The sequence below is a fragment of the Anguilla rostrata genome, chromosome 7, assembly GCF_018555375.3.
Source record: "Anguilla rostrata isolate EN2019 chromosome 7, ASM1855537v3, whole genome shotgun sequence".
NCBI lineage: Eukaryota > Metazoa > Chordata > Actinopteri > Anguilliformes > Anguillidae > Anguilla > Anguilla rostrata.
In genome coordinates, this window is record NC_057939.1 from 3,798,578 (window position 1) to 3,921,937 (window position 123,360).

The 123,360-nt window shown below is 42.7% G+C and overlaps 5 protein-coding genes and 2 long non-coding RNA genes across 16 annotated transcripts; 2 read left to right on the forward strand and 5 right to left on the reverse strand.

Annotated features, from left to right (window-relative positions):
* Window positions 1–899: 899 nt before the first annotated feature.
* Window positions 900–41,660, reverse strand: kcnc2 (potassium voltage-gated channel, Shaw-related subfamily, member 2). Of its 6 annotated transcripts, none has more exons than XR_010331099.1 (5): window positions 40,195–41,659; window positions 6,494–7,430; window positions 5,683–5,856; window positions 2,225–3,353; window positions 900–1,115 (listed from the first exon to the last, which is right to left on the reverse strand). XR_010331099.1 is itself a non-coding variant. In XM_064342396.1 (5 exons), exons 1-5 carry the CDS (start codon window positions 40,753–40,755, stop codon window positions 3,217–3,219), a joined length of 1,812 nt encoding a protein of 603 aa, XP_064198466.1. In that variant the 5' UTR covers window positions 40,756–41,659; the 3' UTR covers window positions 900–3,216. The 6 variants fall into 6 exon arrangements, 5 of the variants coding, with proteins under 5 accessions (XP_064198466.1, XP_064198465.1, XP_064198463.1 ...); XM_064342396.1 differs by adding an exon at window positions 4,738–4,739 and having other exon boundaries at window positions 900–3,345; window positions 5,674–5,856; XM_064342395.1 differs by having other exon boundaries at window positions 2,225–2,326; window positions 40,195–41,658.
* A 5,759-nt stretch (window positions 41,661–47,419) lies between these two features.
* Window positions 47,420–50,487, reverse strand: LOC135258806 (uncharacterized). Its single transcript, XR_010331100.1, has 5 exons — window positions 50,356–50,487; window positions 50,036–50,111; window positions 49,735–49,923; window positions 48,900–49,052; window positions 47,420–47,914 (listed from the first exon to the last, which is right to left on the reverse strand). It is a non-coding gene; the product is annotated as an uncharacterized LOC135258806 (long non-coding RNA).
* A 5,135-nt stretch (window positions 50,488–55,622) lies between these two features.
* On the reverse strand, window positions 55,623–62,449 carry ccdc107 (coiled-coil domain containing 107). The gene is made up of 6 exons (XM_064342399.1): window positions 59,881–62,449; window positions 59,338–59,555; window positions 58,913–58,985; window positions 58,702–58,792; window positions 58,353–58,462; window positions 55,623–57,072 (listed from the first exon to the last, which is right to left on the reverse strand). The coding sequence occupies exons 1-6, from the start codon at window positions 60,017–60,019 to the stop codon at window positions 56,747–56,749; spliced, it is 957 nt and encodes a 318-aa protein (XP_064198469.1). The 5' UTR covers window positions 60,020–62,449; the 3' UTR covers window positions 55,623–56,746.
* Window positions 57,435–71,861, forward strand: glipr1a (GLI pathogenesis-related 1a). Of its 4 annotated transcripts, XM_064342403.1 has the most exons (7): window positions 63,197–63,522; window positions 67,356–67,604; window positions 67,891–68,009; window positions 68,209–68,294; window positions 68,572–68,598; window positions 69,301–69,325; window positions 70,124–71,861. In XM_064342403.1, the coding sequence occupies exons 1-7, from the start codon at window positions 63,337–63,339 to the stop codon at window positions 70,260–70,262; spliced, it is 831 nt and encodes a 276-aa protein (XP_064198473.1). In that variant the 5' UTR covers window positions 63,197–63,336; the 3' UTR covers window positions 70,263–71,861. The 4 variants fall into 4 exon arrangements, with proteins under 4 accessions (XP_064198474.1, XP_064198473.1, XP_064198470.1 ...); XM_064342404.1 differs by lacking the exons at window positions 63,197–63,522; window positions 69,301–69,325 and adding an exon at window positions 57,435–57,651 and having other exon boundaries at window positions 70,054–71,861; XM_064342400.1 differs by lacking the exon at window positions 69,301–69,325 and having other exon boundaries at window positions 70,054–71,861.
* Window positions 66,991–70,243, reverse strand: LOC135258807 (uncharacterized). Its single transcript, XR_010331101.1, has 2 exons — window positions 70,118–70,243; window positions 66,991–69,349 (listed from the first exon to the last, which is right to left on the reverse strand). It is a non-coding gene; the product is annotated as an uncharacterized LOC135258807 (long non-coding RNA).
* Window positions 71,862–72,368: 507 nt separating the features above from the next.
* krr1 (KRR1 small subunit processome component homolog) lies at window positions 72,369–78,509 on the reverse strand. 2 transcript variants are annotated; one of them, XM_064342397.1, is made up of 10 exons: window positions 78,349–78,509; window positions 77,820–77,995; window positions 76,907–77,041; window positions 76,588–76,713; window positions 75,675–75,758; window positions 75,467–75,523; window positions 74,050–74,220; window positions 73,300–73,377; window positions 73,065–73,158; window positions 72,369–72,741 (listed from the first exon to the last, which is right to left on the reverse strand). In XM_064342397.1, the coding sequence occupies exons 1-10, from the start codon at window positions 78,422–78,424 to the stop codon at window positions 72,593–72,595; spliced, it is 1,146 nt and encodes a 381-aa protein (XP_064198467.1). In that variant the 5' UTR covers window positions 78,425–78,509; the 3' UTR covers window positions 72,369–72,592. The 2 variants fall into 2 exon arrangements, with proteins under 2 accessions (XP_064198467.1, XP_064198468.1); XM_064342398.1 differs by lacking the exon at window positions 78,349–78,509 and adding an exon at window positions 78,237–78,258.
* Window positions 78,510–79,434: 925 nt separating this feature from the next.
* LOC135258560 (cAMP-regulated D2 protein) lies at window positions 79,435–88,828 on the forward strand. Its single transcript, XM_064342026.1, has 7 exons — window positions 79,435–80,295; window positions 80,859–81,060; window positions 81,468–81,601; window positions 81,879–82,008; window positions 82,787–82,927; window positions 84,033–84,205; window positions 86,422–88,828. The coding sequence occupies exons 1-7, from the start codon at window positions 79,801–79,803 to the stop codon at window positions 86,836–86,838; spliced, it is 1,692 nt and encodes a 563-aa protein (XP_064198096.1). The 5' UTR covers window positions 79,435–79,800; the 3' UTR covers window positions 86,839–88,828.
* Window positions 88,829–123,360: the final 34,532 nt, after the last annotated feature.

Consider the following 123,360-nt stretch of genomic DNA (forward strand, 5'->3'; position numbering starts at 1 on the left):
CGACAAATGATGCTGTGTAAATGCAACAAGAAAGGAATGGCACAGAAGGAAAAGGTTTAAGGACATTTTTTTCCCCAATTTCGTTTGAATTCATCCATAGGCTTCGTCCATGTTTCATTCATTTCATCAACTACAAAAGCCATATTCGATCACTTACAGATTATATATGAAATCTCTGAATTGTCTGCTACAGGGATACTAATGTCAAAAGTTTCTTGGTGTAATTAGGGGAAGAATTTTATTTTTCAAAGTCCCTTTGACTGTGTGAAGATGAAATATAGGACATGAATCCAACAAAATATGTATGTAGTCCAGATGACACGATGAGAAACCTCCTTTTAAGTATGCGTGTTTCCTTCTGTTCTGCCAGTCAGCCATGAACATTCTTATCTTCTGAAGGCAGAGGTAAAATCTGGGAACCAACACCATATTCCTGCTCCTTTATCTGTAGTGTATTGTAGTGGCTACTGCGTAATGGAAAGCAAAACAGTAATGAATCCACCAGAATACTAAAGAAAATAAAAGTATCGACTATTTGTCACATTTATTAATCTTTAGCACATATTTTTTTCCCCCTGTCTATGGATTTATAGATTTATAGATAAACCATTTGTCCAGATCTATCTTGGCTTTAAATGTTTTAATACACTTATTGCAGGGATTCCATGGATGGCAAAGAGTTATAGACATATGGGTGTCACACATAAGATCCACAAAGACTTTTTTCCTCTTTCCTTTAGAAGACTGCGTGAGAAGAGTTTGTTTCCCCACGTGCCTTGAGTTAATATATACAAATATATATTTAATCCTTGTGTTCAGGGTGTGTGTCCATTGTGGCCATAATAGCAACAGTAGTTTTTTTTTTTTTTTTCCCCGAAGGGGAAATTCCCCCAGCCCAGTGATCCCAGCGTTCCTCGGAACTCTGGGAATTCCTCAGAATTCTGAAGGAACTTCCTCTGACAGTTGTCCAGTCAACAGCTGTAGTTATCCAGTGTCCACTGTGTAGTTTTAATCCGTGAGTAACGCTGTTCTGTGCTGTGGCCAAAGACAGCAGCAGCAGCAGCAGCTTTTCCCACAAGTTCCATCAGCAATAATATTTCTCCAAAACAAAATATCTGTGAACATGTTGAAAAAAAATATATATATTGCCCTCATTTCTAAATATCAGAAATTTCTGCGGGAATAGTTCATTGTATATTACAAAGACGGTCATGCAGATTCATGCTACAGAACACGATTACACATATATACAGGCATTGGTTAATACAAAGGTAACATATATTTTTATATTTCATTTTTTCTGTGTATGCATATGCTTTCCCCATTAGCTTTATCATTACACTGGGGGTGGCCCAACAAATTGATAAAAATATATTTTTATGGTTCTAGATTAGTCCCATTAAGAATACTTTAAAAATATTGATTTATTGGCTATAACTGGTTTTTAATTTTTATTTTCACGAGATATAAATCAATTTAAACTAACTTTTCCTTTAAGAAAATAAAAAAGAAAAATACATTTTATTTAAATTTTTTTATTACCAATCAATATTTTTTTCTATATCAGTTCTTAATGGTACTAATATAACGCCATATCTTTGTATCTATTTGGTGTATACTGTATGCCTTTTCACACTAATTAACAGTATTTACAGTAAGTGTGTGTGTCTGTGCGCGTGTTGTGCCTGTGACACTCAACTGTACAGTCACACCTCAATGTAAGCCAGTTGCTTAGCAACCATGCTATTGTTGCCATAGGTAATGGGTGAGCTGCATTTCTGGAACCAGCAAGATCATACTATGTGTGACCCACCTGTTAGAATCTACTCACGTAAATAGCAATTTACCTGTGTAGGTGTGTCTGTCAAGATCAGTAAAATGGCCCTTCTCGTTTCCCGGCAAGTCATCCCTACTGAGTGCTACAAACAACCCATAATGCACTAGATCCCAAAGCATAATGTGTGTGTGTGTGTGTGTGTGTTTAACCTTGAATTTTGTTTTCTTTACAAAAAAGAGATCAAACTTTACGGTGAATTACATTTAAATTACATAAGAACGCACTCTGTACATTCTGTCAACACTTAAAATACTGAAACCCACTTTTTAACCTGTAATTCGGCCACAATATTGCCAAATGACCCCCTGGGCATACAAACAAAATACAGTTAATTTGCCTACTGAGATCTGTGATGAGTTTCAATGCAAGCCATAGAGATGACATTACCTTTTATAGCATCTTGACGAAGCCTTCCAGTCCATTAAGAAAGAGTGCTGCTCTCAGCTTGTATGCAACCAGTAAAGACAACGTCTTTGCAGTTCTCTGCACCTAGACAACCGGAGACAGCTCAGTTTTTTGGCTATGTGGTGACAGTTTGGGCAAAGAAAAGAAGAAAAAAAACCAGCAGCGAGGGAGGAGCTCAGCCACATGCACAGGAGGGACAGTCCGCTGGGGCATTCCCAATGCTGTCCTGTCTTTGCAGCAGACAGCGCACGCACACGCACATACACACACACACACAGGTCCAGTGCACATTCCATGTCCGAGAAACGGGGTTTCCTTTTTGTTTTTTTGTTCGTTTTTTTTTGTTTTGTTTTTTTGCTTTGCTTATAACATTGCTGTAAGACGATGACACAGGATGATCCATGCAAAGATGTGACCAAGGCCCGGTGGTTTGCGTGGTGGGGGGGGGGGGAGAAGGGCGTGGCACGTGAATCAAGACAAGGCTCCAGACATCTCCAGGAGGGGGGGGGGAGGATGGGATAACAGTCATTGACGTGAGGTCCAAAGGGGGGGGTGATTATATGGTTTGGAAGCACATAATCTCATTTAAATAGGGCTGAGTAAATAATCTCCCTGATTTTAAAACACTGTTATTAAACTTTATATGGCCATGTGGAAAAGCCATTAATTGTCCTACTTATTGCTATTGAGAAGCTACCATTATTAAGGGACGATTGCTAACCAAAAAAGGAAGCGCTACTCTCCTCACTAGTCAAAGAGGGCGGGGTTTTGTCCATTGGGGGGGGAAGGACAGATTGGCTCCTCGTGTCCTGCTACAGTTTTAACACCATGCGCAAATTCGTATCGCACCGTCGGAACGCCAAACGTAATTCTGCGGGGCGCAGGCAGTCCCTCTGCTGAATTCGGGGGGGGGGAGGAGAGACGGCCCGTATGGAAGATGAGGGAGAGGCGGGGGGCGGGCGTGGGGCCTGGCCTCACAGGATTGATGGGATGGGAGAGCGAGAGCGCCTCATTGGACAGGGCGAGTTGTAGGGCGAGGTCACCGGAGACAGCCTCAGGGCGCTGCCGGCCAGGCCTGCTATGTTGCTTAAGCTCCTGGATTTCTCGTAGCCTTCAAACGCAGGGGGAGAAGTGCACAAGACAAAACACAAAAAAAACAAAACAAAAAAAAAAACGAGGGTGAGTCGCCATCGGCCAATCAGCAGTCAAGAACAAGACGAGACACGGACATGTGATGGGAAGTAACAGAGGGGTCATGCACAGCACTGGGTTCCACGGTGCTTAACGAGCAAGAGTCCATTCGTGAAAATGCAAAGGGTCATACGTGATTCAAAACCTCTTTGAAGATTTTTGCAAATTTACTGTACAAAAGACCAACCTGACTAGATTACATTTTCTGTCATTGTGAAAAGTCTACATAGGAAAAAAGAACTTGAATTTCCCTTTATTTTCACAATAATGAAAAATCACTTCATCTTGAATGATACATAAGAATGAATATCTTCAACTCATGTTTTGCATAAAATGACTCATTTCGTAATTTAATTTGGTGATAATACAACTGCTACATTGCAAAAACCTATAATACTCTAAATCTAACTAGTGAATGTTATTTAATACGGTATTCTACCTCAGAAGTGACTTGATAAATGCACTTTCTGCTGTTCTTTATGAAAGATATTGATGGTTCAGGCATTTAAAACCGTGCATGTGTTAATTACCGCACAAACAATGCATTTTCATTCAATTAAAAACAGGTGTTGCCAGTATTCAACCATTATCTGACCACATCATTCTGTTTTCATTGTTCATTTTTATAAACACTTTGGGGGGGGGGGGGGGTGAAAAAACATTAGCATTTAACAAAAGCAATGCAGGTTTAATAGAGTTTAAATCTGCTGTGTTTCAGTGCAAGCAACTTACTCCGTTCTAAAGACTCAGTCAGGACGTGATTATTCGATAAGAATAACGCCGCGTTTTAACACCACACGAAAAAGCCGTGGTGCTAAAAAGCACCTGTGGAGTGCTCTACCTGAAGGGCGAGTTAACAGTCCATATCGGCTGCAGCCCTTCTCAACGGGGAGACAAAGGTGGCATTACTTATGTCCCCTTCACCTGCAAAGGACCACAGAGTGAGCAGAGGCCGCGATGGCGAACCTGGAATTATATTCATTTTTATTATTATTAATAATAATAATACATTTATTTTATGTAGCGCTTTTCATGAACTCAAAGACGCTTGAATTTTTGGTATTTTAAGCTTGTTCAAGCACTTTGGTCAACTGCGGTTGTTGTAAATGTGCCATATAAATAAACTTTGACTTGACTTGACATTGACTTGGAGGGTCTGTCTCTCCCGAAGCCACCTGGGATTTAGGGTCGCTCCGCGCGGTGCCTATTGGGTCATCGCTAACCAGTTACAGGCATTTAGCAGACGCTCCTATCCAGAGCGATTTACACAACTCTTTACACACAGCATTTATATCTATTTATACTGCTGGATATATCTGCTGACCCCTGGACTTTCCACCTCTGAATTTCACTTTTGCTCTTATCTTGCCTGGGAAAAGCCAGTGTCCTTCACAACTCATTGGAGGTTTATTGCGTTTGAATGTCCCACTCTACGCTCAGCGAGATCATTGGATTCAGATCACAGGCTGGGAAAAGGGTATTAGGTTCTCACTATAAGCGATTATCTTGTAGCTTAATGGGGTCCCATATTACAGCGTAGATTAATTGCTATGATAATGAAGATAAAAGTTCAACTGCCATGTGTGATATGCATTCATATCTTAACTTGCATAAAATAGTAAAGCAGCTTTTCTTAACAAAAAATATCCCAAAACTCGCCTGCAGTTGTTCAGTAATTCAGGATGAGGTTCAGTTGTTCAGGATTTCTTGAAAATGAAGCCGCTGGTAAATGTAGGCTAATCCAAGCCTGCTGTTGCGCTTAGTGTTATACAAGTTAGCTAAACAAAATTAAATCTGTTCTGGCATGGGAAATATTTGTATAGGTTTTAGTTACTATAACTAGAGTAGGTTTTAGTTATTTATTTTCCGGCTAAGTTCTTTGGTTAATACAGGCCACAGTAAGGAGTGAGGTAAATACTGGGTCTAATCTAGTTAAGTAAATTCCCAGCAGCCCACGGTCTCTCAGGTGTAGGAGAGGGACTGAGAGATGGAGAGAGGTGTAGGAGAGGGACTGAGAGGTGTAGGAAAAGGTGGAGAGAGGTGTTGGAGAGGGACAGAGGCGGAGAGGTGTAGGAGAGGGACTGAGAGGTGGGGAGAGGTGTAGGAGAGGGACTGAGAGGCAGAGAGAGGTGTAGGAGAGAGACAGAGAGGCAGAGAGAGGTGTAGGAGAGGGATGGAGAGGTGTAGGAAAAGGTGGAGAGAGGTGTAGGAGAGGACCGAGAGGCGGAGAGAGAGGGGACCGGGCGCACCTGTTTTGCGGACGCCCCCGTCGGTGGAGCAGGTGTAGTCGCTGGCCGCCAGCAGGAAGCAGGTGCCCCCGGCGCTCCTGCGGATCCTGTCGCGCGTGCTGGACCTCCGCAGGGGGTTGCAGTCCTCCGGGGAGAGGGTGAGGTCACTTCCCCCGCTGCAGTCGCCTGAAAGCACTGCTCCGGGGTGGGGGGTGGGGGGGGAGGGTTGGCGGGGGAGTTAGAGACAATGCACGACACACATCAAACACTCACATCAAGCGTGTGCTACAGCCATAGGGCGTACAGAAACACACTCACAAGGGAGGGGGGGGGAGCTTAAAGGTCACTTAGAGACTCAAAATAGACATGGTCTCTGGGGTCAAGGTGTGAATCATGATGCGCTGAGATTGGCACCCCGGATGGGACACTGCTGTTGAACTCTCGAGTGCTGTCCCTCAGTGGTTTAAAAAAACAAACCACAGTTTAAAGTACTCCGGCACCATCTCTGGTACAAATAAATAATGAAAATAATATCTGATTTTTGAGTGCTGCACCCAAGTTACACAAACACACACTATGCACTACACACACACACACACACACACACACACACGCACACGTTGTCTGTATCCCTCTCAATCTTTCACACCCACGTGCAAAGTATCGGGAGCATTATTTGCATCCCGGAATAATTACTACATGCAGCTGGTTATATTCAGATCTATTCAGGCTGCAAAACAAAAGGGGAAACACCCTGCCATTAAAAGCATACAATACAACCCGGCACGCTAACCCACTACGCCACACAGCAGCTGCTGCTGCCGCTGCTCACCCGATCTGTTGCGTTCCAGCACCCTGTTCCCCCGGTTTCCCAGGCAGGGGTCCACCTGGGTGCTGTTGCAGGTGAGGTTGAGCTCCGCGTGGCCGTAGGTGGGGGACCCGGCCTGCGTGCCCTGGGGGATGTGCTTCTTCCTCTTCTTGGGCAGCTTCTGCTTGGCCATGGCCAGCGAGTAGTACATCCCGAAGTTGTTGACGATGACGGGCACGGGCATGGCGATGGTCAGCACCCCAGCCAGGGCGCACAGGGCGCCCACCAGCATGCCCGTCCAGGTCTTGGGGTACATGTCGCCGTAGCCCAGCGTGGTCATGGTGACCACCGCCCACCAGAAGCCGATGGGGATGTTCTTGAACTCGGTGTGCTTGCTGGCGGTGGGGTCGGTGGGGCTGGCCCCGACGCGCTCGGCGTAGTAGATCATGGTGGCGAAGATGAGCACACCCAGGGCGAGGAAGATGATGAGGAGGAGGAACTCGTTGATGCTGGCGCGGAGCGTGTGGCCCAGCACGCGGAGACCCACAAAGTGGCGGGTGAGCTTGAAGATGCGCAGGATCCGCACGAATCGCACCACCCGCAGGAAGCCCAGCACGTCCTTGGCGGCCTTGGAGGAGAGCCCGCTCAGCCCCACCTCCAGGTAGAAGGGCAGGATGGCCACGAAGTCGATGATGTTCAGCACGCTCTTGACGAACTCCAGCTTGTCCGGGCTGAAGGTCACCCGCACCAGGAACTCGATGGTGAACCAGAGGACGCAGACGCCCTCCACGTAGGTGAGCGCCGGGTCGGTCTCGATCTCGTAGTGCGGGCCCGGGTCCGGCAGGCTCGCGTTGCGCGACGCGTCCGTCTTGTTGACGATGGTGTTGAAGGCCTCGTGCGTCTCCAGGCAGAAGGTGGTGATGGAGACGAGGATGAAGAACAAGGAGGCGAAGGCCACAAACTGCAAGAGGAGAGAGGGGCAGAGCCAGCTGTTTAGACAGGCAGGCATATATGGAGCACCCATCCAGTAAACTGCTTAGGTTGATCTATATTCTTGGTTTATTTAATCAAGCACTTTTCTGGGGTTCGCTTGTTCCATATGCAAGTTCCATAGGATCCATATTTCAAAGCGCGCACACAATCACAGTCTGTCTCTCGCGTTCACTCACACACCCGTGCTCACATACTTTTTCAGTATGTGTAAAGAAATCTGTGGAGAAAGACTGTGGTGCAATGGTTCAAGTTCAGGTAATTTATGATTATATTTTATTATTATAAAAGATCTTTGTGGAAAGGTGTCAGACATAAGCTTACATATGTTTGTGACCAGATTTGCACAATGTATCACAACATAAGAGATCCTCTGGAAAACAGAAATGAGAGAACTTGATTATCTTCTTGTGTAGTGAGTCCTCCCAGTTCTTGATTCAAAAATCAACATTCAGCAATTAGATGACCAAGCAACTTGGTACGCTCCCACCTACTGATCCCCTGTCAATAATTATAGACTGAATACCACAACAACTTGACTCATCCATCAGAGTACACACCCTTCTGTCACACCATTGAGAAGAAATCGGATGGTCATGCAGTTGTGAAACAGAACCAGAGATCATAATAAGGTTATGGAACGATGATACCATCTGAATTTGATTTTTGGAAAAGCCCTGCCTTGTACGTTCCTAAATGCTGAAGAAAAGAAGACCTAGACGAAATTCTGGCATGGTTCCAGCCTGGCTGGAAGCAGATCCAGCTGGTTTTAAGCTGGTTTGGAGATGGTCAAGCTTGGCGACAAGATGGTTGAGAGAGCAACAAAGCTGGCAAGACCATGTCCAGATGGAGTCCAGCTGGAGCAGAAGCTGGTTCCTGCTAGATTCCATCTTAGGCTGGTGGCTGGAATTTCTGACAGGGAAACGTTGCCAGTTTGTACAATCGCGGAAGAATTCACCCTCCCACCCAACCATTCAACTTAATCAAATGACATTGACATTTTGCTATGTGTGTCATGAGAATTTTGAGTGAATTTTTATTTGAAGCAGTGTTGAGGTGTATTTTTAATCAAAGCTCTCTTTGATGCCCCTTCTGACGACGGCTGTCCTTTATTTCGGGCTTGAACTAAGTCTGAGCTCCAGAAGCCAAGTTTCTCACACTGCATTCTTGCGATGTAGGTCATTCTACCCCAATGGGGTAAGCCAGCAATCTCACAAAGTGTGCTAACAAGGCGCCTCTTTTGATGTACCATAAATGCTATTCTTTTTTTTCTTTTTTCTTTTTTTTTTTTTTTAGAAAGTTCCAGCAATCAGCTAGCTCATGCAGGTAAAAACCTGCAAACACTTTTGACTGGACAAACGGTTGTGACACCTGTGCAATTCACACTCACTGCAGCAATTATATATAATTGTATAATCATACCTAATTGGGTTTTTTTATTTGAATTTAGACAGTACAATTTTTCACCGCTTCTTGTACTGTGGGAAGTGGTGGGCAGTGAGAACCCCTATAAAAGTCAACAGCGCAAGTGCATTAACAAGTGCTAATGAGCATGCAATTTGTATGTGAAAAGGCTAGGAGAAGAACCCAAGGAGCTTGATGACCCACCAGGCCGGGATGACATTGCTACCTGGAGTACAGGACTGCCTGGTGAGATGCAAGTGGAGTCAACTTGGCTTGGAGCCAACCCACAGCAAATATTATGGCCTATATGCATCTATGAAGTCCCTATCTCGTTAGATGAGGGCTAACCAGGAAGGGTTTGCCGCTTTCTTTAAAGGTGACTTGGTTTACTACAAAGCCTCACCAGTACCACACACTATGTCAACAGAAGCAAAAAAAGCATTTGAAGAGTCGTTTTAAAAAATTTATTCTAAGTCAGTGTTCTAGAACTCTCTTGCTTTCTATTAGCAGTAGTGATTGTTACATCAGCATTACTATGTTCAGTTAAGAACATTCCAATCACATATGTCATCTTGCTCCATAAATGGTTTAGCATTAAGCAGACATTCTTACCCAGAGCAATTTTCACAGCTTACATTATTTTTTTTTCATACAGTCCATTTTACAGCAGTAATATTTTACTGAAGAGATTTAGTACTGAAGCAAAGTACCATTGCTCAAGGGTATAATGACAGTGCCCCACCTGGGAATCAAACCAACAAATCTACACATGCATGCCCAGTTTGCATATTATTCGGACACAGTGCCACACCAAAGAATTAAAATTACAATACTAAGGATCGGAAGATCTTCAAGGCAACTTCGGCAAGAAATGCCATCAAAACAGGGAGATAATTAAGGGCAGCAGAGACCGTATTTACTGAGTAATGTATATAGTATTGTCTCGTAGTGCATCTATGTATGTATTCACATACACAGCCAAGTCGAAACATCAGTCTTATTTAAATAAACGTGCTTTATTTTCTATGAGTCCTCCAGTGTCTATTTTTGGTAGTCTCTCTGAAGAGCCCGGGTATATATTTTTTAGTTACATGCACTGTCCCATACTGAGAGCACCTTCTGTCTTTTATAAGATTTGGCTTATAAAAGAGACTCTCTGTTTCACGCATGTGGTGGATGTTTGTATGCATGGGGCAGCTTGCCATGAAAGTCCTTGAAATTTCCTGACCGTGAGCCATGCAGCATTTCTCAGTTGGTATTCTCGTCAGACGAATGTTCACCGAATGCATAAATCAGCCATGGAGCTTCATGGGAACTTCAATCAGAAGCCTGTCAGTACGATATCCTTTGATTCAGGGCAGACTCTCAGGTGAAATTGCACGAGTAGAGGAAAATAAATGTGTTTATTGGTTATAGCAAAGGCACGAACAACTGACACAAGAGTTTAATCTCTATATACAGATTGACGGATTAGGTTTTCCAATGGAAAAAATTACATTTTTTTTTCTCACTTGAGTGTTAACTACTGTTTGTTAACGCAGTCCAAAAAGCAGCAGGTTAGGTTAATTGGAGATGCTAAATTGCCCCTAGGTACGAGTGTGTGAGTGAAGGATGTGTGTGCCCTGCGATAGACTAGCAGCCTGTCCATTGTGTATTCCTGTTTCTCGCCCAATGCATGCTGGGATAGGCTGCAGCACCCCTCGCGACTCAGGATAAGCAGGCGTAGATAATGGATGGACGGATGGATATTCATTGTGAAAGGATGCCTCAGACAAGGTAGACACATGGGGTGGCACGGTGGCACAGTGGTTAACACTGTTCCCTCGCACGAGGGAGGTTGCAGGTTTCAGTCCTGGCCGGGCCGGATCATGGAGTCTGTCTCCTCTCCCCATGTTTGCGTGGGTTTCCTCATTCACCGAACAACATTCATTGCCTCTGATCAAGGCGCTGGCCTCTAGACCTGGCATTGCTAAGTAACCAGGATGGGTCAAATGCAGAGGACAAATTGCCCCCACGGGGTTCAACAAAGTGTATCTTACCTCGGGTGTGACATGCTAAATAGGTGTCAGGTAATTCCTGGTCATCTGGCAGTCACTGGCACAATTGCATTGTCTGCGCGCGTGCATGCAAAGCACGACCTTCCGTCGAATCCAGGTGGGCTGAATGCATAAATATAAACGATGGGCTTTGGCTCTGCTCCACGGAAGACCCCTCACGGTCACCACACTCCTGCTACACCACTAAAACAGCGCTGCACCCCATCCAACCAATCGGCACCTCTTCATCCACCCCTCCCGACCAATCGGCACCTCTTCATCCACCCCTCCCGACCAATCGGCACCTCTTCATCCACCCCTCCCGACCAATCGGCACCTCTTTATCCACCCCCTTCTCTTCAGGCCCGACCATCTGTTTGACACGTTTCGTTTTAAATGGAAATCATCTCCGAGCATCCTTTTCGTGGAGAGCATCCCCTGATGCTCGCGATATAGACTCCCATGTTCTCTTGGCCCGAGCTCCTGACAAACATCCAACACTCCGTCGTTCCAGCTCCTGCTCCAGCGACGTCATCGCCCGACAAGAGGATGCCAGTACTACCGACAGGCCTGGATCCCATCCCAGTTTATTATGTTGCTAAATTTAGAATCATATGCAGGAGCACCCTCAACTGTAAATGTGTGTGGGCACCTGTTGGCCAGATGTCACAGTGTGTATTCAAAACTCGCAATAAAATCTCCAAAAGGCTTTTAATAACCTTTTTTTTATCGAAAATATACAGTCATTTAGGAGCAACTTCTAAAAGGATTTGTATTATGTGTAAAATACCTGCCATGGTGGATATTTATTATCGATCCTAATATAGTCAACCCTAGTATAACCACTGTCTTTATCAAAGGTCTCACAGTAAATATGTCTTCCTCTCCCCTCTCTCTCTCTCTCTCTCTCCCTCTTCGCCGCTCTCTCTTTCTCTCTCTCTCTCTCTCCCTCTGCCTCTCTCTCTTTCTCTCTCTCTCTCATGTACAAATCATTAGAAAAGAATCGCCTGGGAACCCCTTTTTAGATATGCAGCTTCTGGCAACCAACCAGACGTAAGATTTAAAAATAGCGTATCAAAAGTAAGCCAGGCTTACTCATTTGAATAATTCATTCTCGACGTAAACGAGAGGGATAAGCGAATGCGTCTGAACCCTCGCCAGGCGCGATATCGTTCGTCCTCGAGCGTTGCAGAGGAGCGCGGGCGGAGGAAGTCTCATTGACAAGCACGACATCCCTCCTGACATCACTCGGTCTAAAAATAGCACGCCGCTTCGCTGACTGTGCCCAACCACTTAGGTTTGACTGACTGATGGAATTCCCCTCAAGGGTAAGCGAAGAGTGGGCGGGAATTAAACACAGACAAAAGTGACACGCCCAGGTCACCCTGGGTACCCAACCCCCCACCACCCCCCCCACCCCCCATCCCATTCACCCAACAACGGTTAGTTCACTGTCAAAAGCGTCCCATTGGGTGACAGCTTAGACTAGGGCTGCCCAACCCTGTTTCTAGATATCTACCATCCTGTACGTTTTCACTCCAAACCTAACAAAGCACAGCTCATTCAACAGCTAGAGCAGGGCTGCCCAACCCTGTTGCTGGAGATCTACCATCCTGTTTGTTTTCACTCCAATCCTAACATTACTATAGCCATTACAATTCTTCAATATGTATTTTATTTCAAAAGATGCATGGCTCTAAAATTCACATAATATGGCATGGAACCAGCAAAATCATGCCAGGAATATCATATAAAACATATTGTGGATATGTGGGTATGAATTATCGTGACATCATGCGCTTCCACACTGAATCCTCTGACTTCCACAACACAAAGAGGCTGCAGCGGCTTTGATATGCTCATGGTGTGGTTCGCGCTCAGCCAGTAGCCTTTCGCATGAGCTTCAAACATCGGAGGAACCGTTTGAACGAGGGGAAAGGACTGCAAACGTGCTTCCTCCCATTTTTTTTCCTTTTTTTCATTCTCGCTGCTACGCTCCCCCCGCCGCGACGAATGTTCGCTTTTAGCCGTGAGCAACACCCACCATCAGATTACAAACAGATCAGAGAGGACGACGCTATTTCTGTCGCTCCTGCGACTTAAAGGAACGGAGAGGAAACTTGTGCTGTGCTAAGATTTGGCCCGTTCCCTTTGAAAGCAAGGGCTCGTTAGGCCGGGGAATAAGCCTAGAGACATGGGCATCTGCTTCAGGCTAACAGCTCGGCACGCGCAGTGAAAATGTCATGGGCAATAATGAGGCAGAACCTGGGGCAGCACCGTTAGGCCCCTTTTCGAAAAGCTTTCATTTTAGATGATGCCATTTTCAGAGAGAAACAATGGCATGGAACGATTTGTATTCAAGGGATTAAAATAAATACTCACATTTTCCATTATTTTAGGTTTTGAAAAATCCCCATAAGCATTTGAAACTAGGTCGCCTCAAATTATCGAGTTAGCTAACGACAATTTGTTACGTAAAATTGTAAAATGTATTTCAACATTGCTTGCTCTGGGTCTGGAGTCCTGTACTGCACTCTTCTTCCTTCCTGTAGTTCATAGATGGCAGAGTTTTACAGTACCGCCAAAAACCCAAAATGAAGCTTCTTCCACCAGTGTGCCTCAGCCAGTAATAAACAGCACCTGAATTTTCAGCACAGGCGTTCCTCCCGCCTACATCGGGCCTGTTTTACAGACACAGCCTTCAGTGCCTTTTGGGCTCAATTAGCAAAATGCTCCACAGTCTGCTCAAACCGAAAGTTCTGCGCTGTGTTTGTCCTCTAAGTAGGAGGATACGTATTTGATATGCAGCACACTGTCACGGGTAATAAAACAGCAGCAGCAGCAGCAGCAGCAGAAAATAAATAACCTATTCAAATGGACTGCATTTTCTATTCTATTCACTACTGCTTTGGTTCCTTTGAGTCATAAATAATTAGCCAAACCCATCATCGTTCTCCTTGGACATAATCATTGTAAGTGTAGTTGATTAAAACAAAAACCTAAACAATTGTGTCTGTGTAAGGCAGGAAAAACAAACAAAAAAACAAAAAAAAAACATTAAAAAAGCATCGGAATTGATATTGAATTCATATTATCCGAGCGAGGAGGTTGGCTCGAATGTATCGGGGATTGTAATTGATGAAAGAACCGCACTGATTAACTGTCGCGCCCCCTAGGTGAGGAACCGCCGGTCCTTCAGTCGCGAGAGCCCTTCAGCTCCTCAGCTAGCAGTCAATTACCTACTTTACTTAACGAGAGTCGCTGCGCGGCAGCCAGGATGGGAATCCCTGTCACACGCCGGCCTGGTTCATAAAACCATGGTGCGTAATGAGCGTTTCCAGGGCAATGTCACTGGTTGCAGTATGGAACAGACTCACGGCTCTGAGCTAATATGACTTCTAAACAGTGAAATGTCTACTGGAGCTCATTGCCATGCTTCAGTCAGGATGGATGATGATTATTTTTTTGTACATCATGCCTAACTCAGAATTGATGTTAAAAGCTGTGCAGGTGATTTAGAGGGAAACTTTTTACTTTTTTTATGCTGGTACAGCTGCCTCGTCTCTCAGGGAATCTCTGCACTAGTGTTTATAAATGAATTAGTTGAGTATTAATGGGGTGCAATGCAGTGAGTAGCCGCACGGCAAGTAGGTCCTGGGATCGAGTCTCAGCCAGGGCCCCTCTGTGTGGGGCTTTGGATGTTCTGTCCATGTCTGTGTGCAAGATTATTTTGGAATTTGAGAAGGGTCAACGCACGTAAAGCAGTTATTGTACGTTGCTTTGGACAAAAGCATTTTCCAAATAAATGCAATGCAATGTAAAGTGTGGGGTATAATCAGTCCCAGCATCCCATCGTTAGACCATGAGAAGCAATCACTCTACTGTAATCTGATCCCTTACTGGTCTTCCATGTGCACCGTGTACTTCATTGTAACGCCACTTCTCAGCAAGAACGCTCATTCTATGGGAACAAAACAGTCACAAGAACTGTAAGTAATGGCTCATTTATGCTTTTCACGCTTCAATTGATGCCTCTCATCCCAGCAGTTGGTTAGGTCTGCTCGGACATGACACGAGGCAGATTGCGCAACCTCGACCGACAACGTCTGTCCTGACTATCGCCAATTTTGTCACTTTCTTGCCTAAATGAGTTGAATGAACAATGAATGAACGCTCTTTCTCTAGCAGTAACTTGAGGCGACTCACAACCCGAACTCTGTGATGTGTGTCTCAACCAAATTTTTAAATAAATGTACATTTGATTTAACCTTGCAATATAATCCCGGTGCTGTGGTCCTCACTTCTGTTGTGTTTTGCAAAGGGTTACTGGAAGTGAGCAGAGAGTTCGATAAAAAACAAAAAATTTTACAGTGTGCGATCTGTCAACGAACTGATGAGTAGCAATACTCCATGTTCTCTGGGTTCTTATTAAAAATGATGGACTTTTTTTCTCAGTGAATATCAGAAGCTCCAGACTGTGGAGAGGGCCTGGGAGAGGGGAAGGGGGGGGGGGGGGTTGTGTGGAGTCAGACATCTACATCTGTCACCTCAGAGGAACTGAGACGAACTGAAGCGCAGGCAACACTCGCATACGTCAGACTTAAACCACCAAATGAGGAGCGAAGGGATTCTTGCTGTGACATCAGCATCTTCGGTTGGCAAGAGCCATCAGCAGGCACATTTCTGAGCAGGTGGGCATTCATGAGCAGGAATTCCATTTCTGAGCAGGTGAAATTTTTGAGCGAAAGGTGTTCACACAGGCCCCCTTAGGAACATTGCAGATGAAGAGGGGAAACTACATTATAACTTTTTTTTTTTCTAACATAATATGTAACAATAATTACAATCATTGCAACTGCAGTTGAACCGCAGTTCTTTTTTGTAAGGGTACATTTCTAAAATATCGTTTACTGTGGACAACTAAAATATATTTAAAAAAAAAAAATGCAAAAAGTGAACTGTCCCTTTAAGGGGGCGGAGACAAACGGCCGGGAAAGCCACGCCCTCACCCGAGCATCAGCTGAGCATTGGTGGAGTGCGTGCGACAGGCCGCCTCCTCAATTTGCCTCAGCCTCCAAGTGACCTCATCGCATCTGCTTACTTTTCAGAACCCTAGATTTTTGACATTCTCATCCTTGCTTAGCAAGATTCTGTTGACACCCCCTGGTTGACTTGACAGTTCCGCAGTTCTTCATTTTCTCATTTCAATGAACAGAGCGGCTAAATTTTTTTTCCTTTTTTTTTTTAGCATCGCTGTTTGCCAACAGAACTCTGAAGTTCTGCACATCACCCCGGGGTTGACTTACACAGACTCGGCTCGCTGAAATCTTACACGGCGGATGTGAAAACAAGCCAGGTCGCGGTGTTATAATTCCTCACCTAGGCGTGTCGTCAAATTTAGCGCTAATGACACTGCAGCAGACGCCGACGTTCCGGTGAGATCTAAGCTCGTGTACATCCTAGGACACAGACGGCTTGATATCCATGAGCTTTCAAGGCTGGGGAGCACTTAATTTGCCATATCATGAATGTCTCATTAAAACTTAAAATAAATATATGCTGTGAGGCTTGAAAGATAGTTGGGGGAAAAAATACGGCTGGAAATATATTCTCTTTCTCTCTCTTCACTCACACACATGCACATGCACACAAGCAGAGGTGCACAGACACACATACACATGCACACAAGCGGAGGTGCACAGACCCATGCACATGCACACAAGCAGAGGTGCACAGACACACACACCCATACACATGCACACAAGCAGAGGTGCACAGACACACACACACACACACACTGATTCATACATTACACAAGCAAGCATGTGTACAGCTCCCCAGAGGTAGATGCAGATTGATCTTCCCTTTCTGTCGGTCATGTGACCACACAGAGTTATTGTTTGCGAGTCCCCTGTCGAAACCAAAGCACTAAAGATTCTCTTGATTGATGGGACAGGCAAGCAAAATACTTTTTGTGGCAGTGCAATCAAAACAAGGTATTTCCCCCCCACCCCCACCACCCCCCCATGGTAAGTAGTATTTAACAACACTAAAAGAATGCACTACATACATTACAAATGAATGCATATGCACAAGTCTGTGGTCAGTTAACCATTTCTTGGGTGATTCTGAGGTACGCTCAGAATCTGCACCTTACGGAGTGATCTATGGTGTGGGAGAGTTTCAGAATCCCCTAATGGGATAGAGTGTGGGTGATACCACATTTTTGGCCAAGATATCTGGGCACTTTCTAGAGTTTGTGATTCCACTGACCTTAAAGAGACAAAGCCCTCCCACCCCCCCCCCCCCCCCCACACACACACACACACACCTGTATTTCACTGTAGATGTGGTATTATTTCAACACAAGTATTTTTATTTCCGATACCAAACCACACAGCTGGCGAGCCCGGCCAAAAAGCCTATAATTTAGGTCTCATCTGGACCGAAGCACCTGGTTCCAATCAAAGGTTCCAGTGCCATTTTGCGAACTCCAGGCGTGTGATATTGATTGCCCCAGACAGAGACTTGTGTCTGACTGGCCCCAGCCAGAAAGCCTATCGACACTGAGGCTACAACTCCTACACGGGTCACCTGATACGGACGTGAAATGCCCTCCTATTAAAGCTGACGGTCTGCTCTTTAATTGCACATTCACCATTTTATCTCAAAACCCATGTACAGAGGCAAAGATAATAATAATAATAATCATGTCACCGTATAATTATTATGCTTTGCAACTGTAGCACATTACCTGTATTGTTAATGTTAATACAGCATTCTTAGTTGTGTTATCTTTGCCAAGGGTGTGAATGTTTATGGAGGGAACTATTCTGTCTCCATTTAGAACATTTGAAAAGTTTAAATTAAATCAAAGCATCAACACAACAAGATGTCAGCTGTTAGTCTGGCTGTGGAGAGCTCTCCGAAACATCTCCCACAGTACAGGGAAGTGCTTCCATCGTTTATTGTCTTTTGTCGAATGAGTGCAATTTTCAAAAAAATGAATATATGTACGATAAGAACGTTTCCATTCATATTATATTACTAAAATGGGCCTCAGTGATTGATGGCTGAGGATGACTTGTTTACACTGGCATTTCTGTACTCATTATTACTTTCCATTATGCAGCATTTCCCTGACTTCAATGGTGATAGACGGAGGCTGGGAATGTAATTAATCCAATTCTGACTTAATCTAAGCAGTCTTAAGCATTCTGCTATGTAAAAATGCATTCATTAAACCAGAATACAGGCAACAACAAAAAAAGGGATTCAAAGAAATGATCTTTGTCTCTTTATGGGAAGATGTAATTACATCAGACCAAATGAAACCGTATGGAATAATATGGAGTAATCCCATGCCCTTAAGGAGTGTCCGCACATTTTCTGATGGTTGCTGACATCCTTCCCAGTGAAGTTTTTGCAAGGGCAGAACACATCTCCTGTAAGTGGAAAATTTCTTCTTTTTCTCATTTCTTATCTGTTAGTGGCCTGCAAGAAACATGGATTCTGTTGCCTGTCTTATCTGCCTGATCTAGGTGATTAGGCTCATACCTCCAAAAAATGATGGGTAAACATAAAGATCAAAATAACTCCCTTGCCAAGCCCCCCCCCCCCCCCCCCCCTGCCCGGCAGGCACAAGCTGAACATGAAGTACTGAACAGTAAATCACACAAATTTCACAAGGACAAAAATAGTTACATTAACGCTGCCTGTTAGATGGGAATTCGCAGCCAGCCCACGTTAAACCGATAGTGGTAAACAAATGGAGCCTCTCGTACAAGTATTATTCTGGCCGGTGTGTGGAGTCCACAGTCCAAATATAAAACAAATATACACACAGCATTTGAGTGGGATATAATTATTTAGGCTGTAAGACCCTAGATATAAAAACCGAACATATACAGTCTATGAATGGAATCCGCTTTGTCCTCTGAGTAACCTCTGCGTTACCCTTAGCAACACCTGACTGACCTTTGTCAACAAAGTAAAAATTCTGGAGGATCTGGTCTGATGATTTTCTCCATTGATTTTCCCTGACAAGCTTTCTAAGTGTAAAAAAAAAATGTTTTTTAAACTCTGAGCTACACTACCCTGAGTGATGCTAGGAAGAGAGCCTGAAGCCTATTAGTATAGGTCCGGATTGGAAAAGCTGCTCTCGTGTCCTACTTAAACACCAAGGATGCTATATAAAGACTCAACTTCTGCTTGCTTGTTCATCCTGACTATTGAATATTTGGTGTTAATTTGGGGTATTGATTTCAAGGTCCTTCTTTCTCCAGTGACTGCACTAATGAGGCAAATTATAGTATATGGGTATAAACACAGGCTCTTTAGAATGCAGCAGTCAGCAGTGCTGCATGCTAACACTAACAAGGTCTTTAATGTCCTAATGTAAGAGATTATGTCTGTTGAAACCAAGATTGCCATGCATATATCTTCATAAGAAAGGAAATTGCATAGGGTGTCTCTGTCTGTTAATTTAATGTCAAGTATATGGTCAGATAAAACCTAATTTATGATATCTCTACAATATTTCACATAGAATTTCCATGATCGTTTACATTGTTTTTTTTCACCAGCTACATTCACAAGGATTGTTTGATAAAAAGGGTATTTTAGTCATCAAACCATGACTACATCAAGCAAACACACTCACTTCAATATTTTGTGATTTTTAAATGAGTAATAGAAAAAGAATAATGCACAAAGCAATCAAGGGAAAGGATGACTTTGTTTTTTTCTACCTGAAACTGTAGGTAATGAGACTATTCATGCCCACACAAAATTTTGATTCAGAATGCCTGTTTGCGTATTTAAAAGCATCAATGGGTGAAATACTGTAATATATTCTGTGAGCATAATCACTCAGAATTGCAATTCAAAGCGCATGCTTTCAGAGATCTTCACCATATGCTCTGCATGCTAATTTCTCTCTCTCTCTCTCTCTCTCTGCCCCCACTCTTTCTCTCCCTCTCTCCCCTGTCTCCACCTCTCTCTCTCCCCCCTCCATCTCTCTTCCTCTGTCTCTCTCTCTCTCTCTGTCTCCATCTCTCCCGTCTTTCTCTCTCCCTCCCTCCTTTGTGAGACCGTGACCTTGGCTGGGGAAGGACAGAACAGGAGGAATCACCACTCTGGGGGGGTTGTGGGGGGGGGGAACGCTGCCATTGATGAAGCGTTTTAGGAGATTCATTTCACATGTTTATTCAGGGGAACCATCCAACACTCATTGGGGATTTCACAGAGACGGCCGCGTCTGATTGGGTTACAGATGGATAGGCCTGGCAGCAGACACAAGGGCAAACAGCAGACTGGATCACTGGGCTAAAGTCTCCGCTGCAGTTCTGGTAATATGAGCCGCGCCAGGCTTCCAGAACCGTCCAGTACTGCCATGCACACTATCATGCATCCAAATGCACAAGTGTACAACACAAATGCACACTCACATGCTCCCAAATGCACAAGTGCACACACGCAAATGCACACTATCATGCATCCAAATGCACAAGTGTACAACACAAATGCACACTCACATGCTCCCAAATGCACAAGTGCACACACGCAAATGCACACTCACATGCTCCCAAATGCACAAGTGCACGCACGCAAATGCATTGTCCGGTTGGGACCACAAACCACACCTGTACAATTAATTTGAAATACACACAGTCTGGTCGAAAAACTGGGCAAACCTGACAACCCTTGAGACACATGATCAAAAGGGTTGTGAAGTGGCAACCGTGACTTCACCGAGCTCTACCCTCTATCTGTAACAGAGATCTCAATGTTACTTGCTGGATCTGATGCTGGAAACAAAATCTCTGCACTGCACAAGGTCACTGTATCATTAGCCAGGACATCATTAGCACACTTCTGATAGAAACTAATGGAACAAGGCCCATGACCACTGAGGAAGCACAGCACAGTCTCACCGTTTCTCAAATCTAGCAGCAGTGAAAGTGATATCAATCTGGCCAAAACCGCTCAGCTGCCGGCTACCTTGCTAATTGGTTTATTATTACTTTAAGTTAGCAAGCCCACAAGGCTGAGCATTGATTTTTCTCATAGGATAGATAAGTGATATTGACAGTAGATTGAGGCACTTATCTTGCTCGCTAATTTTTGATAATTGGAAATAGATTTATTCCAGGAGAACTGTCCATTGTAAAATTGAAAATGTACTGAACTCACAATGTGATCATTTGCCCAGGTATACTGGTCATAATCCTCAAGATCAAGCAAACTGAGGAAGCTAGCTAAATCAGTTCACAGCATTTAGGTAAAAAACGTATTCCCTATATAAATATATATGCCTCTCCTATTTATGTGTGTGGTCTAGAAAGAGGTTGTTCTGGGAAGCAGAGGACTGTTTATGAATGCTGACGGGGGAAAATGTAGCGTGACCCCGGGGTATTTCTGCGTGCGTCCCACGCGCCCCCTGGATTAAGGAAGCGTGTGACAGGTGCGAATGAACGGGACCGTGAGGAGTCTCCGTGGCAACCTTTAAAAGCAAAAGGTGCTTGCTGATCTGGCCATGCTTTAGCATGCTACTGACAGGTGAGATAGGTATCTCTATTCAACAGCCACATGCAGTGGTTTAGTATTCAGCTGTAAACATGCACTGCATGTGTGCGTGTGCAAGCGTGCGTGACAGTATGGTGACTGTCTTGATATGTCAAACCAAACACTTTCTATGTGGGATTCTTTTTTTTTAGATACTCATTTATAGAAATGTCCAATTAATGTAAAGATCCAGTTGGACGTAAATACTACATTCAAGTCTAATTGTCCACTGCTTAGATGCAAACTACTGTAATGACAGTTTGCTGAATTCTTAACAAAGACTTTAAAAAAAACATACTTTTTCTGTTTGCTTGATAACATCAACACCCAACAAAATCACAAAGCCCTATGAGAAACAATTGATTAAAAGGTTGTTACATTACAGGCATTTAGCAGACGACTCTGCCCCAAAGCGTGGCTGTGGGATTCTGGGATACGCGAGTATGTGACGGCTGCTGTGCGTGTGCGCGTGCCAGCTGAAGCGTTCGTCTGCTGTCGCAGGCCCTCTTCCCCGGCTCTCAGCACTATTCTGAGCACCAACAGACATCACATCGGCAGGGACCCAACTGGTCGTATTTTCCTCATCAAAACTTTCATAAAGCCATTGTTTTTAACAGGGGGCCCAAGGACCCATGGGGGGGTCCTTGAAGGTACTGTGGGGGGGGGCGGGGGGTGAGTCTGCTATCCCAAAAAAATAAAAAAAATTTAAAAAAATAAAAAAAACTTCCTGGGTAAAACTTTGCAACTTCCTGGGTAAAACCCAGCTTTGCATCCCTTTCCCACAAGAATAAGACGCCTTCAAAAATTAATCCTGACCTTTATGTTGTAGATAGTGCTTACTATCTCTATTACAGTAGGTCCCAAATGGAGAAGGTGGAATGGGAAATTTCAGTTGCACAGGCACATGTTCAGACGAAAGCCCTGGGGGGCTTTTTGGGGATATCTTGTTTCCCTTCTGCTAAAAATATCTATTTTTTTTTTTTAAACTCTGGAATTGTGTTCTGTGCCAGCCAGTGATTTCCTGGTTTACTGCAAGCGTTTGTCAGGCTTTGCTATATCTGGAATTCTGTTTAGTCATGCTAGCCTTCTGCTTTCTGCCTGAGAAATTTCATTCTGAATCTCCAACATGCTTCATTCAGATGGTATATATTGCATGCGGGCAACTGCCAACAACCCATCAGCCACATGTTCCCACCCCCACCCCCCTCCGGCCCATAATACACAGAATACAAGGTTAGACGGAAAGCCCTTTTTCTTCAATGCTGACGGTAACCTCGAAACAAAGCATGTCTTCAAACCGTTTGCCGCCCCTAAACCAGGGCTGCCCAGCCCTGTCCCTGGAGATCTACCGTCCTGTCGGTTTTCATTTCAACCCTAATTTGGCCTCACCTGACTCTACTAATAACCACCTCACAAGACAAGATCTGTAGCTGTTTGATGAGGTGTGGCTTTGTTACGGCTGGAGTGAAAACCTACCGGACGGCAGATCTCCAGAAACAGGGCTGGGCAGCCCTGTCCCTAAACCATAGAGAATAATCATGTTGTCAAAAGGTGTTGAGTGGCACCGTTTCTCAGTACATTTAGTGAAATTGAGATTTGCATCCCTCAGAGGGAGGCAGTTCACAGCATTGCATCAGTTTGGCCGTGGCTAAGCAGGAACAAATGTGCAATCACAATTCTGTAGACATGCTTCATCAGGTAGGATACTGAGGTGCAAGGGCCGTAATCTCACGTTAGCATTGCAAAGCGCGGACTCCGCTCAACGCTGCACAGTTGGTAGCCTTTGAGTAATAGACAGCGGCCATATTGGCTAATCACCACAAGAGAAAAGACAACTGTTTCAGCTAGCAGGAAACTCAGCAGTACGTATGAATCCACCATTTTAGAATAAACAACCCTGACAGTAACAACCGCCCTATGACACTTTAAAAAATAATACTATTTTAACCAATGGCACATTTACCTCAGCAGGCATAACTTTAATTGTGCATTAGGCATGACTTTGTTGCAGCACATCAGGGAAGCTCTCCAAAACTGGTCAGTTTTTTTTTTAATGACCTGAGAGAAACATTAAGCTATGTTTATCTCTACATATTTGATGAACAAACGAGCACTGGAAATTGGTGCAGTTTCACCGAAAGTATTACAGTACAATGCTTCACTTTGTTTTTTTTTCCACAGTGTATAAATCCAAAAGCATATGAATTTAAAAAAAATAATAATAATAAAATCATGAGATGGGTCAAAATGGCAGGCTTGAAATGTGCCAATCAGAAGAGCGAGGACTCCCAGCCCGTCCCGCTGACGGGTGGTCATGTGACCTCTTGCCTCGTGGCCTCTGCCTTTGATCCCAGGACTCCAGCTTTCTCCCGTCTCTGGGGGGGGTGGGGCGGGGGGGCAGGCAGGCTGACACATTGGCACTGGACCGGGCTGGCACACGAGACCCGCGGTCTGGGTGCATAGGCGGCATGCTGGACACGGACAGGGCACAGATGGTGTCAGCACAGACCTTCTGTAGGGCCCCTGGCCCTCCCTCTGCTGAACCCCACCCTGACCAGGACCTTCCAGCGCAGAGCTCAGACCCATACAGCAATGCATCATTACCGAATCACTCCATCACAAAAAAAGGTACAAATTGGGGGTACAATTTTATGTACCTATTGGCTAACACCCCAGTGAAAAGCTTTTTTTTTTTTGTGCAATGAGGCCATATTTTACAGTCACAATCTAAGATGGCAGCTTGACTAATGTGAGGCGTGGCAGACGTGGTGTGTTGCAGAAAGACACCGGTGTCTCCCCCCCCACCGTAGGTCAACCTGCCCCTCTAGACACCCATTCATTATCACATCAGATCATTAGAAATCTACCGACTGCAGCCCTCAACCGTCAAGCTCAAGTGACATCTTACGGGAAAGCTGCGGCTGCTGTTCAATGACATGGCTGTTTGGAAATGCATAGCACGTCAATTTGGACTGTAGGTGCAGTGCATTGAATTTCTTTGCACCAATTCTTTGAAATGTAAGCAAGAATCGTATCTTATCATTGCTACAATATGCCTAAACAGAAATTATTAATTAATTTATACACAAATGTGCAAATAGTGAATATGCTTAAATTATTGTCTAATGTCAGTATTGTTCTTCTCTGAAGAACCAACGATTAGTTTAGAAAAATATGAATATTTATAGATAAATATATAGTCACATGCACTCTCTACCCTCTATTCCTTGTCTTTGTGAAATGTTAATTCAAGGTTCCTTTTCTTCTTTCCAAAGCAAAAATCAAGATGATTTTTTTCAGCGAAATTTTAAGTTAAGGACCTGTCAAGTGAAGCCGAATTTATACTAGAATGTTCTACAGGACTAGCATGAGTGCAGGCCACCCCCCCCCCCCCCCCAAAAGGGGAGACCTTAACCCCAATCTGATTTATGCCTGATTCTGAATCAGCGTTACATGATATCTTGGGTCACTCAGACAACGAAGTCAGGGAGAGCATGACGTTGCAGTTTTCTTCTTCTGGCAAAAAAAAAAAAAAAAAAGTCATCTTTCGAGGGGCTTATAATGTTACCTGTGCAAGAGGCTGGGGATATTTTTGGGATGCTCTGTTGAATTTAATCCTGAGGAGAGTTTGCCCAGTTCCTGAAGATCATTTAAAAATTAATCTGCCTCTCTTCCTGGCAATGTGTAATTGATTACTTTAGTCTGAAAGTTGAGGGCTCTAGGGAATGCAATAGATATTGTGAATATATTAGTAATATACAACTTTTAACATTCTGCTCCTGAATTAAGATCAATCTGATGTTGGTTTTAGGTCCCAAACAACTGAGAGAAGTTATCTAACCTTTCTTTAAACCCTGATGATTGCTTAGCTGTACCGAATGTGTCTGTGAAAGACCTTGGCATAACCATTGATCCTGGTCTCACCTTTCATGTCCATATTAAAAATATCTGCAGAGTGGCTTTCTCTCACTTGTAGAACGCTTCTAAAATCAGGCACTGCTTATCCTCGGAGGACGCAGTGAAATTGATGCATGCTTTTATCATGTCAAGGCTATAACACACTGCAGGGCACTGCTGTCTGTCTGGTCTTACACTTGATTAAATAACTTAAAAAACTGGTGCAGAATCGAGCTACTCATGATTTGACTAGAGCAAAGAAGTATGAACATATTACCTCAGTAGTAGCATCATTTCACTGGCTACCCGTTATGTATAGGCTGTTATTTTAAGGTTCTGCTTTTCAGTTAGTGATGCAGGGGCTAGCACTGCTGTATTTGTCAGGCATGCCCTTCAAAAAAATTCCTGTAGCCTTGGTGAGATTTCCCAAAACAGCCTAAGCCTGGAAAACCCAACTGGTCTTTCAGTCGCAAGGATGTTAAACCTATTGCTTGCACCTCGAACATAACTGGAGACCAGCAGTCAAAAGCCTGCTACATACTGTAAACTCTCTATGCTAATTGCTTTGAGCATTCCTGTGACTTAAAAATGGACTAAGCTGGGAAGCATTAGCGCCTGGTCCCCTTGATTTAAGATTAATCCTCCTTTGCGATGTAACATATCTTGCGAGCCAGAGCTTTGAACATAAGTCGATGAGTTACGCTGTTGTTAAGCATACCCAAAACTGGCAGTCTACTGCACTTGAGTGATATTCAGATCAGGCTAAAATAAACTCAGTCTGGGACTGAGGGCAAAATAATAATTTTTTTAGTCGCCTCCCATAAAAAAAGTCATATTTCTTAAAGACTCTTTGCAGTAATACACAAGACATGCCTGTCCTGCTCAAGGTGGATGCACCAATGATCATAGTAATCAAACTATAATAAGAAAAGAAACACCAGATTTACAACTTCTTTTTGAATAATAATGCCCAGCCCAAAAAAAATGCAGAGAAATGTAATCCTCTGCTTGTGTATGATTGTCTGTCCCTTTGTTGTATGCAACGTTGGCTCCACACCCTCATTCAGAGGTCCGAGCTGAAAGGCCAATACATGCTGGGCTCCAAATGACTTCCAAAACCCATGTGCCAGAAGGGTCGAGCAGCTTATCCAACCAGGAGGGCAGAAGCCTGCAATGCCACGTGATGTACCTGTCGGTCCAATCACCATAGAGAAAGGGTGGGTAGTTTCATTTTTTTTTTTTTTCATTTTAAACTGAACAGGCATCCATCTCTGTTTGGCCTAACCAGACCCATCATAGCAGGTAATAACCAGTCACATCACAGTAGAATGTATGGACTAGGAAAAAAGAATTAGAATTACCCTCTTCTTTACGAAGATATGTAATATTATATTTTACATATAACATATTTAACCTATTTTAATCACCTTCAGTCTTTCTACATCTATTGCAAGTGGGAAAGATCACACTGTACTGTTTCCTCTTGTAGTTATGAAAATTGTGAACCTTCATTTACAAACATATGCTCTTCCAAAATGCCCAAGCTCTGAACTGAAAGATCTACTATGCCTATGCTGCATAACACACACATTTGAAAACATCTGTTACTGTACTTAGCGAAAGAAAGAATGGATAGCAGTTTTAACACTAGCAATCCCTCAATTGAGTAGTTGAATTTGGCCAGCTTTCCTGAATTTGGCCCGCTTTCCTGATATCTGTGTATTCTCCCTGTAAGACCCTGTGTTGTAAAAATGCAGCATTGCTTTTCAGACATTCTAGAGACACCATTTTCCCATTTGGTTTGCCATTCAGTTTAGAACAACAGTTCCTGAGGTCCTACGCTATATTTTAACAACATATTTGGAGGGATACACTTTCTACTGTTACTCAGAATGTCTTGAGTACCCACAACATAGGCCTGAAAATACGACAATGTCTGGGTCTCACAGGGTAGCAGTGGCCTGAAGGGTGAACAGTTGGACTTCTGAAAACATTTAACTCATTTTCTTACAAAAAGTCGGACAGGAGCCCTCCTGTGAGAGCGAATTTCGACCCAGCTGATTAAGGGCGTTTGGAGGAAGACTGAACATCCCCAATGTTATTATTCTTGTAAGCTGTGATTTGAGAAATTTAATCTGCCCTGCTTAACCAGCTCCAGGAAATGCAATTCCATTCGTCTCCGCCTGTTCTAGAAAATGAGACTGTCATACTGAGTGCAATAAAACCCAGCAAGAGGAACGGAGGAAAATATAGCCCGCAGGATGGCTCCATCAGTTGAGATCCAGGCCATGCCAGGGCTGACTGATTGATTGATTGAAATTCTTTATTGATCAAGGTTAACTAGCATAGTCATAGGACGACACACAATCGGCAATTGTGTTTCTGCGTTCTGTCGGACAGGGTTCCGCTTGCACCCTACCGACCCCTGCTGATCGCCCGGGCCCCTGTAGATTGCAGCCTAAAGTCGTACATGGTCTTCCTCTGACTCCTCGCAAAGCGACATTAGCTGTACTCTGCGGTGTGAAAAGAAGCAGCTGGTGACACATGCTCTGAAGGAGAAATATAATGTCATATAACAGCCAATAGCAATACATTTCCTCACTGAGCATCAGGCCCAACAGGGCGCACCTCCAAAACAAAAGATTGGTGATTCACTTTCCAGCTAAAAAAAAAAAAAAAGAGGTCTCATTCAGAAGTCTTCGTGTGGCGGGAAGCACTTTTATGAAGCTCTTGCCGTCTGTGTCAGTTTTGGCAAGACTTCAAAATACAATGTAGCTCTGAATATTAAGTTTTAAGAACGGCTTTGTGCCTGACTAAATGCACACGGTTGATGGCTATTTAAAAATAATAAATGCTGGTACACGTGCAAGGGGGGGAAGAAGGCTTATTGGGCAGTATGTAGGACAATCCACGCAAAGAAATGTAACTCCATTTTAAGCCTTGAAGCCAGAAGCTTTTAACCCTTGTGTGGTGTTCGGGTCTGTGGGACCCATTTTCCATGTTTACTGAAAGAAAAATGATACAATGAATTATTTTTTCAACCTGAGACTCATTGGCCTTGGCTCATTTTCTGCGAAGAACATGTAAAAGAACACATCGTTATTGAGGGCACACTGTGCACCCAGTTTGGGTCCACTGGACCCGAGGGTAATAAAAGTGTGGAACTCGGTGGTAAAAACAAGTCAGCATGGTAAAAATGAAACAAAAAGGTTTGCTGTGTACCTTCACTCTGTCTTCCCCCTACCTGAGCATGCTGTGTGTGTGTTTGTCCTTAAATCTATGAAACATGCTAAACGCAACCAATTTTGTATAGTAATAGGTACTACACATGCTACCAGAGAAATTTTTTGGTTGATTCAAAATCATTAACAAACCCATGTCCTAACCTTTCTTCAAGCTGCTGAACGCAACCGTAAACTTGCCTCAACCCTCAGACTTACCGTTTCCCTAACCCTAACCCTAACCCTAACCCTAGTTTGAGCCCTAAACCCTAATTGAAGCCATTGGTACCTTTGAAAACATCCAAAAACCCATTTAAAATTGATGTAAAACAAGGTAAATAACAAACATACAATAATACAAATGAAAAATAATAAGTTTGAGGTAAAACAAAAATGTTTTCCCAAAAAAAAATGCATTTATTACAAATTTTGTATAGTAATAGGTACTACACATGCTACCAGAGAAATTTTTTGGTTGATTCAAAATCATTAACAAACCCATGTCCTAACCTTTCTTCAAGCTGCTGAACACAACCGTAAACTTGCCTCAACCCTCAGACTTACCGTTTTCCTAACCCTAACCCTAACCCTAGCTGAACACTAGTTTGAGCCCTAAACCCTAATTGAAGCCATTGGTACCTTTGAAAACATCAGAAAACCAATTTAAAATTGATGGAAAACAAGTTAAATATCATGAATACTATAATACAAATGCAAAATAATATGTTTGAGGTCAATTAAAACACCAAAATTATTTCACTAAAAAAATATGCATTCATTACACATTTTGCATGGTCATAGGTACAGATGCTACCAGAGAAATTTTTTGGTTCATTCAAAATCATTAACAAACCCATGTCCTAAGCTATCTTCAAGCTGCTGAACACAACCGTAAACTTGCCTCAACCCTCAGACTTACCGTTTTCCTAACCCTAACCCTAACCCTAACCCTAGCTGAACCCTAGTTTGAGCCCTAAACCCTAATTGAAGCCATTGATACCTTTGAAAACATCCAAAAACCCATTTAAAATTGATGGAAAACAAAGTAAATAACATAAATACAATAATACAAATGCGAAAGAATAAGTTTGAGGGAAAACAAAAATGTTTTCCCTAAAAAAATATGCATTTATTACACGTTTTGTATGGTGATAGGTACAGAATACAAATGCAAAATAATATGTTTGAGGTCAAAGACTCTCTTATTAGGAGCAGCTGTCCTCACATCTCAAGCCAAAGGGAACCTCTGCTGGACCTCCTGTCCCTGCCCCGCCACGAAACCGACCCTCCAAGAAGCTGAGCTCCAAACGAAGCGGAAACGACGGATGCGACCGTCGGACGCGAAGGCCCCGGAGGCTCCTTTCGCCCCGCCTGCCCCGCCTGCCCCGCCACACGCGCGCACGCATCCGCCAAACGAAAGGAGGACAGAGGAAGGAGCGAGACCGCAAGGAGCGCTCTGTCGCTAACCTCGTGCAGCTCGACTCGTGGTCCCCCCCACAGCTTCCTTCGGCTGAGAGTTCTGAATATTCACTTTTAACAACGGCTTTGTGCCTGACTAAATGCACACGGTTGATGGTTATTTAAACATAATAAATGCTAGTACACGTGCGGGGACGGGGACGGGGATAGTGGGGGGGGGGGGGGAGAAGGCTTATTGGGCAGCATGTAGAAAAATCCACGCGTAAAAATGTATCGACTCGTGTTCCTCCGCGACTTCTTTCGGCTGAAAGCAGGGGTGCACTCTCGGGCCCTGCTGCTTTTACACAGGACGATCAGAAGGGGACCACTGAGGAGGGACAGAGAACCACTGGCTGTGCATGGCCTCGAAGAGTTGCCCACAACGGGGACGATGTCCTGCATGCATGGGTGAAGATTGAAGTTGGGCCAGGGGTTGGTCATCCCCTCCCCCGCCTGGTATGCAATCTTAACACCCCCCCTCTGCAATTTTAACACCCCCCGCCTCTGATTTTTTATTGAAGTCAAGGGCAGTTTTCTAAAAATAGTGGTACTGTGCCTTCCACCTAACGGGTCAATAATGAGATGTCCAAATGCGATATTTCCCAAAAAGAATAATACACATAATACGCATATTACGTTACATAACTCTACTCCTTTATTTGGCTGATGATAAAACATGACACGATGACGTTCCATGAGAAGACCAATATTGGTATGGTTTTGACAATATTTGATGTCATTCAATGTGACCTCTGAAAATCAGTGCAAACATAACATTCTAAAACCATTTGCTGCTTATTGTACGCGTCCGAATTCAGTGTTATGACCGGACAGAGATTATTGGTAATTGGCCATTACATTGATTGGGGAAAGTCATTCGGTAGAACCAAAATAGTCCTTAGCTATAACCATTCATGCATAACCCACTAAAAATCATTTCTGTCATACTAGACCCTTACGCAGGTGGATTGTTAAAATGAGTGGTGAGCTTACAGGCATATAGAACGTGGCTGATGTTGAGTAATTTAGAACTTGCTGCACCTTGATGAGTTTGAATTACCACGGTGATTTAATGCATATGCTTCCTCTTTCAATACAAGCCTGCTAGCAGGGCCTGGTCTGGGTGGATACTGGAACGATGTTAATAGTAATTACAATAATAATGGGATGATAACAGAATGAACTGCCAAAAACATTTCTATTTGCACAGGGGTGTGGGTTCTCACACTTGAGACAGCTGCCGCACACAGTGGCAGAATTGCTGTCTGCAATTTGCAGAAATAATGTCACCCTGCTCCCCTGGGATGCAGTCTTTGACCCAGGCATACGCCCACGTCCGTGCCCACACACGATTGCTCGTGTCTGCGCGAGCCCGTCTCACAGACTGCGGGGTGATAAGAGGTGGCAGCTGACGTCACGTGCTTCAGAGGGAGGGGAGCAACACGCATACTTTTCTGTGCTCTCCCAAAATCGGCAAAGGAGGTCACATCTGTGAGCGCTGATAAATATGACGGGGCATTCAAAATTTGGGTTGAAAGGGGAGGGGGGGAGGGCAATATCCCTTTGAGGTGTAAGATCGCAAATGTGTGATTAGAATGTTCTTAACTGAACATTCCAATGTTGGTGTTGGTATTCCAGCAATCACTGTTGGTAAGTGAAATCAATGGCGTTCTAGAACAATGACTTTCAAAAAAAAAAAAAAAAAGTTCAAGTCATCAATTGCTCTGAAATGAAAAGAAATTACTTCTAAACATTCTAAAAACATTTTTTTAAAACCTACTCTTCCAAGGGTTAATTAACGAAAAGAATGTACCTTGACCATGCCCACGGCATTTATTTCTGTTTATAAAAGAAAAGGCACAAAAAACAGGACAGAGCTTCCACTGTGGGTTAATGCTCCAGCCCAGCCTGTGACTCATGACAGGCCTGCTGGCTCTGTTCGCTCATGTCTGATGTGAACACATAAATGCTTCAGTGTCCAGCTCCTGCTCTCTCCATGACTGCGTGCGTGACTTCACCTGAGACTTCTTCATGGGGCTCTGTGGGTACGTCTGTCACTGACATCTAAATATCTCTAGATGAGACATGTCAATGGCAACAACAACAACAAAAAATTCAACAAAAACCCTTTGGATAAACGGGCGAGAGAGAGACAGTGAGGCACATGGAAGCGGGGGCACTAAATTACACCTTCTGTAATATTCATCTGGCTCTAATTAAAGTTTAAGAATGAACATTAATTTACAATATCGGGTGTTATTCAAGTTTTATTGTCGTGCGGCAACCCGCTTGAAAAATGGCATTTTTAACAAGCTGCTCCGTCCTTTCGGAAGCGCTCCATCTTTCAGAGTGAACGGTGCGCCATTAATAATGTAGCCCTCCTTCGAGACAAATGGCATTACCGCTAATGCTAATGCACCTTGCGCACATCACTGCCTGCTTGGTAGTCCTGTCCTGGGGCTTGACTTTTTGTTGTGCCGGGAGTATGTTCTGGGCACAGCATGTCCTTCACATGTGCAGTACCACGACTTCTATCAAGAGACGGGACAAATATATCTCTCCAAAGCTAATACAGGTGGCGTCCAGCAACAGTATTTCAGCTGACAGGAGCACACATCTTGTAGTTTTTTTTTGCATTGTAGCCTCCTGATCAGCTTAAGTCACAATTAGTTTTGACTAGAAATACAGCAGCCTTCACGTTACGCAGGAGTAGACTAGCGTGTACTGCAGAATTCCATGGCTGCATACAGTCAAAAGCAGAAAATGTCTGTTGACCTTTAGTTGTCCCAGGCTCACATTCATTCCACAACCCAGCTACCAGGACTTAAGACCGTGGTCAACAAAGGGTACCTCCCATGGACTAAGTTAAATCCTATATATTTTTTTTTAATGTATCAAATTAATTTGATAGTGATCAAATTTGATACAATATATTAATGTGAAACGACTAAGTCCTTTCAAGGGGACCTCATAGGTACAAACCATAAGAGGCACAGGTGAGCCTTCAACGAAACAGGGTATGAATCTGCAAGTAGCCTGTGCAGTTAAATCATATCAAGCGTTGTCATTTTCAACAACACAAAACATTTGACTTTAACATGATCAAATCACACTTTTCATTGATTAATGACTAAAAATTAGGTCACTACTGCTAAGAGTACAATTATGTGGAAAATAAAATAAATAAGAGGTCAAAGAGGGTCACTAAGCAGCAAGGACAGAGAAAAATGCACAAAATACAGTGGCATATTAATAGCTTTATTAACATGTCATTTTTTTACTAGAAAAGATTACAACCTCTTGCTATTTTCTTTTTTTTTTACTTAACAATACTTTCTCTAAATTCAGCTTGGCTCAAAATCAGGGTTCGATTTTTTGTATCTGTAGCATTTTTTTTTCATGTTATGGACTTGTCTGAAAGTCTAAGAACCTAATTCCAGGATCGTTTTTATTCGATTATTATTACGGCCTCTTGATTATTAACAGCAGATTCCACCGTCCTGCGAAAGTTAAGGTTCCTTAGGCCCTTTGTTTCGATGCTTAGTGACCATCCATCCCCCCGTAACAGCCTACTTCCCCGAGCCTGACTTTTTCCAAGGACAGCTGGGGCAGTGTGTGGGGCTGTGGTGTTTAATCTATCAGATCTCTATCCCTCACGTTAACGGCTCTGGTGCACATTTGCAGTGATCCTGCTTCAGCCCACCGTGTGTTCAGCCCAACAAGGTTAGCGTTAGCGTCCACCGTGCTCCGTGTGCACACACATACCAGCTCTTTCAAAAAGGGTGGGATTAGCTTTTGAAATGCTTGGATGAATTATTTACGCCCAGTGGTTTTTAAACTCAGTCCCCCCCCCCCCGACTGGTCCTGACTCACTGTGGTCATTACAGACCCCATGACAGTTGTCGTAAAGAGAAAGGGTCCCCGTGTCTGCAATCCACCTGCTCTCTCAAATTTTCACTTAACATCCTGATTAATTGTTAAATGCTCTCTCCACCTTAGCTAATGTGTGGTGAGCATTGTGGCGCAAAATGGCTGCCGTGCATCGCCCAGGTGGGTGCCACACATCGGTGGTGGGTGAGGTGAGTTTCCCCCTCATCACTTGTGAAGCACTTTGAGCGTTAGGAAAAAGGTGCTGTATAAATGCAATGCTTCATTCATTCATCCTTACATTCATCCATACATTAAAATTGACTGGCAGTGGTTGCAGGGATCCAGTGGCAGGCTGACATGGGACAAAGACATGCTGACTGTCTGTTCAGTGGCGTTCAGTCTGCTGGCAGCTGCTTCCCGTTTTCTTTATTAATGTTAATTAATGGGCATTATGACTCGTCTTTTTATTTCTCCAAATAGCGACGTTCAAGTCATACAGCCAGATGTTGATTGCAAGCAGAGAGAACTGAGGGTGTTGAAATCGACGGCTGAGCTTGAAACCTTTTTTTTTTTTTTTTTTTGTGCCAAAACAGAAACGTTTGGGGAGAGACGGGTAACGTTTAAACCCTGTGGCGTCCAAGCGGGACTCGAAGGACGGCAAATCTCGCCGTCCGAGGTGTGCGTGAGGAGGAACATTCCCAGCCGAATAGGTTCCTGAGTTCGGCTGCCCGGTTTTTTTTTTCGCGGACCGGGCATCTCCGGCGAGGATCGGGAAGGCACAAGCCGAAGGCGTTGCCACGGAAACAGGCGCGCGCACAGCCTGATGACGAAAGGTAGCGCGGAGCGCGTCGCGGAGCCCAGACAGGGACCGGTTTAACCTGTTAAGTGGAGACGGCAGGCACCGCTCCACGCATAAATAAAAGATGGGGGGGAATAAAGGATGTTATCATCACCACACACCAAGAGTGTGAGAGAAAGAGAGAGAGAGAAAGAGACAGGTACACCATCTTGGACCAACCACAGTGACTTGCAGCAACGGCGGGCAAATGGGAGTTTTGCATTTGCATCGGTGGTACGTGAATGGAATCTGGTAGTCTAGAGAGGTCCAAGCGGTGATGTCGATGTACAGAAGAAAAAAAAAACAACCTTGAACTTAAGCACCTGATAGAGATCGTGTAAGCCAGTGAACAAGCTCCCAGGCACTTTACGTTGAGGCTGGTCTACTAGTTGATAAAAAAAAACGAGCATTGTTAAGTCCGCAGTACGTGCCAGTGTTCATTTGTTCCGCAGTTCAGCAGGCGGGCTTATTGGTTATGGCAAAAAAAAATTCAAACTTCTGAAGGCCACCGTGCAGGCTAAGGTGCGGTAGCCTCTGTAACTTTAACCCTTTCATGCTTTGTGTTCTAACCTGTTAGAGAGCCCATCGTAAGCCTTACGATTGGCTACTGTGCCACATAGCAAAGACTTGTTTGAATGGGGGAAATAATGGCTACAGCGTCTTCAGAATGAGAGAATCAGCAAATGTGTCATTTGTCAGCTGTTAAACTAGCTAAACTAGCCGCTTAATCATCATAATGTCAGTGATAATTATTTCCTTGACGTTACTTCCAACATCACACCATACTCCCCCCCCAACAAAAGGAGGTATGTTAGAAGATATGGCTCCATATTGTGAGTGTGCACGCATACGACCGAAATAAATCAGCCAAAGTGCACAATTCTTATTCAGCAAAGGAAGTAGCTACATATGTAATTGGTTTACAGGCAACAATATCATCACAGTCTTTTAAGTGGTAGTTTGAAAAGAAACCTTTTTTGCAAGGGCGCAATTTCATCTTGTCAACAAGAGCCTTGGCGTGCAGACAACCATGTGACAAACGGTAGGATAACAACGGCTTTGAGACGATGCAGAAAGAGCCAGAGAGAGCAGGGGGGGGTGTTTCATGAAGCAGGATTACTGAGTTAGCTGGGTAACTGCACCGAGTGAAACCCAGAACCCTCCCAAGTCTGGAACACAGACTGAAGTAGAAAGAGCTGTTCTGGGTTTTACTCAGCGCAGTTAGCCAGCTAACTCAATAATCCTGCTTCATGAAATACCCCCTTGGTCCCTGTTTCACAAAGCAGGATTACTGAGTTAGCTGGATAGCTGAGCTAAGTAAAACCCGGAACCCTCCCAAATCTGGGACATGGACTGAGTAAAAAGAACTGTCCAGGCGGGGTGACAGTGCTACCTACCGCACCACCGTGCCGCCCGCGTGCAAATCAGAAATCTCCAAATATCAGAAATCCCTAAGTATTCACAGTACGTTCTTTAGGGAGGGAACACATGTCTCAGGACTGTGAGGTTGCATTTAGCTTTTGTAATAATGAGTATTCTCAGTCACTCTCCACGTTCATTTCCCTGTTCCAAAGGCTTAATTTTGTTTAAAGAGCGAGTTTGTCCGTTTTTTTTTCTCCCCCCCCCCCCCGCCCCCAGAGTTCCCCCCGCTAAAATCTACAATGCAGCACAGTGCCTGTCTGATTACAGCTATTACACAAACGGAGCAGGTACACAGTTCAGCCGTTGCTAACAAGGTCATCAGTTTCTCAAAGCTTCTCAAAATGGGTGCCAGCTCATTCAGGAAATGAGCGGTCTCTTTTTTTTTTTTTTTTTTTTTTTTTATCCGGACATAATGGGGCCAGTTGCTAGAAACGCACAAATAAGAGTGTTGTACCTTTGAAATGCACATATCCTAAAAGTCCACGAAACGTGGCTGCCCTTCATCTTGGGTAGGGCTGTAGGGCTTGGGTCGGCAGGTTGTGCTGCCGTGACGTCATAATCCTGCGTATTTCGCCAAAAATCTAGCGCACGAAAAAATGTGGGCCCATCTCGATCCCTTGTGAACGTCGAGCCCGCCGCCGCGTCAGGCGAGCACGAACTCGCCGGTTTCCGAGAACAAGGAGGGGAAACCGCGTGCGCCTATGAACACTTTATCTTAAGACGCTGTCAAACGGGGATTAACAATCACTGTCAAACGGGGATTAACAATCACAGGGTTTTGGGGCTAGGACGTCTGAGGAGGCACTCAATCTCAGCTGTGCAAAGGTAAAACCCATAAATAGCCTGAGAGAGAGAGGGCTTGCGGTTGAAAACACCAGGCAGCGCGCCGTCCTCGATTGGTCTGTCACGCTTGTCTGACGAGGCCCGGTGACGAGCGGCAAGCCATGGCTCCCGTGAAGAGCACGGGAACGAGAGCGCAAATTTAGATTCGGTGAAGGACGGAAGTTTAAATTGCTTTGCACTTCTCTGGGTTTCTGGGTTCATCGCAAACAGAATAATTTCTCATGCAAAAAAAAAAAAAAAAAAAAGTGGCCACGAGCATTGACATGTAGGCCTCGATCACGATCTGATTGGCTTGCTACGTGCCTACATACGTCAATGCTAGGCATGCCATTTTTTTTTTTTGCATGAGAAAACATTTGAGACTCTTTCCAAAGGTGAGATTTCATGCACTGAACTGGAACTTTTGTTCAGCATGAGAGAAGGCATGTTTAAGATTTATAAATTTAAGATTTTTTTTAATGCCACCAAACGGTATGGGTGGGACAGCGGGGGCAGAGAGGATGGGGGGAGTGGGTGTGTAATTGTATTCCAGTAGTTTTTTTGGTTGATATCCCATAGTTTTATGTCATCATTTCTACCCAATGTCTTAATTACATCAATGGAACCACTAATTGGATGTGAAACTGAATCCCCTGTTGCCCCAGGTGTCAGTGGTAATTATTGAATAGTACGCTAACCGAATTGGTATCCCAGTAGCCCTCAGGAATGTTGGGTATCCTAGACCAGGGACTGACACTAATGCTCTGCACCAAGGCAGCCGAAAATTTGTCTGTCCTGGGCTTAAATCTAAACAGGCAACGCACAGAGTCCCCCAGAAGAAGTCATTCGAGTCAGAGTCCCTACCCTGGAGAATGAGGTTTTATATAGAGTGTGTATAAATAACTTGAGCGTAGAACTGGGGGGGGGGGGTTAGAGTAAGGTGACGTTGCAGGCTCAAGGACTGATCAAATGCACACAGAATTAAAAGCTGCTGCAGCCTGACGCCTCTCCCCTCACCTGATTTTCAATGCGAGACCGAAACAAGGGGCACCTGCTACCTAGCGTAGCGTTTCTGGGTTCTGCGGCGTAGAGAAAGACAAAAACTAAGGCGATTACTGCCGGTCAGAGCCAGACGCTGCAGGAAACGGCAGCTAAGGCCTCACCGTGAGCTGCACGCAGTGGCAGGGATGCTTGGGTTTTTTTTTTTCTGTGTACGGTGGACTAGCAGTGACGTCCATGTCGGGCCATCGTGAAAATAAGCATCGCATTTTATAACTCGATTGGACTTCTGGTATGAATGTGTGAGATGTGTGTTTTTCCCACTTTTACCCATATATCTCACCTCCCCCAAAATGGGGGCAAACTATACATAACAAGGGCTGTAATTCCTACAATGAGCACCCAGTATGGATGTAAATACCCTCAAATTAAATCTGACAGTCTAGTTTAACCTCATTCTTTTTTTCTTTTTTTTTTTTTTCAAATCTAATGTGCTGGGAACAAAACAACAAAAATTGTATCGCTGTCCCAATACTTTTGCATTAAACTGCATGTGTACAGTGCCCTCCAAAAGTACGGTAGCAGTAGAATGATATTTGTTTGATCATTTTACAGAAACCGCTGTTCTTTATGAGTTCCCCCATTGTCAGCTGTGTACGTTAACGAATGAACTTGAAAACAAACAAAAAAGCGATAAAGCCTAATATTTGGTTGCATAGCTCTCAAATACCATAGCGGCATGAACTCTGTTACCCACTGATATCACCAGTCATTTGATATCTTCTTTGGAAATGCCCTTCCGGACCTTCACTGCAGATCCTTTCAGTCGATCTTTGTTTCGGGGGGTTTCTGTCTTCAGTCTCCTCTTCATCAGGTGAAGTACATGTTGATTGGATTTAAATCAGGAGACTGATTTGGCCAGTCCAAAACTTTCCACTTTTTTTCCCCAGTAACGCATGCTTTGGTCGCGTAGGCAGTGTGTTTGAGGTCATTGTCTTGCTGCAGGATGAAGCATCACCCGATGAGGTCAGAGGAATTCCTTCGTACATGTACTTTGTACAAAGGCTAAAACCGAAACTAGTCATTCACTGCTCTTTAATACGTGAACAATCCGTGTAAAAAGAAACACTTGAGACACAGTTAACACCTGTCAGTCATCCATTAACTTATTTTTGGGGGAACTCAACACAAAAACAGCCATTTCTGTAAAATGGAGAAACATATGCACATGTAAATACCATGAAATAAAAGCAGATTGCCTGTACTTTCACATCATATTCATCTTTTGATGTGTGTATGTACTGTATGTAGTGCCCTCTAAAAGTATTGGAACAGTGGAGTGAAATGTTTTGCTATTATAGGCTACTTATATTTGAAGAGTTACCTCCATAATATTTGGGACTAAGATTTTTTTTCTTGATTTGGCTCTGTACTCCACTATTTTAGATTTGTAATCAAACAGATCATATGTGGTTGAATTACAGATTCTCAGCTTTCATTTAAAGATATTGTTTTACCCTTCGGTTTCACCATGTAAATATTACAACACTGTATGAATATTAACCTTTGATAAATAAATAACAAGTAGGTTTTCATTTGTGTGATTCTGGTCGAATAAAAATAATAAAATGTATAACCCAACTGAGCAGCAGATCTCGCCATAACTTTTATTATTTCATTATCAACACATCCAGTGATGATTGCGAACTCAAAATTCTGAATTAATATTGACTGGCTTATTTTGAAATACCACCTACGTTTCATTCAAAGAACCCAACCTCTTCCGCTATCTCTGAAACAGGTTTCCATAACAACCTCAGTTTAAACGTCTAAACTATGTATTTATAGTTTATATAACGAACTATTTATAGACATTGCTTCAGACTACATTTGGTAAGTAGAATCGTCCATTAATTTGATAGGTAGATTCGCGAGTACCTCGTTTTTTTCCATAGAAATGTTTTATCAGAGAAAATAAGTATAACCCCTTGATAGGCGCGTCCATGTTAGCAGTACGAATTTGTAATACATAATCGACGCCCTAATAAGTCTTGCAACATTTATGGTATAGTATCTTGCTAACACTGACTTAACATTGAAGTGCACCATTAATACCACATGTAACATTTGTGAACTTTTTGGTGGCGAAACCCAAAGAGCAATGCATTTCTGGTGCGTTTCACCTACACCAGCTCGTCTTACCCTTGCGGCTCTGGAAGAATAGGGATCCTCAAACAGATTCCAAATCACCGGCTGCCACTTTTTCCAGCGGCTGACATTGCCGTCGGGGGACACCACGTCCTCAATGCCCAACCTTTTATTTATATCTTCCTCTTCTCCGTCTCCATTGTCCACATTCAATTCGAACACATCGAGCGCCTCTTCCGCGTCCCGGTGCTGCCGGTAGGTCATCCAGCAGCATGGCTCCACGTCGGTCTCGTCGATACCCCAGAACGACAACTCTTCTTCGAAGAGCGGACCACAGACATCTGCCGGGCAGTGAAGTTTCCCAGTCCTGTAGTAGTTGAGAACATAAGCGAACACACCAGGGTGGCGGTCGAAAAAGTATTCGTTGTTCTTAGGGTTGTATTCGAGAAAACCAGGGACTTGTTGCAGTTGATCCAGCACGGACTCCGTGTCAGCCTCGGAGGCCAGAAGAGCTAACCGCGTGCCAGGCAAGGTCTTCAATGTGGTCCGGTATGTCTCGTGCCTGGTTCCTCCAACGTTGAGGATTATCCTCTCATTGTCATCGATCTTGCCCATCGCTCTGGGTAAGACATGACTCGCTAAAAAGAGATTATCTTATATTTTAAAATTAAGGACAAGCGCGATGCCCACTCCGCTCGGCACGGTTAGCCTACCAATCCGAAAAAACCATTAGAAATCGAGGAGAGAATCAATTGAAACATGAAACCCCGTTCTCTTGGCGTTTTGCAACTGCCTGGCGGATGCATCGCTGTAGGTTATTTAAAATAACAATAAAAGCTCGCTGCTTGTCGTACTTCGTATTATTTCACCTCGTGCCAGTGATCCCAACCGTCAGCTCCTTGTCAACGTGCAGCGCTGGTTTCATTCACGAGTCCCTTCGCTTCAGCACTGACCATCCGGACAGGTGAAGTCAAACGGAATGACAGCTCCTCTCCCGATTGATCAGCCACTTTCGACATCGTATCCCTGGGGTTTTCACCATCACCAGTCGTTGAATATCAAACTATTATGATTCATTCCGTTTCTCGAAATGTGGTTATTTTCCCTGAAAAAGCGTCAAGGGCACACCCTGTATTATCTCCCTCCTTGCTCACTGGCATGCGTTGGTGCTTCAGACGCTCAGTGAAATGAGGAAACGTCTTTCTGTCAACGCCATTTAACTCCTCAAGGTCGCAGATGTTGTTTTGTAATCGACCGTTGGTAGTATTTAATTCAGTGCCTCCGTAGTTATATTACAACTGTTGACAGTTCGAGGGCACCGCGGTGTTCGCGTGTTTACACTTACACGCGCCCTTATTCTCAACAGGTTAGTCAGCAACTGATATGTTTATAGAAAATATGTGCTTTGTCAGATCAGTGTCCTAAAAATATTTATTTTAAGTAGAAATGTGATTTAATAACGGTTTCCGCGTTATCGGAAGGAATTATTATTTAACTGACGCACAAATAGTTTTCTGGTGTGCGCGTAACCTCACCATTCCGCCTTGCGCTGGTGCTGAAGGACAGCTCCCTAGACAAGTACATTTTTGTCACGAAAACTTCGTCCCTGGAGGACTTGGGGCATATTCTGCAAAAAAAAAAAAAAAAAATAGTCTTAAATGTACCATATCATGACGGAACAATGAGGTTCTCTTTGTCCGCTTTTGGTCACGAACTCACCCCCCGCAGTGATGTTAATAAACAGAGCTATATTTTCCCCGGTGATAGGGTTCCTAAGCCGATTTGTTATTGCGTTGATTTTACCAATGTAAGTAATCACTGGGCAAAGTTATTCAAGCTAATATGCTAATGTATATGGTTTATAAGTCGGCTGTTCTGCCGTCACGAAATGAACCTGCAATTAATCTGAAGTTGGAACCTTTCCATGTAGGCTATATTTGTTCAGGTATATGGTTAGCGATTTAATCATAGCGGAACTAAACCTCAAATTTGATCAAACATTCCATTACAAACAGCTCATTCTTGTACGGCGTGATTGTTTTTTGGATTCAAACTCCATCATTTCTGGATTCAGAAAATCGATCTTTATGAATAAATTGCAGGTTTAAATGTTGAAAATCTTAAACATCACCCTCGACTTGGTATATTGTTGTCGCTGTGGTGTATTGAAGGCATTGTGCCAGCAGTCTAGAGGTTATATTTCTGGGTGGGGCACTTGTGTTGTGTACATGAGTAGCTTCTGTAAATAAAGCCACTTGGGGTGTGATGTGCTTGTGTTTTGTCCACAAAAATTTTAGAGATTCATGTTTTTCTATTCCTGCACAATTTCTAGTCAAGATATCACTTGACAGTTCTGTTGCAAATTCTGCCAAAGAATGAAGTGGCAATCTGGTTGTCATTTCTTTCGAGAACATGCAACAACAACAACAACAAAAATAAATTTTAAAAATTATTATAGATAAGCACAGAAAAACTGCCTTCATTTAAGATAAATCAGCTCAAAATAAAATCTACTCTGAGTAGATTTAGTGCTGAAAATTTGCTGTGTACAGACCATTCATTATGAAATTCAAGAGCAACTTCTGCAGTGTTCCATGGTCAGGATTTAATTAAACTCAACACTTAAATAAATAAACAACATTCATTCAGTGTTATGTATTTTGGTTTTGAGGACAATTGTCTTCCCCTGTGCTCCTCTTCACATTTCCCATGATACCTTTCCTAACAAAACCAGATAACATGCCTCTTGAAAGGTAGTGTTCTGATAACGGGATGTCAGAACAACCAAAAGACAACATTGTAATGCCACCATGCGTGCAAAATGCAATGCACGTCAGGTTAGGCTCACTCCTGCCATTGCCCTTGACCAAGGCGCTGGCCTCAGAACTGGAGTTGGTCTCCGGGCGCTGCACAGTGGCTGCCCACTGCTCCTAAGTAGCGAGAATTGGTCAAATGTAACTTAAATAAAGTGTAACTTAACCCATATGCAATGTACTCATGAAAGCATACAAAATATCATATGCAGCCATTCCTTATTGTGCATCCCATTTATTGCCTGCCAAATGTCATTGCAGAACAAGGAGTAGTGTGAAATATTTGTGATTTTTGTTGTTGGATCGTGGTGCGCTGCCTTGGCAGTTGAGGTACACCTGCCTTCGGGAAAAATGCGTTCTACGTGTTTCATAACAAACGTTCTTGCCATTTTACTTCTGTGGAGATATTAGTATGGTTCTGAAAAGCTTATGACTTGTCAAAGTAGTTACAGTGTGTCTGGACAGTTCTCAATGTCGTCTTCAAAATACTGTATCTTTGAGGAAGGGAGAGACTGCCCATGTTCTCTCATGTACGGTGTTGCACTCTGAGGAAACCTTCGGTCCTCTGATAATTAGCCATGTTTCGACTGCTGCCTGAACACTGGGCATGCCTGTGCCTGTTGATTTTCCACAGCACCTGTCAGGCGTCTGTGTTTTTAACCCTTTAACACCCCTGGGTCCTCACTGGCCCTGTGTCGGGGTAGAGGGACACAGTAACATGATCTTGGGCCAGCTATCTTGTTATCAAAGTATGGAATTTTGATTGGCCATACTATGGGAGTGTAATACCAACACCAGTCAGGTGTTATATGGACAGGGTTTGGAGCAGGGGCGCCCAGTCCTGTTCCTGGAGATCTACTCCTGAAAAGTGGAAACAGAGCGTGTTGCTGGACCAGAAGTTCCTAACTCTGCCCAAAGCCTAAAGCCCTTCGGCATACAGTTTTGAGCCTGGTAACGGACATAGGGAGGAGGGCAATTTTTTTTTGTTTGTTTGTTTGTTTGGCTTTAGTTATGGTCAAGATTTGTGTTGTGTCTTATCAGTTCATGTTTGAAAAGGTGTATCTTTTGAAGGAAGGATTGTAGTTCACAACTCAAGTGCCTTAGAGTTCCACTGCAGCTTTCAAAAGCAAATCGAATCGAATGACCATAAATGACAAAAAAAAAAAGTTAATTAGTTAATATAATGAATTGGCTTGGTGTCCTCTTATACACTGTGCCGATTGTTTTCATTTTTTATGAGGGCTTTGTAGTGGTTGAAGCCAACAGTCGCTGACACATTGCTTTGGCCTGACTCAGCTAGAAGGAGACGGATGTCAATATTTTCAGTTGAGTGTGCTTAGTGCACATCTGGGTCCTTGTTTTGTTTTTCAGAACATCATAATGAGGGCAGTTCCCCTCAGATTCAATGCATTTCAAAGCAATGTACTCGTGTTAATATGTAATATAGGTTCTGTATTAATAACATGATTTGTTCCTATTCAAAAGGTTGTGAAATGCTCGACATGTGAAAATCAAACACTGAACAAATAGTCATGTCAGAGCCTCACGTAAAATCATATGTAAAAAATATTTACACAAGGCACTGCTGCATTGCTTTATCCTGTTAAGGCAGAAGGCAATGTTCTTGTTTCTCACATTGCTCTTAATTAAATACAGTAGTTACACTAGTACTTATGAAATGTTCTAGAGAATGGATGGGCCCCATGGTCTGGTATGTGCAACTGTGACCAGCAGTCACACTGGGTGATTTATAATTGGCTCTAGCGCCACCTTGTGGAGCTGTATGCAACAGTCAGCTCCCACATGGTCCAGATTCAGTACCAGGCCATGAGGCCCATCTAGGGGTTAGAAAATTTCAGAAGTGCTGGTATAACTACTGTATTTAATTAAAAGCAATGTTTGAACCAAGAACAGATTTGTTCACTAGTTTTATGCCAAGAAGACATTTCATTTATGAATGCATTTTATTTGCACAGATTCCCTCATTCTCTTCATTAGGTTGCACTACACTTCTGTGAATATACAGCAGCATTTAGCAGTAAGAATAAAATCTTTAGAGGCCGATGCTGTTCTTACAAGCACTTCATTAAACGATGTGTGTTATTAAAATTGTCATTGCTCTGTTAGCATTGCATTGTAGGTTAGCATTGTACATCATGCTGTCAGTCACAATGCATAAGGCTGAAATGCGTTTAGTGAGTCAGAACTTTTCAGATTCTCCCTGATTAGTTAATTAATTATTTAATAATTCCCTGTTTTGGGCTAATTGGAAAAATTAAGGCTGGAAATTTGAATATTTTGTTGCCCTCCAAGCTGTTTGTTTATTTATTTATTTATTACATCTGTTCAGTTTTTTTTTTTCGATGGTCGGTCCTAAGATGTTTCCATTGACAGTTGTGCTTTAATAGTGACATAGATAAATACTTGTATATTTTAATGTCATGTCTTATAGTCTTATAACAAGAAGTCCTAACCATGCGGGTCAAGGTTTTGCTCTTGCTTAAGGTCACTCAGGATTTTTATATTTAATTTGCCTGAGAAGGCTTATTTATTAAAGCACAAACGGACATGTGACTGCAGCTCCCAGAGGATCAGGCATTTATTTATTGTCTGATATGTTCAGGTAGTTCTGAGGCGTATGTCACTTCAGTGGGTCTGTCTGAGGAAGAAAATGTGCAAGATTCATGAAGATGTGCGTTTTTCCCCCCTCTCTGTCTCCGGTTGCTAAGCACGCGGCCCTTCCGTTGCGCGATCGGATCAGACGGGAATTCAAAAATAGCATGTGGCAGCTCTGGTTCTCGGCTGAGCACGTTCCTTTGGTTTGAGCGGCGGTGACGGGCCAGCGTCACCGTGCCACGCCCGCGACACAACGCTGCGTTTCTTACTTCAGCTTCCAGCGCTGCGTTTCCCGCGGTGGCTTTCTCTAAGGTAAGGCTGCAGTGTGTGAAAGTGCGAAAAATAATAATTCCAGCTTATCCAGGTGAAAAGTGGCTGTGACAGGTTTGTTATTGACAGGAAATAACTGCATGAATTGGCAAATGAGAACAAAATTCCACTCGTTCCTTTCTACAGCACATCAAGTTCATACAGTTTCGCAAATCAAGCATAATTTAGTCTCAAGCATCAATCTTTTGAAGGTTAAAATAATAATTTAAAACAAGTAATGGATATGGCAATAATTGAAGGCTGCACTACAGTACACAGCAACTCAACGTAAGTGCTTCCTGGTACTAATAGCTGTAATATGTTAAAGTGTTTGTTTGGTCATTTACTATATTCCATCTAAGTGCCTATCCAAATGTATTACACGCAAGGACACTCTGAATAGATGTGAAACTGTGTGTGTGTGTGCGCACGTGGATGTGTGGGGGGGAAGCAGACAGTTTTCATGCATTTGATTTTACCACCATCTCCTGGACATTAGTGAAAATACATTAACTACAAGCAATGTTTCTTATTTTTATTATTTATTTATTTTATTTTATTTTTATTTTTTTTATTTTTTAAGATCAGCAAAAAAGTGCTGTTTTATTTATTCTAATTCTATTCTAATTAGCCTAAATTTGGTTTGTGCTCATCATAGCAACCACCAGTTAGGTAAATACAGACAATAATTTTGCGTTCATTTTCCTTTTGTATTTATTGTGTTCATTCAACATTTCTACTTTTTTTTTTATAGCCTTTTCCCGAAAAAATCTTAAGTCATGCGCAACATCTTCTGGTGCAGTACATACACTTCCAGTGGTGATCTCTGCGAATGCACAGAACAGGTTCTTCCAGCCTTACATGCAATCTGACACCTTTTAAGGGTTATACACCTCCACAAAAATAATAAATATAAAGCTGACAGTCTGCACTTTAACCTCATATTTATTGTTTAATTATATTTCCAGCGTGCTGGAGTACAGAGCCAAAACAACCAAAACGGTGTCACTGTCCAGATACATACAGACTGCACTGTATTTAACCTTAATCACTTAAAATGACATTTAGGATGTTTAATAAAAAAACATTAGGAAAGTTCTACTTTCATACTTCACTTACAATATAGTTAGAAACTTGAAATATGTATTTTAGTTTTCAGCCCAGGAGCTGTTAGTGAGGATCTTCAGGAACTGCAGACACAATACTGTCTGCTTGTATTTTTGTTTTGCAGTGATACCAGTCCAGTTGTCTCCAGATGTATTAAGAATGTGGTGAAAGCTATGTGGATAAAAAAATAAAATCTGCTGCCCTGCATTGCCATACTGACAGAAACAAAACAATAAAAGTGGCAAAATACTTGTCATGGTACAATATATTTGCTATCTTCCACAAACATCCGGTTATGTATTCTGTTGAATGTTCAATGGTTTTCACATAGTCATTTTGAGTATCATGAGACTGTCCAAATTCAGCTTTAATGAAAGAAGTCCGTTGTAAAAAAAAAAAAACAATGTAAAATTTAATAAATACACAGATAACCATTTCCATGCATATTGCTGTGTTTATTTGTCTACTTTTGAATTTACCATACATGGTACAATTTAGGTATATTTTCTTAATTGTCATAATTTCTACTTTAGGTTATAAAAGTAGAAAAAAACATAATCACATCCCATTCTTTTGGTAAGTGTTGTACTTATACGGGAATTTAATGTAAAAAGAAAGTAATTTCTGCACACTGCTCTTCAATGCTCACATTTATTGCACTATGTACACAATGTTTCTACCCTCAGGTCTTCACCTGGTGTGGTATACATGAGGTCAGTTCAGTAAATGGGAGCATCGAAGCGTTAGATTGTTGATGTTGTGCTGTTTTTATGTGTGTATAATTTCTCCTTTGACCAAACTAATTTCCGACTTGGATAAGAAAGTTGAACTTGACTAATTTTTACATTTAGCCGTAGCCTTTTACCAAAAAGATCTTAAGGAATCAACAAAAACTTCTTGTACAGTACTTATACCTCCAGCGGCGATCTCTGCAAACGAACAGAACAAAAAAAAAATTTTTCAAGTTTACATACAATTAGTCAGACTAGTCTATGCATTTTTTTTTACAGGTCATACATGTCCACAAAAAATAAAAAAGAAAGGCTAAATCTATTTACTCTCTTTCCACATCTATTTAATCTTAAAATGGCCTTTACCTTCATTTTGAATAGAGACTGCTATTAATATTTACTTACTGCTATTCTGCTATATACTTCCATAAAATCGAGTCTTAAGTTACTAGGTGCTATATTGTTTTGGAGCTCTGCTAAAGTTAGTTAAATATATATATATTAATGTGCCAAGAACCACGTCTTGTTTGTTAGTAAGTGAGGAGCTTCAAAAACTGTAGGCACAACAATTTTCAGCGGCCAAAAAAGTGATGAATATGATGTAGATGAATCAAGCAGCCAAAACTGAGCTGCGTTTTTGAAGCTCACTTCCTTGTCTTGTTGAGAGACGTTGCTCTCTAGCACCAGTGTGGTTGGCTCCAGTACAGGTGTTTCAGCCACCCATTTTAATGTAAGTCAATGGTAACAATACAATAAAAATACGAAGTCAATCTTTTTTTCCCGCAAGAAAAAAGTAGTCGCAGTAGCCATTTTTTCTTTGTCTAATGTCTCCCCATATGCCGATTTGTTAAGTTATTGTGCTCTTTGGACGAGACGGTAATATTTTGTGGACGGATTAGGGACAGTTTTTGACACTACCGAGTCACTGTATCTCACACGTTTAGTGGACGGACTTCATTTCCCTACTCTGGCTCCAGTTAGTACAACATGGCGGCGCTCACAAACTACACTTCCCAGGCTTCAAAGTGCTTTTCTCAAAGTCCATGGAGAGTCAATGGGTGACATCTCAGTGATTTTGTCCATATTTTTCTGCGGTCTATGAGACCGAGACCAATAAATATAAAACTGCTGACCTGCATTGATACACTGGCAGGAACGAAGAAAAACGTAACAAAATACTTACTCTTGTATATTCGCATGGTAACTTCCAGCTCCAGCAAGGTAGTTGAGGTGTGGAACATGCCAAGTGAATTGCTCATCAAAGTTGTTTACGTAGGGTGTCCACAAGCAGTTGTAATTGCAGTAGTTATTTACTCTGCAGCACTTGAATTTCCACCTGGTATGGAAAACAGAAATAAGACCACATAAGACCATGTGACCACAAATCTAGTTTAGTCTGTAGAATAAACATATTTTTTATATCTGATGCCTTCTAAATTTTCATGTAATTGGGTGTGTTCAGAATTTGTTATGAAATGCCACCCTGTTAAAATTGCATTTGTCTCATTAAAGCTTTAAACCATCCATCACATACTATCCATTGCATTGGCTTTCAATATGTGGACAGAACTATCTTTTGAGAGAAATACAAAATGTTGGCAGGGGTACATTGAACTGGCTTCAATGTGTTCTTACTTATTACTTACAGAAGTCATGTGACTATAAGGTTCATTTTAGAACATTCTCAGGGCTTGTGGTGCAGTAGTTATTGAGCAAAATGCAGTAACTTGCTAGCTCTTGAATCTTGCTTTACATTTCTATTATCAGTTCTATTATGAAATAAACTTACTGTCAGTACTATCAGTGTTGATGCCCCCAACTGGCAGTTTTCCCCATGAAAGTTTCTCTGCAGCCCTCCCTTCAACCAAATCCTCAGCTTGTTTTTTTTTTTTTTTTTTTTTTCAGGAGGTCAAAATACATTAGGACTTCCCTGACCCCCATGTCAGTATCATTGTTTTAAAAAAGGAAGTTGGTGTTTAAAAAAAAAAAAAAAATTTCGAAAATCTTATAATACCAACCTTCGATCTTCATATTTGTTTTCATGTTCGCTTTCCATTCCTGAAATAATGTAATTTGATGGACAGCTGAATGTGAACTCTTCATCAAACCAATTGACATAAGGAGACCAGAAGCATTCTGAAAAGCTGTCAAAGCTTTGCTTGCAACTGAAGTCCCAGACACGATCTTCACGTCCGTTATCATGTTTGCTAGAAGCAATGCACAAAAAAATAAATAATTGCTGGGTGTCATTCACTTTTCATGTTTTGAATCACAAGAATTCATTTTACTGATGTTACATAAAAAGCTGATACTCCTTACCTGGTAATCATAGATATTGAGTCTCTACCGGAACAGGTAAAATATAGCTTTTTGTCATAGTCATTTTGCCACATTTCTGTTTAAACCAAAACAGCATGTCAATGAATGGATTTCAAAATAAAAAAACACACACACAAGTCATTGTTTGCATAAACATGCCTGCTCTGTAAATTTCCTTGATAACCCAGTCAGCTAAATCCCCACCGACAGTCCCTCAGTGGGAAAACTAACTTCTTTTTCTTGAATAAAATCAAAATTGTGAATGCATGTGAGAAATATGCCATATGAAATATAGAAGAATTTCATATCGTCCTGCTTACCTATGTCAGCGACTTGAAGTCCGGCAATCAGGAAAACAACAAAATTAATTTTATTCATGGCTGCACTGTTAACAGAGCCACTGTGAATTCCAGGACAAAATCAGTTCCTTTTATACAGTGCCATGGTTTAGATTTTGGTGCTTGTTTTGGAATTGGCTGTATTGGTTTACTAATGAATGGTGTGTACTTTCAACCCTGTCCAACCAAAATGGGGATATTCTAGTTAAACTTTAAGCTGAATGCCCCCACCCCAATTGCAATTTCTTTTTCTTGTTTTTTTAATATCAAAGGCACATTTCACCAACAAATAAATCCACCTGAATATAAAAGGTGATGTGATACAACAAATAACACAAAAAAAAATTCAGAAAAGATTCAGAAACCAGTAACTAAATCTTTCCTTTAAGTGTTGATCATTCTCTCAAATTACCTGGAGGAAACATGTGAAGCTATTGAGTTCACTGGGAACAAGTACAAATTATGTTGCAACATGGGGAATTATTTTAGTTAATCTTTAAGCAGAATTATGGGAAATTACATTGATGCTCCAATCTAATCAAACAGGTGGCAGTTTGCTGAGTTTAAATAAACATGATAAAGTCTGTGTCAATCTAACCTTGAACGTGAGATCTTTGAACGATGTGAATTTAACAATTTAACAATTTAAAAAAATAATAATAATAACAATTTGATTCTCCCCACAGAGTTTTGTGTGACAAGTGAATGCTGCATGGTTGTAATTGGTGGAGGAGAAACAAGTGTGGTCCTCATTAAATTGGCACATCTACAGTTTTTTGTGTGGAATTCCAGAAAGTGCTCTGTAAAGCTCAAGTAAGTGTATGTGGTCATGGATCCTGTCAAAACCACATGCCAGTCAAGAGCTTTTCAGAAGAGCTCACTGGGTTTTTGTAGCACTAACACGGCTCTAATGGATTTTAATTTAATTTAGTGTCCATTGTATACACGGGAATGGCTGTCCACAGTTCCCATGTTGAGGCTCCATTTCTAGCGCGTGGATGGGATCCACAGTCTGGCATCGAGCCCAGATTATGTCAGTGTCGATTGCGGCCGTCAGACCTGCCAGGCAACGTGCAGTTGCTGCTAGCGATGAGCGGGAAAGGGAGGGAGGATCTGGCCGAACTGCCAAACTGAGCTTCTGGCAAAAAAGGGCAGTTGTTAAACAAGTGGCTGACAGGGTTGTTTACCTCATTGGCTAAAATGGGAAAAACCATCCAAAATGAGACACTTCAGCACTTCAGCACAGAGATGGCCTCTCCGGCGGAGTCCCTAGATGGGACGCACTTCTGAGAAACGCCAACATCGTCACACCTGAGTGTTTGCCAGAAGCCAAGTGAGACCTTTCCGGAAGGTTCTGTGGTCTGACGAGAGTAGAGGTTGTTGTCCTGAAAGCGCAAGGCCAAACATAGCCCCGTGATCCAGGTATCACTATCCCTATACCGTCAAGCGTGGTGGTGGCAGAGTTACACTGCGGGTTTCACACTCAGCAGGAGGAACTGTTGCCATCAAGAGCTATTTATCCATGAGGGGATGAGAAATAAACTTTATTCAAAAACCATGGTGAAATCAATTACTAGAGATATATTTCCTTATGACGGTTATGGTGAAAAAGCTATTATTTCACCTGAAAAACAGCAAAATACATATAGTAGGACAATACAGACTTTCACCAAATAAGTAAAAAATAATGTTGAAATCATAAATTTGTGCTTTTTATCAGATGGATTGAGTCTTCATCTTCATTGAATAAAAAAAACTAGTCTTTTTTTTTTTTTTCAAAAAAGAGCCATGATAAAAAATGATGGCAATATTTTTAATCCACATTTATTAAATAAATAAATAATCTTGCATTCAGAAAGTTTAAAAATATACGAAAATCCTAAATTTATGCTTTTTCCATTATGACAGGGGAAAGATTATCTTTCTTCAACAACTGTGGTGAAATGAATGCTTGAAGACGTGCTTTAACCTATTTTGATGAAAAACATATTCAGTTTAAACAGTGTGCATTCCAAATGTGTTGCAATGCATTCTTTGCCAGATGTATTGCATTGTTTCCATTTAAACAGAATTCATTTCAATATATTTGCTATCTTCTACAAACAATCAGTAATGTACTGTTGAATGTTCACTGGTTTTCACGTAGTTATTTTTATTATTATAAGGCTGCTCAAATTCAGCTTTAATGAAAGAAGTCCATTGTAAACAACAAAAAAAAAAAAAACACACAGATAACCATTTCCATGCATATTACTGTGTTTATTAGTCTACTTTTACCATACATGATACAATCAAACTATCTTTTTTAATTGTCATAATTTCTACTTTTGGTTATAAAAGTAGAAAAAACAATCACAACCCATTATTTTGGTAAGTGTACTTATTCTTGATGTTGTGCTTTTACCAAAAGGATCAACAACTTCGTCTTGCACAGTACAGATACTTCCAGCGGCGATCTCTGCAAATGAACAGAACAAAAAAGTTTTTTTCAGGTTCACATCCAATTGGACTGTCAGACTAGTCTATGCATTTTTACAGGTTATACATGTCCACAAAAAAAAGGCCAACTCTATTTGATCTATTTAATCCTAATCACTTAAAATGGCCTTCATCCTTAATTTTAAATAGAGACATTAAGAAAGTTCTACTCACATTAGTAACTTAACACTTGATTATGTAAGTAAACAGTTTCTGTATTGCTTTGGACCTCTGCTAAAGTGCCAAGAACTACATCTTGCTGATTTACTTCTGATTGATAGTAAGTGAGGGGCTTTAAGAACTGTAGACACAACAATATCAGTTCAGCGGCCAAAAAAAGTGATGAATGTGATGTAGGCAAATAAATATCAAACTGCTTACCTGCATTGATATACTGACAGGAACGAAGAAAAAAGTGACAAAATACTTACTCATGCTTATTCTCGTGGTAACTTTCAACTCCAGCTAGGTCGTTCATGTTTGGAACATGCCAAGTGAATTGCTCATCAAAGTTGTTTACGTAGGGTGTCCAATAGCAGTTGTAATTGCAGTAGTTAGTTACTCTGCAGCAGTAGAATTTCCACCTGGTGTGGAAAACAGGAATAACATGTTGTATGTAAATATGTTTAATTTCAGAACATTTTAATGGTTGTGGTGTAGTATTTATTGAGCAAGATAGTTTGTTATGGGTATATATGGCAGCTTGCTGGCTGCTTCAGGTCAGCTGGTAAGATTAGTTAGCTTATCAAATGAAGTGACTGTTAACACTATCAATAACATAATGCTCCCAACTGGGGATTTTTCTAAGATTCTTTGCTGGCCTTAGCTTGTTTTTTCAGGGGGTCTAAATACATAAGTAATTCCCTGAATACATGGCAGTATTTTTGTTTAAATAAGTGAGCTTCGTAAAAAAAAAAAAATAAAAACTAAATTTATGTTTTTTGAAATTTTTTAATTTGCATAAAGGTTACAGTTAATGACAGTTTAAAAAACTATAATACAAACCTTCGATCCTCATGCTTATTTTCATGATAGCTTTCCATTCCTGAAAGAACGGAATTTGGTGGGCAGGTGAATGAGAACGCTTCATCAAACCAATTGACATAAGGAGACCAGAAACACTCGGGAGGGGTGTCAAAGCTTTTCTTGCAACTGAAATCCCACAGACGATCTTCATGGTGATTGTGGTGTATACTAGAAGTAATACAAAAACAATACATAATAATGAAAGGGTATTATTCACTTTTTTGTGTTTTAAATCACCTGGATGAATTGTATTGATGTACCATAAACAGTTTGTAAGTCTTACCTGGAAATCATAGAAATTGAGTACGAATTGGGACAGGTAAAATATAGATTTCCATCATAGTCATTATTCCACCTTTCTGTTTGAACCAAAAAAAAAAGCATTTCAGTGGATGGATTTCGAAGAAAAACAATTCTTCACACACCAGTCGTTGTTTGCATAAACATGCATGCTCTGTAAATTTCCTTGATAACCCAGTCAGCTATATCCTGGGCTTGTAACCGAAAGGTCGCAGGTTCGATTCCCGGGTAAGGACACTGCTGTTGTACCCTTGAGCAAGGTACTTAACCTGCATTGCTTCAGTATATATCCAGCTGTATAAATGGATACGTAAAAATGTAAAATGCTATGTAAAAGTGTGTAAGTCGCTCTGGATAAGAGCGTCTGCTAAATGCCTGTAATGTAATGTAATATCCCCAGCTATAGTCCTTAAGGGGGAAAATTGGGTCATAAAACTAAAAATATGAACACATAAGGAATAATGTAGAATTAAACATCAATGAATTGCACATTATCCTACTTACCTTCGCCGTTGACTTGAAGTCCAACAAGGAGAAAAACCACAAAAATAATTTTATTCATGGTTTGGTAGTCAAAGGGACCCACTGTGATTTCAACCACAAAACCCCTTTCTTTTATATGCTGCAATGGTTTTGGTTTGAGCGTGTTAGTTATATAATTTACTGTATGATACCCACAAAAAAAGGCTATAGTTTGGTTAATATTTACAGCGGTGTGAAAACTTAAGTGCTGCACAGCTGTGGAGTTTCCCACCCCTTAATCATTTCATATCATGCATTGGTGGTTAATTAGGCCAAAACATTCAGTACGCTATGAACTTTTCTTCTTTGAATTGCGTGAGATCCTTTAAAAATTTTACACTTTTTTACTCTTTCATCCAACCTGCAACCTTGGTCAGGTTCTTTCAGCAGCTGTGTCTATAATCAGTTGTAGATAACATTTACAGATACAGTAACTCTTGAAGTGACACGTCCCAACTTGAAGAATATTCTCATCAATAATATTCACTTGAATTAGTGATTTTTTTAATAAAAACTTGTATACAATAATCTATCCTATATTTGCACTACAAATTTAGCTTGGATAGATCATAACTATAATAAATGCTTATTCATGATTTTTTTTTTTTAAATAGGAACTATATTAATGTGTTGAGTTGAGCACATCTCATTTTCTATTCATTAGCAAGATTATACAATATACTGAGGTACAACAAATAAACAACAAATATTATATACAGTACATTGCATAAGTATTTTGACAGTGACACAATTTTTTTTTTTTGTGGCTCTCTATACCAGCACATATGCCAGGTTGAGATACAAACGCTATTTCACACGATTTCAAAAAATCTCAAGGAAGTGAATGCTTTCTTAAGGCACTGTATGTATAAGTACTTAAGCATGGGAGCATTTGAACACAAAATGACAATTACAAATTAGAATGAAAGGTTAAAGTATATTATGTGAACCATATAATTTATTTCAGTAAGGCATAGTGTTCACTCAGTTATTTCAAAATGGTTTGCTTCTCATAATGCCACAGTGCTCCTGTCCACACACAAATATCTGTGAAGAAAATCGAAAGACAGTTTAAGACAATATATCACAGGCCATACCATACAAAATATAGACAAACAAATGTGAATCTGTAGTGGTGAAGACATCTATATGTCTTTTTTTCTTATTTCCCAAGTCCATACAACAATTGTTAAACTGATAAATGGCTAATTATGTCTTGATAGTGTAAATTTATTCAAAGCCGGCATTATCAGTTATTTATTTAATAGCGTAGAGGCTAATTTCTTGATTTCTCTTACTCAGAAATTATTCTGGTCTTCATTTGTTGCTCTCCCTGAAATTGAGGTCTGAAATTGTATGATCTACAAGGAGAGTCAGAGCCCTGAGGGACTTTATTTAGCCATTAGGCTAATGAAGGTAGGTTTCTCTGCACGATAGCATTTGCTTAATAAATACTCAAGAATAAGTGCACATAAATATAACGCGTTCAAGATCTGAGTGGCGTGGAACCAGACCTTCTAGACCGGCTCTTGAAATGGCCAGCGGGTGTCCGTAAAACCAACCCCCCGTGTTCATGGACATCGGGTAAGAGTACTGGACTTGCAATAATCCCACACAATAAATACACTGCATTCATTAGGATAGGGGATTAAAACTTCTAACAATGACAGCATGCAGTATGTGTATATATACTATATGCATTCAAACACACAGTGCATGCCAAAAGAGGCTCGTGCCATTGCAGTCATATCTAAAAAATATTACAAATATATATTATTGAGAACTTTCAGATATTAATCCTACAGGCCAGCATTCTGATATGACAGCATTTTAAAAGCTTTATGTAATAAAACGATCGTGAAGCACTTAACTACATCACAATATGATGGTTTCACACGATAAATATGCAGTAACAAAGCTTTTTGCATCCCGGATTTCCACACGTGTCTTGCAGTGAAGAGGAAGAGTCTTCTAACAGGCCATCGCCACACTGAGCATGAAAAAAAATAAATAATCAGAAATTCATATCCAGAGTAAAAACACGTTTTCATTCCGGTCTGTTGCGTCGCCTCAGGCCAGTTCCCAGACTTTCGCTCGGAAGACTCCCGACTTCCTCGATGTTTGTCTCACAGGAGTCCTCTAAGGAGGGCATGTCAAGGTCATGGTCGCAGCCTCCTCCTCCCTGCTCTTCCTCCTCCTCCTCCTCCTCCTCATTGTTTACTTTGTCCTCGAGAGGAGATTCTTCAGCGCCCTCCGTCCTGCCCTCAGCGCCGACGTTCCCCTCGTCCTCCTCTGCCGCGGGGACCTCCGGCCGCGGCTCCTGGGCGGTCAGAGACTCGATGAGGTCGTCCAGGTTCTTCTCGCACCCGGATTCTTCGAGAGTCAGAAAACGACACGCGCGTTATTACAGGCATTCATTCATCCAACGACCCAGCGCCACAAGTCCAGCATACAAAGGCAATGGCACTTGTGGAATCGTACTTCCTTTCCAAGTACCCACAATCCTTTCTGCTTGATTCAGTCATCGCGGTGCTGCTGATGCCATTTGCCAGTACATTTGTAAACTGAGACTGGGAAAGGGTGATGTAATTCAAAACTGAGTGACACAACCACACAGAACATTTTCCAGTAAGAGCTCATAGCTTCTAGGGAGGGGCCATCATCCCCCCCCCCCCCATCCACACAATAAAACCAGAGCCTTGTTACCACATGAGCACAGAACAGGGAAATCTCAACAACCACAGAGCAACCAAAAACTCCCCCCAGAACCCCTGGAATCACTGGAATAACACAAAGGGTCAGAACAGAGATAAAGGGTCAGAACAGAGATAAGATGAGCACAGTTCATATAATCAGCTTCTGCACTGAATGAACTTGCTTCCAAAGGCACCCTGGATAACGTCATTTGCAAAATATGAAGTAACAATATCAATCAATGACAATTCAAAACAGGCAAGTAATACTAAAAAGTCATACGAAAATATAGCGACCAGTGGCAATTAAGGAAACTAAGTATTAATCATGGTACAACGTTACGGACCATGCCATGTTGTTTGGTATGAGAAGATGCATGCGGTGATGTTAATTTTGTGTTTCTAGGACATATGGTTAAATGTTACGACCTTTAAAGGGGAAAAATTTATTCATTTCGCTTGGCACAGGACATGTTCAGGGCATTTTTTAAAATAATTTTTGTTGTGAAATTATGTCTGGGGACCATTCATCATCTTGCCAAAAATGACAAAATTATGCATACATGGGGAGTCAAAGCTTTCTCCAAAGTAAATCATTATGACCGTTCTTGGCAGTGTACACAACTTCACCAAGTGAACTTTGTTATGCTCAATCTGGAATTTTGCACATTTCCATGGCTCTTATAAGTTATTACTCACTCAAAATTTTGATATAATGCCTTCTTACAAGCATGTACAGCATACAGAAGACATCTTTGTTTCAACTGAACTCATAATCATGAGAAGATTTGTTTTGATCTATGGCCAGGAACCGTCCAATCAACGCTTTCTTCACCGCAAATGAACACTGCAATGAGATCGCTTCTCAGGTTCTTGGAACCCTCGTCATCGCTATGGGGGGTCATCATGGCAGCAGTTAGTTTGAGAAAAGAATCACGCCGACTGAGGGAAGAACAATACCTTCGAGGTTGATTGGTGGACAGTCCATGCCCCTCTTTTTCATCAGGTGCCGGATGCTCTGCAGCTGGGACATGATCTCGTTCTTCTGCTCAAATGCCACAGACTTCACACTGGAATGTGAATTGTGAAAACAGTACATTTTAAAAAACGGTCTGTAATCACGGTTTGCTTCGTAGCCTATAATACAAATTATTTTTTAAATATACAATCATTTACCAATAAAGCACTATGGATCAATCTGTCCAAAATTCATGCATATCAAGTTACATAGAAGAAAAAAAAGTATGCATGATTGTGCCTCAAGATGAAGCTTCAAAGGGCCAGCTAAATATTTTTTTCAACAACTCACCAGTTTGTCAGTGGATCCAGCTGAGTGAGTATTGAATTCAGCATCTTTTCTGTCTGTGCCAAGCGCTGCTCCAGTTCATTCAGCTGGTTTTCTGTGGAGAACAATGACTGGCACTGAAACCCATGGTGCAACGCAAGCAAAGCTAACTGCATGCCGAACGTAAACAACTCACTAAGAATGCAAATATAGAAGTGACAGTTGACTACATTACCTGTCTCCTCTGGCTTTTTTGTACCTTTGCCAGTTTTCTCCTTTGCAGTCTTGGTGTCCTCTTTTGATTTAATCTGTAATTAGAAATTAACTGAATATAAATTCATGTCGTACCATGCTGAATATACGTTTACATTGTGTAGGATTGTAAGGGTGTCTTCACTTCACAGTTTTTTAAAAAAATAAAAAAACATCTTGTCTTGTAAAATCAGAGATGCCAGTTTAACTTTTCAAAAACGAGTGCACTCCTGTTTCCACACACAAATGTATATCTGCTAAGCAAATGCAGTAATGTAGTTTAGGGTGTAATGCCATTTGTTAATGTGTCACAACACTGGCCATAATGTCTGTGCTAAAATGTGTAATTGTGCAATCAATGACATTTAACCATCTTATATACACACGAAGTTACACTTAAAGCGTTACCTTTATGAACTTGTACACCGCAAAGATCCCTACTCCGATGGCATAGAGCGGCATAAGAGTGAAGACGTAGCCCTTGCTGTTTGCTTTGTATTTCTCGCTTTTCATTTCGTGCTCCATAACTTTCCTCATCTGCTGCATGTTCTCGATTGTCTGCCCCTTTGATCCTGCCGCGTTCGCGTTCAACTGATGTCCTCGTGGACCCGGGCTGAGACCTGGACCTGCAGTAAACATCGATGTGCAGATGCAAAACTGTTATGCACTGATCACATGCTCTATGCTATTTTATAAATAGGTTACACAATTGGACAGTTGGCGCTGCTAGTTGCATTTCCGACTAAGTAAAGAAACACGGCAGGTCTGATCATTAGCTGTGTTTAAAACAGCTACAAACTAGCCCTGTGCAATGCGTATGCGGTTGACTAGTATGAAACCACGGGTCAGTGATTTATATAGCTATTCCATTCAATAACATTCCATGCAAGCATGCTGGCCAAGTCAGCTCTAATCGCGCGGGCAGTAATCAAAGCCACAGAAACTACTAACCTTTCCTGTTATAGCGAGGGTCGAAGCCTCTTGTTTCCTTTGATCCTGCACCGCTGCCAAACATCCTTGGGAATACCACGAACACGAAAAGCACAGCGGTGAAAGCGACCACGAGCTGCTGAGAAGACGACATAGCCATTTTGCCACGACAAGTAGTAACTGCACTTCAAAGCGATATTAGCTTTTTTTTTAAATCCTTGCTTGATTTATTATACACCGCGAAAATAAATGCACGCTGCGAAGTGGAAGTCGAAAACATAAGAAACTGTCAACTCGTTTACACTTATCACTTCCTGTTGCATTAACCAATCCTCGGCTGAGTCGATGACAAGGAAGTTACGTTACCTTCTGAAAACGCGAGCGTGTGGACGGATTCAACCGAACGATGTCGAACCCTGTGTTCAATCAAAGAAAAATGTTGAGAGTTGTTTTTTTTACACTGGTGTTTTATATGTGGAGTTGCAGACAGCATTTACAATGGCTGCTGTATACTAAACAGATTATGAAATATGTCACTGTTTGCTTCCGTGGTTGCAAAAAGGAAAAAGGAGCAAATGCATATCCCTAGGCTGTCCACCAATTAATTACTTGGCTAGCAATAGTCCTACCCTACCTGTGCATCACGTAGCACATTCAGGAATTCCTGAAAAATTACAGCAAACCTCTAGAATAAATTCTTTAAAATTTAATTAGGCTACACGATGTGCACACGTGATGCTATTTCAGAGAACATATTAATCAAAGCTTTATTGACGCCATTTCCTCGCTCGGTATTTTTTATTAATTTTTTTCTCGCTTCCTAAACAAGGCAGGGTGTAAAACAGCGCACTTAACTCGTACTGCGAAACTGAAAATATCGGTGTGGCCACTGGAAAGCGCTGTTGCCTCGCCTGCTGGTAGTGCTATTAATAGGAGCCTCTTGAGATTCAATTATCTGTTTTGCCAGAGACACGGAAAGAAACATATTACAGTTCACAAGCAACAAGTACAGTATACGCTAGCACACGTGAAACGAGTCGGAGCTGTAAAGGAAACTGGGTGTTGTAATGGTTATGAACTCCAGATACTAGATTCTCTTGCTTTTGTAACGCGTTCCGTAACCGCTACAAATCAGGTACCAAGCTCATCCACTTGTCCACAACGAAGTTTCACGCAGTGATTTACGGGAAGAGGAGGTATTCTTGCCTTAACAGGGACCAAGGAGATGAGTATACAAGAAAGTTTAAGTTATCCCTGAATTAGATCTGAATCGTACACTCAAGAAAAAGGGTGTCCCTGTGCATAAAACTTAATTTCAGTCATAATTTTCATTAACTAGGCCTACTCAGTGGTGGGCTCCAATGCTGACGCGGCGTTTAGGAGATACTAAGCTACCCGAGATCACAGGTCAAAACTTCATTTCTCAGTGCCTCAATACAATCACTACCTCTCCCGTATGAATCCAGCTGCAGGAAACATGTTTTACATGGTGAGGTTTAAGGATGTCTTTTGCTCTTAGGAACATGTGAATATTATGCAAATACAAATATGTGAATATTTGAATACAAACAAAGGTGCTGTGGACATGTACGCAGGTGTGCCGAAATGGTAAATGGACTGCATTTATATAGCGCTTATATCCAAAGCGCTTTACAATTGATGCCTCTCATTCGCCAGAGCAGTTAGGGGTTAGGTGTCTTGCTCAAGGACACTTCGACACGCCCAGGGCGGGGTTTGAACCGGCAACCTTCCGACTGCTAGACAATCGCTCTTACCTCCTGAGCTATGTTGCCCCCATATGTTGAAATACAGGAAGACAGCTGTCAGTGACCTTCTTCACCGCAGAGCATGAACAGGTTACAGCAGTCTTTTTTTATTATTATTTGGCCTACATCCTCCCCGTTTTTCTTCCTGTGATATCAGGCTCACACTGCAACACTCATAGGGGTGGCAGTGTAGCATAGTGGGTAAGGAACTGGGCTTGTAACAGAAAGGTCATAGGTTCGGTTCCTGGGTAGGAAACTGCCGTTGTACCCTTGAGCAAGGTACTTAACCTGCATTGCTTCAGTAAATATCCAGCTGTATAAATGGCTGCAATTTAAATGCTGCGTAAAAAGCTGTGTAAGTCGCTGTGGATAAGAGTGTCTGCTAAATGCCTGTAATGTAATGTAATGTAATGCAAACTCTATTGTCAGTTCAGGAGAGCGCAGAATGTGCACAGGATGTCAGCCACCCCTTCTTTTCACACCACAGCTCACAGGACAGGCTGCTACTCAGTCAGAGACACTTCAGGTGTGTGAAAACATGCAGGCAGGCACCCGACTACCGAGTCACTTTGAAAGGGCGTTGTCGGCTACACCACACGCCACACTGCACCACTTCCTGCTGAGGTTTTTTTAGAAAACCGTATGAACCCAGAAGGGCTGTCCCTCTTGCAAAGGCTTCCTTCTGAAGGAGTTAGCTGGATAGCCTCAGTAAATATTTTTGAAATAGCTTGAGCTTCTGTACAATCATATTCCACAAAATTTAATATAAGTCCAACCCCATCTGACCAGCGTTTTCTTTATCCAGCCTTGTGAAGTGCCTCCACAGGGAGGAAGTGACTTAGGATAAATATATTTGTGAGATCAACACAGCCTGCACCACTGCTGATGAACAACCCATTCCTAAGACACCAAGTTCTGATTTTCCAAGAGATAAAAAGTGAGCTCTCAAGAATTATTGGGATCTGGGAACATTATATTGGTCAAGTGTAACCAACAAAATATCGCACTGTGGCAGAAGGAAGCTTCATGTATACTGTACATATGCCTATGGAGGTATGAGACATCATATGAGGAACCCCAATAAAAATGAGGGTGTGTGCATATGTGCAAGCTTGAATGAATGTTTAGCATTTGTTGTATAAGTCTTCATATTTTTGGATTAAATGCGCCAAGTGATATTTGCTACACGAAGATACAGGGTGGTCAGCACTAAGGGTTGTGAATAGATTTATTCTGCCATTCAGTCGAAAGACACTGAAAGTATAATCTTCACTTCTAAAGATGGAAACTTGTTTCTGAGAAAGTTAAGGAACTGTTTACCATCAGATAAAAAGGATATCTGTTCCAGCGTATGAAAAAGAAAAAAAAAACAGCATTTTTTTGGCATTTTATTATTGTGCTTCCCTGAAATGAACATTCACAAGTGCAAGACCGGTGCAGCAGTCTGCTGCGAGTGTTCTCCAGAGTCGAGAGGCACTGGTCTGTGCAAGAGTGCACTTGTGAAGTCAGATATGACATCGGTATCAGAATTTTCACATTGACTTCCTTCCTTTTTTTTTTGTGTTCCTCTGAAAACCTTTAACTGACAAGCAAGTTCCTGTCAACCGAGGTGTACTTAAGAGCATTGCTGATGGTCCAGAGAAGGAACTGGAATCTCTGATTGAGGTCTTGGCTTCTGACCTTGTGTTAGATTTTTTTGTGTGTGTGGGTCATGGGCCAGTTTCTACGACGACTGCTGTGGTATGCGGCTGTGGTTGGCTCCACCGTGAACCCGCAGCGCACCGAAGACAACCGGCTGCCCGAGATCACGGATCAGGACTTCATTTCACAGTGCGTCAGCTCTCACAACCGATACCGCTCCGCCGTCGCCCCGGCCGCAAGGGACATGTTTTACATGGTAAAGTACGAGGGCCGCCTTTTCCTCTTAAGAAAATAAACGTGCATATTATGTGAGTATCTGAATACAGACACAGGGGCTTGCAGACACGCACGCAGCCGTGTAGAAATATGCAGTCCCAGCCTGTCACAACATGTTAGCAATGTTGCGTTAACAGAGCTGACGCGAGGACAATATATATATATATATGTTCAGCAGGCTGTCTAACCGAAAAGACAAAGGGAATTACGGAGAAACGGAGTGGCAATTGCAAATTTCACATTAGTAACTTACAGCCATCCTTTCCCATTTCTCAAATTCACGAAAAAGGACAAAAGGCAATTTAATCAATGCCCACACGGTGTTCATTCCGAGTTTGTTCCTGCATAATCTTACTTTGAGGGTAGCAGAAGAAAATCGAAAAATACATCTTTTTGTTAAGTGCAACTATGTGAAAACAACATTCTTTTAACATTTTTTGCCATACAGGCTAACTGGTGCATGTGGTGACTTAATATGCACTTGTAATATTATATGTCATAAAAAACACGTTTTCAACATACAAAAATGCCATGTTACTCACACGTACAAGACATACCCCGTCTATAACTCATTCATTCAGACTTCCAAAATCCAGGCCTGCGATTAAAAGTATTGATATCAAAATGACGCCAACTTATGCTGCTACAAACAATATAGGCTATCTTGCCTCACCGAAATTACAGATGTATTCCAAAGCAATGCAATTTCCTCAATTCTTTCAAGTCACTTGACCCTGTGTAAAAAAAAAGTGTAAAAGAGGAAATTATCTGCCTGAGGGCGAGGCGGGATTCAATCCTTCAACCGGAGGTTTACCGGTCTGTGACTTTGTTAGTGCAGCACCATGACATAGCTATGCAATGCGTGAAATATCATTAGCAAACCTGTCCGTGGTTTTAAAGAACACAGGCCAGTAAGCACAGAAGAGCTCCCGTTGAATCCATATGGCTTTGCAATATTGTAGCCGGTTATATAACTGAACATGCAGACGGTACGTCATAATGCAGTGTATACGTTCGGTGAACAGCGGGTAGATATGGTGCAAAAGCAATAATTGAGAAGTAGTAGACAATTATTAGTGAGGGTAAAAGCAGGTTAAAGAAACACGTTCCTAGCTGGGCTTGAACCTAGGACCCCATGTTCCCAAGACTGTAACCTTGCCCACTAGGCCACAGCAGACTTCCTGTTTAAACTGGAAATGTTTCAGAATAAAAAGGTATGGGTATTTTGCGTGTGTATGCGAGTTTTTGATTGGGTCGTGTAGGTGAAGATTTGGCTGGTGTCGGTAAAATGTCCAATGGGGAGACATGTTGTTAGTGGGATTGGCGGCAGGAAAAATAAGAAGAAGAAGAATGAGAAGGAGAAAACACAAAATCCCCTTAGTTTGGGGCTTTATTGTGTGGACATGTGAAGTTGTTTATGAATTCTGTCTGTTGAAATGGGGTGAGAATGTACAGAATTTAATGTTTTTAAGGGCTGAGTGTCTGTGGCTGTTGTGGTTATTTCTGTGGGGAACCCTGAAAAGTGCCAAACTCTCGGTGCTGTATAGGTATGGGGCATGCCCCCGCTAAGGTGTAACTTGGCGGGATGGCATACCTGCCAAAGGAAAACACTGTTGGTGAGATCAGCAGTCATTATTACAAATAGACAGACCAGGCTATTAAGTGGTAACCTGAATTTTTGTTCTCTCAATACACAGTTTAGTCCCTTGGCATTGTAGTTTCGGATTTGGATATTGATCAAGACAGCTGCAAAACAAATATTCATTATAGAAGGAACTGGTTACGTACACGACACAAAGATATTTTTATCCACACCGGTAGTCAGGTGACATAGCTGAAGGCGGTCCCTCCCCAGAGTCGACTAAAAGAGGAACAGGATGGCCTGTCTTAACGACTACTTGTATTTTTATTTATTTTTATTTTTCCATAGATTGCGTTGTTGCCGTTCTCGTTGTTAGTGTTAATCAGTTTAAAGGAGTACCATGGTGGTTGAACGTGACACTTCCCAGTTGTCTTCAGGCAACAACAAAACAAATGTGCATAATTTTTTTATTCTTCAGTCATTTCAATGTACTTTAAAACGTATTTTTCTAAGCCTAAATTTCCCACTATAAAAATTCACCCGAACCGTCTGGGCGTGGTAATGAGAACTGTCAGTTAGCTATGATTGACAGACCGTTCCCCGTTACCATAGCTACCCCCATGATACGCGCTCTCTTTGGGAGACTGAATTTTCACAAGCTAGCTAGCTTAGTAGTATATCAAGTATCGATAGATAGCTAAGGTAAGGACGTTGACTTGTATACAGTTACAATTTTTGCTATCTAGCTAGCCAAGTTAAGATAAAAGCACAACTATAACGTCCTCATAAAAGCGAACTAGCAAGCTAACGTTATCGATAACATTGCCTTATGAAAGCAAACATCCTAGCTAGCTAACGTTAGCTAGCTAGCTAAATGAATATAACCAGAAATATCTAAAGGAACTCTAATTTAAGTGAACCTAACGTTAGTCTATTTGCATTGTCTGAACAGCAGGACGGTGTGTCCTGTCAGATTTCTTTACGGGGCGTGGAAATAGGAGTGGTTACTGTATTCGTGACGTAGAAAAATGACAACTTTCTCAACCGGTTGAAAATGGGACGATGAATTTAAAACGCATATTTCTCCAAAAATACAGAACGGACATATTTAATACTTTGCTCATTGTGTTTCTTCAATGCCTCTTGTGCAAATAGCACATAAAACAGAGAAAGTGTGAAAATCACCATGGTACTCCTTTAACCATCAGGGTCCAAGTTGAACTATGCGGTTGTTCCCTGTACTTGGACCGGTACTTCTCTCTAGGGGTTTCGTCATACTTGTTCCTGGTTATGGTTATACACTTTGTTGTACGTCGCTCTGGATAAGAGCGTCTGCCAAATGCCTGTAATGTAATGTAATGTAATGTAATGGAGGGGTTTTTCGAGGTGGACATTTTTAAGGACAACAAAGACTCACTGGCGGTCGCACTGCTACGCCAGAGGAGTGCTTTCACTGATGCACGAGGAGATTTTAGGGGGGTTGCCATGGTCGGGTTTAGGGACTACCTCCCTGCAGACGTCTAAAGACTTTTTTTTCCTGTTTATGTTTCACACAAACACATGCGATTCATCCTTCACATCCCACTTAACCATAAATAGCATTAGGTTAGCTCACCGCTACTGGAGAACCTAGGGTTAGGAAAGCAGGGGATGGGTCATAACAATTAAAATAAGTATTCCACTTGGGAAAAATACACACACTTTTCGACCTCACACTATAGCTCTATTTACGGACTTTAAATGTAATTGCAGAGCAACAGATTATTCGGGCTTTCTGAATGGTCAAAGCCTTAAAATGTAAAATATAACATACAGTACACTGCCGAGAGGTTAATTTTGGATAAAGCCACAAAGAAAGACAAAAAATAAATGTGAATCCCGTGTTTATTACATTCCTGCATTTACGAAATAAGGAATTTAGTCGCACTCGTCAACATGCCAACAACGGCATTCTCTGTTTGCATTGCCCCGTTAATCTCAGTTGCAATCTGAAACCCCTGCAAAACAAGACACTGCAGAGCTTTCTCTGTCTGTATCAGGTCTGCCAGGCTCCGTAAAGACAGTGGAACGAACGAACCCTGAGCTGTCCATTATTATAGATGCAATGCAAAATTCTATTGAAAAATCTGGACAAAATACATTTAAAGATGAAACGTGGGTTATGCAGAATTTGACTTCTTCTACGTCGCTTCTTCTTTATCAATAATCCAAGTATTGTTTCTTCCTTCCAGACATGGGATGACGCACTGGCCATAACCGCTAGAGCCTGGGCGAGGCACTGCAAATTCATCCATAACCCCCGATTAGAGACCCCGAGGGAGGTGCACCCCACTTTTAATTCCGTGGGCGAAAATATCTGGGTCGGGGCGCCATATTCCACTTTCACAGTCGAGGGAGCAATGAAGCTGTGGTGCGATGAAGTGGCACACTATGACTATTCCTCTAACGGGTGCACAAACGTATGTGGACATTACACGCAGGTACTGTCCCCCTTTCGGGCTGTTTGACCACTTTTGATTCTCACAGTTAAGAAATGGCATAGTGGTCCTGGTTCTGTCATTAGCGTGTAGTGCATTTTTGGGGTTCAATCACATTAACGATTATTTCATCTTGGTCTACAAAAGACAGATATACAGTATGTATATACAGATTTGATTTTTTATTTTTCTCTATGGCAGTCAAGTTCAAATGATAATTTGACTGCATAACCAATAACTGTATAACCAGAGGGTTGATTAAATTTCATTCCATAACCCCACTGTCTAGGTCGTTTGGGCCAAAAGTTATAAAGTTGGCTGTGCAGTGCAAGCTTGTCCAAACGGAGTAGAGTTCACCAACTTTGCCGACCGCCCAGGAGCCATATTTGTGTGTAACTACGGAGATGCGTAAGTAATTTACATATAAACAGTTCATTTGACGGTACTGATGTAGGAGGAGGGTAGACATCTTTGATTGTAAACACATCAAGGCTTTAAAAAAAAAAAAATCTTGCATAGTATGCCTTTAATAACAATTTAGCGATATCACCATTTTGCACAGGACTGATTTTAGGAACTGAGCATATTTTGTCTTTTCTTCGGCCAGAGGGAATTATGTGGGGGTCCATCCTTTCATAGCTGGACAATCCTGCAGTGAATGTGGTGGTGGAACGTGCGAGAACAATCTCTGCCGTGAGTTCATTTCCCCCCTAAACGCGTCGCTCGCACACGCACAAATTTTGCACTCGATTTGAGGCTGATTTTTTTGACAGACCACCGTCCGTGACAAAGTCGGGATTACTGCATTTGTTAAACGTTACTTCCTCGGCCCGAGCCAGAGAAAAAGTTCCACACATTTTATCCCACTGCCAGAGAAGCATGTTTCACTCCACTCTCCTCCCCTTTTGTAATTCAAATATTTCACCTGAATAACGGCACAGGCCCTGACGTCAGCTTTCCTTTCCGACAGGCGACGCGAAACGAGACCAACTGAAACGTAAGTCATCACCATACGAGCTTCTTGAACCGTGACTGTAAGACACAAGAATGACCTCACCTGGAAAACAAACGATTAACACATTAAAATAACTACACTAATTCATGGATAGCCTATACCACTACCAGTGGTCTCCAACCCTGGTCTTGGAGAGCTACAGGGTCTGCTGGTTTTTGTTTTCACCTTAAAATCAGCACCCAATCGAGACCCAAGGCACCAGGTGAGTTGAGTTAACCGTGCAATCAGCTGCTCTAATTGATTCGTGAAGTGCAGAGTCACCGTGAAAATCGGCAGACCCTGCAGCTCTCCAGGACCATGGTTGGAGACCACTGGCCTATACTAGTGGGATTTGCCAAGCACTTGCACAGGATGTAGCAGCTTGGGATGTAGCCCACGTTAACAGGCCTGATGACACGAGAGTACTGCCAGCTGCACTTTCCCCAGGCGTTTAGCATCTCACAGCATGGGGGCGACATAGCTCAGGAGGTAAGAGCGGTCGTCCGGCAGTCGGAGGGTTTCCGGTTCGATCCCCGCCCTGGGCGTGTCGAAGTGTCCCTGAGCAAGACACCTAACCCCTAACTGCTCTGGTGAATGAGAGGCATCAATTGTAAAGCGCTTTGGATAAAAGCGCTATATAAATGCAGTCCATTTACCATTTACAGCAGCCCTCTCTAATGGCACCTTTCCCCCGCTCACACACAGGGTATGACTGGACTCCAAGCTGGGACCCAGATGCCAGTTCCTCTGCCTCCTGTGGGTCGTACTGCCTGGGGGTGCTGATCACCAGGCCCCTGTCTGTCTTGCTCATATTCATAGGGGTTTACGGACTCCAGATGCTCTACCCCAACATTTTCTTCTACGAGTGACTTTCTGGCGAGAAAGGGTTGCGTAAATATATATATATATAATATATATATATAGTATGTAAAATTTTAAATGCTACTGGTTAGACGATGCTTTTACATTTCATGACAACGGTGTTCTTAAAACTTAACAGTTTCCTCATCGAACAGAGCGGAAGTAGCCATTTTGGTTCCAAGACCAGTTCCGTGGTCAACTCTGGTTAACCATGCTGAAACCGATCAGATGTTCATTTCGCCAAGTCACATTACGACGTCAGACCTGCCAACCTTGGGAAAATATTTTGAGTACCACAATAGTCAGTGTAATGCTTAGTTCACATGCTTTCGCACCACTTCACTTTGCACACAACAGTCTGCAAGAGACACACACACACGCGCCTTTCTTCATAATTCTAGTTTTGACTGTAGAAGTGATCAGGCAAAATTGTATAATTTGACCTTATTCTAAAATATCACTTGCACTGGGCTATATTATGATATACTTGCAAGAGGCATCAATTGTAAAGCGCTTTGGATAAAAGCGCTATATAAATGCAGTTCATTTACCATTTACAGCAGCTCTCTCTGACACCTTTACCCCGCTCACACACAGGGTATGACTGGACTCCAAGCTGGGACCCAGGAGCCAGTACCCCGGGTACCAGTATCCCAGGTACCAGTTCCCCGGGTGCCAGTTCCTCTGCCTCCTGTGGGTCGTACTGCCTGGGGGTGCTGATCACCAGGCCCCTGTCTGTCTTCCTCATATTCATAGGGGTTTACGGACTCCAGATGCTCTACCCCAACATTTTCTTCTACGAGTGACTTTCTGGCGAGAAAGGGTTGCGTAAATATATATATATGTAGTATGTAAAATTTTAAATGCTACTGGTTAGACGATGCTTTTACATTTCATGACAACGGTGTTCTTAAAACTTAACAGTTTCCTCATCGAACAGAGCGGAAGTAGCCATTTTGGTTCCAAGACCAGTTCCGTGGTCAACTCTGGTTAACCATGCTGAAACCGATCAGATGTTCATTTCGCCAAGTCACATTACGACGTCAGACCTGCCAACCTTGGGAAAATATTTTGAGTACCACAATAGTCAGTGTAATGCTTAGTTCACATGCTTTCGCACCACTTCACTTTGCACACAACAGTCTGCAAGAGAGACACACACCTTTCTTCATAATTCTAGTTTTGACTGTAGAAGTGATCAGGCAAAATTGTATAACTTGACCTGATTCTAAAATATCACTTGCACTGGGCTATATTATGATATACTTGCAAGTCAAAAGTTTGAGTACACCTGCTTAAAACCATTTTTTTCATGATTAATATTTCATTATATGATGTGTGCTTATACAAACTGATAACCATAAGTGAATTGCATTTAATTATTTAATAAAAATTGAAATAATTTATTTTGTATAATGTAACATGTTTTCATTTTCAAGTATTTACAGAAACTTATGTTGTAATGTAAAAAAAAAATTTTTTTTAAACTTATGTTGTGATGTAAAACACTGTCAGTTATGAATAAAACCAAGTTTCTGTTCATGATTTCCATTTTTATTTAATAATTAAATAATTGAATCAGCTTATATAGGCACACATTATGAAATGAAAAAGTTAATGAAAAAAAAATTCAATTGAAAAATTATTTAGGAATGTAGGCCTTTGTAACTAGAGGTTTAGCTAAATTATTACAAGAAGCTCCTTGGTGGCTAATGTCAAAATCATAAATGCACAATGTGCAAAATGCATGGTGCGGAAGTTTTGCGGGGCGGAGGTACGGCCATTGCTCCTGATATTTTGCTGCAACAGAGCTAAATCGTGTGCGAGCTACTACTACGGCTAACTATATACACAAATTTATCTCATTAGGATATACCTCTTGAAATGCATCATCACGTAAAGTTACCGAACAAGTTTTAACGTTTTATATGTTAACATTACGGTAACATTTTTGTGCTTGATTATTACTCTCCCGCTTCTCATTTTACCCCAGCAATGCAGCGTTACGCCTCGGTGGATAATAAAGTACCGCTGTGTATCAGTGGACGCTGAGTTAGTCGGGGAGGGGTTACAGAACCACAAGCACAAGGTCGTAGCATCTGGTCCAATCCGAGGGATGTAGTTTAAATACCGAATAAATGTACGGTATTGTTTTGAATTGATTTATTGTTTTCCGTAATTAAATTTGAAAATACGCAAAAAAAAATATATATATTCTGTTGGCATTTCGTACATGCGTATTTTGACGAAGAACTGCGTGGTTGTTACACAAAATGCGTGCAGGTTGGCAGGTCTGCAACGTTCTACAACTCAGAATGTTTTTTTACGCTTGCCAACTGTGATGTGGTTTGACGCTGCTCTGCTTCGAAAAAGTACACGGTTAATAAAATGCATTATGTATTATATTCCGTCCTCATTTTTTACTCGTTTATCGCCGGCTCTGACGTGCTGCGCTCAGCTCGGCGGCCATTCTGTTTGCGCGAAGCACATGCAAGCGCCACAGCTGCCACACAAGGAAACCACTTCCTGTCGCGTTTTTGTTCAAATTCACTCTTCTGCAGGCTACAGGCCGGTTCAAATTCAAATGAACGGGTCGTTGTCAGGCTTCTGCAGAGGGTTGAGAAACACTGATCTAAAAGCCACCGTTAGTGAAACTACATCACTGTCAAATTCAAAAAGAGTTTAATCATGTTTCTCGTATGGTTACTAAAAACCAACTGTCCACCTGTATTTGAACGACCAAAAAAAATAACGAAACCATTCCACCACCAGCAGCAGATCTGCCCCATCAAAAATCAGTGAAAATTGCTGGCTGGACACACTAAGCACAGATCAAATCATCCATGCCAGGGTCATCTACTTCCTGGAGTCATCATCCAGAGCAAATGGAAAAGCAATACCAAACCACTCCATTCCAGTGACAAATTTGGCAGAACTTACTACACTTAATTGCTCGTGTGCGCAACTACGTGGGCAGGGTTTTGCCAGAGGCCACCTCGGTCCCGTTCAGCACTGAAAACACAATCTCAGATCAATAAAAACATGTGTATTGTACAGCATTTCGTATAAAAACAAGCTCAGTCCTGAAACTTAGGAGTCCCCACACCGCCGTGTCCGTTTATAGAGGGAAATCCGGTCACCCTTTGTTCTTTTTGTTCCTTTTCTTGCCACCGGCAGCAGCGGTCTGAGATTCGGGGTTAACTGGAGGAGCCCCCAGTTTTTTATTCTTCGCTTTCTTTACTTTCTCTTTGATGGCCTCCACATCGATCTTCCCTTCAGTGGGCGCTACAAGGGAGGAAGAAGAAGGAAAAAAAAAAAGCGATTCAACTCAATATTTTAAAATCACAATTTGGCGTGATATTGAAAACTCATTTTAAATAGAGCCACCCCTAGCTTTAGGTCTTAATTTTTTAATCTGTGGTTGGAATAAAGAGGCCCAGCAGGCTCATGGCAGAAACAGTTTCCCTCCAAGACCTGTGATTCAGCCGATCCAGTTAGAAAGCAGAAGTCAGTGGTTTGTATTTTTTTTTTTTTTAAACCCATCACAAGCACCTGAAATAAATAATTTCGTTTTTGCTAGTTCTGGGTTAGCACACGGTTCTCTTTACCTTTTTTGGCTTTCTTCATGGGCTTCTCTTTCGGGGGAATAAAGGCCTTGTTCCTCTCTTCCTGTCTCTTTGTCAGAGCTTCAGCCTGCTTCACCTTGAGCCGCAGAAAACAGAGACAATAATGTGTGTGAGATTAACGCAGACTGTTAAAAAAAAAAAAAAAAAAAAAAAAAAGTCTGTCGCTCTCAAACACACACACACACACACTCACTCACGCTCACACACACACACGTACCTTGATCTCCTCCAACTTCTTCCTCTTCTTTTGGCTTTCTCTGAGGAAGAACTCTCCAGTTGCCAATTCTTTGTCAACCTGTAGAGACATTCAACGCTCTTTTAAGATTTAAAATTCTCAACATCTAAAAGTGTTTTAGGGTAAAATTAAGGAACTATCTTCGGTTCATAGTCTTTCATCCAGTTTGCTTCAACCTGTCCATTGCATGATTATAACTACTAGTATAACTACGTTATAAGAAAGATAGCTATACAAAATATTAAAAACCACGGTAGGCCATACACGTACACATCAATCAAACAGTCTGGGCAGGGCTTTATGAGGTCACCAACCATATATGGAACACGGGGTCACCTCCACCCTTGCACTGATCCACAGACCGCACGAGGAGAGGGTGAACCCTGGTGGAAATTTTATTTGGAATTTGGCAATGGAATCAAACTGGAACCAGCTTCTGCTCCAGCTGGATACCATCTGGAATTTGGTGATGGTCTAAATGCCTTCACCAATCTGGCCTACCAGCTTGTCAGCATGGTTGCCATCTCAACCAACTCGTTGCCACCTTGGCCATCGGCTGGACCAGATTCAAAACAGCTGGACCATCTTACAACCAGCTGGACCACCTTAAAACCTGTTGGACCTGATTCGGACCAGTTGGACCAGCTTAAAGACCGGGCTGGAGCACAGCTGGAGCCGGCGTACGCCGTCTGCGTTTGACCACACACTGATCCCAGATCAGCAGACTCTGACCTGGCTCTCCGGCTGCTGAGGAGGGAATGGCGTGTACTCCTTCTTCGCGGTCTTCTTCTTGGGCTCCCTGCGCTTGGTCAGGTTCCTGCGTTTGAAGTTGGGCAGGAAGCGCTCCCAGCTCTGCGTCCGCAGCTCCGCGTCCTTCGCCAGCTCTTGCTTGATCATCAGCGTCTTACGAAGTCACGGCACAGACAGGGAGGCAATCAGAAAGGGGAAGACAACACCGACAGGGAGCCAATCAGAAAGAGGAAGACACGACACCAACGTGGAGCCAATCAGAAAGTGGAAGACACGACACCAACGTGGAACCAATCAGAAAGGGGAAGACACCACAACACGGAGCCAATCAGAGAGGGGAATACACAACACCAACACAGAGCCAATCAGAAAGGGCAAGACACAATATCAACACGAAGCCAATCAGAGAGGGGAGGACACAACACCAACACGGAGGGAAAATCCCTATTCATTTTTCTTTCCTAGGCATGCATGAAACCCTCAAACTAAGGTCATCCCAGATTGCTTTAGATACAGTTAATTTATACAGTAGGCCATTTTACACACCTTAAAACAATTCAGACCCTTTGTACACAACTGCCTGCCGGTGCAGCTGCCATTTCAGTAACACTACACAGGATCTAAAGCTGAAACCTGCAGGTGTGGCCCAGGTTCCTAACCGCTACGCTACACTACTGCCCGAGCCGTCGATTAAACCCGACACTGTGCCAGCATGCCAGTTTGCCCTCAGCTCCAGGCTGTGCCAACCCGACACGTGTGCCCAGAGATGGCATTGTGTCATTCACTGGCATATGAACAAGGATGGAACTCCTCATCGGGCAAACTGGTCATACCCTACTGCATTTCCATTCAGAGTTAAAACACATGTCCGTTCACTATTACTCCCATTACAAACGGTCAGGAGAATCAGACACAAATTACTGCCGCCGTCACCCGAAGGTAAACGTTAAGCCCACCCTGCTGTAGTGACGTAAGAAGTTCAATTTGGAATGCCGGGGCGCAGCCACACCAGCAACGCTGTGCAGAACACACACCACTCATTGGCTACACACCCAGAACACACACCACTCACTGGCTACACACCCAGAACACACACCACTCACTGGCTACACACCCAGGATACACACCACTCATTGGCTACACACCTAGGATACACACCACTCATTGGCTACACACCCAGGATACACACCACTCATTGGCTACACACCCAGGATACACACCACTCATTGGCTACACACCCAGAACACACACCACTCACTGGCTACACACCCAGGATACACACCACTCATTGGCTACACACCCAGGATACACACCACTCATTGGCTACACATCCAGGATACAAACCACTCACTGGCTGCATACCCAGGAGCAAAAAAAAAAAAAAAATTCAAATGAGTACCTTGATGTTGTAAATTGGGTGAATATTCTTCATTGTGTCCAGGACCACTTTCCTGACCTAAGAGAGGAGAATCCCATCAGAGGTATTTTTAATTTGCAGTTGCACGAGACACTGGCTGTCCAGCAAGCAGAATAGCATAGATTCCTCCCTGTGCAAAAGTGCAGCCAACCTCAAGCCTTCCTTTTTGCAAACGGGCGCGCGTACTCACTTCCTTAAGGCCTCTGTAAGGTCCCAGGGCTGACACTGTGTTCCCCTGCACCATGACGTAGCAGTTTGTCAGAAGCTCCAGGGCCTACAGAGGAAGTTTTACCACAGGTAAGGCACAGCAGGCACAGTATCTTACAGACACAGCTGATTACCAATCACTCGTTTAAACTACAGATGGAAACACGGACACCTCAATATAACCTGTAATTGCTCAGTGAAGGTGGCAAAGGCTGCTTTTGTAACCAGGAGTTCCCTTCACCCAGAGCTCACTATTCTTCTCGGACCTCATGTTAATTAACTGATGCATTGCAGTGCAATATCCATGTCAAATAATCATCTAATAATCACAGCTGAAGCTTCCAAATGTGCAAAATCACCCTGAAGTAGCCTATATCTGTACAGGGAGGTTTGGCCTGACAGACTGCTTACTGCAAACAAATTTAAAAATTTGAGTTTTAGCCAGAAAAGGGTTTGTTGGTAGGTCAGTTTACCATAGCATCACCACAGAATTTTCTGGTTTAGGTGGCTAATCCTAAAGGGAGAAGCTGTCAGCTTATCTCACAGAATTGGAATGCATGAAATAACTGACATGGCTGATCAACAATATTGTAAACAAATCAAAAATTCATTATTTCAAAAGTGCAAAACTACTCCTTAACAACTCATACACCTGGAAGCTGGGTGGCCTTCACAGTGTCCAACTAGCACCTTAAACTTATGAGCCTGGCACATGACAGTATGTAAGTTGTAATATCTAGATGAAATGGGATAGATGTGCCCTCTAGTGGACATAACCAAAACATGCCCCATCATCCAATTTTTAAGACAGGGTTACACTGGAGTATTCAATATTCAGACTTGCATTAAAACAAAAAGCAGTTTCAGCAGTGTTTTTCTGAGGGAAGTAAATTTACCTTTAGTGTAGACCCTTTAGGGCCTATGAGCCTTTGCCTTCTTTTCACAAAGCGTTCTCTGTTTCTCACTAAAGTACCGATTTTAATGATGTCACATGCCACGTCATCCTCCAGAATCCGTACAGCCTGGAACAAAACCAGCCAACCCGTGAAAAACAGAAACGCGCAGTAAACTCCACATGTAAAACAATAAAAAGAATGACTTTGAAATTCAATTAAAATTGCTTTTTGAATCAAACATCATGACAAAATCTCTCACACTATGCAAGACATTTATTTACTTATTTATTCATTTACACAGGTTCACAAGTTCACCTACCTGTTCAAATGGTACACTTCTGGCCAACAACTTAATCAGGTCTCTTGCTCGTAAAATAGAGTATGGGTCAAAGGTTTTTTTGGTGGTCTTGACAGTTATGCTGCCCTCGATCAAGTCGAGGATTGCATTGATATGCTGGAAAGATGAACAAAAGTAAATTATCAAACCATGAAAGTTCGGAGCGGTTTTTGAGTAGCAAACTTGTGCTCTTAAAATGGCAGATGGATCAACCATATTTTAGGTGTGTTTATGAATATGCTGCCCTAGATCAGTGTTCCCAGCCACAGTCCTGGGGACCCCCTGTGTTTGCAGTTTTTATTCCAGCCACACTTGCAATCCCAGAATTTTAACAAGCAGTTCTTTTTTCATAATTAGGTGCATCTTGTGTTTACAGGAATTATTTAATCTCCTAATTTACATTATATCAGAATGTATGCTATGCATGCCATCAAGAATAAAAGTCCCATGTTGACATTATGCTTGTTGTGCTACTGTATATTGAAACCAACCGCATAAAGCGGTAACAAATTATTTAACGGACCAAATTAAAGACTGGAGTGAATCAATGAGACACATGGAAGCTACAATTTAACAATTTGGTAGATAAATAATTCAAAAACAAAGTTAATTATAAGAAGCCAAACCTGCATTGTGTTAATAAATTTAAGGAAAAATGATGAAAGAACTTGAACATACATGTTCAACAACCTAATTAGGAGCCTATTGACTCACCTCAGTCTTTAACTGAATCAGTTAAAAAAATATTGTTACCTCTGTAGGTAACGGTTTTCAATATAGCACTTGTATTCTGCATGGCATGCATAGTCATTGCTGACACAGTATGGCTTAAGAGTAACAATAACGTATTCTTAACCACTGAGTGAAAACGATGGCAAAACTGCGGTTCGCTTACTAAATCACCCAGAGACTTCTGGACGAGGGGCCAACACTCTTTCAAATACGCTTCTCTATATTTTGGGAAGAGAGTGGCGAAACTGCTCTCCTCCAGTAAACCTCTTGGGTTATCTTCTTTCGTGAAAGGGGCCTCCTTCCATCCTTCGGGCACCGTCAGAAGTTCCGACTCATCAACTGTTGACATGAGGAACAAACGAAGCGACACGTTATACGCGTTTAAATCGCAAAACTTAATGATTGTTACAGGTTATAAATTATATAAGTACAGTAGCCACCTAGCAGCAAACTAAGCAATACCATATATTACTTAACGTTAGCTTTATGACGCTACTGTCAATTGAAACCGCGAGTTCAACAACTACATTAACCTATAACTACTAACGATGTTAATGTTAGCTAAAATAGCTTAAATTACCACGCATGCTGTTCGTCCGAACAATACTCGACGCCTAATCACCACTGCACACTGGCATGATTTACAGTTACGCATAGCAACTAAAAAATGACATTAAAACAATATTAACAACCTTGGTTTTTAGTCTTTTTCGGCTTTTTCCCTGTGGTAGCAGCACTCACGCCGTCTGCTTCGGTGGAGGACGCCATTTCTGTAACCTTTCACTCCGGATGTATAAGACTTTTACGGAACTAGTGCATCCATCTAATTGTTCCCCAACTTGTTGGACTACAACTTTACGTTTGGACCACATAAATGTATAAAAACTGCGGTTTGGACACTGTTTCTGCGTGTATTCCAGAAATATTTCAGTTTTTCATTTTAAAATTTTTCAACAAATTTATTGTGATTTTAAATCCTAAAACTAACTCAAACAGAGTTAGTTTTAACAGAACCACATGCCAGAACATTCTGTTTTGAATGTTCAGAGAACACTAAATAAACTACGAACAGTTTGCAACACTTCTTTTCCTGGGATAAATACCACAGGACAATGTAACAACTTATAATTGTAATAAGACCTTATAATATTGCATTCTCATAAGTTGTTATTTGTATTTTATGCTTATTATTATTTAGTGTTCTGTGCTAAATATTCCCAGTGAAACGCAGGCTAACGTAACACGTGGCCAGTTTACTTTCCGCACTTCGTGAATGGAGGCATCTACTGTGGCTCCCGATGAAGCCTCTGGCAGCCCTGTACACTCATAATCCCGCCTTCAGCTGGCAAACGGACCCTTCCCATCTGCTTTGTTGTAGCATTTTGTTGGTCAATCAAAATTTGTTCAAAATGTGCAGCTTCACAGATGAGAACAACATGAAAATTACCCCGAACACACATACATACTGTATTTAGCTTGGTGTTTTCCAATGTTTGGATTCTTGTTTGTTTGGGGGGAGGGGGGGTGACATTTAATTCGTTTTTATTGATATAGGATATCTACACATTACCTTCAGTGTGCTGCATTCTTGCAAATACATATATATATATATATATATATATATATTTTTTTTTTTTTTTTTTTAATTAAAAATTTTTTTTAAAGACTGAGTCATGAGAATGATGCTATTGGCTGATATGAAGTGTAGACCAAATTCTTAATGTCTAGTTTATAGCTGAAAAAATAATTTGTATCACATGACATTATGTTATCTTATTACCTAAATGTCAGACCATTTGTATCTAATTATTGCAGTCGTATCACAGGGACTGCTTGCAGAATATCTAGTACCAGTAACAGGATTTCTGGTTCATGTACATGGAGAATCTGGACAAAGTGCCTTTTGTATTAGAAGCGACCTTCCTTAAAAAAAATCTGGGCAAATTAGTGTCACAAGAGTGAAAAAATGTTGAAGCTCATGACATTTGCTCCAGCATCTGCTCTCTGTTGTTGTTGTGAATAGATCAGTCATTGATCAGCTGGTATAAGTCAAGCATGGATCGGAAGGAAGCATAACTAGAAAAATATGAATGATTAATTTGCAGCTTAAACACTGAGCCGCATTTGCAAAGCAGAGGGCAAAAATGGAGAACAGTTTTTCCACACTGCCATTTTTTACCCTAGGATTTGTTCTAGATTGTGCGGGAGCAACTTTTTCTGAAAAAGAAATCAGCGTCGGGGAGCTTTTGAGGAGCATCTCGTCGGGTCTGAGGACGCGAGACGAGCCGGCCGTCATCGAGAGAGCTCTCCGATTTGAGGGGAAAGCGCTCGAGCTCCCGGAGAGTAAAAATTCCATTTACCGGAAGGACTCAGAGGATAGCTCTCCAGGGGTCCCGGGTACTGGGCCCACTCCTGACGCACCCAAGGTCCAAACAAAGGACGGAATTCTTACAGGGCTCGCAGCGGACAAAGCTTATATTTTCTACGGGATCCCGTATGCCAGTCCACCGGTGGGCGCTGCCCGCTGGACACCCCCGACCCCCGTGGCTCCGTGGGCCGGGGCGTACGACGCCTCCTTCCCCAGGGCTTCCTGCATGCAGGCCTGCATTGGCCCCGTCTCAGAGGCGTGTCCAGGCAAGGTAATACCACAACAACGCGGAATGCGGAGCGTGTGTTTCAGCACAGGTGCCTGTGCATGTCATCTGGAATATACGAGAGTAACATGTAATCATTTTACCATTTTACCTTGATTTAAGGGTTAAACTGATATACATATACTGATATATATATACACATCAGCAGAGTATCCAGATTTATTCTAGATGACTGATGAATGTAAGTTTCAATATCTGTTCACAAACAAAGCTTTCTAGGTAAATCCATTTTTGAGAAATGCCATCCCCAACTACACATGAATTCATGAAAAGCATAATTTCCCAACTGGAATTTTGGTCATATGTAGGCCTATATGTTGTATTTAAGATGATTCGGGTTCTTTGTGTTTCTTTTTTTTCCTCCTGTGGAAACGGATTGATTGTGTCGTGTAAGCCCATGGGGGCTGGGCGCCTCTCGGCGTATTACACAAGAAATAAATAAACCAGACCTAAACTGTAATCATTCACACAGCACAGTAACATACGGGAGAGATGCTTCTCCTCCATCTTTTTTTCTTAGTGCTGCTTTCGGGTTGCGTTCCCCACAGGTCAGCGAAGACTGTCTGTACCTCAACATCTTCGTTCCCCTGAGCGTGGACTTTGCGTCCCCCCTGCTGAAGCCGTTGCCGGTGATGGTGTGGATCCACGGAGGAGATTTCATCGTCGGCTCCGCCTCCAAGCCGCTATACGACGGGAGGTTCATGAGCAATTTTACACACACGGTCCTGGTGAGCGTGGATTATCGTCTAGGTAAGAGGAATCTGCTGGCTTTAGAACAGAAAAGAATAGAAGAAGAGAACAAAAAACATTATTAGTCCTGATGAATTCGCAAAAACTAATCTGTAAAATTCACACACAGTTTTTAAATATCTGTTCACTTTGATTGATGACAAACTTGCCATAACTGTCAAGCATTTAACTGTAAGAATTACAGGCACATTCATTTACTCTGTTCTTAAGGTAAAGGAATTAAAAACGACCATAAACATCTGGTGAAACATCAGTCTGGTAGTTAGGGTCCAGCTTAACATTTAGCAGTTATTTGCTACCAGCCTACAATTAACGCAAATACACAGCTGAAAAGAACAGCAAGTAGTCACCAGATACACTGTTATGAGAACCTGACTGGCAGTCTCTAAACCACAGCTCCACTTTAGGGGCATTTGGTTTCCTCGTGTCTGGAAATGATCCCGAAACCTCAGCCGTGGGGAACTATGGGATCCTGGACCAGCAAGCGGCGCTCCTGTGGGTCCACCAGAACATCGCTCTTTTTGGAGGTGACCCCAACAAGGTGAGCGCGAGAGGAAAAATGAATGACCACTGATGGTCCCAATGGACCCACAGGGCTTCAGTCTTGGAGGTCTGTTTACTTCCCAAAAAAACGAATGTTTCACTCAAACAAAATGGCTGCCTCCTCAAAAGATCCAACCGGTTCAGGGACTTCCAGCCTTTAAAACGGCATCAAAAAAAAATCCAACAAGCTGTGGCCCGCCAGAACCCAGCGTTTCCTTTTTAACAACTGGGGGAGTACATTTTTCTGTGATGCGCGGGTGCCCATGTCCACGCAGGTGACCATATTTGGGGAGAGTGCCGGGGCGCAGTCGGTGAGCCTCCACCTGATGATGCAGAGCAGCGCGCCCCTCTTTAAGCAGGCGGTGTTCCAGAGCCTTCCGTTCTCCGTCCCGCTGAAGACGCGGTAGGCTTCCTCTGCGCCGAGCGAGCTCTGAAGGACGCCATGTTAGTCTTACTATGGTGGTGGGAATAATAATGGAGGCAAATCTGTTATTTTTCTCAGAACCAAAACAGTATTTTTCCATTTAAAGCTGGCATAAATTTTCAAGAATGCTCAGTATATAAATAAGCAGATGTGCTTCATTTGTTTTAAGATCACATTCTTAGTCAAAGTTTAGTCCTTATCTTATTTAAACCATGATTTTGGGAGGGCTGGGGTGTGTTTCTGGTCTAATAATAGCACAGATATGATCTCAGAAGAGGACCCGTGGGAGAAGGGCAGTGCAGCAGACACCATTTTGGTTGTTGTTTTTTCCAGATCAGTGATGCCATTTTGGTTGTTTTTTTTCCAGATCGGTGACGCCATTTTGGTTCTTGTTTGGTTCGCCGCCCAAATTAAAGCAGGCAGGACACAGGGCACCCCACACATTGCCCCTTCATCATCCTCATCCTCCTCCTTCTCACATTCCTTTAGTAGAGTGCACTTCAGATGGATGGAGTTAAAACCAAGGTCCATCTGTGAGAAGTGTGGGGCGTTCAGCCCAACTGTGACTGTTTCATAATGCTACTGCAGCACTGTGGCAAAGCTAAGCTTGCAGCAGCATTAAATAAACGTTGCAAACAAATCTCCTGCATTAGCTATGACTTTCCAGCATTCCATGATGCCACCTCAAATTCTGTATTATCAGCTTGGAACTAACCATCCATTACCTTCTCCCCCCATCCCCACCCCCACCCCCCTCAGGTTCTAAAATCGTGAACCCCTTTCGCTTCCTGGAGGTGTTTGAGACGTGGGGGCCTTACATTGACGGAGAGCTGATCAAGGAGCAGGTGGTGACTGCCTTCCAGAAAGGACAGTGGCAGAGAGAGAAGCCCCTGCTGCTCGGTCAGTCACAAATTCAGCTTTTGAAAATGACCGTTGGATTCAATTTGAAAGCCAACTGTGAGCCAGGCCATGTTGCCCAATCAGAGCCCCCCGTCCTCACTAATGCTCTTCTGGCTGAATGGAAGCAAATCCCAGCAGCAATGCTCCAACATATAATATGAAGCCTTCCCAGAAGGTTGTTATAGCAGCAAAGGGTGGACCAAGTTTATATTAATGCCCATAATTTTGGATGAGATGTTGGATGTCAGGTGTCCACATACTTTTGGCCATGTACTGTAGTGTACGTCCATCTCAGTTACGTTAGCTTCCTACAAATGTTTGACAATCTGCGCTTGTTCACTAACACAACAGTTGCTGGTTGTGTGTACAAGAGAAGCCAGACTGTAGCGTTGCCAGAAAAGCTAGCATGGCGATGTTCCATCCGTCATGTGTGAGAGCAGTTGTAGTGAAGAGCAAAAATGTACTCCTGTGGAAATATCTGTGTCTGATGAAAGCTGTCCAGACAGCAGAGCTGTCGTGTTTATTTAGCCCATTTACATTTTTATTAAAATAGAAATTAAGACAAATACATGTTTTTAGAAGGAAGGACTCATCTTTGCTCAGGTTGTCTGTATTTTGTTGACGATAGGTGATTCACCTCAGCTTCTGATGATCTATAGCACTCACTGGATGAGGCGCAGCAGCTTGTAGGCTAGAATACTCACCACCTATCACAGAGGTGGCAGTTCTTAAACAGTTTCTTTTTTTTTTTTTTGCTGACTCTCAGCTTCATTGCTCCATATGAACCCATATATTACTGGCAGCCAGCAAGCAGAAAAATGACATTTTACTTTCAGCTCTTACTGGTGCAGAACCCTCTCACCATGAATAACAGGCCCGTCGGTTTTAGCAGAGATCATCCGTCTGCAGCTTGTCCCTAACGTGGTGCGCATTTCCACACCACAAGATGGATGGGGTCTCCTGATTGGAGGAGACGAACTGAATGAAAACGACTGAACCTTTGAATCAACGCGGTTCCTGATTGGACGCGATCGCCTGAATGGGCGTGACCTCTCGGATAAGTGAACGAATGTGATGTGTCATACGATGGCGCTCGTGTCTATAGGGACCACTTCTGAGGAAGGGGTCGCCTTCGTCTACGGAGTCCTCACAGAACCCGTCTCGGTTCTGGAGTGCGTCGTCTACACCACGGCCATCTTCAAACAGCACTCCCCGCGGATCCTGCACAAATACCTGCCCCTGTATAAGGACACCGACCGCCGGACCATGCTGGCACAGGTGAGCTTGAAGACCCTGAAATTAGTTTTTTTTTTTTTTGTCCAAGCATAGGGTTGCCAGATTTAGAATTTGTCAGAATCGTAAAGTGTAATCGCGGAACCAATGTCAGACTTGGAGGGGGGGGGGGGGGGCGGAGGAACCATGCCAAATAAAAATAAAAATGTGGTCATTCCCCAGTGTGCTGGCATACAGAGGCCCTAGTTTGCCCCAGATGAAGACTTCACTCTGCACATCTTTCCCAAATCAGGAGTTAGAGGGGCTGCCAGACTCGTTTACACACCTGTCTACATCAGCAGTGACCAGCAACTGAAGAGCTCTCAGGCGTAGAGCATATCTGTCTCACATTTCTGTCACAGTTATCCAGCGGTGCATTGTGGCCATGTCATAACAGGCACGCTTTGTTTCTGATATTTATAATAATAATCATAATAATTTAGATTGTGTTAATTTAGTTCTTCTAAGGGATACTTGGATATTACTGCCTAGCACTCACACTCCATAAACACAAACAAAAAAGAGTTGTTGTGCCATCCCATAATTTCACAGTCGGAGCGCCACAGGCAAATCTTTTTTTTCAGCAGTGCTTTTTTGACATTTTGTTGAAGATTTGATTTTGCAATAAACCTGGCGCTGCAGAAACGCTGGAGGCAGCAGCTGAAATGGCAGTTTATCTGAAGGCCCTGCTTTCATCCTGACAGGAGGGTCAGAGAAACTGTGTGTGTGTGTGTGTGTGTGTGTGTGTGTGTGTGTAGGTGAGTGTGTGTGTCTGTGTGTGTGCATGTGTGTGTATGTGTGAGTGTGTGTGTGTGTCTGTGTGCTGTGTGTGTCTGTGTGTGTGCGTGTGTGCGTGCATGTGTGAGTGTGTGTGTGTGTGTGTGTGTGTGTGTGTGTGTGTGTGTGCGTGTGTGCGTTTATGTGTGAGTGTGTGTGTGTCTGTGTGTGTGCTTCTGTTCGTCTCCTGGCATTGATTTCCCAGCTCTGCTGCAAGCCCTGGCTCCTGTGGGTAGCTCATTAGCAGGAGAGAGTGGATGGTTGCAGGTGTGTTAGACTGAATTTCTCACACATAGCACAAACTGCCAGGGTATCTGCGGAGCTGAGGAAATGGTTTCAAGTAGACAGACACCACATAATGTTTCAAAGAAAGCCTTTCAGATACAATCTAAGGAATATGCTACTGTGAACCAAAGGGAAGAGGCTGATAGCATAATGATATTTTAACAAACAGTTTTTATGCTGTGACTTTTAGATTATGACAGCAATAGGTTAGCCAGCATAGACACTTCCTTACCAAAATGCGTGTCACTCAGCAACTGACACATTATGATTAATATTAAATAGGCATAACCTTAAGGTATTAATGCATTATGAAATGCTGCTGCATATATCAATTTACCATGACCATTATGAAGAAAAAATATTGTGAATCATCGTTGTTCCTGACTATTACAAAAGGAGATGGTGTACAAATATTTTAACTCTCGTCCATGTAGGTCAAACATATTTATTCACCTGAGTTTAGCACAACAGTATTTGAGAGTATAAATGTCTGACAGTCCTGGGATATTTACTGGAAGAGCCTGTGGGCTTGACTGTTTATATCGCACTTAGCTCCCAGTTCTGTGTCTTTGCCGTTTCCCAAATCCCTCCCTTTCCCCTCCACCCTGTTCCTTTATTTATCCCGTTCTGTGATGTTGGGGGGGGGGGGGTCCGGGGGGGTCCACTGGATGCATATGGTGGGGTGTGGTTTCCAACGTCTGATTCCAAAACAAAGGGTGTACTTCAGCCTGTACATTGCAAACATATGTCTGTCTTAAGAAGAGTTTTGCTCTTGTAATAAGAATTAAAATCTTTGTTTTTCTTCTCTCAAGTAGAAAATATTAGTTTGTTTTAAGTTACTGTGTGAAATTGTCTTCCCCCATTGGCAAATGTGGAAATGAGTAAAACTATTTCACCTCAATATTTGGCAATATTTTTGTCTTATTTTTCAAAAAAGTAATAGAAATAATAGCACATTGGATTTTAAATGAAACAATGAATATAAGGTTAAACTGTCAGCTCTAATTTGATACATAGGTCCCCTATAATTGTAAATTCCCCTAACCGTAAATATCTTCCAGTATAAATGTGTAATGGAAAAATGCAAGGCCTGTAATAAACATATGAACAATGCGGTGCGCAGTGAAAACTCCAACTCCCACGTTTCCCCGCCTTCTCAGATCGTGACGGACTACATCTTCCAGTGTCCCGCGCGCAGGGCCGCCCGCACGGGCGTGGACTCCGGCAGTAACGTGTGGGTGTACGTTTTCGACCACGCGGTGGCGGACCGGCGGGCGTGGCGGGGGCTGCCCTTCTGCGTCGGGCGCGTGTGCCACGGGGCCGAGTTGCCCTTCCTCTTCGGCACGGCACTGCTCGCCAGCCGCATGCTGTGCCTGTGGGGCGCCTTCGCCCACGGGGGTGACCCCGCCGCCGGGCCCGACGCGACCCGCTTCTGCCGGTGCCAGCGCCCCCCCGTCTGGCCCCGGTACTCCCGCGCCAGCGGCTGGCCCGTCATGAACCTCACCGTGCCCGCCCACCCACAGGCGGGCGCCCGGGACCACCTCTGCGACTTCTGGGACAAGCTGGGCATCTACTAGCGCCGGCTAACCAGCTAACCGCCAACTGCCAACTGCCAACTGCCAACTGCCAGCAACTGGGTCTGCGGCCATCTTGAGTTTTGGTATTGAGTCTCAGCTCACGTACATATTTTCAGAGTATACAGTATTATTTATTCACATTTACAGCACATTTTAAATTGTTACAGTGTTTGTGATGAGATCATGTGAAGAATATTTCAATATTTCAGACTGATGGGTCAACACACAGCTTAACGATAAACAGACACACTCCACAGAAAAAGTTTAAACCCCCGACTCCCTAAGTTTGCTTTGCTATTGCAAGAAAGGCCGCAATATTGCCTATTTATTGAAGTAAATCAGTGATACACTTCGCCACAATAAGTTTAGATGGGGTGACGTTTGAAAGCCAGACCCTTTTTGGGGCATCCGAAGTCTGCCTCGTCTCATCTGTGGTTACTGCAAATCCCCTGAGTGGATATGAACACTTTCCACAGATTATGCAGTATCCATCTGTCCACGCCTGTATTGATCTGACGATGGGAAATTGCTGATCGATTGAGTGGAGGCGTTTAAAGGGCCAGCAGAGCCGTTACGATCTTTTAATATTTGTTTCATTAAAATCTGCCGCTGCCTCCCCGTGCGTTTAATGGGAATGGTCTAAATGTACAGCTCTTGTTATCCTTACCCAAATGTATGATAAAAATGATTAATTTCCTCCCTGAATCATAAGGAGTTTATCCCCGAAGGGATTTTAAAAACGCTACGAGGCCAAGAGATATGCCTTCTTATAATTTAATTGTAATTACATACTGAAACAGGCTTGGCGAAGCCATGTTTGTGAAGCCTCATTAAAATGTATAAGTCCAAATGATTAATTCCCTCAGGTTTGTCTGAGAGAATAAATGTGCGTGTGAGCTCACACTAAATTCAAAGCACTAATGAAATCCAGAAACTAGCCTTAAATCCATTGTAATGTACTACAGTAATTAGTATCTTTAATCTTAATAAAAACACTTTAATCTAGGGGTGAGAATGGGTTATGTATTTTTATATAATTGTCTAATTAATTAAGCAGCTCCCTGCTTTAGGAGATGACAGTCATTGTCAGCAATAATTTTACTGTGAATGTGTCTAATCTAGAGCTCAACCAGAGGAGACAGTGAACAAAATTAATATTTCAAGCATACTGCAAACCCAGAGCCCGAGTATTCAGAAGGCCTCTATTTCAGACTCCACATTGATTTATAAAAATGATGATGAGAATGCAAGTGAACAAAATGGCATCCATATCCATGACGGCAAGGAAGCAGCATTGATTCAACGGCATCGATCTAAAGCGCAGCTGCAGGTCTCCCACACGGGTGTCGCGTACTGTGCGTAATGACAATATTATACGCACTGGAGATTCATGGTCGGTCTAATGCCCTCGCTTTTCAGCGCTTGCGAGGACAAACCCCTTTCATGAAGCGATGTCTTTCATCTCCAGATGCTGAATGGCGGAGATCAATGGCTGATTATCTCCGCGGTTTGAGTTACTGGCCCCGGCCGTTTCCCAAGCCAAACGAGAGACGTGCGTTGAAGCGTCAGAATGGGACGTGATTACACCACTTAAAGCCGCGAGCGAAAACTAATCAGGCAGTTGTTATTCGCTGCGCGCGCGACCTTCTGTGACACGGCTGTTTGTTCTCGAGGGCGGCTGTGTTTGGACTATCACGCGTTTGGCTGGTAAAAAAAAAAACTTCTTTCATCTTACTACTGTGATTGCGGATCATTACCGGAATGGCTTTGATCACGTCCTTCTCTGCTGCATTCACGGAGCTTATCATGAGTTTGTGATTGCGAGCTGAGATTGCAGACCTTGCAGCGCTTTCGCCCACTAAACTATCATTAATATGCCCTTTGATGTAGATGGACTAACAGACACACTTACCGAGCCGAATTCATTGCTCTCACAGTAAAGGTAACTTCTGGAACATGGCAAAGGTAAAATAGGTGGTTACACAAATGTTGGTACAATAGGGGAGAGTCTGACCATTTCTCTTATTAAACTACCACAGTGTTGTAACCACAGTCCATCCATACATCCATTATCTCCACTCGCTTATCCTGGGCAGGGTCACGGGGAGTGCTGGAGTCTATCCCAATGTGCATTGGGCGAGAGGCAAGAATACACCCTGGACAGGCCGCCAATCTGTCGCTGGGCAAGGGTGGCATCTCCCTGGTAGGAACTAAAAGCTGTCGGACTCTAACACCTGACAAATAATTATGCAAATATGAAGTAAAAATACTGATATATATGGCCTATATGAAGTGGCTCTTATGTGTAGGACAAGTTCTCCCCACTTGAATTTATGTAATCCACTCTGTATTAAATGGACAGGGTCATATATTCTAATGCATTAAAAGTGGCACAGCTTTCTCACGACTAAGTAGAAGATGACCAAGTGCGCCAATGAAATGGCAGAGCAGAAACGTGCTCAAATTTAACTTAAACCCGGGAATAATCACACCACAATGTGCTGTTCTCAGCTTTGGACTGATTCATTTAAGCACATCTCACCATTTGTTGACCAGCATAATCTCAGCATAAAGTACTGAAAGTCAGTGGACATTAGAATTAACAAAAATAAATAAATCTGATTGCTAGTTGGTTACTTCCATTTTGAGATTTTCTTGTATTGATGTGAACACTATTGTAGCTTTTTAGTCTTCATCACTGTATTTTTGGACTGATGCGGTTTTTGGTTGAACTATTTGGAGGATCCCACATTTTTATGTCATTGGTCAAGTTGACTGGTAGGCCACACTATAGTCAAGAAGTGACATTAACATTGGACCCCATGTGACTATGATGTGACTCTTGTTTAGCAGTTCATTTTCAAAATGAACACTTTCCAAAACAGCACTAGGTCAAAAGGAGCCAGATCAATAAAAAGGAGGAATCAGTATTGAAACTGGTTAAATGAGGCTGAACTTAATTGGAATTTAATGTACGTAGTAAATTACATTTAAAATCTTTGAGGAAGGTACAAGATTGACTCAAGAGAGAAATGCTGAGTCAGTCCCTCAGGCCATTAACTTAAACATACTAAACCTTTTTGTTTCCTACAAGTATAAAAGGCCACCCACCTCTGCTACTTTTGCATCATTTATTTCTAGCAATCCCTCCACTTCCCCATTTCCAACTCCATTTCATGTGGGGTTTTTTCCCTGTGTTTATACATTGTCTCCTCTCTCCCATCATCGATGTCCAGTGTGGCCAATAAACCTCAACCTACAGCCAGATAAGGATTCAGATTAGGGCTCAAGATCAAGATCGCTAGCCAAAGATCAAATGCATCATATGCTCCTAATACAATGTGCAGCATGTACAGCATGTACTCTCCTTCCATTTCCATTGAGTGAGAATTTTTATTCTGCTGAATTGCTCAGACACAACTCTCAAGGGGGCCATGAACTTAAGACACATAAGCGCACTTAAGGGCTTACATTACCACAGTTATATACAAGATGGACGCAGAGAGGACTTTTTGTGTGGTCCACATAACACCTGGAAGAATCCAAATAATGAAGAGTCCAGAAGATCTTGCATAATGTTGCGTAACGTTAGATAACAATTGGGGATTTTGGATTGCATAATTAACTCATCCATTACATTACATTACATGACATTATAGGCATTTAGCAAATGCTCTTATCCAGAGCGACTTATACAACTTTTGCATCCATTTATACAACTGGATATATACCGAAGCAATGCAGCTTAAGTACCTTGCTCAAGGGTACGACGGCAGTGTCCAGGGAATCGAACCTGTGACCTTTAGGTTAAAAGACCAACTTTAGGTTACAAGACCAACTCCTTATCCACCTACACTGCCGCTTATCCTATATTTGAAATAGACCTTTTATTTTGTTTTAAGCTTTCAGAATGCCCATGACTGTAAGGTAAAATTCCAGCACGGCCGTTTCACAGTGTTGCAGTATAGCTGGAGTTCAGGGGCACTGCACACATGGTGCAATTTCATGGGGCATTAACCTCTCAAATGCAAACCGGGAATCGCCTTTAGCCGTTAATGACAAGATCCTTTCCAATTAAATCAAGCACAATTTATTTTGTCCGGAAAAGTGCAAGTGCAAAAAAAAAGGTTCTTTGAGGGACGGACTGACTTCCATATGGAATTACAGCAGGTTCAAGGACTCCTCTGACAGTTTATGGCACAATGAAAAAGAAATGGTTTTCACATAAACAGGCAACAGTTATATACCCCACAGGAACTACAGACATGTAGCCATTACTGGGACTTATGCTATATATTGTATAGAATTTTAACGGAACAGGGGAAGAAGGGTATTAAAAAGAGACATTATATTCAAATATGAGGTAACCCCACAAAATATAAATATTCCATAAATGTCAAACATCCAAAAGTTGCCCATAAAAATAATGAGTATAGGCTACTTTATAGAGTTCAACATGGCTTTTAATTATAAATAACTAACTGTGAAATCAGAACTTTACAGGCACAGTTTGGGCCATCCTGAATTTAGAACGGAACGCAGCCAGCACGAGTAGACTTACGCTATGAAATGTAATTTCAGAATAACAGCTGTGATGCCGGTTGAGATAAATGCAAGATGAATGACAGACACAGGTCCCTCTCACAGGGTGACAGGTCCTGTTGAATCCTCTGGTCAGAATGTAAATTCTGGTTTCACAGAGTGATATTTACCTTGCAGCAATTCGTTTTCCCTCTTTTTTTTTGTTAAATATTTGTCCCTACACTCGTGACCGATCTGCTGCTCTGTCTGCGATTGTCTGGCTGCATGTAGTTTCATTTGGCAGCCTACACAGAAACTCAGTGAGTTTCGTCTTTATGCTCTGAAGGAAAGTCCCCGTCCTGAAGAAACAACGCAAGTCCATCACCGAGGGCCTTGCGCTGTTTGCCGTGCGCAAACAAAACAGGCCTTTCCACCCGGAAACAGTGGACGGCTATTGCCGTTCTGTCAACCCAGCCATTCAAGCCGCTGTTGTAAATGTCTAGGGATTCGGTGGTAGGGCTTTTCTAAGGAACATTCTTATGGCTGTTGTGTCGTCTTGACAAATGTTACGAAGGATTAACGCAAACTTATTTGCCTGGGCCGTCATTTAGCAAATCTAAATGTGTTTGTGTGTCCAGTGTGTGTTTAGTTATCTGACAGGGGCTAGGAAACACTTCAGAAGGAAACGTGATGAATTCCAGCAGCAGGGCATGAATACTAACAGCCAGCAAAGAGCAGGAGACGGGGCAAAGGGTCTTCCACACTGTGGCCGTTGATTTTTAGCACCATGCTCTCTGTGACATCTCGGCCTCGTCTGTTTAACAATGGACCTTTCCGTTTGTATTTTGGCAGGGCAGTAATAGCCAAATTTGACTAACAGAAAGGCAGAACAGGTTTTCGCGGTTATTTGGGAGTCAAATTTGAGGACGAATGCTCGCTGAATCCGGGCCATCCACTGCACCCGTCAGCTCTGATTACCCGGGAAAGAAATGCACCTGCTCAGCCCCCACCCCCCCACCCCCCCCCCCAAAAGCAAGAAAAAAACTAACACTGCATCAGCCAGCAACACTTCAGGATCGTCGCATCGTACAGAGGTCACCGGGAGGTCACGGTTCTTCGTCGCACGCTCTCCTGGGAACATCTTCTCGCGAGCAGGCAGGAGGAGGAGTTTTCTCAATCCGAGATCAAGTGCACTTCAGAAGGAGCGCCCCTGTGGGAATCGCAACAACAGAAAAGCAACACGCAGACTAATGCCTGCCTGCCAGCCTGCTGCTCCCGATACGCTTTTTTACGTGCGCCGGTGTTTTTTAGGGAATAAATGGCGCTGTGCGAGAGAGCTGGTCGGCCATGATTCATTCTAGCGGAAGTGTTCTGGCTGGCAGTAAAAAGAAAAATTCCTGTGGATTGCATTTTTTTTTTTTTCATACTCTCCAGAAATGCGATGAGCAATTTTATGGTGAAGAGTTTGTATCAGGGTACGGTCTGAGGAGGATAAATATTTACCAACCTCACGCTGAGACAACCATGATGTAATTCTCATATTTTTAGATTTTTGTCATTTACAGTTAAATTGTTTTTTTCCCCCGCTTCCTGACAATATGTTGCCACAAAAATGAAAGACTGAATACACTTTTTTTGTCTAGTCTGTTTACTGATTACCCTGGCTAAATGAGCTAATTGGCTGTATACACCAACACTGGTTCACACATAGATTAGATGACAGTAAAACATTTCATGTGTTGTGAGGACACAAGAACAGTCTTCAGCTGTCATGCGCTTATCAAGAAATGTACTTAAAATGTCAGACGGCATAAATGTTGAGGCTAATTAAGTAATTAAGGCCAGCAGTTGGTATGAAAACCAGAGACAGACACGGCCCTCATTGCCCACCACTGAGCAATAGCAAAGCTTGCTGAATGATCGTTTAAAAGCACTAATAAAATCAAATTCTCCAGTGGTAATTCAGAAATTATGCATTCATTTCCATTACATCCATCCATCCATTATCTAACCCGCTTATCATGGTCAGGGGTTGTAGTGGAGCCTATCCCAGCATGCATTGGGCAAGAGGCAGGAATGAACCCTGGACAGGTCATCAGTCCATTGCAGGGCACACACACCATTCACTCAATCACTCATACCAAGGGGGCAGTTTAGACTCTCCAATTAACCTAACCTGCATGTCTTCGGACTGTGGGAGGACACGGTGAGACCATGCAAACTCGGTTACATCCATCCTTAATGAGGGAATTAGAAGAAGCAATCGCAAGTGATTAATTGTATGGAATTCACAATCTCTGTGTCCAGGGGTATTTCCCCATTCGCAGCTCTCTGTTTTTAGCCATATCTCTGCTATGGCCCAAACGCAGAGACACGATTTACGTGTCACATGTCATTTTTCACCCAGTATCTGGTGTCTCGGTGATGAATGACTTCAGCGACCGAATCAGTGGTCCAGCCGTAATCTCTTTTGTGTTTGGCCAAGTGGCACACGCTTGCCTTGTGGGTCCAGCAGCACCTCATTAAGCAATATAGATTCATCCACAATGCACAGCGATATTGTTTAAAACACTGTTCCCTCTAGGGGGCACTGTTCTACGCTTGCAAGGCAACGGATTTGGGCAAAGACAGTGGCAACTGTCTTAAGATTTTCTGTCCTGCATACTGTCTGTTACCATACATGCAAGGGTTAAATTGGGATTTGGGAAGATATATGTTCCGTTTCTATAAGCAGGGGTGTCCATTCTTCTCCAAAATGGGCAGGTGTGGGTGCCGGCTTTTGTTTTAGTCCAGCAATACAACACCTGATTCAACTAAGCGACTGATCACGGTATTCAATCAACACATTGATACGTATAACTCAGGTTCTGTAGTGCTGGGCTAAGACAAAAGCCTGCACCCACACCAGCCCTTATTGGATTACACTGAACACCTCTGCTGTATGGGATAGACTATGCCAGAACAAACGTCTTCCTGGGCCTGTGAAAAAACCTTGAGCCTGTGGGTAACATTAATAACTAAAGCATAAAATTGTTGCTTGAGAGGGCAAGACGTTGTTGCCTGGACTGGATCTGGGTGTTCACAGAAGATGTTTAAAACAGCTTTAAGGTCTAGTGTGAAATGAATATGAACTGCCGATGGCCATCTTGAATCGTTATACGCGTGTGCTTGATTACAGTATGTCTTAAGGCTGCTGTACTTCAATTTTACTGTAAACCCTAGATAATGGCTTCAGAATATGATCAACACATTCTGCTGAAATGTAGTACTTTTTTATCGACACAAGATGAGTCTAAGAAAAGCTTAATGTGTGGTAGAGCTTATGTATTTTCAATAATGAATTTCACACCTCTCAAGTTGGGTGGAATGAGAATATGACTTTTTCTATTAATCGTATTTTGTTATTTCATATAGTCAGATACCAGAGGAGGGACAATGAAAAACTCTCCAAAACTGAAATCTCAAGGACTTGCTTGTAATTAACAATTAATTAGGCTTTGCATAATGCTCTATTATAATTATGATGTTTCAGCTCGTAATTTGATAACGAGTTGCTCAGTTGTCAGCCTGAGGCATTGTTTCTTCATTGTGTAAACCTCTTTGAACCGCTTTGTGCTGTTTGATAACTGTGGTACTTACTCTGTACTTACAATACTTATTGTTTGTAAATGTCACAATGATGTAAGGGCTGTGAATTTTTTTTTTTTTAAATAAGATTTTGTAATTTTTTGATAATATTTTGTTTTTAGAAAGATTTCGTGCAGCTAAGAGAGGGAAGTGAACTCCGTTTTCTTTCCCACTTGAAGAGAAGAGGCAAGCAATCCGCTCCATATCAGAAATGATGTTATAATTAAATTCATCTGGAGAGCCCAAGGACATCGTTTGTGAGCTTCACCGGGTGAAGGTGGAATATAAGCAAACCCTTTCTGAGATACAGAACCCTTTAGTTCTTCTGCAGAAAATAGTCTGCCATTGAAAGTCGGCACAAAGGTATAGGGGACCTTTGGTCTTCAGAAACAGAGACCACAGTCTGTCTTCAGAGGAAAATGGTGCCCAAACCTCAGGTTGCAAAGGATGAAATGAAGGGAAAGCCTGGGTGTGGATAACATGGAGAAAAAGGCTGTTGATAACAAAAAAAGACGACTGGTGGTATTAAGTCAATATATTTCAACCTCCATTGCCATCAATATGTTTTCAAATTATTTCTAATTCTCAGTCTCATCATAAAATATACCATGATATTTCAGAAATGGAACACACCGTTTCTATTTCATTTTAAACAAATCTACAAGTTAGGAACCTGAGAAGAGGCAACACTGTTTATTTGTTTTAATTTGTGTATCCAAAACATGATAAGAAAAAAAGCGCTGAGTCATCCTCAAAAGTGTAACACTCCATCAGAAATATTTATGTTCTCATTATTTTTTAACTTACCAAGGGCGGTGCACTGCTGGGAGCTATTTACATTTATTATGAGAGTGATGACTTACGAACACACAGGAGGGCCTTTCTACCAAGGGCAGTACTGCATTTTAAAATTTATTTATTTATGTATTTTCGTCCCTGTTTGCTGAATGTTATGTCAAGAACACGTTTTTGCTCTTAGGCTGTTGTTTTATGAAGGAGACCCATCTGCTAGCATATCCACAGCCTCGTGCTATCAGGCGCTGCACAAGCACCGGACGCGGCAATAGGTTATTCTGTAATCTGGTATGGTTTTAAAGCAACGAATCATGAGGCTTGATCCGAAGTAACCATAAGCATTCAAGCGCAGATTAGTTACAATTACCATCTCTTCTCTTAAGCGCCCCGCTCTGCTGAGCTGTGCTCTTAAAACTGGCTGGCAGTTCACGTTACAGGTATCACTTTTCAGCAGGTATTTGACAATGAATGTGGGACAGTGTTTAGTTTAGCTAGCCAAGCGCACAGAAATTGGCTTACTTCTGACTAATGTATGCGTGGCACTGTCAAACAAGCATTTACCGTAGACTTTTTAAATTTCTCTTAAAAGCACCTTAGGCCTCATTTTAACATGCAGTCCACATCTCCAATTATAAGGATCATGGAGGGGGGGTAAATAACCCACCGCCCCCCCCCCCCCCACTCACCACCACCACCCACAGGCTGCCCTTTCATTCTTCTGGGACACCCGACACCGCCGTGCAGAAAAACTCTGTTAAAACTTGAGACCTTATATCGGTGGGAAAGGGGCAGTTCTATAGAATGAGCGAACCTCCGCAGTGACTCAGTGCAAGGAGTCCTCGTGCTCGTTTGCCCGCACAGCATTGTGGGTAATAACATCCCTCAGACAGTTGGAGTTGGGATAAGCCATTATTCTATTTCAAAGAGTCCAGCTGCGGCTCCTCCATCTGCAGGTTGAAGGGCATTTGGCAGAGAGCCACTGGGGGGGGTGGGGGTGGGGGTGGAGGTGGAGGGGGGGGTTCGTGTTGTTTGAGGGGTGGTGTTTGAAAATGAAGAGGTGGCTGTCTTTGCCAGGAACACCCTGGCAAAAATTGGGTCACTATTGTTATTATGAATAAGAGGTGAAGCACAGAGATGATCTCCTCCATCCCCAGAGGAGACAAGTGTGAGGATTTGGCAGAAAACAAGATGGGGGAGGCGGGGGGGGAGGGGGGGGGGGTGGAGGGACAGGAACAGTGGTAGGGTGGGTCAGCACAGCGCTATCAAAAGAAAGTAACAAGCAACACAGTTATGAAAACAAATATGAAGGTTATTTAAGGATCGTTTGTCATTAAGCGAAGGCGAATACAGCAGACAAATTTATACGAGGCAAAAAAAACACTGCGATCATTGCATTTAGTAACTGCTAAACTGCTGTACCTTGTCACAGCGCATAGAACTGATTCACCATTATTTGCTGTTTTCTGTACGTGGGAGTTTTTTTTTCACATAAATGTAACAGAAATCCACACCCCCACAATGTTCCCCTTCAGAGCTGGTTGTATTCTAGCCAAAAACACCATTACCAACCTTCACGCTGACCAAGCTCTTTTCCCCTGCGTCAGAATTACAACAGCTATTCATTCACAAGGTTTAGCCTGATTTGATACCTCAAATTCCAACATGAAGGTGCGTATGATGAGGTTGTTATGTATGCTGAATTCACAAAGGTCACGTTTCCTTTGAGAAACTCATGCAACATGAGAGCTGCTTGAGGTTCGCATTCTATTCAAAACAGTTTTGAACTGGCCTGAAACAGGAACAGCTGCGGATTTGTTTGTGTGATTATGTTCCAGAGTCTTAACTCTTTAAAAGTTAAATTAATTATTCATGGTCTGGGTTACTCTGTACTATGTCCAAATTTATCATCTCTGCAGAAACGATGGAGGCAACGACCATGTGGGAACTGAATATTTAATTAATGGAACATCAATAATCATTTATATTGACATAATTAAGGTGGGTCATTCTTATTTATAGAATGGGACGTGCAATTTGAGCTCATGTACTTGTACTGCAGTTTCATGTCAGGCTTTAGCAAGCTGGTTTAATTTGGAAGCTGAAGACATTATGTGAAAAACTAGCTTTAATAACAATGACGTTGTTTGTAATCATACAGAGCACTGTCAACAGTAACTACTTAGCAAGCATCTTTTGAGGTAGATTTGTCTTGAACTATTAATAACATACAAAGTAGATATAATACAACTTAGCCAAACAGAAAGTTTTATTCATAGCCAGGATTTTAAACAGCTGTTTAAAAAAATAAATAAAAATGATGACTATGAAAAGAATTTATGCAGCACTCACTGAATTAATGTTGTGTCTAAGCTGACTGTTTGTTTGCCCGTGAGGGTTTGTGTGGTTTCTGCAGTTTTTGTGACTCTCATTCATGTCTTTGTGTTTAATGGCACACTGAATGCACCATGAGCATGGCCAAGCCTCATTGTCAGGCGCATAATATATAACCCCTTGTGGCAATACATAAAATGGCACCTACCTGCCTTTGCTTAAGAGAACAATGGAAAAGTTACTGCTTCGGATGAATCACAATCTGCTGTGCTTGGCAGGACTCCAGCTCAAAGCTAGAGCATTCTCTGGTGGTTCTTTTAAATAATGTTTGCAATAAAGAAAGCTGTTCTTAGAAAGCTGACCTATGCAGGTTTTTGGTCCCTTTTTATTGTACTTTGGATTAATTGGCCAATCGGCAGTAAACACCAAGGTCATTTCACTCATGGGTTAGACCACAGCAAAATGACGATATTATATAGGGACACAAGTACAGCCTTCAGCTGTCATCATTTTTCTGGTTTAAATTTTTTTATATATACATTTACCTTGTGTTCTGTAATTTTTATTGTTTGTGATGTGTTTTTATATAGTCTGTCTGCAGCCATGTTATATGTGCTGCTGCCTGTATTGGCCAGGACACTCTAGAAAATTCCAAAGAGGTTTTCTCGGTTAAATAAAGGTTAATAAATAAAATGAAAAATTCATGAGATGATTAAATAATTCAGAGCGGCAGTTGTCCATCCCTGCACTATAGCATCAAGTGAGTCATAACCACTGAATTTGGGGCCTGAAGGAGAACAGGAACATTACAGCGCATTTCACTGCTGTGCTGGAACGGAGCGAAGCTTGGGGCTTTCTCCTAATAGACCAATTGTTTAGCCCAAACCAGCATCATGTCGACACATTGTTTCGTTTTTAGTTTTTTTCTCATTGGTCCAGATGACTTTTACACAGCTCCAAACCAAGCAGACTAGGATTTGTATGCGTTTGTAAAAAAAAAAAAAAAAACCAACGCCCTCCCCCCACCATACACACACATACACACACACACACACACATTTCAGCCAATCGCAGGTGGCCAGCCTTTTCGCTTCCAAACTCCGCAAGTCTAGCCACGCAGGTAACTAGCCGCCTGGCTCATGCTACACAGACCACAGTTACACATCGTATCGCGTTGTCTGTTCAGTCTTTAAAAAGAACGGCTGAAGTATGAAGTTGACTTCTCAGACCAGGCCTACAAAGGCAAAAGAGCCTTTGACTGATAAGTTTCAAGTTTCAAGTGTAAATAGTTTATCGCCATATCAGCGAGGATGCTTGGAATGTGACTTGGTGAGCTCATTAACATGGACAGGTGACTGTTGCAGAAAATTGACACAAGGAACACAGTTGGGAGGCTACATTTTAAATGTTAATGAATCAAGTCACTGGATGCTAGATTGAACGTGCACCTGGTGCTGGACTTCAATGTCAGTTTTGGGTCATTTAGCAGCTGTAGGCAAACCTAAACTGTATGATGAGCAAAAGCTTCTGCATTTGTGCAGCCAATTGTTCCAGTTATAAAGAGATGCCTGGCAACAATTCCTTACAGGAACTGACATGCGTCTTCACATTTTTCCCACTGTTGACCACCCCCCACCCACTCCACCCCACCGTCTATTGTTTCCCCACATTTGATGGAACAAAAGCTTCAGGCAAGCTTTGAGTACTCTAATTTCCATGGCAACAGGAGCTATGCTTCTGTATGGATTCTGAGATTTCATTACAGACTCCATTTTAGATCAAATACATGGCGTGTCTGGACCATCTATAAGCCCTCCAAGACCATATGAAATTGGGTAGCCACAGGCTTTGATAATTTACTGTTACACAATGTGATGTTCCTCGTGACTTATTTATAATTCCTCATAATTTATTTATTAACAATTTGCCAAATGAGCCATAATTTATTCTGCGTTAGTCGGACTATTGCAGCAAAACTTTATACCACAGCAATACTGCAAATAGAATGACTGATGTTAACCTCACACTCTCTCTCTCTCTCAAATACATACCATAGCAACAACAAAAATGTAGAGCATAATACTAACCTACCAGGGTGTCAGTACCTTATAATATAATGCTCGTATGATTCCAAATAATTCTCCAAAGGTCACATTCCCTTACATCATACTAGCATGCTCATAGTGACTAACAGTGACAACGTCTATTATCTATCTATATTAGGAAACTGCAGCCTCATGTACTGCTGAATAATAAGCCTAATATCTGCTTATAGCCACCTGATACAACAAGAAGTAGACTAAGAATTTTCCTGTCATCTTAGTGTTCAAACCACTAAATTCATAAAACTACCAATCAACCTCTGTGCTTGCTGTGTGAATAATTAATCATTTATAATTTGAGAGCAAGAAAGCAGAGGGGGAAGACAGAGCGCGTGGAGAGAAAATGTTTGAAGAGCATCACATGAGCAAAAAGCCAAAAATGAAATTCCCTTGGTCCTGTTACTGCAATGTCTTTGTGCCTCAGATGGAAATGTTCTTCACTTGGATCAGCATCCTTATGCTTTAAATACATTTTTTTATACGCGTCTCATTTCCACCAGAACTGGACTGGATTATCTGCAGCAGTTAGAGAATAAATTAGAGGGAAAGGGTGGTTAAAAAAAAAAGGTTTGAAAACGAGGGCTTCAAAATTAGAATATCTTAGCACATTCCCAGGACAGGAACATTACTCTTCTTTGATGAAAAAACATCACTGACTGTTTGTTATTTTTAGCAGATAAAAGGAAAGAAGCACAACTACTCAGTCAGAATAACTGGCATATTAAAATACACAAGCTTATCTCAGGGAACCACATGGCAAGACTAACAAATTCACAAAGCATACAATAAACCTGAGCAGTTGAGTGCACATCAAACATTTCCACAACAGGTGCACAGCACAGACACTTTTTTTTAACCTTTAGCTAAACATTTCATTTCATTAACATTTATTTTGCAGAGAAAGACCTGCCAAGATAAGCAACATTATTTTCCCAAAAAAAACTCCAAAGAGATTGCGTTTCAGAAGAATATTAATAACAGTAGTTATTATTCTAGCGTTTCATTATAAGTAAACATGTCCAGTGCTTAATTTAAATTTGGATTGCAAGCACTTTAATTCAGGCATTCAGGATTTGGCTTAATCACTGTGTCCGACTATGGTTAATTTAATGGTTGAAAATAAATAATGATCAACGCTAACAAATAGACGTCGACGTAAGGTATATTAGCATATATACTGCTACTATATTTTGTTATATAATATACAGCCGCTGTTGTCACTCCTTTATGGGCAATGGTGTGTGAAATATAGCTGTGCCTGGAGGAATAACTCAGCACAACAACATCTGGACGGTCTGCCTAAATTTCAGCGCCCTTCAGACGTCCCTGTCAGCACTCCAAGTGCAGCAATCATTTGGCAAGCGGCACAGACATTCGGCTAATTATACAATTAGCCACTAATTATGAGGTCTTCATCAATAAAATAAAGTGATGCTGTTACAGATGAGTCTGGAGGAGATTAAACACGGATGCTCGCACATCAAGACCAAGCTAAACGATATAATCCTGGTGCGTTGCATGCCAATGGATTTTGCAAATCTTGCAGTCTATCTTTAGACCACGGTACGATTGATTAGATTTGACCAGTAATAACAGGTGCAAAAACACACAAACAATGACCTGATATGGCTACAGGTGAGGGGAAAAAAACTGATGTGAATAAAGAAAACACTGTGAAACAAAAAGAAAATTTTACTGAGTGCAGTTTCAGTCACGTAGACCTTCAACAAGCCCAATATGTTGCACTCAATAAATGTTTTTATTCGCAAGTACTATCACACAGTGTGCATGAGCTCTCTTTATTCACTTCAGTTCTTATTTCTCTTGTGCACCTGTGACAGGCCTATTTTTCAGATTTTGCATTTAGTTTCTTATAGAGGGAAAAACAGCCATCAAAAAGCCTGAGAGAGAAGAAGGAGCAGAGACAGGCCGCGTGATTTAAGTTATGAATTAATGTCAATTAATGATGAATTAATGATCAATTGATTAATATTGATCAATGTCAATACTCCGATTGCAAAAATGGATTACCTAAAGTGATGGGCCATTGCTCATAAAGCACGTGGTAAATATGATAAATCATTGTCCGAGCGGGATATTAAAGTGTGCAGAACATCTCAGAGAAATGTCTGTACGGAAATAAGCCTGCCTGCAGTGCCATGCAAAACGATGGGGAACCAGATACTCAGCCACAGAGTATCAGTCGACCATGCAAATAAATGAGCTTTTGTCCAGCATTTGTCTGAGATTAAGGTGGATATTACACCCGGCACTGCTGCATTAAAGGAGCTTAGCGCATTGCTGGAAGACATTACAGTGCAATTTTACAGGTAGAATGTTTTTTTAAGGGACTCACAGAGCCAGACTCTGTAATGGAGTGGATGCGAATTCTTCTGAAGGTTCTGATGCCTGCATATAGATAATGTCACCAAAGCTCAGAAATGAAAAGAATGAAGCTTGAATCAACTCTTTTCATCCAACCACCGAGTCCTGGTGGTTCCTCCAGTTAAGGCACCGTTCACACTTCAGGGTATGGATGAGCCCCATGGTCCGGGAATCGAATCCCGCCATTCTCGCTTCGGGGTATGGATGAGCCCCATGGTCCGGGAATCGAATCCCGCCATTCTCGCTTCAGGGTATGGATGAGCCCCATGGTCCGGGAATCGAATCCCAACGTTCTCACTTCAGGGTATGGATGAGCCCCATGGTCCAGGAATCGAATCCCGCCATTCTCGCTTCAGGGTATGTATGAGCCCCATGGTCTGGGAATCGAATCCCACCCGTGCCGAAAGTGACCGGTAGCCCTGTGGGGTGACTAATTATTGGCGGTGGCATCGCACTGGGGTTAGAGATGGTTCAGTTGGCAGGGATCTGTGTCTCATTTTTTTTTAGTAAAATAATTGCACATTGAGTGTAAGCATATAAACGGGAGACTGTTACATCATTTCTGTATGCTGGAGAAACAGACCCCATAATTACACCAGGAACTGAGCAAACAGAAAATGATCAGTGCAGAAGGTCAGTTATTCGCTTGGCGCGTTCTAAAAACAAATTTTCTTCTTTCAACCCTCCATCTGCTGTGTGTTTGCCAAGCCACGACGGCAGTTGGGCCGTTACACGAAGCCTCCCCTTATAATTGAAACAAATGGAGTCCGTTATATTTAAATTTAAATACAGAAACCCAGACTCTTGGGTACGGAGGTACGGCGCTCTTGGGTACGGAGTAAATGGGAAAAAAACCATTATACAGACAAAGAGATATTTATTTAAATATTAATACACAGTGAAACTGAAGGGTTTGTTTTCATGGCTTCTTGGATTCATTTAACCGTAGAAATTGAGAGCAGCCCCTGAGCATAGGGTAGGTCAGAGCAATGTTTACTGAGTGAACTGGACTAAATGTGTTCATGGCTATGAATAACTCTTACACAATGAGTATTGTACCTTATCGGACCTGTGTTCTGTAGTTGTTCCAATGACCTTCGGTATGCGCTTATTGTACGTCGCTTTGGATAAAATAAATGTAATGTAATGTCATGTATTGCTGGTTTTAGTATGGCGGTGATGGCGACCGCTACGTTTCAGAAACAGGGGCACAATCAGTGACTTCCTGTAGCTATGCGGAGCCTCTGCCCAGACCGCACTGCAGTATTTACCGGATTGGTCCAGCGCTGAAGGTGTTTCACACCCCCGCTGCTGTAAAGGTGACTGCATATCACCCACCCTGTGATACAGCCACAGTCCTGACGCTCCGTTCATAGCGCCGGCTGCTATTTATAGCGCCACGCAAACTCGCCGCTTTGCGCTCAGCCCAGGGGGGATTCCCGGCTTTGCCAGATCCCGTCCCGGTGCCGCAGGCCGGTGCTCTCTGCGCACAACGGCAAAGGAACGTTCTACCGGAGCCGCGGAGCTCGGAACGGGGCGCGCGCGTTCATTACCCAGCAGGCAGAGTAAATAATTCAGCGAAAAGAACGCTGACGCTCGAGTGAATTTACCATCGATTTAGTCAGCATCTGCCAGCCGTGGGAATACATTCTTCAGACACACACACACACACACACACGCACACACACGCACGCACACACACACACACACACACACACACACACGCATACGCACACACACACACGCACACACACATCTGCACGCACACACACATACAAACCCATGCATACACGCACATACACACGCACATGCAAAGACACGTACACACACACACACACACACACACACACACATATATATATACAAACACACAGTCAGCCATCAGCGACATCCTCATCATGTTAAACACTCAAAAAAAATCCCTCTGGGTCCTTAAAGTTATGAACAGGGGGTAAAACCAAACACAGGCAGGGGGAGACTCCTTTTCCCTCTTACCTCTAATTCTCCTTTCCTTACTGTAGCCAAAACAAAGACTCAAAGACTGGCATTCTCATAGCAGGGGTGAGCAGCACTGCACAGTGAGAGCTACCGCAACCCCCCCCCCCCCCCTTGCCCCCCCTCTTACTCTGAACCCTCTCAGCCTCTCCCCAGGCAGGGTGTAGAGAATTTGATGCGCGTGTTTTATGGGAAGGATTCTCTCTTTGTGACACTTCGCATAAATCCATTCAAACCACGGCAGAGACCTTTTTTACGGTTCAAAATGCTGTGCTGAATTCTAATAGCAATATGCCGGGTAGGAATAAAGAATATCCCGTTTGTTTTGTTTCAGCATCAAATCCTATTTTTCTATTCAGCAACTGTGCAAATGAACTGACGTTTGTCTGCTATAATTTATTTGAAACCACAACCAAAGGAGTGAATGTGTATGTGTATATATATATATATAAATATATGGCGTTTCATCTCAGAATCTGAAACTGCCTTCCAGAAGGGGACCATACATCAGCAACACGTAGGGTCCACCTGGGTACTACACGGCGGCCATATTGAGTCAGACTGACAGATGGCCAGATTGGGGGAGGCATGCTGGGAATTACTCCAGGACACCAGGAGGATCCACGGCTCTTTGTAATGAGCACCACGCTCATCATTAAACACCACAGGAAGCCCGGAGCCCCCCCGTGAATAATATCTCCCGTGACAGACAGTGGCCTGGATTAAGTGAGCGTCTATCCTGAACTTTGACTCGGCGGTGAAGAGGAGGGTTTTCTTCACAAAGCGCAGGTCCGCAAGGTAGTCGTCGTGATTGGTCAACTTAATTGACAGAGCCCTGGTAAAGAGAAAAAACCAGCCTTAGCTGATGATGAATGAATCCAGGCCCTCCTTCGGGTCTCAGTGTAACACAGCGTATGCCGTCCCTGAACATTAGTGTTCAGCCGTCGCACAGCTTCATTTGCGGAGGCAAACCTGGCTGTGCGCAGCAAGCAGGGGATGCTGCAGGTTCCAGTCCGGTGAATGCATATGGACATTGTTGGCTTGGAAAAAAACCTCTATCAATCATCAAGTAGGATACACAGCTATTATACTGAATTCTTGGCACATGAATAGGCACAGCACCAAAACTGATTAAAGCAGCTATTTTTCAGTAAAAGAAAAAACAGGTTGAAATGCTTTAATATGCAAGATTTCCTGAATAATAAATAGTTGCTAAATTGTTCTCCACCTCGGTTTGTTGTGTGAGAAGTCGGCAGTATGAAAAAGTAACAGTCATACACGGAACTCCTTTGTGTTTGGCTCGTTCTCTGTTTGCAGGCAGACACAACTGCCCTGCTGACAGGGACAGTTTTCCTGTATGACAGAGTGACAGACAGAATGACTGATGAGGGGTCTGGATTTCTGCAGAGCCAGGTGACATTTGTTGGATGAGGTCGTCCAAATTCAGGGAGGGGGTCCTGGCCTTTTAGTTCCCCACAGAAATGCACAGTACACAGTGGTGAGAGATGTAGGCCAGTTGACTGCAGTGGGATTTCTTCCCGTCCGGGGCAGGCAATGTTGCTGAGCTCATCATACAGCTTCACAGTTTGCAGAATGAAAATTGTACCGTAAGTGAGTGGGTGTGTGTGTGTGTGTGTGTGTGTGTGCAGGTGTGCGTGTGTGTGCGCGCATATTTCTGTGTGTGTGTGTGTGTGTTTCGTGTGTGTAGTGTGTATGTGTGTGTGTGTGTGTGTGCAGGTGTGTGTGTGTAGTGTGTATGTGTGTGTGTGTGTGTGTGTGTTGTGTGTTGCAGTGTGGTGTGTGTGTGTGGTGTGCAGGTGCGGTGTGTGAACATATTCTGTGTGTGTGTGTGTGTGTGTGTGTGTGTGGGCACAAACTGACATAATATTATGGGGCTTAGGTTTTGTTTTAATGTGTGGAAAACAGTGACACCGTCGTGTGCATGCCATATGTCCAATTATTTTCCATACCCTGCAATTAGAAGTTCTTAATTTCCCAAAGCTCTGCACTGCTGTGAGCTGATACCTCAGAGAAATAAAAACATTAGAAGCTAAGGCAAAATTTTCTTCCATATATTACACTGAAGTGAACAGACATTACGCTGTCCGGTCGGGACCACAAACCGGACCTGGACAGATAATTTGAAAACTGGACATTCCTGTCGAAAAACTGGACATCTGGCAACCTTAAACACAGGAGCAGGGCAGTCTCAGAAAAAAATTGAAACAATCTAAAATTCTAGAGTGTTTAGCAGATTAGTTTCAGTGGGTGACTCATCGTGTTGAGCCATTATTCCAGTGTGTGAGAGTGTGTGTGTGTGTGTGCGTGTGTGTGTGTGTGTGTATGTATGTACTGCATGCGTGTGTGTGTGTGTGTGTGTGTACTGTGTGTGTGTTTGTGTGAACATGGCCTGGTATAGAATCCTAACCAGGACAGAGCAGACTGTGGCCAGTAGCCTGACAGGGTGGGGTGTATGCAGACGTGGTGTCGACCTGAGAGCTTTCAGCTATCAGCTATCTGGCTGTATCTCGTCACACATCAGCAAACCTCCTCCTGGTAAATTGTTGTCTGCTTATGTAACGCTCTGCGTGAAGTGCACTTCTCCACGCAGCGTCCGACCGGCGAGCTCAGCCGGTGGAAAGTGCCAGAACGAAAAGAATTTTCATTAATTGGAGCCTGTTCCGAAGGCAGGAGACATTTTCCCCTTTACAGTGTTTTGGTTGATGTGAGCGCGCGAGAGCAGATAAAATTACCCGTGACTCATCACCTGTGTTCGGTTCAGTGTCCAACTGCGATTTTGCTTTCAGCTCGACGGGGCTGATCTGAACATGGAATATGTTTTTTGTTTTTTGCTTCCCAGCAGTGAAGCTGGAGAAACAAGAAAAAGGATGAGACCATAAGGCGGTGTCTAGGTATGGTCTGTGCCTGGTCACCCAACTGGGGCGGCATCTGGTGTTTAAAATGCAAATCAGATTCAAAAGGTGGACTGGGAAATCAGTTTACAGAAACCAGCCTGGGGAACTGCGAAATTGTGATTTTTATCAAGGTATGGGTAAAGAAATTTAAAATCTTTAGCGAGGTTATGCTAATTAGCCTTTAATTTATTGCTGTACTGGAACACTTAAAAGCAAGGGAAGGCAATTTCAACATCAAGGACATGTGGCTTCTGAGTTTCAATTTCACTTTTAATGTAAAAGTTTTTTTTTCTCATTTCAAAGCCTCATTAGGTGAGCGTATCTTTTTTTTTAATGCCGAATATGAATCTGTCACGTTCAATATGCAATAAAACTTTATGAAAGGGAAGCCACCAGAAGCGCTTTATAATGTTACGAAAGACGAGCAGTGTCAGACGGGGGTGGCCTGTCACCTGATCTGGAGCTGAAAGGCTTTGTGCTTTGAGCTTCCAAACTCGGGAGCTTCACTTACTGATTCACCTTTTAACGTTAACTCCCACCCACCTCCACACAGTGCGCCGCGCCACACCGCACAGCACACACAGAAAAAACACACACACACAGAAACATACACAAAATCACACACACACACACACCCACACACACACGCACAGGCACACATATGCACGCACGCACATACACACAAAAACACACATGCACACATACACACACACATACACCCACACAAACACACCATGAGGAAAAGGCATAGGAGAGGACCCACTGTGGCCATAAAGACCGGAATATTCCGGTCTGTGGTCACAGACTGACAGCATCTTAATGAAGACACACGCATCTCTTTTGCTTCTATCATACGCATATCTATCATAAATTTACAGCGTCATACCTCTATAATTGAAGGGCAGAAAATTCAAAACGACCTCCTAGGTTTGTCCCATTGCCTTTGTGTTGTGTTGTCCCAGGAATGCCGTCACAACCGAATAATCTCTTCTGGATTAAGCCCAACGGGGGCCATTTTGTGGGGAATAACCATGGCGCACTCTGGCAGAACCACAGCCATCTGGCTCAGATTTATGGCCACAGAGCCTTCCCTCAGACGCACACACATGCGACCCATCAGTGCGGCAGGGCTTGACTGTAAATAATGGGCCCGCCGCGGCGGTGTGGGTTGTGTAAATGGGGATGAATCATCAGCGGCAGCAGCGGTGAACCTTGGCTCCGTGGAAGCGGGAGGTTGTCTCTCGGTCCAGTGCCTGTGATTGGGCGGAGACGCGTCCGGAGATGGAGGTCCCCTGTCTGACGTACGGTGTCATCGAGCCGCGCTGCAGCTGTGGAGCCGACAGGATGGCAGGTTATCCAGCTTCCTGTTCTTTCACACCTCAATTCTGCTACCTTCGTGACATTTTATTTTAATTTTAGCTTTCACGGTTTTGTGAAGATTAACATTTTTATTGATCTTCCATCCATCCATCCATTATCTATACCCGCTTATTCTGAGCAGGGTCGCAGGGGATGCTGGAGCCTATCCCAGCAGGCATTTGGCGAGAGGCAGGAATACACCCCAGGCAGGCTGCCAATCTATCGCAGGGCACACACACCATTCACTCACCATTTACTCACACATTCATACCTATGGGCAATTTAGAGTCTCAAATTAGCCTCCATGCATGTCTTTGGACTGTGGGAGGAAGCTGGAGTACCCGGAGGAAACTCACGCAGACACGGGGAGAACATGCACACTCCACACAGAAAGGCCCCAAGCTGAGATTCGAACCCACGACCATCTTGCTGGCAACAGTGCTCACTTGACAGGCCCCAGAGCTACCCCATTTTACCTAAACGATCCATTTCTAAACGTGTTGACGTGAAAACTGTTTAGCGCCCTGGACCATGGCCTCCAAGTTGAAGCTATAGTAGGTTATAGAATCCCCCTAAAACATCATATGGAAACAAGGGCATGTTGAGCCATGTTCTGTGTCTCATGACTGAAAGACACAGAGAAGCCTCTTACAGCAAGACATCAAAAGACGCTGTTAAGATAATTTAAGTTTTCTGCAGATGGTCGTAACTCGCCGTGATGCCATGCCGACAGGGTCCGCGTTTAATAAAGCCCGTCCGAGCCGAATTTGCCTCAGGCTGGGTCACACGGGGCGCCTCTGACACAGAAATACTGCAGCGCTGGAAACAGAGAGGCTTTCATGATTCGCAGCACCAAAACAGCCCGGCTAATCCGATGCAAAAATGTACTCTTCTGGACTTTAATATTTTGGAAGGAATGGAATCCCCAACCGTGAAATGCCTTTTGGGCTTACCAGAAAGGCAAAGCCAAACAAACCCCCAAGTACAGGAGTCAAAAAGTGTGTTGCCAAATTCCTCTGAAATATCTAATGCCTTTCAATCAACTAATTGTATTTATATACAGGACGGGTACACGCATGCAGGTTTTTATAAATTAAAAACAATTAGCAGCTCTTTTAAGAAACAGTTTCAACTCCGATGTTGTTCAAAGCTGCTGCTTTAAACTGTATATCAGAGGAGCCATTATGCAAAAAAAAAAAAACGTCTTTGGCAATCTCACGCACCACTGCGGGGGACACACGTACAGAATCCGAGTCAGCGGAAGGTAACCCGTCACCTGTAATGAGCTGATGCCTCCTCAGCGGGGGGGTCGGGGGGGGGGGGGGGGGGGGAGGGGGGTGGGGTGGTGGGCCTGGAGGTAGGCGGTGTTCTCCCGAAGTCACGGCGTGGCCCTCTCCCCGTTCGGACCGAGCGATGAGCCGGGACGTCGATGTCAGGCAGAGACTGCGGCAGGGCCGAGCCTCACAGCCTCGCCGAGAGAGCGTAAAAAAAAACGGGAACGAGGCTCTTGAAATTGAAAAAAAAGGGGCAAACGAGAACCGCGGCACTTAATTAAATACTACATCACACTGAGCACAATGGACTGGCTCACAAATGCAGTGTGTATTTACTGTGAAGAACGGTAAAGCAAATAAGAGAAACAAAAGTGTACCCGTTCCCCAGTCCTGGTACTGCTTTATGAGGACATAAGGGAGCCAAGCAATTTTAGTGAATCAGACTGAATGTTTGGTAATGTCTCGCGGTGTTGCATGCATTATTCATTGACCACAGAAATGTCGCTTGTAAGTCGTGACGTGCTCTGAAAAAGCAATCCCTGTAATGCACGCTATTTAACCAAACCCAGTGCTAGCTGGGCTGCAATGATATCACCTGCGATAGAGGGATATATCCATATTGATATAGACAGGAACTAATCATTTTACTTTTTAATTTCAGCCCAGCTTAGAGCCTCTAGCTGATATCGTGCCTTGAAAGCTTTGTGGGTGTTTGGAATAATAAGTACTCTCATTCACACGTGGCAATAAAAGTTGCTGACCGACACTGTATTTCATATTTTTAATCAAACTACAGTCATCACATGAGAGGAGATAATGAACCATTGTTAAATTAAAATAAATAGCTTCGTGCTGTTCCACAACCGTTCTCATACAGTTTAATCGCATTTTTCTTACCCTCTGAGATCTTGGTGCTGTGCAGCAGCCTGTTGTGCCAGCCTCCTGGTTTTCATTTAAGCTAGACCTTAATGTGTTGCTATGGGCACACCAGCCCTTCTCCTTCCCCTTGGTGCACCACAAATAATGGCTTTTTTCTGGTTGCCGTATGTACATTTTATGCATTTAAAGCGACTTTCCAAGGAAACCCTCAAACCTTATTGTTTTTTTTTTTTCCAGGCAATCGCTTCCGAAGTGATACTTCAACTTCAGATTGGTGTATCTGTGTGGCACAGGCAGGGGCGGAGCTAGCCTTTGGGTTATTATGCAAGGCATGATGGGAAACGCTTAGAACAACGCAAAGGAAAAGCGAGTCCAGTTTAAAGATGCGATACATTTCAACATAAATGTTATGATTTAAAAATATCAATTTCTTTTTAACGTAAACAATACATTGTTTCTCGTCACAGCATTCATTAAACAGTACTGTGTTCATGAATGAATGAATGAATGAATTGATATTTTCATGAATTAGCCCTAAGTCAGTGTCTATGTTTGGGTAGTCACAAGGACCCCATGCCTGCTCATACTGGTGCGCCACACACCCAGCACCCCCACCAAATTCTGCTTCTGACCACAGGGCCTATCTGTTTATACATCCTGGCACTGGTACACCAGAGCCTTAGTCTCACACCCATCCACTTCCCTGCAGTCTCACCCAACAGGCAGCCATTTTGTTTCCCCTGCTCTTCCTCCGTTGTCTATCTGAGAAGGCTCTACTTGACAATAAAGCTCCATTCATTACATACTTCTAACTTCATAACAAAGCATAACCTTTGTAACAGTTAATATCTGGCGAGCGTGATTGTAAATAACCAGAACATTTCCTTGAGTTGAGAGCTGCCCTCTTTTGTTAGGAAGCAATTAAACTGGCAGCCATGACCGTGAAAGCATTTTTACCTTCCGTGGTCGGCCTAGTATTCCCCTGGGGCATAGTAAAAAATACGTTTGAAAAAATAACTTGTGATAAATTACATTTATTAGGTCGGTTTATCGGGCTGTTATTTTTGTTGATAGCTGACAGCTCGTGGCAACGGGAGATGCGGTCGTTCCGGATGAGATGCAAGCGCCGCTTGGTAAATAACTGCCACACAACACCTCGGGCTGTTTAACACAAAGAACCGATTCAGATCACATGTTTTGACTAGGGCGACTTCTCGTGGGTTATGAAGCTCAGGCCTGTCCTAAAGGTCGGAGTTAGCACAGTTAACTGATCTATTCGCTGGTTGATTCGAAAAAATTTTCATTTCCTGACGGGGGCACCCGTTCAGTTTCCACACAAGGTACCGCCAGTCCAAAAGGTCACTGATCCTCTGTTAGTCACAGCACCCGGGACCACTGGCCCTTTGTCCAAGGTTCGAGGAATATGGTGGATCTCTTCCCTCCTGATCTGGCCCTTCCGATTTGCTGTTTGTGTGTGTGTGTGTGTGTGTGTGTGTGTGTGTGTGTGCGTGCAGTGCGTCCTCTGGGCAAATTGAATGGTACAGTCATTCCAACACATATCACAGATGTGAATGGTAAAGGTCCAAGTTTTCCTAACAAAATTATATATAACCAGGCTCTTCAGAGATACTACCCAAAGTAGACACTGGAGCACTCATACAAAGTAGAGCACGTTTATTTAAGTAAGACTGACGTTTCAACTTCTTCAGGGTCAACCAGCTCAGAGTCCTATAGTTTTCCTACTTTTTCGTTATTCTGGAAAGTGCCTTCTTCAACCTCAGCAATGCAGCCAGCAATGTGCTCTGTATTCACAAAAGGTCAAAGAAATTACCGCACAAAGGCTCTGATGTTGACTCTGCTGATGTTAGGGGGCATGTGCATCCCCCTCAGCAATTTTAGATGTAGAAATTTGACACCGTCTGTTCCACTGATTACCAGTTTTCTGTGCGGATAAATCATAGTGGTTTGAGAGGAAAACACCATTTCATGCTGTGTTTTTTGTGCCTTGGAGTAAATAGTTGTCAGACTCCAGCTGAGATTTCTCTCAGTCTTTAAGCAAAATGAATAATCATGTGAGCTTGGCGACAGTGTAAACAACTCATTTGCACAAATCAGAATTTTTTTTTTATGCTGTGGATCTTGGTATGTAAAACTCAGAAACACCCCCCAAATCTATAAAACCAGAGCCTGTTCCTACACAGGAATGGTTATTTATTTGCCACAAGCCAGCTTTTAATTGGAGAGAGTAGAGAAGTTATGAACACAAACAGCAGACTGGATGCGTGCAATTCTCGGTGGAATTGCACTGAGATGCCATAATTATGGGGGGCCTGTGTTTACAGATGCATGGAGTCCTTAAACTGCAGGATTTGTGCACAGTAATTCGCTTACTGTAAAAAAAACAGGGTTCAAAACCGCAAGGTAGCTGAGGGAGTTCAGGAATTTCACTGAACGTTTACGTTTTATGGCCTCCTATGACTTGGACCACCTGGCAATAAAGGCTATACAAATATTTACTGGCTTTTTTTGGCAGTTGGGCATTTGAAATTATGCCCTTCCAATCACAAGCGTGCCACACGCATTCACACAAAGGGCACTGCAATGCATGTGGCCACAGCTTTCATCATTTCACCAACACGCTCAAAAATATTTAAATTGCAATAGAAGTATGTTTGTAAACAAATGTATAGTAATAATAATAATAATTCAGCTGTCTGTATTAACTGGAGATGAAACATGGTTATAGTTAAACAAGATTTTAAAAGTATTTGGTAATGAATGAAGAATCCAGTGTAAAGTCTAAAAAAATGTAGACTAAAAACAGTTTGCTTTCATTGTCTACTATTTTCAATAAATATTTGGATTCAATTGGAAAGGAACACATTTTCAATACCAAGAAATATTGTCTAAATTGCATGCAAAGTGTGATAGAGCTACTGACTATTTTCTATGTTTTTTTGCTTGTTGGTTTGTTTTTCTCCTCAGAAACTCAATAGTTTTAAGTTGAGTGGATCGATGGTAATGTTTTTTCAAACATTTATTGCATTGATATTTACACACCTCACGTAGGACTCTGATATCGTTACCTGAATATTAAAAATAAAAAACAAACAGGACAGGATTGTGAAACTGCACTGTAAAATGAGTGATTACAGCTCACCATCTTTCTGCAGTCATTTTAGAGGCAAGCATTTAATTAAGCAGAACCTATTATTGGTAGCAGTCAACATCCTTTAGATCATGAATTTCACATGCTACCTTCCAGGCAGTATTTTAAATTTCCAGAATGCACATCCAACAGATTTGAATATTAATTGCTACCAACTTCAATTAGCATTTTCAATCAGGACATAGCATGAGCAACACGCTGTTACATGTGAGAGGGGGAAGTGAATGGTTGGAGGGGTTCTTGCTATGCTGCTATAAAAATTTCATTTATAATACCTGTAGGTAATCTGTAAACTCTACAAAACCATCTGTTGTCTATATCAATTTTATGTGATGCACTACAATAATAAAGGGCTACTCGCTAATTGCTGCTACGTTCATATGCTGTCATTCCTGCAGCTCTTACAATATACACTATACACGAGAAACGTTGTTTGTGTTCTGCCATAACGGTCTTGTGAGTTGTTGTGGATAAGAGCATCCACCAAATTGACCAAATTAAAAAATAATAATAGTAATAATAATAATAATAATAATAATAATAATAATAATAATAATAATAATAATAATAACCATAAACAGGAGCAACACATCCCAGATTTTAAGAGCAAAGATGGAGGTGTGATTTCAAATAAAATCACTGTGGATGACCCAAATGCAAATGATCAAGTGGAATGGAATTGACTTGGCTCCATTTGATCCAGATCTACTGGACACAGACTGTCAGGGAAACGCCTGATTTTGTTATCACTTTGTGTGGATTAGACAGGAAGGGAACGTCTATTAAATCCAGCTCTTCAATCAACCGGCTGAGCGTTGCATTTGTTCAGCTTTCTAAGAAGTCACCACTTTCTGCTCGGACTTAATCATACCCATTGAAAGCTGGACTTTTTTTATTTCTTCTACTATCAGGAGAAAAGCTGAACAAATGGCATAATTCATCCGGGCATGTTCGGCCCAAGCCTGGCCTCAGCATTCATTAAATATATATCTATCATCAGATATAATACAGCCGGAGCATAATTAAACGCATTCATTTTACAAAGGCCTTTACATTCGAGGGACAAAGTAGTGGCGTCACACTTGCGTTTGTCCTCAAGTTGCGACGGCAGGTAAGTGAGTTGTAAAAATCTACCTCGGAAAAGAGGTACACTACGTTCCTCTATCCAAATTCCCCGTGAGGTCCCTGTCTGAGCCCTTGGAGCGAAGGAGAAATCAGCGGGCATTGAAGATGACAGGAAAACTCCCATCGGGAACAGTCAGCCGAGGAAGCCCCCCCCCCGCCTGAATGCAAATGAGCGGAACGCTTCTCCTCCATCTCCCTCCATCCCTCCCTCCGCTCCCCCCTCTCAAGCACACACGGGAGTCAGCTAGCGCCTGGCTGACTGGCAGACAGGTATCATACCTGGGGGGGGTGGATGGCTCAGTGGTACGGTTATGATAGGGGGTGGGGGAGCGAGGGTTTGTGACGTGGCCTCTGTTCGCCACTTAGATCAGCGTCACCTGATAGAGGAATCTGATCTGAGAGCCGAGAGCGATAAGCCACTGAGTTTCTCCACCCACTGATCTCTGGGTAACGGAAAGCTCATGCACGAGCATCTTTTTTTTGTTTGTGCATGTGCATTTTTCTGTCCATTGATCTCTAATGTTTCCTCACTCCAGTTTTGACTCTTGCTTGGACCTACTTTCTATTGTTTCATTTCATTGCCACAGTTTCCTTAAGTGCAGTGGACTCCGGCTGCATGCGCCATGGGAAACAGTTCACGTTTCATGTTCCTCCATGAACACTTACCTGTGACAGCGTTGTTTTACTGTAATGCGGTACAATGGACATCGCATAATCATTACCTAATTGTTCAAGTGTCAGTGCAGACTGTCAACTTTGATTGACATTTCTGCTGAACTCAGAGAGGCCCCAGACGCACCCGCAGGATGACTGCTGAAATACGGGTTGACGGCCCAGAAGGTCGCACGCTGACGGCTCATTGGTGTTTTGGAGTCCCCAGCATTGACTTCTAGGCACTTGTGGCTTGTGAGGTATGTCCCATCCCGTCCCACTTGATATTTTTGTCAATGTCGGCCACTGCAGTGGAAACCTGTCTTTTCAACACGTTAGCTCGGCTCAAATGGAATGGAAAGTTCTGGAACGGACCGGTTTGGCGAATTGGGACTTCTACAGTTTCATCTCATACGAATACCGATAGTTATTTTATTCCCTCCCTCACTTCAAGCACAGCCTATATATAGCACATGTAAAGATGGCAAAAAAGGTTAAAAAAAAATAACAAAGAGCAACAGGTAATGAACACAGTGCACGTGAGCGAGAGACGTGAAGACGGAGGCGACGACACTCGCCATCTCTTTTTTTTCGACGCTGAGCAGTACTGACAGGAGCTGTTCGACGGGAAAGCGGCAGACGCTGAGAGTGAGATAACTGATGGACAGGTCTGCCGTGAGCCAGATGGGGGAAGTGACAGATCGCCTTGCAAAGTGTGAAAGCAATCAAAACTCCTCCATTATTTATAACCGGGAGCCTCAGAGCAAGCACTGCCAAGAGCTGCTTTTTTTCTTCTTCTTTTTTTTCTTTTTTTTTGTTGAGCGGAAAAAGAAACCGAATCAGATCTCAGATGAAACGTAAAATGTTGCCTAGGAAAAGCACGTGCAAAAAAAAAGCTCCCGAAGTATAAGAAAAGTAACCGCTGGGGATTTCTATAGACGGGGACAGAAAGAATGCTTTCAAGATGGAAAATGGAAGACTGAGAACCTGTGGGTAGTGGCAAAAAAACAAAAAAAAAACTAAGAGGAGGACTGGGGGAAGAAGCCCGGTGAAACCAGGAAACCGAGACAATGGTTAGAGATAAACTATGTTCGGCTCAGTCTGAGAAACTGGGAAAAGTCAAGCCTTCTTCAAAGGCAACAATACACCAGCAATCCTATTTTTATATCTCGCATTTCTGACTGGCGAGCCACCCTAAAGTTATAAAGCCATGGCTGCAAACGTTCCTGCTCTTTTTAAAAAAAGTGTTTGTACTGTAAATGAGATCAGGACAACACCCCTGTGCAGAAAGTATACGGAGTACTGTATATTACAGGAACGTCGCAACTAACAATCACAGGGCCTAACAGTGCTACGGGCTGCAGAGCCTGTTTACGTGATTGAATTGTTAAAGTAAAGCTGTTAATATATTCCCTGCGTTTTCCGCAGCGAGAGGAAGTGCTCAGACTGTAATATTTAGTGGAGCACGACCCCCCAGGGAGGTCCTGTCGCCCGCCCCCCCCCCCCCCCCCCCCCCTCCTCTGAGTTGTGCTCACGGTTTCCAGCAAAATGTTAATTACCCACAATGCTCAGCTCCATGTTTAGTATTCAAGGGTGTGAGCGAGGCCTGGCCTCTCCAGCTCCTGCAGTCTACCTGCTCTGTGATCGAAATACAAAAAAACCGGAGAGATATTCCTCTCCCAGCGCCAGTGCGGTCCGGACACTTCTCCCGGCTCCAACCACAAATGAACGATGAAAATATTAATGAGTTTTCCTGAGTGATGATGAGAAAAAATATGCTTCTATTTGAAGCGATGTCATAGAAAAGATCAGTGCAAACACATCCTGACGCTGAAATGAAAAGATATATTACATTCTTTAAAAAAATGAATCTGAAAAATGAAAGCACATATTTGTAGTGGCAGAGATTAAAATTATCTGTGGTGGACCCGCTCATTTTCTTGTCTTGCTTCTGATGAGGTGCTATTGCTATGAAGGAATGCATTGGTCCGTATCTGATTCCGAATGGTTCAGTGATATGTAATTATGCTCAGGAGTTCTGTTAATTGTTAATTAGAGCAGCAATTCAAACCAAATATGAAGTAAACCAGGGAAAGAGCACGACAGCTCCATGCTAAATACACAACAGGGTGTAACATTGTTTTGTAAAACAAATCAATAGCTGTAATCATTGATTAGCTGACCAACTGAAACGGAAAGCTAATTGTTATTCATGACGGTTCACTTAGATCGCATTAAAAATATACCTTTTTATGGATTCTGAGTGGATCGCCTCTGAGGGACCAGGAAAATAATATCCCTTCAGGCTTAAAAAGGTTTATAAATAGGCTTGAAAAAATATATATCTCAAGAATGAAATTAACCACGACGAGGGAGGGGAAGGCTGCCGCGACACACCCCACAGTAGAAACTGTTGTCTTTGTTAATGGAGGGCTTTTCCTGCAGACAGAGACACAATGCCCCTGCTGTTTCTCCAGTGAGTTCACAGGCATGCCCAGACTTGTTCAGGATCATACTGAGCGCCCCCCAACCCCCCACCTCCCCCCAAAAAAAAAATCCTACAAATGAAATGCTCTTTGTTACAGAACCAACCAGAATCAACTAAAAACGTTTCACTAAATATATAGAGAATAAATAAACATGGATGATCACTCTTTGGTTATCGATGCTCCTGGCTATAATTACTAGGCCTATATTATAGTTATTATGACGATGGCAGTTAGTATTATTTAGCAGACTCCCAAAAGAAATGGATATGTACTTCACACGACCAGTGTTTCAAATGGGGTTGCCAGGTGTTCGGTGTTCAACCTTTTTTGCACAGGTCCGGTTCGTGGTCCTGATCGGACAATGTAATGTAATCAATGGAAGAAATTCAGCATTTGGTTTTTAATGAATAGGTTGTGGAAATGACTCCCCAGTCGAATAAAAAAACCTTTCTGCCCGATAGCTGCTAACCTCATTAACTGTTACCCTACCAGCTGTGCATGTTGTCCAGTTTCTAAAATTTTAATCTGGCAACCCTAGTTTCATAACCGTTTCCTCAAGGTGTTGGTGTAAACATGCTGCTCTCACAGGCACTGGTCTGTCATCCTTCAAGCCACACCTTGGAGGGGCAACATCTATAGCCGCGTTTCCACCAAAATTACCCGGAACTTTCAGTCCCAGGAACTACTTTACCAGGAACTAAAAGGTTCCTTCAGCCAATGGTTGTCTGCGTTTCCACCGGGGTCTAAAGTACCGCGAAGATTAGGCAAATTAGCCCACTGACGTATGAAAAAGCAACGTTGTCGTCGGTCCATCTGTCATATGATTTCTTCCGTAACCCCATACTACCACCGAAGTAGCCTACATTATTTTCTAATAACCGGGACAGCCCGGAGGGGTTTATTCCACTTATACAACGGGTTACCAACAATGACTATATATGGTTACTTTTGTATTTATTTATTTTCATATATCCTCTCAAACACATTCATTATGTTTGTTTGCGAACATTCGCTTTCATGTCTTGACATCCGAAGCGACAGAATGCATTCACATTTATATGTAGGCCTATAACTGGCAACAACAGCAGAAAACATGCACACGTTGTAAACAATTTGCTGTTTGATTACTTTCTCGTCGTCAATTCCATATAGGCTAATGGCAAAATGACAAGAATAGAACGAAAACTCGGACTTGCGTGAAAATGTAAATTTAGTAGTGGTACAGCCACCGTTTGCTTTCCTTCGAAGTTACTGCTAGCCGAGCAGCGAAGTGTGCCCTCCAGATGCGAACCATGCACCATAAATTAGTCCATAGTCTTCCTGGTCTTTTCGTGGAATTGAAAAATGGCAGTAAAATTACGGCAGTCTGAAAAAGCTAAAGGGAAGATTACTAGAATTAACCTGTTATTTTACCCGGATAAAAAGTGCGGATGGTGATTTCCAGTTTGCTTGTACTGTATCACCTATGTTAATTAAGTTAACTACCGCATACCTCACATAACTGTATCAAACGTTTTGAGTCAATTACAACGGACTAACAAAGAAAATCCGGAAGAAAATATTCAGCAACCGAATTAATCCGTTTGAATGTTTCGGTAGCCTACGTAATATGCTGTCCCAGCACGAATGGTTAGCATTTTATAAAACGAATACTAAAGCAAGAAAAGAACAGAAGAGCACACGTTATAGCCTAATTCCAAGACGTTGACAGGCTATAACCAAAACTAGGCTACTGCGCCGCATAACATACAAGTTTGATTTGAAGTTATTATGAAAATAAATTGGTTTGCCGCTGCATATTTTCAAACATGGCGGGTAATGGCGGAAAATAAATACAACACAAATGCTGCGAGTACTCGACCAATCAGAAATGTTCAGCGCTGCAAGCTCCACCCAAAAGGTTCCTGTACTTTCGGAAAGTACTACCCCCCGAGCAGGAACGTTTTGGGGGGTAAAACAAAGCCCCCAGAACTAAATTTAGACCCTAGTTCCTGCGGTGGAAACGCACTGAGTTCCTCAAAAGGTTCCTAGTTCCGGGGTATAGTTCCTGCGGTGGAAACGCGGCTTATGAGGCACTTGGAGTTTGGTGCTTTTCAGGGTTTTCCACAGGGGAAAAAAACTGCAGTGACCACAGACTCTCACTTCTTACAGACATGAACTTCTGACCTCATGTAAACTCACAGGGGGTCAGAAGCTCATGTTTTGGAGCTTTATTACATGAAGTTGCTGAATCCTGTGTTTTTACCTGACGTCAGAAGGTAAAGAAGTTAATTTTTGCAAAGAGTGAGTCAATAATAAAGTAGGTATCACTGTGTGAAACCCTGAAAAAGTCAGTTCTGTACAGGCACTGGGCATGCCTTGCCATAACTTAGTGGATGGAAATACTTGCCATCCCAATAACGCAGATCAGCTAAAAAGAAAAATACGGTTCTGGCAGCCATTTTGTGAATTTCTCAAAGAAGCAGTACTTTCCAGTACTTTTCCTCTCGATTTTAATTCGATGAATTGTATATCTCCGGGCACACATTTCCCTCCTCCACAGTCAATGTGGATTTAAGTCAATCCACATGCTCAGAAGCTCATTTGTGACGCTTAGATGAATAATTGAGATGATTAATGTACCACAATGGGTTGATTGTTCCTAAGAGAACAATACCTTACTCTAGAAACCTTAGGGTACTGGGTGGAGGGAACTACTGGTCATTTCAGAAGTCAGGTATTTCAACAGGCCTTGGACTACGTATTAACGTAGATGGGCAACGGGGCAAATTAAGAACAATTTACCATTAACTGAACATATCCTACAGGATTCACGCTGTTGTGTTTGACCCTTGAGCTATGTACACAGACATGCCCTGTGAGGTGTGCGGGGGACAGTCTGCCACTCCTTCTGTCCTCAGTAACCGTGACTCAGTGTGGTGTGTGTGTGTGTGTGTGCGTGTGCGTGTGCGTGTGGGGTATGTGTGTGTGTGTGTGTGTGCGTGCGTGTGCGGTAGTGTGTGTGTGTGTGTGTGTGTGTGTGTGTGTGTGTGCGTGCGTGTGCGGTATGTGTGTGTGTGTGTGTGTGTGTGTGTGTGTGCGTGTGGGGTATGTGTGTGTGTGTGTGTGTGTGTGTGTGTGTGCAGTATGTGTGTTATATGTGTGCGTGTGTGTTTGAGTTTGTGTTTGTGTGTGTGTGCGGTATGTGTGTACGCGTGGTGTGTGTGTGTGTGTGTGTGTGTGTGCGTGTGTGCGTGGTGTGTGTGTGTGTGTGCGTGTGCGTGTGCATTTGTGTGTGTTTGTTCCCTATGACCTTCATCACACATCCACACCTTCTGACTGTCCCTGCAGAAGAATAGTCAGCTCTAAGAAAGCCTCATGGCTCTCTGGATGCTATGGTAACCAACTCAACCGAAAAACATTCTGACTGTGTGGCCAAAAGACCTGGAGTTCGCTTGGCTAACACCTTGGAGGCAGGCCACTAATGTCCCATTTATCCCAAGGTATCTCTTACCACAGATATTAAAATTCACAAATGTGTGGTTTCTGACATGTCGACTGTGGGCTGACATGCTGTTTTAATGAGAAATCACACTCATTAAGGTAAAAGGTATTGTATAAGCAGGGAGATGGTAATATAGCCAAGTGGTTTCGATTTTTAAGCTTATAGTTCACATTTTGTTGGGACCTTTGCTGTTGTTACCCCTTAGGGTAACTTGGGACTGAAATTTCTTTAGCGAATATCCAATTGTATAAAATAACTATTTTATCTCTTTTTTCCCTTATTATTTTCTCATTCAATAAAACTTTTTTCATTATTTCAGTCATTCCCCCGTCCACTAAACTACTCAGTTCAGCTGGGTACGAACTCACTGCTCAGACTCAAATAAGGTGATTCGGTTTATTTCCACGGGGCTGCGAAAAACAAAATCCATCAAAGTCCCCGCGCTCAACTTCCCAAGATTTAATGCCCCATTGTTTTATTGCTGCTTCGCGGAAAGATAATAACGGGATTTAGGAGGGTTTTTTCTTCTCTCTCTCTCTCTCGCTCTTTCTTTTGAAGATGCTTTTTTGATGTCATCAATTGATGTATGATCCTCAAGGGGGGGATCTTCAAAGGCCAGATGTTCCGGCTGAGCGGTTGTGCCGCGAACGGGCTTGCGATGCCTCCTGAACAGCGGCAACCGCCGACCAATCGGCCGAGAGCATAACGTGGACCAGGTGCCTCTGTGCCCCGGGGGCGCTTGATTGACATCTCTTCGCGGCAGGAAGGGGCGTGGCTCCTTCTGTTGGCCTAGGTTGTGATAACTGACAGGGCCGCACGGTGAGACAGCGGCCCAGTCAAGGATGTGGTCCGGCCACCTGTCGGCACACGTTGCCATTTCATAGATAAGAAATGTGACTGTCTCTCTCGGTTATTTACTTTTTTGCCTTAATCTCATAATAATACTTCCTCTGTCGCCAACATGACAGGCTTGCTTCCCCTACATAAGATGACCTGCACAGAGGGCAGTTGTGACTTCATATTTCCGGAGAATTTTGAATTATTATTTTTTTTTTTTTACTTGACAAAATAGAGACTGTCACAAGCTATGCTCCACATAATGAATCACATAAAACAGGAAAAAGTGAATTATGTGGTTCAGTTTGCCTCGTATAACATCTCTTTGAATAATGAGTAATTCAATGATTGACAAAATTAGTTCACTTGGAATGCACATTTAAAGACATTTGAAAAAGAAGCACACATTCACAAAGACACCAAGTTGCTTTTCTATACTCATTTTCAGATTATATACGTGACATTTCTATAATTTATGATAATATCACGTGAGTGATATTTCAAGGCTACGTGGGGGGGAAAAAAACCACATGCATAAATGATAACCAAACTGAATAATTCATCCAGAATTTGGTTTTTGCTCC

Excerpts from the sequence above, each read along its gene's own strand:
- kcnc2 (XM_064342391.1), bottom strand. The coding sequence starts at position 40,755 with ATGGGCAAGATCGATGACAATGAGAGGATAATCCTCAACGTTGGAGGA. Across the intron at positions 7,431-40,194 it reads ATTCTTCCAGAGCCGCAAGG|TTTGTGGCCTTCGCCTCCTT; the intron begins GTAAGACGAGCT and ends CTCCTCTTGCAG. Across the intron at positions 5,857-6,493 it reads GCTGGAACGCAACAGATCGG|TGCTTTCAGGCGACTGCAGC; the intron begins GTGAGCAGCGGC and ends ACCCCGGAGCAG.
- ccdc107 (XM_064342399.1), bottom strand. The coding sequence starts at position 60,019 with ATGGCTATGTCGTCTTCTCAGCAGCTCGTGGTCGCTTTCACCGCTGTG. Across the intron at positions 58,986-59,337 it reads CGGTGTACAAGTTCATAAAG|ATTAAATCAAAAGAGGACAC; the intron begins GTAACGCTTTAA and ends TTCTAATTACAG. Across the intron at positions 58,793-58,912 it reads AAAAAAGCCAGAGGAGACAG|AAAACCAGCTGAATGAACTG; the intron begins GTAATGTAGTCA and ends TGTTCTCCACAG.
- glipr1a (XM_064342400.1), top strand. The coding sequence starts at position 63,337 with ATGGGCCAGTTTCTACGACGACTGCTGTGGTATGCGGCTGTGGTTGGC. Across the intron at positions 63,523-67,355 it reads CAAGGGACATGTTTTACATG|ACATGGGATGACGCACTGGC; the intron begins GTAAAGTACGAG and ends TCTTCCTTCCAG. Across the intron at positions 67,605-67,890 it reads TATGTGGACATTACACGCAG|GTCGTTTGGGCCAAAAGTTA; the intron begins GTACTGTCCCCC and ends CCCACTGTCTAG.
- krr1 (XM_064342397.1), bottom strand. The coding sequence starts at position 78,424 with ATGGCGTCCTCCACCGAAGCAGACGGCGTGAGTGCTGCTACCACAGGG. Across the intron at positions 77,042-77,819 it reads AGAAGTCTCTGGGTGATTTA|CATATCAATGCAATCCTCGA; the intron begins GTAAGCGAACCG and ends TCATCTTTCCAG. Across the intron at positions 72,742-73,064 it reads CATGAAGAAAGCCAAAAAAG|CGCCCACTGAAGGGAAGATC; the intron begins GTAAAGAGAACC and ends CCTCCCTTGTAG.
- LOC135258560 (XM_064342026.1), top strand. The coding sequence starts at position 79,801 with ATGGAGAACAGTTTTTCCACACTGCCATTTTTTACCCTAGGATTTGTT. Across the intron at positions 81,602-81,878 it reads TTGGAGGTGACCCCAACAAG|GTGACCATATTTGGGGAGAG; the intron begins GTGAGCGCGAGA and ends ATGTCCACGCAG. Across the intron at positions 84,206-86,421 it reads GCCGGACCATGCTGGCACAG|ATCGTGACGGACTACATCTT; the intron begins GTGAGCTTGAAG and ends CCGCCTTCTCAG.